The sequence below is a fragment of the Notamacropus eugenii genome, chromosome 4, assembly GCF_028372415.1.
Source record: "Notamacropus eugenii isolate mMacEug1 chromosome 4, mMacEug1.pri_v2, whole genome shotgun sequence".
NCBI lineage: Eukaryota > Metazoa > Chordata > Mammalia > Diprotodontia > Macropodidae > Notamacropus > Notamacropus eugenii.
The window spans coordinates 81,168,208-81,312,386 of NC_092875.1; the positions used below are offsets into that span (position 1 = coordinate 81,168,208).

General features: G+C 40.3%; 2 protein-coding genes, 1 long non-coding RNA gene and 2 pseudogenes across 3 annotated transcripts in view; 3 read left to right on the forward strand and 2 right to left on the reverse strand.

The window, feature by feature from the left end:
• Positions 1–871: 871 nt before the first annotated feature.
• LOC140500183 (uncharacterized) lies at positions 872–43,513 on the forward strand. Its single transcript, XM_072602537.1, has 8 exons — positions 872–941; positions 1,217–1,532; positions 24,768–24,780; positions 33,701–33,752; positions 34,391–34,744; positions 35,358–35,621; positions 35,982–36,026; positions 39,730–43,513. Exons 1-8 carry the CDS (start codon positions 872–874, stop codon positions 39,837–39,839), a joined length of 1,224 nt encoding a protein of 407 aa, XP_072458638.1. The 3' UTR covers positions 39,840–43,513.
• Positions 43,514–45,481: 1,968 nt separating this feature from the next.
• LOC140500185 (Ig heavy chain Mem5-like) lies at positions 45,482–84,598 on the forward strand. The gene is made up of 6 exons (XM_072602539.1): positions 45,482–46,798; positions 77,591–77,641; positions 78,298–78,651; positions 79,359–79,616; positions 80,016–80,069; positions 84,142–84,598. The coding sequence occupies exons 1-6, from the start codon at positions 46,519–46,521 to the stop codon at positions 84,258–84,260; spliced, it is 1,116 nt and encodes a 371-aa protein (XP_072458640.1). The 5' UTR covers positions 45,482–46,518; the 3' UTR covers positions 84,261–84,598.
• Positions 84,599–89,382: 4,784 nt separating this feature from the next.
• Positions 89,383–91,194, reverse strand: LOC140500186 (vasculin pseudogene; annotated as a pseudogene).
• Positions 91,195–97,249: 6,055 nt separating this feature from the next.
• LOC140502260 (immunoglobulin alpha-2 heavy chain-like) lies at positions 97,250–126,918 on the forward strand (annotated as a pseudogene).
• A 2,611-nt stretch (positions 126,919–129,529) lies between these two features.
• The window catches only part of LOC140500190 (uncharacterized), a 40,250-nt gene continuing 25,600 nt past the window's right edge, over positions 129,530–144,179 (reverse strand). The window contains exons 2-4 of the long non-coding RNA XR_011965632.1: positions 143,075–143,188; positions 142,336–142,449; positions 129,530–129,904 (exon numbers count right to left, since the gene is read on the reverse strand). This is a non-coding gene — a long non-coding RNA (uncharacterized lncRNA). The remainder of the gene's footprint in view (positions 129,905–142,335; positions 142,450–143,074; positions 143,189–144,179) is intronic.

The window sequence follows — 144,179 nt, forward strand, 5'->3', positions numbered from 1 at the left end:
GAGAGAGAGAGAGAGAGAGAGAGAGAGAGAGAGAGAGAGAGAGAGAGAGAGAGAGAGAGAGAGAGACAGACAGACAGACAGACAGACAGACAGACAGACAGGCAGGCAGAGACAGAGAGATAGAGACAGAGAAAAAAGAGAAGGGCATGTAAAGACTATTATGAAATATTGTTTCCAGATAGGAAATGGTACCAGTTTTTTTGTGTTCTGTTTGACAGCTTTTCTTCCTCTAGCAAAAAGAAATTAACACCGTATTAGGGTTAGTGTAGTTGGCTGTATTAAAAAGCCCATTATATCTATATACTTTTTTTTTAATGGTCCTGATAGGACTCCTTTGTCCCTGTTTTATTTCATGATTGGGATTCTCCTTTTTTTCCTCCAGATGAATTTCATTTTTATATTGTCTAGTTCTCTAAAATGACACTTTTGTAGTTTAATTGGTATGGCACTAAAGCTGTAAATTAGGTTTAGGAAGAATCTCTAGACTTAGCTCCTCAGCACACTTATGGATGTTGGCCTGTGTTTTGAAGATCCCCAAACTTTAGGAAGGATGCTTCAGGTTTTATAATGGCAACTGAAGGAGATTATTCAAATATCACTAAGGCTGAGAGTCAGCCACACACTCATAGTTATGCTGGGGCAAGTTCCTTTTCTTCAGAATCACTTGTCTTCCTCTCATGCTCCACCCTGTCCTCTCCACCCCAAGGTGGGGGATGGGGCTGCTGATACCACCGCTCTCAGCTGCCTTTTTAAACACTGCTCCATCTGGGCTGAACTCATATAGATGTAGACATAATGAGCCCTGGATCACAGCTGCCTGGATCTAACTACACCCCTTGAAACTTATTCCACACTTGCTATGGTTTGCAAAATGTTTACCAGGAGCCCTAATACTCTTGCCAGGGTCTACCTTTTGGGACTACTCTTCTGTAATCTCTCAGGTATCCTCATCCTCTTCCCCCCCTCTTCCTGGACTTGTGTGGGGCTATGCCTTTAATTAGCTTCCAGATATTTTTGTTCCACTCCGTTCCCCATTCTTCTTTCTTTAATGGCTTGGGTATGTGTCTGAGAGTCTCCTTGCCTCCAGTTGCTTGGGATTTTTTCTTGGGAATCAGCCTTTCATTAGCTTTCAGATGTCTCTGTCCTGGTCTTCCAGCTTGCCTTTTCAGAGGGCTCAGTGTGGGGTTGACCTTCTCTTTACATGTGTCCTCTGCAGGGTCCTGGGCCCAGGTGCAGCTGGTGGAGACTGGAGGCAAACTAACCTATGAGGGCCAAAACTTGACTCTGACCTGTACAGCCTCAGGGCTCCGCTTTAGGGAATTTTCCTTCTCCTGGCACTGGAGCCCATCTGGAAGTTCCAAGGAGTTTGTGGCCAGTATCACCGCTGGGACAGGTGATAAACAGGAATATAGGAAGGACATTCAGGATAGAGCCTTCATTTTCAGGAACAACGAGTACAGTAAAGTCTCACTGAATCTGTTCCGTCTACGGAAGGAGGACTCAGGCATTTACTATTGTGCAAGACTCACCATGTTGAAGCCCAGGTCCAGGACCTGACACAAAACCTATACTCCCTGAACAAGACCAGGATTGGAGCTGAGAACACAGCTACTGCCTAACCTATGAATCCTAGCAGGGTAAATCTCTTAGAAGCAGCCCTGCTAATATGCCTCTGTGTGTGTGTGTGTGTGTGTGTGTGTGTGTGTGTGTGCATATGTGTACATGTTTATAGATTGGGGCAGAGACAAGCTGTCTATTTGACTTTCAAGTAGATAAAAGAGCTTTTCTCCCAGCCTTCACTACCTTTCTATACCCCTAGTAATGCTAGCCATTGCCTTGTTCTCATTGGATGTCCCCCTCATCTACCAACTTTGAGGTACCAGCTCGGTTAGTATTGACTAAGGTGGCTTTGACTTTTCCAAACAGTTACAAATCCATTTCAGAATGTGCTGAATCAATGACAGATGTCTTGTTTCTAAAGAATCTACTGTAGTTAGAATATATGAAGAGTTAGGAAGGTGGTTCAGTGGATAGAATATTGGGCCTGAAATCAGGAAGATGAGTCTTCCTGAGTTCAAATTTGGACTCAGACACTTATAGGCTGTGTGACCCTGGGGAAGTCACTTAACCTTGCTTATGCCTCAGTTCTTCATTTGTAAAATGAGATGGAGAAGGAAATGGCAAACCACTCCAGCATCTTTGTCAAGAAAAGCCCAAATGGGGCAGTAGGACTTGACTCAATAACAACAAACAACACTAGGGAGCCAGTGAACCAGGAGGGCAATTTTATAATACCTTTATCTCTTTGGATCCACAACATGAGCTGGCTATGAATTCCAGCATAATTATTTGCAAGTGTCAATTTTAAAAAGAATTGGTATGCAAAATTTCATACTGTATGAAACCATATGTATTTCAAACTGTATGTAAGACCGTATTGAAGATGGTCTTAAATTCTCGTGGTCTGGGATGAATTAGGCACTTCCTTATAAGTGTCAATACAAGGGGTCTTAGAGGACATTAGAGATGAGATCCCTTTTCAAGTCAGGGGAATCTGCAGTCTCAAGACCACATGTGGTCCTCCAGGTCTTCAAGTGTGGTCCTTTGACTGACTTCAAACTTCATAGAACAAATCTCACTTATAGCACTGAAAATCTTGGATTCTGTTCTAAGGGATCAGAATGTGATTATTTCCCCATTTTAGATGAAGAAGTAATAGAGTATAATCACATGTGATGATGTTTTATTATGTAAAAAAGATACATCTACTCAATTCAGGAGGAAGGGAACAAGTATGTATTAAATGCCTAACATGTGCCAGGCACTGTTCTAAGTACTTTATAAATATTATCTTCTTTGATCCTTACAGGAATCTTCTGAGGTAGGTGCTATTATTCTTCTTCCCATTTTACAGTTGAGAAAACTGAGGCAGAGAGAGGTCAAATGACTTGCCAAGGGTCACCTGGCCAGCATGTGTCTGAGACTGTATGTGAACTCAGATCTTCCTGGTTCCAGGTTCATCATTTTCTCCACTGCACCATCAGCTGCCTTTTTGATCGGTATCATATTATGTGTCTTACTACCATCATGTTCTAAGTGTCAGAACATTGTTTGGTAACTGTTCATACTATATCATCTCAATACGTGCCTTTTGCAAGAGCTAATCCCTCTCTTGCCCAAACTTCTTGAGAAAGCCATATATACTAGGTAGCTTCACTGTCTCTCCTTTCATATGCTTTCAAATCTCTGCAATTTGGCTTCTGATATCATTCAGCTGAACCTGCTCTTTCTAAAGTTAACAGTGGGGGGTGGAGCCAAGATGGCAGAGTAGAAAGATGCATACACTCTAGCTCTTCCCCCACAGCCCATAAAATACCTGTAGAAAATGACTCTAAACAAATTCTAGAGCAGCAGAAGCCACAAAAATGACAGAGTGAAAGAGATTTCCAGCCCAAGGCAGCGTGAAAGGCCAACGGGATAGGTCTATCACATGGGGCACAGAGTGGAGTGTAGCCCATGGAGCCCAGCCCAGCCTTGGCCTCGCTGTGTAGAAGGGACAGAACCGGAACAGGACTCAGGGGCAGAATCCCCAGCAGCAACTGTGGTTCTCAGATCCCTCAACCCACAAATGCCAAAGAAAGCTTCAAAGGTCAGTGAGAAAGCTTTTTCATCTGGGAAAGGGAACATGCTCTGGCCCCACCAGCAGCCACTGTAGCAGTAGTGTCCATTTTTTGGAGCCCTTCACCTAAAAAGCCCCTTGGGGAACTGAGCAGCTGGTCTGAATCTCAGCCCTGAGTGGTTGCACTGGAGTGAAGAGGAGCACTGGTTTGGTGGAGCTAGAGGCAGTTTTGGAGAAGGAATTCTACTACTCACAGATTCTGAGCAGAAAAGTTTTTGGTTGTTCCCAGACCAGTGTGCAGGCCAGGAGAGGAGTAAACTCTTCTCCCTTGATTGTGCCACCTTGGAGAAACTGAGAACTTACAGGTTCCCAGAGTATACCCTACTCTTGATAAGGACTAAAAAGTCAAGTAAGGGGTGTGATAGAAGGGAGGGCATATTGAGGAAAGGGGTAATCTGAATGCAAGGTGTTATGGGATGGGGGGAGAGGAGAGATGGGGAGAAAATTTGAAACTCAAAATTTTGTGGAAATGAATGTTAAAAACTAAAAATAAATAAATAGACATTAAAAAGATACTTAAACAGTCAAAAAAAAATAAAGGTAGCAGTGATCCCTTAATTGACAAATTTAATCACCCTCTCTCAATCTTCATTCTTCTTGACCTCTTGGCAGTCTTTGATACTTTTCTTCATACTCCTTCTTCTCTATGTTTTTCCTCTCTCCTGACTCTCCTCCTACTTGTCTTATCATACTTTTTTCAGTCTCCTTTGCCAAATCTTCACCCAGGTTACATTCTCTAACTTTGAGTATCCCCCAAAAGTCTGTTCTTGGCCCTCTTCTTCCTTTATACTATTTCACTTTGTGATTTTATTAACTTTCATAGATTCAATTATCATGCCTGTGAGAATGACTCCTGGAGTCATATATGCAACTTTGGCCTTTCTCTTGGACTCCAGTTCTCCCATATCACCAACTGTTTTTTGGATATTTCAAAGTAGATATCCTATAGGCATCTCAAACTCAATATATTTAAAACAAAATTCATTTACCACCCAAATTCTTCCCTATTTCTTTTATTTTTTATATTTTCCCCAATTAAATGTAAAAACAATTTGAAACATTCTTTTTTATTTTTAAATTTTGAGTTCCAGATTCTCTCCTTTTCTCTCTCCTCTCTCCCCTCATTGAGAAGGCAAGCAATTTGATATTGGCTATACATGTGCAGTAATGCAAATCTTATTTCTATATTAGTCATGTTAATAAAAGAAAACACAGACTAAAAAATCCAAGAAAAATGAAGTAAAAAAAATATGCTTTACTCTACATTCAGACTTCATCAATTTTTTCTGTGGAGATGGATAGCATTTTTCACCATAAGTCCTTCAGAATTATCTTGGATCATTATATTGCTGAGAATAGCTTAGTCCCTTCATAGTTGATCAACATGTAATATTGCTGTAACTGTGTACAGTGTTCTCCTGGTTCTGTTCATTCATTATATCAGTTCTTTCCAGGTTTTTCCTTCCTTCTTTCTAACTTTGCTATTACTGTTGAAACTACCACAAATATCTCAGTCATTCAGCTTCATAATCTCAGTGTCATCTTCTATTCCTCACTTACACTCACCTCCTCATCCAATCTCTTTCAAGTCTTGTTTCTGCCTTCATAATATGTTTACTATCCACCTCCCTCTCTCCATTCACACTTGTTATTGCTGATACTGACCCTTATCACCTCAAGCCAGGACTTTTGTTATAAGACTTCTGGTTGGTCTTCTGTCTCAAGTTTCTCCTCACTCATTTTCCACCTGGCTGCCAAAGTTCAAAAAGTTGTGACCATATCACTGTGAGGGCAAGATCTTTTGCTGTTTTTGTTTTAGTATTATCAAGAAATATAATGCCTCTATTTGTTCCAGGGTCCATGGCTATTTAAATTGTAAGGCCAAGGAGCTTGGAAGGGTGGATTATAATGACAAGCAAAGCAGAATCTTTTGCTGTTTTTGTTTTAGTATAATCAAGTGCCTCTGATTTAATCTTGCCTTTATCAACCAAGATACTTTACTAGGAGTAAAGTACAGAAACAATAGTTTCTTTAACTGGAAACAGTATATGTACTGTTAATTATTTTAATGTGATTCAAGATCTTCCCTACTCACTAATGGGCCTGGGAAGATTTTGTAGGAAGGCCCACACCTTTTGTTGATGAGGCACTAGTTCTCAAGAATTGTGATGACTCCTGGCTCTGAAATATGTAGAAATGTAGAAACATAAAAAAAAATGAAAATGTAGAAATACTCTGAGATTGAAGTTTTACTTTGGGGCTAACTGACTGGAAGTGTTTTGTTTCGACAGATGAGACTTTGGGAAGCTGTTAAGGAGGCCCCCAGTTTTGAAAATCCAGATGTTGGTGCTTTTGTCTTGGGTAATTATGATCAGACGGTTGGATCTGTCTGTTGAGTGATGATGTATGTATTGCTTATGTCAGACATTTGGAAGCATGTCTGTTAGCCTTTCATTTCTCTGTATTTCCTCTGAAGTTCAGGGCGCTGACTTTTCCCCCCTGAACTAAGTGAATGATACATGTGCTTGACTAAAGTGATTGCTGACCCCTCAAAAGTTGCCTTTCTTTTGAAAGATCTAAGAATCTGTGATAGCAGGCCCCCCATGTATGTTGGGTTGCTTACTATTATAATCACCCTAATAGTAACTCCCTATTAGATCCAGATCAAATATGAAATGGTGTGCCTGGCATTTTAAGTCTGTCACAGCTTGTCTTCTTTCTGTCTTTTTAGTCTTCTTACACTTGCCTCCCCTCCAAGAGCTCTATGATCTAGCTATGCCAGTCTATTTGCTGTTCCTTGAACATGACACCCCATCTCCTGACTCCATGCCTTTTCACAGGATGTCTGTGTATAAAATACTCTCTTCTTCCTAGCTTTCATGGCCTGCTTCAAGATTTAGCTCAAATGCAAATGCTACCTCCTGTAACAGACCTTTCCGGGTCTCCTCACTCCCTTCCCCTACTTTTTGTGTTTTCCCTCTGAGATTATCTTTCCTTTATTCTGAATATAAACTGAATGTACATGGTTATTGCATGTTGCTTCCTTCATTAGAATATGAATTCTTAGAGAGTAGGGACTAGTGTTTTTGCCTTTCTTTGTAGCTCTAGGGCTTTGCACAGTGCTGGTACATAAGTGCTTAATAAAGAAACATTGTTACAAAAATGTTGACTGATTGTCAACAGGATACACATAGGTTGGAGCTCATGTACTATAATAGAAGGAGTATTACATACATACAGGGTAGCTCCTAGAACCCAAAATAGTGGCTCCCTCTTAACTTGTGAATGGGAAAGTAAGTTTGGGGTATATCCCACCTAGGGCACCATACTACTTTATCATATAATTTTATATCTGGCCTTACTAGGCTCACTTCTTTTCAGCTTAAAAAATATTCTACTATTTCTGGGGCCAGCCATTGTATCACAGTCCTTACCACTTGTAGCACCAATGCAATATTCACAGTGCCTATTGTGGTCATGAATATCCCAGCTCAATTCTGAATTGCAAAATACAACAGACTCTCCAGGTGGAAAACAGAACCAAAACATTTATTCAGACATCATAAAGCTAAATCCATCATAGCAACAAAAATCTATATACAGTAACAATGTAGAAGATAACACTAACTCCAAGCCTTCCCCATGCTGGCTTCCCCCAAACCAGCTCCAGTGGACAAATCACAAGCAGGTTTCCCTTAAGCAAAATGCCCTTCTCATACTCATAGCCAGCTGCAGGTTTGCCTGTGTCATTCAGTACTTACTGCTCCCATGATTAACTTCCATTCAGCTCTGCTCTAGCTCCACCTCTTTCTGTTCCACCCATTCAGCAAACTCCTCCCACTACAGGCTCCATGTGATTCAAACTTATGTGACTCAGACTTCCATGTGACTTAAGCAGGTCACATGGGCCTATTAATGGATGGGAAAGATCTTCCCATTAAGAAGCAAAATTATATTAACCATAAGCAAAAATGCATTATCAATACACCACTTCTAATTTCTTGTTTTTTAGCTACATACTGCTGTCTGATACCCTGGGAGAACCCTACTCTGAGATAGAATCCATAGGGATGATGATAACAAACCTGAATTTATTCTGCTGATTAAAAAACTACCTCTACTGTTATCCTATTCCCTATCCCAGTGATTCTGAACCCCTGGTTGCTGTTGTTGAAAGCTGTTCTTTTTTCTCCTTTTATCCTCCCTTGTTCTCATCCCCTTAAGCAAATCTTCCCTACATGACAATCTAAAGCTACCCACCTCTTCCACTATGCTCTCTGGAAGGGCTTCTCCATTGATAACAATTTGCCTTCATCTTAAACCTTTTTCTTTTTCACTCTCTCAATCATGTTGCATTCACGGAGACCTAGCTCCCTCCTGATGACATAGCTTCCCTGAACCCAGCTCTGGCTGCATTTTGACTCATTCCATAGACTCATTAGTTGAGGTGGAGAGACTTGGAATCGTCCTTGCTTCCCATTGCTACTTCCAGGCTCTCCTTCTACTACATTAGTCAGTGACCTCTCCTCTTTCAGATTCACTCTGCTATAAGCACTTTTCCATATACTTCAGAGTCTTGTGAATCAGCTGTAAAGACCTTTCACAGCCTCTGCTGATGGGGTACAAGTCCAAGCCAAGACCTTTTTCCCTTGGATCAAGAGGGCTTTGGTCGCATTAGTCTGAAGGCCCTGGAAAGTATGGACTTGGGGTGGGGGGGGGATGCTCCTTGGAGTCCTCTTCCTTTTCTTCCAGCGCAGATACTGATCAAAATCCTGTTGCCCAGACTATTTAGCGTTCTTTTGATATTCCTCCCTTTGAGCTTTCTCTTGAGGTCCAAGTCACCCAGCCAGGATTGTGCATTGTCTGGACTACTGGCCACTCCCATTGGGATCCTCCCTGGGTTTGATCTACATTCCAGCCTGACCTCCCCTATCTAGACCATCCCTGGGAGCCAAGACTGCTTGGCAACACCTGAATTCTTTCCTCAGTCTTTTTCTATATTTAAGTTCTATCTCACCTTCAGGAAGGCACTCAAATTCAATCCAACTCAGACTCTGTCTAGCTGAGATTCTGTCTGGTCCACTTGTTAATACAAGTGCTGCACATGCTTAGACTCCTTAAGAGTCAACCCAGAATGGTGAATCTTTAATAAAATTTGTTTTTCTTTGGCTTTAAGAAGGCTTGTGTTGAATTTATTTGAGCAGGACGCGGCGTATCAGTATTTTGGGGTCCCCCAGTATCTCAAACCTCAACACTGCCACACCTGGGGTTTAAGGTAGGCCATGTATCACTGTGTAGACTAAGCTGGAACTCACAGTGATGAAACCTCAGAAACACCTGGGGCAGAAACCAACCAGTCTGGTAGAGGGGGTGAGGAGAATATGTATGAGGCGCCCACCTATACTTCACTTCCATTTAGACATACACCAGGAATTTTCTTTCACTTTTGAACCAGGTCAGAGGGCTGATGAGACTTTCTTGACCATAGACTCATAATCCCTGGCCAGAGATCATTTGGCCCAAACATTAATATTATCTATAAATGACCTTGGGGCAAGTCTTGGCTATGGTGGTTCTCCTACTGAGCTTAAATGGTTATTTGTTAGGTACAATCAAGGGTAACTAAACAGAGGAATCCTGGATCTTTCCCTCCCTCTGTGCTTGAACAAAGATGGAATTTGGACGGCCAAGAAGAAAAACCTTAAGTACTTAAGGACTGTGAAGTTAAAGAGAAATTAGACTTTGTTCTAAAGCTTTGACTAGAAGGCAGAACTGGGAGCAATAAGGGGAAGTTTCAGGCAGGCAGATTTGGGCTTCTTGTAGGGAAGAACTTTTTAAACTATTGGAGTTGTCTCACAGTGCAATGAGATGCCTTGAGAAGGAATGGGTCCCTTACCCCTGGAGATCTTAAAGCAAAGGCTGGAGATGTTTAGGAGATGACTATTTAGTGACATTTTCCATGTTTCTGCCTCTAGGATACTACTCCCTTCCTCCTCTTTATTCCCACTTCCTTCACTCTACTATCGCAGTCAATTAGTATCTATTATCCCAATAACCTCCTACTAGATCCTGCCTGTATTCATTCATTGGTCTAATTCTGCCTTGATACCAATGCTAGATTAAACTTCTTTGGAAGTAAGTTAACAAGTATTTATTAAACAGTTACTCTGTGCCAGGTACTGTGCTAAGCACTAGAGAAAAAAAGACAAAAAAAAAAGGTCCCTGCTCTCAGGGAGCTTACAACTTGATATTACTATCCATCTGGATTATTATAAAAGTCACTCCTCAAGTCTTCTTACTTCCATTCTATGTAAATTCAAAGTAATTTCCCAGGTGATACAGGGAAGGCACTAGCAACTAGAAGTGAATCAATCTTTGGCTGAGGCACATTTTCTCAGAGGAAATGGTCTTCTAAAGCACCAAATCCCTGTAGATTTTACTTGTTGAAGGATCTTCATTTCTAATTACAGAACATATCTCCCTCCTCCTCCCATGGAATTATTCTTCGATAGGACCCCCCTCACCAATAAATTGAGATTTCTATATTTTTTCTCCTACCCTAATTCAATCCCTCCTTTTGACACTTCACTCATTCTCCAGTAACCTCTTTTCTCTCTCAGATACTGCAGGAGTTATTTCCACTTCATTTTAAGCATTGATTTGATCAGAGTACAACATATTCCCCTGTGTCTTACTTATGACGCCGCTGAATTTATACCAAGGATGTAAGGATAGTTTAACATTAAGAAAACAACAAAAGCAATAAATTACATTAAAAAAATCCAAAACTATGTGATTATCTCAATATAAACAGGAAAGAGATAAACAGGAAAAGCATTTGACAAAGTACAACACTCATTTATAATAAAACCCTACATAGTATAAACATAGAGGGAACCTTTTTAATATTATAAAAAGTGTACAACTAAAACCAAAAGCATCATATGCAATGGAGATAGACTAAAAGCTTTTTAAAAAAATTATATTTATTTATTTTAAGTTTTCAACATTCATTTCCACAAAATTTTGAATTCCAAATTTTCTCCCCATCTCTCCCCTCCCCCACCCCAAAACACCATGCATCCTGATTACCCCTTCCACCAATCTGCCCTCCCATCTAACACCCCTCCCTTCCCTTATCCCCATCTTTTCTTTTGTCCTATAGGGCAAGATAAATTTCTATACCCCAATATCTTCCATTTTTTCATTCTTTTGGTTTTGTTTTGTAATTTCTTGGTTTCTCATAAAGTCATTAGCTTCCATCTGTTCCATTCTAATTTTTAAAGAATTATTTTCTTCAGTGAGCTTTTGAACCTCCTTTTCCATTTGGCTAATTCTGCTTTTGAAAGCACTCTTCTCCTTATTGGCTTTTTGGACCTCTTTTGCCAATTGAGTTAGCCTATTTTTAAAGGTGTTATTTTCTTCAGCATTTTTTTTGGTCTCCTTTAGCAAGCTATTGACTTGCTTTTCATGATTTTCTTGAATCACTCTCATTTCTCTTCCCAATTTTTCCTCCACCTCTCTTACTTGATTTTCAAAATCCTTTTTGAGCTCTTCCATGGCTTGAGACAATTGAACATTTATTTTGGATGTTTGGAATGCAGAAGCCTTCACTTTTATGTCTTCCCCAGATGGTAAGCATTGTTCTTCCTCATCTGAAAGGATAGAAGAAAATACCTGTTCACCAAGAAAGTAACCTTCTATAGTCTTATTTTTTCCCCTTTTTTGGGCATTTTCCCAACCAGTTACTTGACTTCTGGATCCTTTGTGGGGAGGACGGTATACTCTGGGGACCTGTAAGATCTCAGTTCCTCCAAGGTGGCACAATCAAACCTGCACACTGCTCTGGGAGCAACCAGAAACTTTTCTGCCCAGAATTTGTGAGTAGTGGAATTCCCTTTCCACAAGCCTCTCTAGTTTTGCCATGCCAGCACTCAGGGCTGAGATTCATATCAGCTGCTCAATTCCTCCAGGGGCTTTAAGCTGAAGGCTCCAACAATGGATGCTGGCAGCTGCCTGTCGTGGCCATCACAATTGCCGCCTGCTGCTGCTGCTGCTGCCTCTGCTGCTGCCACATGGTGCTGGAGCTAGGGGGGGACCCTGCTCCCTTCTTGCCCAGTTGAAAAAGCCCTCTCACTGACCTTTTAAGCTGCTTTTGCGCCTTTGGGTTGAGGGATCTGAGAACCTCCACTGCTGCTGGGGATTCCGTCCCTGAGGCCTGCTCTGGTCCTACTCTTCCTGGTTCCACGCAGCCAAGGCTGGGCTCCTCTTTAGGTCCAGTGGGACAGATTTTTCCTGTTGGCCTTCCAGGTCACCCTGGGCTGGAAATCTCCTTCACTCTGTCATTCTGTGGCTTCTGCTGCTCAAGAATTTCTTGAGAGTCACTCTTTATAGGTATTTTATGGGCTGTGAGAGAAGAGCTAGAGTATGTGCATCTTTCTACTTCGCCATCTTGGCTCCACCTCCAACTAAAAGCTTTTTAAAAAAATAAATATGAAAATAAAGCAAGGATGCCCACCCTCTCCAGAGGGGACCTGGACCCCAGAGTTTCATCAATGAGCTGTAGATTATACAAAGAAAGGATATTAGATGATGTCTGCATCTGGATGTGAATTTAACTCCCTGGGATACATGTATTGGCACAATTTGGTGGTACAGTGAAGAGAGCACTTGACTGAGGAAGACCTGAGTTCAAATTTGGCTACAGACATGCACTAACTGTCTGACCCTGGGCTAGTCATTTAACTTCTGTTTGCTTCAATTTCCTTATATGTAAAAATAATATAATAATAGCACTTACTTCCCAGTTTTGTTGTGAGGTTCAAATGAGATATTTGTGAAGTTCTTTTCCAACCCTAAAGTGCTATATAAATGTTAGCTGTTGGAGTGGGGGTGCTATGCTTCAGTATATTTGATGTTAGGGACAGAATGAAATCAGTAAGACAGTTGTTCCAGGGCCTCATCTTTCAAAGGGACCATAAAGGTTAACAGCTATGGGAAAAGGCCAGTGCAAAAGAGTGAGAACTTCAGGGAATTGAATCTTCTTTATCTTAGGGGACGGTGACCTTCCACAAATCAGGAAGAAGGTCCCTTTGCCCTTCATCCAAGATACCCAGAATTCAATGGTCATGGATAAAAGGGATTATAAGTGAATTATTAGAGATGGGACTTCAAACTATAGAAGTGACTTACCAAAGATTGTCTGAGCTCTCTAACCTACTTTACATTGGACTCACTCAGTACCCCCTCCCCCACTGCTCATCATGATCTTGGAAAAGGGACTGCACAAGATAATCCATGCTCTCATGACAGAACTCAGTTGCATATACTAATTTCCCTCCTTCCTTCTCTCCAATGCTATGGAAATCTAAACCACAGAAATTTGCTTAGAATGTAATAGCAAGGTGGCATCAATTTGTGCTGCAACTGAACTAGGGCAGAAAATGGAAAAACAAAGGGAACAGGGTAGGACATAAGCATGTAGCTGTATGGTATTCTACTAAGTCTTAGGGAAAGAGCCCAATATCCAACTGGAGCTGGTTCTGTCCCCCCTGAAGTTACTTGGGGCACAGATCAAGGCTAGTGAATCATGAGTTGTCCAACGTGGGAGGGGTCTGAGACACCTTGAGATCCAGTCCCCAGGGAAACTCAGTCAAAGGGGATGAAGTCAGAAAGTGAGCAATAGAGGAATAAAAGGAGAAAAGTCTGCAATTACCAAAGATGTCAAAAGTAAGAAAATTCAATAAAAAACCTTGTGTATAAGTAGATAAATCACAGAGAAGATGATAATACGAAAGGGAAAATGAACTCCAAATCAAGTAAAAGAGTTCAGTTCTATGAATAAATAGTGAAAGACAAAGGAAAATGAATCAATATCTGATGAGGTGGAGAAGCTTATGTATTCTCAAAAGATCGTAGAACCACAGTACAATGTTCTTGAATGGTTTAAAAGAAAAATAAGAATTATGAAAGCAGAATTTATGGTTTGCAGAGCAGAAATAGTTGGCAGAATAGAAAAACTTGAATTCCCAGCAGCAAATCTAACCAAAGAAATAAAAGAGAGAATAACTGAATGGAAACACAAATACAATGAAGTGAAGGACAAACTGGAAGAAGAGAAACAAGAAAGAATGACATAAAGATAAAGCATAATTTTCACACAAGTAAATCATGTTACTCTCAAAGACTGGATGCATAGAGACAATTTAAAGATTAAGGATTACAGAGTTGCCAAAATAATGTGACAATACTATAATGCAAGAAATGATAAAAAGAAAATTGTCTGTAAAGAAAAAAAGAAATAAACATTTGCACTATGTCAAACACAAATATCTTATTTGATCTTCGCAGTAATACTGGGAGACATGCTATTGTTATCTCTATTTCACAGTTGAGGAAATTGAGACAGACAGAAGTTAAATGTCTTGCTCTGGGTCATACAACTAGTTAGTATCTAAGTCAGGATTTGAACTCAGGATTTCCTAATTCCTGGCCCAGAATTCCATCCACTGTACTACCTAGCTGCTGTAGAAAATAAAGTGCCAAATGAAAGAATCCATATATTGCCTCCAGGAAAGAAAAAACAAAACAAAACACTTATGGTCCAAACAGCAAGACATGAATTTTACAATTCAGCTGACAAACAACAAATTTTTCAATGACTAGAAGAAAGACCTTTAATTATAAAGGGAAGAAAATTCAAATAATATAAGACTATTCATCACCCACTAGAAACTGCAGGAGTGAATGGAATAATATGTTCTGAAGAGCAGTGAAACTTGGAATGTCACTCAAGGTGACCTACCTTGCAGATCTAAGTTTAACCGTAAATGAAAAGAAAAAGATTGGCATTCAACAAAAAGAGGTATTTGAAACACTTGTAGAAAGAAAACCAGACCAGAAGTTAATATTTGCTTTTTAAACACCCCAAATAGTAGAAATACAAAAACAATGAATACGTATATCAACCAAAGAGAACAACAACAAAATAAGAACAGAGAGACCGCTGAAATTTCTTTTAAAATGTCCACAAGGAAACAAGTGTTAAAGCAGAAATCAAATAGAAGCGATGGTGGAGAAATCGGTCTGAAACTACATGTCACATCATGCTGCATATAGATTAATCAGCGCTTTGTGGGACTAAATTATAGAATGGAAGTGTTTATAAAAGGGGCAGGGGAGGAAGAAGATAGAGGAAAATATGTATTGTACTCTAATTAAGTTAAAGGCCAGTAAAGAACGGAGTGTATCTCCTCTAATCTCTCAAGAAGACAGCCTACTGGTGAATAGGGTGGGGGAGGCAAAAGGAGAGCTTGAAAAAGAAGAAAACAATGTTGAAAACCTTGTTTCAGTGGTGGGAGGTGGGTAACACTGATGAGTGTTCCTATGGGAGAAGAGAGATATTATATGAAAGGAGATGAAGACCTTACAATGGTTATGATCTACAGAGATTTGATGCTGAGAGATCTCACATCCTACATGAGGAGAAGGGAAATCAGATCTCCTGGTGGCAACTGATATTCAGAAGAACCAACAAATCACTCACTCAATCAATAAACATTTATTAAGCACCTACTATGTGCCAGGCACTGTGCTAAGTGCTGGAAATACATAAAGAGGCAAAAGATAGTCTCTGACCTCAAGAAGCTTATAATCTAATCAAGGAGACAACATACAAATCAAACTGTATACAGGATAAATAGGAAATAATTAGCAAAAAAAAAAGCCACTAGAATTAAGGGGGAGGGCAGGGAAGGTTTCCAGTAAAAGATGGGATTTTTAGTGTCGCTGGGTTAAAGAATAGGTGCCAAAGAGTGAGGTATAAGGAGACTAGAAAAGGAGGAGGGGACATTGAATGCCAAACAGACCATTTGCTTCTGGGGATGATTGAGAGCCACTGGAATGTTTTGATTAGCGTCATAATATGAGAGGGTGGTGGCATGGTGGTGTGATCAGACTTGCATTTTAGGAAAATTACTTCAGTGGATGAATGGAGGGCTGGAGTGCAGAGATAGACAGAAAGAGAGATAAATCGATCAGTTGATAAATAGCTGAAAGTCATTCCCTTATATGAACTGATGCAAGGTAAAGTAAGCAGAACCAGGAGAACATTGTACACAATAACAGTAAAATTGCAGTGATAATTAACTGTGATCAATACAACAATCTATAACAATCCCAAAGGACTCATGAGGAAAAATACTAATCACCTCCGGAGAGAATGGATAAACTCTAAGTGCATATTGAAGTATTTTTATGTTGTCTTTATTTTTCTTACTTTTTTGGTTGCAATATGGCTAATACAGAACTATGTTTTTGCATGACTTCACATGCATAATGGATATTATGCTGCTTGCTTTCTCAATGGGTGGAGGATGAGAAGGGGAAGGGAGAGAATTTGGAACTGAAACTTTGGAAAAAGAACAAACATGGTTCAAAAGAGGGAAAATGAGAAGACACACCTACCTCACTCATTTGCAAACATGGTGGGTCCACAGATGTAGCACATTGCACATATTTTCAGACTTTTGATATATTGACCAAGTTAAGTTATTTTGTCCTCTTTTTCTCTTTTACAATCATATAAAACATATTTCTACATTAGTCATGTTGTAAAGAATCAGGACCAAAGGGAAAAACAATAAGAAAAAAAAACAAAAAAAGAGAGAAAATGGTATGTTTTTGACATGCATTCAGACTCCATACTTCATTCTCTGGATGTGGATAGCATTTTCCATCTTCAGTCTTTTGGAATTGTCTTAGATCACTGCATTGCAGAGAAAAGCCAAGTCTATCAAAGTAGGTCATCAAACAATGTTGCTGTTACTATGTGCAATGTTCTCCTGGTTCTGCTCACTTCACCCAGCATCAATTCAAGTAAATCTTCCCAGTTTTTCTGAAGTCTGTCCACTCATCATTTCTCATGGAACAATAATATTCCACTACATTCATATACTGCAACTTGTTCAGACATTCACCAATTGATGGGCATCCCCTCAATTTCCAAGTCTTTTCTACTACAAAAAGAGGTGCTATAAATATTTTTTGTACATGTGTCCTTTTCCCATTTTTATCTCTTTGGGATACAGACCTACAAGTCATTATTTTTTAAAGAAAGAACTAGTGACAATCTCTTTTAATTTACAATCACCATTAAAAGGACTCTGAGGAAGTGTTACGGTATTGTATTGGCTAGCAGTTCCACTAAGCCAGAAACCCACAAAGCTCATTAGGATCATTCTCTAGGCATTACAGAAAAACCCATCTCTTCACTCATCAGGACACTACATTGTCAATAGCTGTGTGACCTTGGATAAGTCACTTAACCCCAGCTGGTTCATCCTGGGTCATCTCTAGTCATCTTGATGAATATCTGGTTACTGGATTCAGGTGGCTCTGGAGAAGTGAGGCTGGTGACCTGCACAACCCTTCCTCACTCAAAAAAACAGTGAAGTGCAAGTCATGTAATTGTTTCTCTGATGGCATGGTCTTCTTTGGCAATGAAGGATGAACACACACACACACACACACACACACACACACACACACATTGTCCAATCAGATTCTATTCTCTTTCTATACAGCAAAGCAGTTACAAAGCCTTCATTTCCTACCTTTGCTTTCCCCTTTCAGACTAGGGAGGGCACTAATGAGCAATAAACGCTGCTAAAAGGTTTCATCTCACTCATATAGAGAATGCTGAAGGGCAATAGTTGAAATTGTAGAATAGTTTCGTTCTCCTGGAATCAGCAGACTGCTTAACATAATCTTCAGCCAGTACATAAAGCTATAGATGTCTCTTTCACTTTACAGCTTCTCACGTACAATAGCTGAAGCCTTTTAGGAAACTGAATACTGGTATCTTCTTGGTTGCTGTCCAGTTGGGTTCTTAATTACTCTCCTGCTGTGCCATTTGCCAAGACATTCGGCTTCTTCCCTCCTCGTCTCAATCATTTGGTAATGTTTCTGGCATTTCTTTCACCTCTTGTCTCTAACAAAGAAGTAACCCTTCTTCTTTTTTTTTGCCAAGACTTGCCTCTTTATATGGACTCTAGATTGTTTCCCATCTTCTTCTGCAGATTGCTCCCACTATTATCCCCACTTTGTCTCTATTCTTCAATCTCTTTTATTGGTTGGCTGCTTCCCTGATGCCTCTAACCATACCCATGTCTTCCCTATCCTTTAAAAATGATTACTTGATCTAGTTAGCCCAATTAGCTATTGTCCCATCCTTTCTCTGCCCCACCCCATTCCCTTTCTTGGTTAAACTCCTTGAGAAAGTCATCTACATTTGTTGCCTTCAGTCATTTACTCTCACTCTAAATCTTCTGTAATCTCCCTACTAAACCTCATCATTCAACTGCAAATAGGTTCTTCAAAATTACCAATCATTTCTTTTTTCTAAATTTTTTTATTTAAGTTTTCAACATTCATTTCCACAAAATTTTGAGTTCCAAATTTTGTCCCCATCTCTCGCCTCCCCCACCCCAAAACTCCGAGCATTCTAATTACCCCTATCACAAATCAGCCCTCCATTCTACCATCTCTCCCTCTCTTATCCCCATCTTCTCTCTTGTCCTGTAGGGCAAGATAAATTTCTATACCCCATTACCTGTATTTCTTATTTTCCAGCTGTATGCAAGAATAATACTCAACAGTTCTTCCTCAAACTTTGAGTTCCAACTTCTCTTCCTTCCTCCTTTCCCACCCATCCCCATTGGGAAGGCAGGCAATTCAGTATAGGCTATACAAGTGTAGTTTTGCAAATGACTTCCACAATAGTCATGTTGTGTAAGACTAACTATATTTCCCTCCATCCTACCCTGCCCCCCATTTCTTCTATTCTCTCTTTTGACCTTGTCCCTCCCCAAGAGTGTTGACTTCTAATTGCTCCCTCCTCCCATTGCCCTCCCTTCCATCATCCCCCCCACCTTGTTTATCCCCTTCTCCCCCACTTTCCTGTATTGTAAGATAGGTTTTCTTATCAAAATGAATGTGCATTTTATTCTATCCTTGAGTCAAATGTGATGAGAGTAAGCTTCATGTTTTCTCTCTCACCTCCCCCGTTTTTCCCTCCACTGAAAAGTCTTTTACTTGCCTCTTTTATGAGAGATAATTTGCCCCATTCCATTTCTCCCTTTCTCCTCCCAATTTATTCCTCTCTCACCCCTTGATTTCACTTTTTTAGATATGATGCCATCCTATTCAACTCACCTTGTGCTCTCTCTCTCTCTCTCTCTGTGTATGCGTGTGTGTGTGTGTGTGTATGTAATCCCACCAACTACCCAGATACTGAAAAAAGTTTCAATAATATTGAAATATTGTCTTTCCATGTAGGAATGTAAACAGTTCAATTTTAGTAAGTCCCTTATGACTTCTCTTTGCTGTTTACCTTTTCGTGCTTCTCTTCATTCTTGTGTTTGAAAGTCAAATTTTCTTTTCAGCTCTGGTCTTTTCATCAAGAATGCTTCAAGGTCCTCTATTTCATTGAAAAATCATTTTTCCCCCTGAAGGATTGTACTCGGTTTTGCTGGGTAGGTGATTCTTGGTTTTAGTCCTAGTTCCTTTGACTTCTGGAATATCATATTCCATTCCCTTTGATCCCTTAATGTTGAAGCTGTTAGATCTTGTGTTATTCTGATTGTATTTCCACAATACTCAAATTGTTTTTTTCTAGCTGCTTGCAATATTTTCTCCTTGACCTGGGAACTCTGGAATTTGGCTATAATGTTCTTAGGAGTTTCTCTTTTTGGATCTCTTTCAGGAGGTGATTGGTGGATTCTTTCAATATTTATTTTGCCCCCTGGTTCTAGAATATCAGGGCAATTTTCCTTCATAATTTCATGAAAGATGATGTCTAGGCTCTTTTTTGGTCATAACTTTCAGGTGGTCCCATAATTTTAAAATTGTTTCTTCTGGGTCTATTCTCCAGGTCAGTTGTTTTTCCAATGAGATATTTCACATTATCTTCCATTTTTTCATTCTTTTGGTTTTGTGATTTCTTGATTTCTAATAAAGTCATTAGCCTCTATCTGTTCCATTCTAATTTTGAAAGAACTATTTTCTTCAGTGAGCTTTTGAACCTCCTTTTCCATTTGGCTAATTTTGCTTTTTAAAGCATTCTTCTCCTCATTGGCTTTTTGAACCTCTTTTGCCAATTGAGTTAGCCTATTTTTAAAGATAGTATTTTCTTCAGCATTTTTTTGGGTCCCCTTTAGCAAGCTGTTGACCTGCTTTTCATGATTTTTTTGCATCTCTCTCATTTCTCTTCCCAGTTTTTCCTCCACCTCTCTTACTTGATTTTCAAAATCCTTTTTGAGCTCTTCCATGGCCTGAGATCATTGAGTATTTATCTTGTATGTTTGGGATACAGAGTGCATTTAGGATTAGGGTTCTGGGAAACAAAAGTCTTGACTTTTATGTCTTTCCTTGATGGTAAGCATTGTTCTTTCTCATTGGAAAGGATAGGAGGATATCTGTTCACCAAGAAAGTAACCTTTTATAGTCTTATTTTTTTCCCTTTTTTGAGCATTTTCCCAACCAATTACTTGACTTTTGGGTCTTTTGTCAAGAATAGGATATACTCTGGGGATCTGTAAGATCTCAGTTCCTCCAAGGTGGCACAATCAAGCATGTACACTGTTTTGGGAGCAAGAAGAGATTTTTGTTCCCAGAATCTTAGTAGAGTTTTCTCTTCACAACTGCCTCACCTCCGGTTCCACCAAGCCAGCACTGGGGGCTGAGATTCAGATAAGCTGTGGGGGCAGGGCTGCCATTCGGTGTGAGATAAAGATTAGCTGCTGCAGGGCCTCTACACATGGCTGAGGTAAGAATCAGCTGCTCAGTGCCCCCAGAGGTTTTACAATCCAACAGTGGATGCGGGCTGCTGTAGGAACTGCTGCCACCTGCATGATGTGGCCTCTGGGGCCGCTGCCTGAGACCAGAGCTATGGGAAGGACCTTCTCCCTTCTTGACCACCTGAAAAAACCCTGTCACTGACCTTTGGCGCCTGTGGGTTGAGGGATCTGTGAACCACTGCTACTGCAACTGGGAATTCTGCCCCAAGGCCTGCTTGTTTCCTCCTCCCAGAGTCGAGCCATGGCCAAGGCTGGGCTAGGCTCCACTCCATGTCCCATGGGACAGATGTTTCCCGCCAGCCTTTCAGGTCACCCTGGGCTGGAAATCTCCTCCACTCTGTTGTTCTCCACTTCTGCTGCTCCAAAATTTGTTGAGAATCTTTCTTTACAGGTATTTTATGGGCTGTGTGGGGAGAGCTAGTATATGTACATCTTTCTGCTCTGCCATCTTGTCTCTGAACCCCACCAATCATTTCTTGATTGCCATTCTTCATCCTTCTTGCCCTTTCCATAGCCTCTGATAGGCACAATTACCTTCTCCTGCTTCCTTCTCTACTTTCTGTTTTTATGACTGCACTTTCCTAGGTCTCCTTCTATGTCTGACTGCTCTTTCTCTGTCTCCTTTGCTGAATTTTCATCCAGCTCATGGTCATTAACTGTTTTCCAAGGCTCTGTCCTGAGCCCTCTTCTCTTCTCCTGTAATATATCATTTGGTGATTTCATCAATTCCCAACAGGTTCCATTATTATATCTATGCAACTAATTCCAAGATCAATTTAATTTCTCTCCTGAGCTCCAGTCCTCTATCACCACATTCCTTTTAAATATCTTACACTGGATGTTTTATAGACATCTCAAACTCAACACATCCAAAACAGAACTCATTACCTTTCCTCCAAAACTCTCTCCTCTTCCTAATTTCTCTATTACTGTTGAGAGTAGAGCCATTGTACCAGTCAACAAAGCTCACAGCCTTGGTGTGATTCTCTACTTTTCATTCTCACTCATCCCATACATACTACTGCCATGTCTTTTCATTTTTACCCTCACAGTATCTCTTATTTATATTCCTTTCTCTGTACTTACATAACTATCACCCCAGTACAGGTTCCTCATTTCCCTCATGCTTCAACATTTCAAATAATTTTAAATTGGTCTCCCTGCTTCAGGTCTCTCCTTATTCCAATCTTTCTTCCTGTCAGCTACCAAAGTGATTTTCCTAAAGCACAGTTCTGACTATGTTACAGTAAGTATCAAACACGAAGTCCTTTGCTTGGTACATAAAGTCCTTCACAACCAGGTCCCTTCTTATCTTTCCAATCTGATCCAGCTACATAGGTCTGTTTGTTTCTTGCACGTAGTATCCCATCTTCTAACCCCACGCTTTTGCATTATTTTTCCTTCATGTTGGCCATGCTCTCCTTCTAACCTGCCAATTCCTTGTTTCCCTGACTTCTTTCAAAACTTAGTGCAAAACCTATCTTCTTCAGGAGACTTTCCTGTTCTCCTCCTTCTCTCTTACCTTATTGCTCATGCTTTCCCTCTAAGATTACCTTCCATCTATTCTGCATCTATCTTGCATATACATAAAAGTTTCGTGTTATCTCCTCAATTAGAATGTGAGTTCCCTGAGATCAGAAACAATTTTCTTTGTATCCTCAGAACTTAGCACAGCTTCTTGTACATTGTGAAAGTGCTTCATTCATGTTTATTGACAGACTGATTCTTTACTACTCTCAATAGTTCAAATTAGAGTCTCCTGGTATTTCGTGACCTGTCTTTCCTTTATGATGGAAAATAGCTTGCACAATCATAGTAGTTAGTAATAATAGCACTTTAAGCCTTGTAGAGTGCTGTACATGTGTTATCTTATTTGATCTTGACAACAAATCTAGAAGGTACATATTAACATTATCCCCATTTTCATGTTATATTCAGAAAATCTACCTTTTGTTAGTTATGAAAACAAGTCATTATGCAATAATCACATGATGTCCAGTTATTTGGTTTATTGTTTTGTGAATTTCAATTTTTCGAGCTTTAAAAACAATCACACATAAATTAGCTGATGGACCATAATACTCTGCAGCTGCATTCTTTTCTCTGTCCTCATATTAGTCCCTCCAGTTCTCTACTCAGTGTTCCTGATAGTCTGTGTCTCCTGCATTTTACTTAAAATTCTCTCTTCACACATGAATTTCATAATTTTTAATGTCCCAAATTTTTGTGTGTCCCTTAGAATCACCAAATTCACATATGAAAGGAGGCAGCATGTTATATCCTTCATAATCCTCCTTTTCCTTTATGCAAAAGTTCTTTCCTTGCCCTTTTCTAAAATGAAACTTTTCATATTTTATCTGAAAACAATATTTCTTCACACATGAATTTTATGGTTTTGGTACATAAAAGTTGTTTTTTCTAACTTTTTCACTCACCAAAGTGCATATGAAAGGGGCAGCATCATAATTACTTTACAAAATGATTTATTTCTTTTTCTTCATGCTGAAATTATTTTTCTGCCCTTTTCTGCAACCACACTGCTCACATATAAAAGGAAAAATGCCTTACATTATTATACTCATTGGTTCTACTTGAAACAAGTAAGGGAACAAGACCTATCAAGTTTATTTCCTCTTAAGTGAGTGCTGTTTCTGTCATCACAGTACCAGTGGTCATTCTTCATCTTCAGAGTAATAGCAGCTTGAGGTGTGGTGCTCTAGGATCTCACCCTATGTTTAAGTAGCTTAGAGCAGACCTTCCCTAAGAGGTTCTGAATGCTATTAGGCACATGGTCCTTATGAGATTCTTTTTTGTTGTTAGTTCATCAAGTTTTTACCTCTTTTAGGTTCTTGATGGCCTAGACCATGGAAATAGTTGAACTTATTTTATTACTTGTATGTAATTCCTATATCAGAGAGATTTGAGAGGTTGTGAGGACCAGAGAAAACAGTTATTCTTCCATATTATTGTTCACATGATCAAGAAGTTAAGCTGTCACTATTTTATCAGTTTAGGAGATTACTAGAAGAGGAGAAGATTTGCCAAGCAGGAGAGAGGGGAAGACCAGAAAGGGAATAGAAGAGTGGCTTTGTGTGGTGAAGATTATTCCTAAATGAACCAAGGACATCAAAGTCTATAGTTGTCCAAAGTGGTGAACTGCCCTCAGCACAGAGTCTTCTTGTTCCTCCTTGCTAGGTTTCTGTCAGTGTCCACTCTCCCTTTGGACCTTAAGTATATTACTGGGAGAGTGTGGCTTAGGTATATGAATGTTCTACTATGTATTGATTATTACTGTATTTACTTTATATGCCTCATCATTAAATAAATGCTTCTCTTGAAGGTCTAATGGTGTCATTGTGATGGACTGATTTCTTAAAAATGGAAGAACACAAGTAGAGGTTTGAAAGCTACAGTGGTGAATAAGGAATATTTTCCCAGAATGAGGTTACTCCTACAACCCTGAGTCTGAGGAGAAGCTCTATGATGAAAAAATTTTTCTGGGCACCCAGATCAACCAATATGAGGGCATATTGGCATGAGAAAGAAACTACAAGTGGCTATGCTATTACATGTTACACATAGTTGATAATAATAGATTTAGAGCTGGAAGGATCCTCAGACACCAGCTAGCTCAAACTTGTAATTTTACAGATAAAGGAACCGAGGTCTTGAGAATCAAGGTAATATATCCAGTTTCATACAGGTAGTAAATATCATAGCTGGGATTTGAACACAGGACTTCTGACTCCAAATTCAATAAATATTTGTTAAGCACCTGTGTTATACCAAGTACAGTCATGGAAACTGAGGACACAAAGACAAAAACAAAATAATCCCTGCCCTCAGGAAGTTTACCTTCTACTGGGGAAAATACACAGAAAATTAAATAAAAATATAATCCTATGGAGCATGTGTGGGGATAGATCTGCTCCATGACAAATCTCTTCTTTTGATGAGAGATGCTCTTTGGCCTCTTGCTAAAGACCAAACAATTAGAGGTTTCTGGTTGGTCCCTAGCTGCCATTTTTGCCTCATGCCCCACATGACAAGGCAGGAGGGCTATGTCAAAACTGGGCATCATTCAGTGGGGATGAGACTTTAGAGGGAGAGACAATTTCCACTCTCATCTGAATGTGATATTTGGTCCTTTGACAGTTCTCCCTTGGACTTCCTGTAAGGGATGGAAGAAATTTTTTGTTCCTTTCCTCACTCCTTGCCTCAATGACATTGAGGCTGGATCATAATGTCTCAGCTCTCTGTTTTGCTTTGTGTTATTTTCCATAGGTGGTGCAGTGACTAGAGCACCAGTGCAGAGGTCAGGAGGACCTAAGTTCAAATCTCACTTCAGACACTTGACACGCACTAGCTGTGTGACCTTGGGCAAGTCACTTAACCCCAATTGCCTTATCCTGGGTCATCTCCAGTCATCCTGATGAATATCTGGTCACTGGATTCAGATGCTCTGGAGGAGAAGTGAGGCTGGTGACCTGCACAGGCCTCCCTCACTCAAAACAAAGTCAAGGGCAAGTCATGTCATCATTTCTCTGATTTCATGGTCATCTTCAACAACGAAAGACAAACATACACATATTTTGCATGAGCATAGGTTATCAGACAGTTAATCCTAAAAGACTTTTCAGGAGTGGTGGCCTTGAATTTCAGGAGTTTCTGGTTCCACAGTCAGTGTCAGCTGTCCTGCAGAAGGTGCTCCTTGAAGCTCTTAGAAAGCTTCTCAGAGGAGAAGATGACCACTGACAGCAGGATGAACCCAAGCCATGCTCTGGCTTTTCAGAAGATATGGACTCTAGGTGAATTGTTTGAACAGTGTGGAGCTGAAGTGTAAGAGAAATGTTTGTCCATCAGTCCCACAAAGTTTTTCACATTTCAGTGGGTTTAGGCATCAAACATCCAGGAGAGTATCATAGGACTCACAGGTCACAGTTTCATGTCTTTGTCAATGTATGTTTGTAAATCTTTAATTTAATCTTTTAAGCATTTTTTTTGTGGTAGAAGAAATGAATAGCTGTCCTATACCTGATTTACCTTGTACATTGAATGCTTTTCTAGAAAGGAAACTGTTTATGCCTTTTGAGGAGACTGTAGATATGGGCCAAATGTAAGATTTATGTAAATGATTGTCCTCAGACAAGTCCAGGTTGGGCTATAATGAGCCAGAGACAAGAAAAAGCCTGACTCTTCTCTGTTTTGGCTAGGTTTCCCTGTGACTGAACCTGGTCCTCATGAATGCAGAACTGGGGTTTCTTAGTGGGAGAAAATATTCCAGCCCCTTCACCCATCAGTTCTGTTGCACATAATATATACAAAATAGATACAAAGTAATAACCAGAGGGAGGACAGCAGCAAATGGCATTTGGGGTAGGGGGAAATCAGGAAAGGCTTCCTGGAGGAAGTGACACTTGAACTGAGCTTCGAAGGAAGCTAGAGATTCTATGAGGGAGAGGTAATGAAGGAGCATTACAGGCGTAGCAGAGAAGCTATTTAGCAGCACAGAGATGGTTAGTTGAATGTTGTGTATGGAGGAGAGCAAACAGGTCAGTTTGATAGGACTGCAGAGTACAGGAAGGAGAATGATGTGAAATAAGCATGGAATAGTAGTCTGGAGCCAGGTCATGAAGTGTTTCAGATGCCAGAGGAATCTGTGTTTTATCCTGTAGGCAAAAGAGAGCAACTGGGAATGTGGTTAGAACTGTATTTTAAGAATAAGGCCTTGGCAGCTGTGTGGAAGATGGATGTTGTGATGATATGGAAGATGGATTGGAGAGGAGAAAGACTAGATATGGGGAGACCAATTAGGAGACTATTTATAATAGTTCAGGTGAGATGAGATGAAGACATGAACTAGGGTCTTAGAATTGTGACTAGAGAGAAGAGAGTAGATGCAAGAGATTAAGGAGGTTGAATTGACAAGACTTGGCAACATTTCACTAACTATGCTATCTTTAATGATGCTTAGTTCAAGAGATTTAATTTGGCTAGAAAAGTGGGTGGACAAGTGGAATAATAACTGTATTGGGTGGAAAGGATATGTGAAAGGATTCTTCCCTCCTCCCCTTGACTTATGGAAACCTATGCATCTTTGTAAGTGCAGAGAAAATCAGGGATAGGAAAGACTGAAGATTTGAGAGGGAGGAGGGAGGGTAATAATGAAGTTTAAGGGGATTTAAGATACTCAGGACCTTCATATTATAAAACTACTGACTAACAAGAAAAAATGACTTTTGATGATAGACACTTCAGTGGAAGAATAGGAGGAGGGTCCTTATCTACAAGTGAGGCTTGAATGCTAGGGGTGGAAGTAGTTCACATGGTCTAAAGGTGGGACACAGGTGTCTTCTATGAAGTCTCCTCTCTTCTACCTAAGAATCCCACATCAAAGGACATTGGCATTGTGAGAAGAATGAAGAGAGAGTAGACAGAGTTAAGGAAGGTGGGGTTTTAGTTGGGACATCAATCATGGTGTAACTGGGATACACAGTGGTGCATCCCAGGGAGATCATGCTACAAAAACCATGACATAGAGGTGAAGCTGGGGAGGGGCAGGTCAATTGGATTCAAAGAATCTCTACTCACATGAGGACTGTGAACATTACACAGGGTTCTCATCAGTACAGACAACCTGTTACATTATCAGTAAACACCAATCAGACGTTGAGTTCTTTTCACTTATCCTTAATGCTTCTCTGAGTATTCACTGCTTTCTTTCCATTCGCACAGGCTTAATCTTAGCAGAGGCCTTCCTTCACTTGACTGTCTCATACTCCTTCCCCCTTCATTTCATCTACTACAAGTTAGCTGAGTAAGCTTTCTCATCACATTATTTCCTAGATCAGAAACTTTTAATGGCTCCCCATTGCCCTCAAGACCAAACTAAAAATCCTCAGCTTTCTGTTAAAGACCTTATCTATAATCTATCTACAATGTAATTTTCAATCTTGTTGGAAAACAAGGATGATGAAGGGTCTTGAGATTATGCCATTTGAGGATTGATTGGAAAGACTGGGGAGTTTATCCTGGGCAAGAATGGATTTATTGTACGAGTATTTTAAGGGCTGTTACATAATAATAATGATAATGATAGTAATAATAATAGCTAACATTTGTACATCACTGAGATTTGCAAACCCTTTACAAATATGATCTCCTTTGAACCTTCCAACAAACCTGGGAGGTAAGTGCTGTTATTATCCCATTTTTATGGATAAGAAAACTGAGGTAGGTTTAGTTACTTGCACAGTAACTTTAGTTACTTAGTCACTTGTTACTTCAGTTACTAACACAGCTAGTATATGTCTGAATCCAAATCTGGACTCAATCTGTTCTGACTCTAAGTCCAGCACTCTATCTAATGGGCCACCTAGAATAGCTTTCTTCCTGGAAGAGGGATTAGGCTTTTTCTGCTTCACCTCAGAAGAAAAAGGATTGAAGTTATGAAGAGGCTTACATCTAGGCTTGAGGGAAGGAAAAGTTCCCTAACAATTAAAACTTCTCAAAAGTGGCATGGGATGCCATGGGATGTGGTCTTTAAACAAAGCCTTGGTGACCACTGAACATGTGGGTTGTAGAGGGTATTCTCATTTAGGAATGCCTTGGACTCAGTTTCTTTCAAGGTCCCTCCAAAGGTCGACATGCTGTGATTCTCCATGGCCTGAGCCCATTGAGTGGGCTGGGACACAGAAGCCTTGATTTCTGTGTCTTTGCCTGATGGTAAGCATTGTTCTTCCTCATCAGAAAGGAAGGGAGGAAATGCCTGTTCACCAAGAAAGTAACCTTCTATAGTCTTATTTCTTTTCCCTTTTCTGGGCATTTTCCCAGCCAGTGACTTGACCTCTGAATATTTTCCTCACACCCACCTCACCTCCTGATCCTCCCAGCCAGCGTTTGGGGTCTGAGATTCAAATGCTGCTTCCAGCCTCAGGGCTTTTGGCGGGGGCAGGGCTGCTATTCAGTATGAGATTATGTTCAGGTGGTCAGGTCGGGGCAGGGCCACCTCTCAGGCTCAGTTCCCTCAGGGGGTTTATGCACAGACCTTCCACGATGGATTCAGGCTCCCGTCCACTTGGGGAGCCCCGGTCTGCAGCCGCCTCTCAGCTTCTACCTCCTGGGGGGGCCTGAATTATGGGGGCACCCCACTCCCCTCTCGACCCGCCAAAGAGACTCTCTCACCGACCCCCGTCACCTGTGGGTGAAGGGACTTGTGCGGTCGCTGGAGATCCCGTCCCTGAAGCCTGCTCGGATCTTTTCCTCTCGGTGCTGCAGCCGCACAGGGCTGCACTAAGCTCCCAGTCCTGGCGCCCAGTCCGCAGCGCGAAGGACCTCCCGCGAGAGGTTTGCAGGTCTCTCCAGAACAGAAATCTCCCTCGCTCCAATGTTCCGTGGCCTCTGGGTGCAGAATTCGCCGTGAGTTACTTCCCTGTAGCCGTTCTACGGGTTGTGGGTTCGGAGCTATGTGTATGTGCGTCTTTCTACTCCGCCATCTTGGCCCCCCCCCCCCCCCCCCCCCAACCCCGCTTTTTCTTAAGAGAGCAGAGTGACCAACCTCTAACTTCCTCTTCTGGCAAGAAATAAAGTTACATGTTACATGTAGTGGACTGCCTTGCTACATGTGTGAATGCAGTGAGGAAACTCTGGGATTACTATCCCAGAGTCAGGTCAGTTATATCTCCTCATGAGCCTCCTAGGAGTACCCTTAAGGGTCTGGAGTTTTTTTTTCTAATGCCACTGGCCTGGGTCCCCATTCTGACGTGTTACTAGTTGTCAGTGACCAACACCCAAGTTCCACTTGTCCAATTAACACTAATTAGCTTTTACAAAGAAATATTTACTTTGAAGATATAGTAAGAACAGGAGCCCACATATTTCTTTCTGACACCTGTGGTGTGTAAACTACCCTAATCCAATAATCTTTTTTCAATCCTCATTCTTCTTCGCCAGTCTGTTGCTTTTGACACTGTCAATGACACATTTCTCCTTGATATTTTCTTCCCCATAGGTTTTTGGGACATTAGTCTTTCCTGATTGTCCTGCTCCCTGTGCCCCTGCTAATCACAAGTGTCCCCAGAGTCTGCTTTTCCCTCTATGCTATTTGAGTTTATGATATTCTCAGCTTCGTGGATTTAATTATCATCTTTATACTGATTTTCAAATTGACTTAACCAGACCTAACCATTCTGCTTATTTCTAGTTTTGCATCTCCAACTGTCTCTTAGACTTCTTGAACTGAATGTCTCAGACATTTTCAACTCAGCATGTTCAAAACTGAACTCATTATTTCCTCCTCAAACTCTCCTCTTCCTATCTATCCTACTACCATGGGTGGGTACCACCAGGTTCTCAACCCAAGTGCCATCCTCAAGACCTTACTCTCTCTCATTCCCCCCCCCCCATATCTAATCAGTTGTCAAATCCTTCATAACATCTCTCATACATGCCTGCTTTCCTCCTCTGACACTGCTATCACTTTGGTGGTGGCATTATATTGTGAGCTCCTCATTATATTGTAAATTCCTCAAGGGTAGGGACTGTCTTTTGTCTCTTTTTTGTATCCCTGATACTTAGTACAGTGCCTGAAACATAGTAGACAGTTAATAAATGTTTATTGGCTGATTGTGGTGCAGATCCTTATTACCTCATGACTACAGTATTGCGATAGCCAGTTTGTTGTTCTTTCTGCCTCAAATATCTCCTTACACCAGTATATCCTCCATTCAACCATCAAATTAATCTTCCTCATATACAGATCTGACCAATTTTCTCCTCCTCTATTCAATCATCTCTGGAAGCTACCCATTGCCCCCAGAATTAAATATAAAATCTCTGACTTTTAAAACTCTTTACATTCTGGCTTCTTCCTTTCAAGTATTCTTACACTTTAGATCCCACCACCCACTCTGTGACATAGTGACATACTTACTATTCCTGGCACTAGACACTTCCAACTCCTGATTGACCACAAGGACTCCTCTCCACCCTGAATCTATGATCCAGAACTATTTATGAGCAATGAGGGCTCATTGTAAGGGCATTCAGGGAGGACTGGTACCTCTGGTATATTCGTGTACTACTCAGGCCTGCTTTCCACCTTTGGTATTTAACTGATCCACTCTCACCTGTGCCTCTAAGAAACTGTAGCATGTGCAGTAACCACACCCTGGTAAACCATTTAAGCAGAAGGGCTAAACTAGTAACCTAGGGGTCTCGAACCCTTTAGTGAGGTAGGGGGGTGTTTATCCCAAGGATGTGAAGACTTCCCCTGGTAGAATGGGCAGATGAGGACTATTTGTTTCAAAGACCATGAAGGCAGGTGAAGTAGGTTCTGTGGAGCACTTAGAACTTGGTTAGACATTGAAGACACCAATGCCATCCACTGCATCTCAAGCCACCACCAGTCATCTTGACTCTGTTCTGCCCCTGGACTCTGATGACTCTGGAAGACAGAGTGAGGTTGATGGCCTTGTGCAACTCTGCCTCTCTTAAATCCAATCTATGCAAAAATCAAAAGACATCACCTACACTCCCAAAAATGCACTCAAAAACATCTTCCATGTAAAGAATTGATTTAAATGTATAAGAATAGAAGTGATTTCCCAAATAATAAATGATCAAGGGATACAGCCAGTTTGAAAGGAGTCAAAGAATGAAATCCAATCTATCAATAGCCATATTTTAAAAAATACTTCAAATCACTGATTCAATAAACCAATAATTAGAAAGGTGTAAATTAAAGCAATTCTGATTTTCTACCACACACATCAGATTGGCAAAGATGACCATAAAATGAATATAGCAAATATTAGAGAGGCTGTGGAAAAACAGGCATGCTAACACTGTTGGTGAAGCTATGAGTTCATTAGTCCAGAGATTACAGAAAGCAAGTTAGAACTATGTCCAAAAAGTTATTAAGTGGTGCATATTCTTTGACTCACAATAGCACTTCTATGTCTATGTCTTAAAAACATCAAAATAGGAGGAAATGGACACACATGTACACAAATATTTATAGGAGCTCTTTTTTAAAAATAGGGGGACAGAATTGGAAACTAAGGAAGTGGCTGTCAGTTGGTGAATGGCTGAAAAAAATGATGGTATAAGAGTGTGATGGAATACTATTGTGCATAAGAAATGATGAAAGGAATGGTTTCAGAGCACCTGGGGAAGACATATGAGCTGATGCAGAGTGAAAGAAACAGAACCAAGAGTCAACAAGTCAAGCCAACAAGCATTTATTTATTTAAACACTTATATGTGCTAGAAACTGTGCAAAGTACTAAGAATATAAATTCAAGCAAAAAGACATTCCTTCCCCTTTAAGGAGCTTATATTCTAATGGGAGAAGACAACATAGGCAACACACAAAAGGAAGCTAAAAAGTGTGTGTGTGTGTGTGTGTGTGTGTGTGTGTGTGTGTGTGCATTTGCGTGTGCACTCATGAAGAGGGAAGGGATGGAATGAACTTCCAGGGTAAAGGAGCACAGGAGAATAGTAGGGATATTTGAGAGAGTCAGGAGTAGATCCCAGAAAAAAATGAAGATATGGCTGGTCTGGACACTTTCCTTTAACTGGAGGTTTTGGGAGGAACTACCCAATCAGAAGAAAGGCCTAAGGGCAGAGGTGAGAAGGTGAAAAGGGTGAGAAGGCCATGGGTAAAGTGAACTTCTAGATTGACGAGATCAAAGGGGAGAATGATTTATATAATAACAACCACATTGTAAAGACAAACAACTTTGAAAGATTTGAGAATTCCAATCAAAGAAAACTGATGGTAAAATATGCCACCCACCTCTGGACAGAGAATTGATGGATTCAGGGTGCAGAATGAAACATGTATGTAGATATGATAAGTGGCCAATGTAGGGATTTGTTTTATTTGATTATGCATATTTGTTACAGAGTCTTTGTTTCTTTATTATTTTTTCAATGGGAGGGAGGCAAGGTAGGAGAGAAAATAGATTTTTTGTTAATTAAAAAAAAATTAACTAAAAAAGAACTGGATTGAGAAATCCCATGTTGATCAATTCTCGTCTTTGTTGACCCTTCCCTTTAAACCATGTTTCACTGAACACTTGTGAAGAACATAGCTTATAACAAGAAATGTCACTGTCCCTGAGGTCCCACCACAACATAATCTCTTTGAGAAATAGACACTATCTGGCATGTCAGAGAAGAAATAACAATGGGTGGATCTCCAGTCTGGTCCAACTACTTAGAAGGACTGATCAGCTCAAGTCTCATGAAACTTATCAGAAGAATTAATCAGCTCAAAAATTCCCAAACTTCCTGAGAGAATTGATTACCTCAAATAACACCAGTAAGAATCACAAATTTAAATATCCTTGAAGGTCCTAGAAGCAGACATTGCCTTATCCTCTTTGGGTTTTGAGGGACCCCAAATCCTGGTACTGGTTATTACTTGGTCTGCAACCAGACATTAGGATGTGTCCCTCTGTATTTCCCTTTCCGTTGAGCATTCTTCATTGGTGATTCCATGTTAAGCAGGCAGTGAGGTGGTACAGTGGATAGAGTGCAGAGCTTCAAGTCAGGAAGACCTGAGTTCAAATCTTGCCTCAAACACTTACTAGCTGTGCAACTCTGAGTAAGTAATCTAACTTTTTCTGCCTCAGTTACTTCAACCATAAAATGAGAATAACCATAGACCTATCTCCTAAAGTTGTTCTGAGGATGAAATGAGATAATATTTGCAAAGTGCTGTGCAAGCTTCAAAATGTTATATAATAATTAATTATTATTACTTTATCATGCTTCAGGGATGGAGCATTCTATCTCTCACTCTTTGACTGGTAGGGGGAAAAGGATAGGCACTTATGTGGACACTCCAGGGATCAAGTGGAGAACTGTTTTGATCTATCGCAAAGACATACCATTTCTAAATGTCTGGCTTGCCTGGAGGTTTTTCGAGGGTGATCTTAGAGGACCTTTTGAGACTTGATTAGACCTGCCTTTAGTCAGAATTCACTATGGGATCTCCCATTTTTCTAGGGTATCTCATGCTTCTTGAGTACTCAGGAGCCTGACCCTACATGTCCTTGTCACTAATTTCCTGTATCCTCCCCACTTCCTGCCACCTCCAGATTGCCTCCCCCACCCTCTACCTAAGGGTGAAGAGTTTATGTTCCTTTCGGTGTCACAGTGCGATAAGTGGGAAGACTTTGGGCCAGGAACAGAAGTAACTGTGCTTCCAGGTAAGTTTCCATTTTCCCAGCTACACATGTACAGGGGTCAGGGAAGCTAAGCAAGGGAATCTCATTCAGTTGGACCCTTAGAAGGACAAAGTATACTAGGCTGGTACCTTTGGGATCCTGGATGTGCCCCTTGGGGACAGGGTCATGGAGGGGAGCCTGGCATTGGGATGATAGCTCCAGTCATCTAGTACTGAGCTAATTAAGTGGGCCAGTTTCTGTGCTCAGTCTTCTCCCCTAATACCTCCTAAGAACAGACTAACTGTGAACACAAAGCTCCTGGAATTTCTCACCCTCTTGACCATGGGCACTTCACTTTCCAATCCTAAGGCTCTCTGAGAAACTGGGAGCCCAAGCAAACTTCACTACGCTTGTCCCTCAAACACAGGAACAATTTTTACCTCTGGGATTTCCTAAATCTTGCCACTGATCATGCTGGACTTTTGCTGAAGTGCTAGGAGTCATGTAAATGATTAAAGAGAAATGGGTCTTAACTAGGAGTCTAGAATTGTGGAAGGGAGGTGTCCAGGAAAGGATGGGTTTAAGAGGTTGAAGGAATCAAGACCCTCATTCCTAGGAGGAAGAATGGTTTGATTGCCCCTACTTACTCTATCTACTCCCATCATTTCTTCTTTGTGCAGAGGAAAAGATCCAGCTGAAGGAATTAGGAGGAGGCCCCTACTCACGAAGCCTGACCCTGAGCCTAAAGTGCCAAACCTCTGGCTTCCAATTCAATTCAAGTATATTAGGCTGGTACCTTTGGAACCCTGGTCATGCCCCTCGGTGGTTGTCCAGCATTGACCATACATCTGCAGAAACCAATGAAGGCCGCATCATCTCCACCAGGGAGGACAGCAGCAGTCAGATTTTCCTTCAGATTACGAGCCTGGGCTTCAGGGACTCTGGCCATTATCATTGTGCAAGGAGGGTGGGTGACGAAGGTGACACAGATAGGCTAGTCTTTGGTCCCGGGACAGCTGTGACTGTAGAACCTGGTGAGTGCCTCTTCTGTTCCAGCCCTAAGGAAATAGTTCATATTATGTCTGGACCTGGCCCTGACTCATAAAGTCAGTCAGTGCTGGTGCCCAGACCAGAACTAAGGTCCCCCATTTCTCAGACTTCTCTTTCCACTACATGTGCTGTGTGATTGCACAGAACTAGTATGCCCTGAGCAGTAATTCTGGAGCTGGACTGTGGTAGGTCATTGAATGGATTTGAGTTACATCATAACAAGGTCTATGGACTTAGAATATCCACGTGTGAAGTCCTAAGACCCCTCTTAGCCCCCGCAACAGTCAGGAATGAGGAGACTTGGGAAAAAGAAAAGGAGCTATGGTCTGGGGACAGCACAAACATGTGACCTGGGACATAAAAGTTAGGCTAAGATAAAATCTGGGGTCTGTTTGTCATGATTATTTGTTCTCATGAGTTTTCACTCCACATAAGGGGCCAGGCCAGGGCTGAGAGAGAGCCAGGAAGTGGGTGAAGTTTGTTTTTCACAGTTATTTGATGACATGTGTGCCTTCCCACAACTGAGTCTGTGTTGCAGGCTGATAGGGTACCTTATAGGGGCCAGTTGAATGACAGGAAGCTATGGTTTGATTGCAGAACTTCGGGCCTCTCTGTCACCCAGTGTGTTCCTGTTGAAGAGTCAGGATGCTGTGGCCTGCTTGGTCAGTGACTTCTATCCCAAGGAACTCCATGTGTCTCTGGCTTCCCCTAGGGCTTCAGCCTTAACCCAGGCCCTCACTGTGGCTCCCACAGCCCATGAAACCTACAGTGCCATTCATATTGGTAGAGCTGGTGAGAATGACCCAGTAACTTGCTCAGTGTATCACCTTGGGAAAGAGACCATTGTGTCCTACCAGCCAGGTATGAGCAGCTCCTTCCTAAGGATGGGGGGGAGTGGAACCAAGAAGGGATATCTTGTGCTTTGGAAGTGTTTTTTGGATCACTGAGGGATAGAAGTAGGGAGTAAGAAGGAATACCATAGAGTGAGGAGAGGCTCCCTGGCTAGTGGTCCTGGACTGGGCCAAGGAGTTCTTGGGTAGAAAGTTTCATTCTGGGCCAGTGTTTCCTTACTGAAAGAGGGGAATCCATAAGCTCAAGATGAGGTTTCTAGGATAGATAATAGGGGGATCCTGGCTAATGAGGAGTGTTCTAGCCTGTAGTGTGAAGTCCTAGGCTCACTGGATCCAAAGATTATGGCTGATGATATCATTCTGCCTTCAGACTCCATGAAGCTGGAACCATTCTGCTCTGATCAGGAATTCACAGGTGGGTTAAAGGTAAAAGACAAAAGGGTAGAAATAATGAACTTAATCCTGAACAACTTGATCAGAAGTGAGACCATTTAACCCATCCTGATAGTCTCTATGTCTCCCTATCACACGGTAATGTGATACCCCAGGGTTCCTCATGGCGATGGCCCAGGACATAGAACATTGTCCAAACATCCTATGTTCAGAGTGTGTGCTGCAGGGCTCCATGTGAGTAAAGCAATGCTTCAGGGACTGAAGGTGTGAGGTCCCAGACTTTCACATTGTGTGAAGATGCCAAATTCAGGGAACAAGCCAGCCCAGGGATCAGGGTGAGGAATAGCACATTCTTATTCTCATTGGCTTTCTCAGCTGCTCTGGCTTCACTTATATCTCTCTTTACCTAGCCTGGGTCAAATAGTCCCTTGATGTTTCGCTGGTTCCTTCCCTAGAATTTTTTGTTTCCTTGACTCTCCCCCATTCCTGGACTATAAGTCTTCATCATAGGTGATCCCCACCTTTTCCCTTCTCCCCTGCTAGTCCTGGGATGCTAAACTTCAGTGAAAAAAATCAGCAAATGTGGCTTGCCTGTACCCTCAGTACTGTTTCTTCTTGCCTCCTCCAGAACTATACTCCATGGGTCATCTTCCCCTTTCACATACCTTCAAGGTCTCCTTCAATATTTGTTCCTTCTGCCTGCCTATAAACAAGCTTGAATCTTACCCACCTTCTTTTCTTTCTCCTTCCAGCTTCTATCTCATCTCTCCCTTCCTCTTAACTGCTGAAATTCTCCCAGAATTTTATCAATTAGCTAATGCCTGTATCCATAGCCAATGCCTCCACTAACTCATTACTTACTGTCTCCTCAAGCTTGGACATTTGGCTTCTAGCCCCAACCCTTCAACTCAAAGGCTTCTCTCAATAACGCCTTCATCCATCAAATCCCAGTGGTCCTTCTCAGTCATCCTCTTTGAACTATTTGAAGCTTTTGGAGCAGTTTATCATTTATAAATGAACATTTTTCCTCCACAGTCCTTCAGAGATACCACTGGACAAGTCGATTCATTGAGGACCTCTACTTTATTCCAATCAACATTAATCAATTTGATATCATAGGGATAGTGATTATAAGTTCTGTATATTTGGCCCCAGAGTTGTGAGCTGCAGGTTGCAAGATCACTTACTTAATCATAGGAAACTAACTAGAGGTCTTCCACCCTTGTTTTCCTTGGGTGACTAAGCCCGTTTTTTAACTATATGAAAAGTCTCTCAATTATTTTTGTACCTCTGGACCATTCTCTCTTGTCCAACATGAACAGGTGTCCATCTTATGGCCACCTACTCAGTGGAGATGCCCTATACTTCACCTATCTTATGACCATTTAGTCAGTGGAGATATCCTTTGCTTCACTCTTGTGACCCTGCTGACAGATAATTTTTGCTTATTTTAGTCTATGCATCATATGTCAAACAATTGAATTATTCTCTCTTTGGTATAGCTATTCTTGAATGTTTAGATATCTAACCCTCTAAAAAAAGGACCCTGGAAGGAGGGGACATCTCAGATCATGAGGAAGATCTGAGGTCTACTTCATTAGAGGCGATCATGGATCCTTTAATAATGTGTCATTGGCTCAGAGCTGTCCCTCAGTTTCTCTTATTGTAGGTTGAATAATTGTTACCCCTACACCACACTATCTTTTTGTTCCTTCTCCTTTGTCCTTATTCTTTTATTTCCACTGTTATTGTGTTAACACAGGTCCTCATGACTACCCTACAATATCGCCACTGTGATATTCTCATAGGACTTCCCACCTCTACTCTCTTGTCTACTTCAATACAATCACCCAAACAGTCTTTACTATTGTCTGTCACTTCTTTATTCAAAAATCTTCTGCGGCTATGTTCTTCAAGATAATATTCAGACTCCTTTTTTTTCTGCTGTTCAAGGCCCTCTACCATAACATTTTCATCTCATTCTAATATTTTCCATGTGCGCTGTGCTCTAGCCAAATTACCCATGGCTCACTAAACACAATTCACTTCTTTGTATTTTCACAGATTGTTCCTTATGGGATCAATGACACCTCAGTATCTTCCCCTTGTCTTGCTGAATTCTTACATTTTAAGTCCTACTCAAATGCCACCTTGGCATAGCTCTTGCTTGATTCCCTTGTTTGGTAATGGCCTCCCTGTGAATTCACTTAGTACCTCTCTATTAAGTTATAAAATAAATTATAGCTATCTATGTTTGTATCTTAGACTCTCTTTGAGATGATAAATTCTCTAAAGGGAGAGATTATATTTTAGGTAAACATTTCACCTCCCCTCCTGCCTAATATAGTTCTTGAGTTAAAATTTAGGAAATTTAGTTTAATGAATGAATGAACAACTTGGGGCTATGATACCAAGGACTGAGAAAGTATAACAACTCAAATTTTAGATTGTCTGACAGTCCATAGCTCAGGATACACAGTGTTTCTAATATTCCAGGGCAAAAGTTGTATGATAACCTGGGGGTAAGAGTAGACGATATTCCCAGACTGAGTGTGAGAGATAACATTGTACTTAGGGCACATTTTCTCATAGTTCAAATTTGGTAAAAACTCAAGTTTCAGTGTGTTTGATAATGTAGGATGAAAGGCATATAAGAATATAGTACTTAGAGCATGTAACATACTAGGGTAAAGTGTGTCTGAGAACTCAATGTGTGATTTTCCGTTTTCTAAAGGCAGCCAACAATGAAGGTTTGCTTTGCGTAGTCTATAAGGACCTGTCATTGTCTCTTTCCTAGCTAGGATGATTAATGAGCAAGTAGAAATGTTTCTGTTACTTTTTGTTGGCCCAGAAAATGAATGAATTTATGATAAAAAGCTTTTGTCTTACTATGGGCAAAGCACTGGGAATACAAGTAGAAAAATGGAGACAATCCCTGCTCTCAAGGAATTCACATTCAGATAGGATGAGGTAACACATGGGAGGTTTCAGCTGGAAATCAGATGGCTAAGCACTGTGATACACAGAGAGCAGTAGTAAAACAGATGGTAATGCATCTTTAATATTGTTTCCCCTGATAAATCCATATCTGTTTCTGGTGTTCAACCATTCAACAGTAATAATGACTCTGGTGTCAAGAACTTTCTTTCCTGAGTCTTCAGTAGCTGTGGCTACTGTGAGCCAAGGGCTGAAACACCTGCACAATGGGGTCAGTTGTTCAGTAGTTGGAGGTAGTGGTTGAGGTTGTGGCAGTGGTTCAAATTGACTGGCATACGCTGACTCCTGTCTCTCCCTCAGGGTGCCCCACTGCTTCAGCTAGACTGGCTTGCCTGCCCCTTCTCCATACCTGTTGTTTTCCTAGATGATGGATGCACTGGGTAGGCTAAAGCAGGGCCAGTGGTCTGGGAGGCACTACCATTCCTGTAGCCCTTGGACTTATCTGCTCTTGCTGGCACCTGGTCGGGAGGTGTTGTGACAGACGATAGTTTCCATTTCCATAGAGATTAGTACCTTAAATGATGGTTTTAGGGGCAAGGTTAAAAGCAAGTTTAGTGGTGGGGGGAGGAGGGGGAGGGGTGGCACTGCTATTCCCAGGGCTCTTGGGTTTAGGATACTGGATTAGTTCCATAGAAGTTGAAGTGGAAGTGGTGGTAAATATGGTGGTGGTATTTTGGCCTGATATCTCTGTCTCTGATCTTGATCCTTACCTTTGTCTCTTAAAGTAGAATCCAAGCAAAGGATTAAGCTACTCTTCAGTGTTCTGAGCCTGAGACTACTGTTAGTGAAGACTGTGGCCATTAATGTCCTGTTCACAACGATAGCTTTGATCTTCTGAGGTGATGGTTCAATCTTACCCTTTCTTCTCCTAAAGGTGGACCTCTCTTTTGATCCCATTAATGTTTCTCTCTTAATCATGCCCTTATGCTTCCCTTCTTCTCTCACTCTTTGTAGGTCTGTGATAAATTTCAGGAGGTACATACATTTATTTTTATGCATATTTTGATAACTGCATTTCAGTATGAGTGGTTTCCTTTGTAATCCTACATATTTTATGCATTTAAAAATGTCATTCTGACAAGGGGTCCATAGGTTTCAGCAAACTGTCAAATGAGTCCATGACACAAAAATGTTAAGAACCCTCATAGCAAGTTGTACATAATAGATCTGTAGTTTCATCTGCAATCCACTTTTTTTTCTCTGTTCCACATTATTGTGCAAATGGTTGTTTTATTTCTTAAGTTCAGAATAAAAATTACAAAAAAATCCTTGTCTTGGACTCTTGCTTCTGTTGTAGTCTAGGGGTGATGAAAACCCTGGAATTCAAGGGCAAAACACATGGGTCCTGCCTCAAATGAATTTGACCCAATCCTTCTTTCAGTCAGAGACAAAGTTTTTTAAAATACTGGTTGGGAGGTGGGGTGTAAGATTTTAAGAATCTGTACTATTGGCCAGATTTTAAGAATATGACCATTTGTGATGCCTATATTGACAAGTGGGTCAGACTGAATCTGAGAACTTTAATGGAGGCAAAATGGACCTTTTATACAGAAGATTGTGGGAAGATCTGGATGTGATCCAAGAGTGGCAAAGTAATCTGGGAACAGAGAAGGAGTCTAGATGGAATTAAGGAGTCTAGGGTGGGACCAAGTGTAGAAAATAAGGGCTACGATGAAAAAATTAACTGGGAAGGACCAGGTGTCTCAGGTGAAGGCCAGGAATCTGAGCCACATGGGAAAGGTCAGGACCTTTTCCATTTTGGGGTTCATATCCCAAAGACATGATCTTTTCCTTTTAGGGATTCAGATCCCATACCCATTACTCCCACAATCTTACCTGGTCCTATTCTCCTTTGTATTCCAACAACATATTCTCCAGCACCTGGATGTAGGTTGAACTGTTGCAACAGCTATTCCTCCTCCTCCTACCTTACTATCTGAGGCTTATTTTGGGGTATATACCAACAACCTCATGTTCATGGGAGCCTGGTCATGGAGATTGATAAGGTCCAAGGGAAGCTGGGTGTACTGACAAGAGCTAGTCTGGAAAGGTTGTGGTAGGAGCAATAGTGTCACCCCTGTCTCCATACAATACCTTAAAAGGTATTGAAATCATCCTTAAAACCTAATTGGCTAGAGGGACTAAATACTCAGGCTGTTGAAATCACTTCCTGATCATCTGAGTACAAAACAGCCACCCACATAGAACTCCAGGCATGATTCTTTGTTGATTGACCACAGTGGGCTACTTAGTTGGGGAGCTTCATTCATCGGAATCAGCTAGGAGTGTCCTCAGTGCACCTCCTTGTTGAATATCTTTATTTTGCTATGGTCAGTCAAATCTTTTTGTTATCACATTAACTGAGGTCCCCAAGCATAAAAGCAAGGATTGTGGTGGAGAGTAAGACTGTGAACTAGGTGCTGAACTCAATGAGAAAGGGAGAAAGATCTAGGAATAGGTTGAAAATGGCCACCAGGGTCTGTATAGAGTGATATATCTGGTTGAAATGAACTTCAAAGGAATTTTTGAGTGATGATATCAGGGGGAAGAGTCTAGAAGTGTTATTAAGGAGAAAGAAGCATTCCTTAACATTCTCACTTTGTTGAAGATATATTTAGTCCTGGAGAAAGTGGCCACTAATGTTGTATATTCTGTGGGAAGAGGAGGGTTGAGATCCAGGTTTCCAAGATTACAAAGAGATAGGAGAAATTTGAGAAGAACAAATCTAGCATGAAAGGTGGTTGGTGTCAACCCTTCAGAGTTCATTTTAAAAAAGACAAAATTATGCTGCATAAGCATGTTTATTTCTTTCAAAGTGGGCAAACATGTGTATAGATATGAATAAGACTTCATTTAAAAATGAGTTCAAAGAAAGTCCAGTTGAAGGAGACTTTATATGCTTAGAGCAAGGAAGTGTTTCCTTCTCCCCCTCCCTTCCTGATTCAGGATGCCTATGTCAGTCAAAATTATAGTTTCCTTATCTGTCAGCCATGTCATAAAATAAGAATGTCATTACAGGCTAATGTCCATAAAACATTAAGATAAGGGAAATGCCAGTTAATCAATATAGTGTCTAGTTAAAGGTGCCTGGTCCTTATTGGTCATAACAGAAGAATACTCTTGGTCCACTTCATTCAGCCTTGTGGTTGCTGACACAGGAGCATCTTGGGTCACCCAGTGTGTGTTTGTCCTTTATTTCCAAAGAAGACCATGCCATCAGAGAAATAATGACATGACTTGCACTTGACTTTGTTTTGAGTGAGTGAGGGCTGTGCAGGTCACCAACCTCCTCCAGAGCCATCTGAATCCAGTGACCAGATATTCATCAGGATGACTGGAGATGACCCAGGATGAGGCAATTGGGGTTAAATGACTTGGCCAAGGTCACACAGCTAGTGAGTGTCAAATGTCTGAGGTGAGATTTGAACTCAGGTCCTCCTGACTCCTGCACTGGTGCTCTATCCACTGCACCACCTAGCTGCCCCTGGGTTTACCCAGAGAGCATGCAAAGCATCACAGTACATTAACTCAGAGTGGGCAAAAAATAACTTTCTCCTGATTTTCTGGAGAGGTTTTTGTCTTTTTTCAGGTGATGGGGGGAGAGCGTCAAGCTGGCTTTGCTCATTTACATTGTTATCATTATGAATTTCATTTCAAAAGTCTTTCCAATAGAAGCTATAGTTATGGACAGTTACTATAGCTTTAAGAGCCAAATGGAATATTTAGAATTTGACACTTGGGGCTGGCAATTTTTGAGAAATTGAGAAAGGAGAGTTAATGGAGGTGGTTTGGGGAAAACTATACAGAGGATAGAGAGAAAGAGGTTGAGAAAAAACTTTTTTCTTGGAGGATATGTCTTAAATGTTATATGAAAAACATTAAAAACAAAATTTTATGAGGAGTTAGTCTGGAGCAAGACTGTTAAGAGTGACAGCTTGAGAGAAGCTGAAAAGACTATTTTCCTGTTATGGCTGGAAAGATGTTAAAGACAGAGAAAAGGAAGATGAAGAGACATTTTCTGATGGACTCGTTTAAACCTCTGTCTTGTAAAGAAGATAAAGAGAATTCTTGATAAGAGATGTTGTTTGGTATCTTGAGTAAGCTGAAGGGTGGAATTGTGTTTTCAGAAAAATGGAGAAGTCATTTGCAGTTACAGTGATGGTCAAAGGTGACTTTGGCTGTGAAGTTTCTTAAAGCTAACATATTTTCAATAGTCATTTATATCTTTGTGTTATCATGGATTACAGTGTTAATAAATAGTATAGCCAGTAACTTCAATATTTATTTAGTCCTACGAGATTAGAGTAGCTTCTAATGGGAGGGGGGAGAGTTTTCTTCGGTTTATTAAATAAATAATATTGAATAAAATGAGGCATATAACTTAATTAATGAGATACCATAACTTGGTGATTAATGAAGAAATACCCAAATATGGCCCTAGATTATCTGGGAATTTAGGATGATGAGAGTGAATACATGGTAAAAAGCCAAGTAGCAGGCTAATAGGTGAAATATAAGTGAGATTTGATGACCAATAACTCCTTGCTACAAATAGAGCAGGGTTCCATATATCAACCAATCAGCAAGCAATTATTAAGCATTTACTGTATGCTAGGCATTGTAGTAAGAACTGAAGATATAAAGACAAAAGAGAAATAATGTGAGTCTTTAAAGAATTTATAATTAAAAAAGGGAGATAGCATGCACATTTATAAATGTATAAAAAACATGCAAAACAGTTAAAAGGGAGGCATGCATTTGTCCAACTGTCTCATATTAACCTTTTGTTCAAGATGGAGAGAAATGAAATAACTTAGAATTCAATCTAGTTGAGTGGTCCAACCCAAAATGTCATTATTATAATAGAATCAATTTGTGTTTGGCCTTGGGCCATTCAAAATTTTAAAGAGTAATTTAGGAGACATAAATGCCATTCTTAGGAAATATGAATATCACAAACAAAACTGGGAGAGGCAATTTGCACCTTGGATGATAGAATCTGAAAATGATCTTAATAGCTTAGAATGGGAGGAACATAAAATAGATTTCAAGGAACATGCAAAAGAACTAGACATGGATTAAAAATAACAATCTGCTCAAATATGAGATGGGAGAGATAGGTATAAAAAGTCTAGTGGTTTCAGAGGAAAGTTCAGTGTGATTCAATAGTGTGACATGGCTACCACCAAAGCAAATGAGGACCTACTTTTCATTAAGAGAGGGATAGTTTCCACAAGGAAAGAGGTGAATAAATTGATGTATTCTGCCATGGTCAGATCATAGCTAAAGTATTGTGTTCAATTCTGGCCAGAATGTTTTAGAAAGGATGTCCCCAGGAGGCTAGTAAGAACTATAGATTATACTGAATGAGTATCAGTAAAAGGAAAAGGAGATATTTAGTTTGATGAATAAAAGACTTAGGGGAGAAAACATTGCATTTTCAATTATTTGAAGGAAGTATTTGAAGTGGAAGAAGGATTGAATTTGTTCTGTTTGATGCCAGAGGGTAGAACGAGGAGCAAGGCAGGTATAGTACAGAATGGCAAATTTAAACTCAATGTTAAATGTTCTATAAGCCTTGTGTCAAGGCATCTCAGAGGGATCAGTTCACTTTGGGGAATTTTTCTTTTTGATGAATTTTTTTTGCAAAATTACTTCCTTGTAGCACTGGTTGAGTTTATGCCAGCTTCCCTAGCAAGTTTTTGAATTTCCAAAATTTATATTGTAAAGTTTTCTTTTAAAGTTATAAGAAAACAAAACTCACAGAAGAGTTCCCAGTAGGCTTTGTTTCCCATATTTCCTCCATCAGTCCTGTACAGTTCCTTGCATCAGGTTTCTCTACAAGTCAGGGGTTGGTAGTTCCCAGAAGACAATTTAAGTGCCTGGAACTTCTTTTTCAGAGCAAATCTGTGGGGCTCTGTCCCAGCCTGCTGCACAGGGACATGGTCCCAGGGTGTTCCTTTTTCTAGGGGGAAAGACTCTCACGTTGCACCTCTGGAAACAGAGTGCCGGACTCAGAATTGCCTTGCCTTGGGTCTAGCCCCCTTCACTCCTCTCCATCCCACAACCCTCTTCGACCCTCCACTGTAGTCCTCGCCTCAGACAAGTTTGTCCAGGAAGCTGGAATCCCAAGGCTCTCTGTCTCACAGAGAGAGTTCCAGTCACCAACATCAGGGTCAGCTGTCAAATACAAGTTTAAAAATATGAATTTTAGTTTATTTTTTCAGTTAACAAACATCTATTAAGACTTTACTATGTGCCAGACACTGTGCTCACCATTGTGAAGACAAACACTAACAAAAAAGACAGTTTTCAATCAACAAATATTTATTTCCTCTCCTTCCTGTCACCCTGCCCTGTCCCCAGACATTGAAGTGGGAAAAGAGAAAACAACCTTGTAACCAATATGTATAGTTAAGCAACACAACTTCCCATATTAGCCATGTCCAAAAAATATACCTTCTTCTGTGCCTGAGTCCATCTCCTCTCTATCAGGAAACAGGTAACATGTTTCATTGTGGGACACACTTGCCTAATCAGTTTCATTGATCGTCTTTTCTACTAGTTAATTAATACCAGTTTTTTTTAAGAGCAGTGCCTTGGAGTATGGGCTGATATTTGGTCCTATTAGAGCCTCTTTATTCCTATTTTATTTCATGCTGAGATTTTTTCCCCCTTTTCTTCCTCCAGATGACTTTTGTTCATAGTTTTTCTAGTTCTCTAAATTAATGCCTTGGTTGTTTGATTGGTACATAACTAAAGCTGGAAATTAGGTCAGGTAGTATCTCTAGACTAAGCTCCTCAACAGTGCTAAGCTTTGCATATCTGGATACTGGCCTCTTACCTGAGCATTCCCAAACCTTAGGAATGGTGTTCCAGGCCTTGCAATGGCAGCTGTGAGAGGCTGTTCAAATGCTGTGGCTTGCTCAGGCTCATTTCTTTCTTCCTCTCACGCTAACCACCACTCCCTACCCCTCTGTGGGGGATGGGCAGGCACCACTACTATCAGTCGTCTTAAAGACAGCTTCCTCTGTGCAGAAGTCATATCCATTTAGACATCATCAACCTTGGGTTGTAGCTGCCTGGACCTCACTGCATCTCCTGAAACCTGATCCTTACTCTTTTAGAGTGGGCACAATGTTTATCAGACCCCTCACTCTTGCCAGGGTCTATCTTCTGGAATTACTCCTTTCCAATTTACCAGGTATTTCTGTTCTTATCCTGCTCTTCCCCTCTTCCTGGACTGCTGTGTTGAACTAAGTTTCTAATTAGTTCCCAGATATTTCTTTTCCACTATGTTCCCCATTCTTCCTTCCGTAGTGGTCAGGATGCTTAGCATAGACTCTCCTTATTTTCTGCTATCTGGGTTCTTCTCCTTGGTATCCAGCTCCCAGGGATCTCTGTCTTGGTGCCCCACTTTCCTTTCAAGTTGACTCAGTGGAGAACTAACCTTACTCTCCTATGTATTCTTTGCAGGATTCTGGGCCCAGGTGCAACTGGTAGAGACTGGTGGCCAAATGATTCACGAGGGCCAGTCTTTGACTTTGACTTGTACAGCTTCAGGGCTCCGCTTTAAGGACTTTGCCATGTCCTGGCACCGGAGTTCTGGCACTGGAGGCTCAAAGGAGTTTGTGGCTAGCATCACGGCTGGGAGAGGCAGTACCAATGAGTACAGGGAGGGCATGAAGGGTAGAGCTTTCATTTTCAGAAAAAATGAGGCCAACACAGTCTCCTTGACCCTGCGCCAGGTACAGAAGGAGGACTCTGGCATCTACTACTGTGCTAGCCTCACCATACTGGGGCCAAGGCAGAGGCCCTGACATAAACCTACTGGGCCAGGACCACAGCTATTGCTGCTTTGCCCAACGAATTAACCCACACGAGAAACCTTGTAGCAGTCCTGCTAGTGTATGTGTGCATTTTCTTGCATGAGAGAGTGAGAGAGGTGGGAAGGAAGGAGAGAGAGAGAAAGAGAGAGAGAGAGAGAGAGAGAGAGAGAGAGAGAGAGAGAGAGAGAGAGAGAGAGAGAGAGAGAGAGAGAATTTTTAACTAGGTGGGAGACAGGTTGTGTCTGTTATTCAAGGAGAAAAAGGGCTTCTCTTCTCTTCTAGTTTTCACTGCTTTTCCACACCTCCAGTGACTCTAGCTATTGCCTTCTACTCATTTCATGTCCTTCTCATCTGTCACCCCTTTCCTAAAGATGAGTGGAAAGTGACCACATTTTCAGGGGTCAGGATCTGTAGATCATATTCTGACTTGATCCAAATCCTGTTCTGATCTAAGATTTTTTTTTAACTCCATTATGAGTCTAGCCCTGCAGTTGGCAGAGGAAAAGTCCTAGGCCCTGCTCTGGGGGTTCTATAAAAAATGCAGAACTGGTCTCTGCCCCTGGGAAACTCAAAATCTGCAGACTTACTGATTGGGCCTTACCCTTGGGAAGCTTTGCTTAAAATAACTTTGCATGGTTGAGTCTAAACAAACCCATTTTAAGGCTATTTCCTTAAATTCCCATTTAAGGATGAGATCTAATAAGGAGCAGAGGATTGCCTTGAGTCAGAGATCAGTAAGCAGCAGACTAGACACACTAAAATGCTGCTGAGTCTTATGACTGCTAGCCCCATGCTGGACCAGTAACCTGCTAACCCGGCCCACAGAGTTCCCCATATGTTTCACCCTGACATACCCTGATGGAGGAGGAGATAGAAACCCTGTTACTAACATTATCAAGTCTATTTACTTCTCTTTCTGCTCAGGATCATGAATTGCTGCATAGCCCAGCAAGTTGTGTAAGACTCACCCAGGGACTGACTACACAAAGCAATAAGTAGCCCACTCTCAGATCCACAAGGAGGGACACTCAGGGACATTTGCTCCCTGTAGCTCAGTGGTTCCAGTGTACCTAAGCCCCATTTGCCTCCTGATTTCTTGCCTACAAATACCCCCAAATTCTGTGTAGGCCCTATGTGAAGGCCCAGTTCCCCCAAGATACTTGTTGGTAACTTCTGGCAGCTATAGTATGGGGAAGAGACAGGAGTGCTATCCCTTATGAGGAAGTGCACTCAGGAAAGTATGGATTAATGAAGGATTGTAGTAGGACCTTGATGGAAGGTTAGGGGCATGGTAAAGAGGGTACCAAGGTCAGGGAGACAGTTATAAAGAAAAGAACAGAGTCTGGAATGAACCCATCCTGCTCAGCCTCCCAGAGTAACCTTACTAAACCTAGGTATAATCAACCTCTGTCCACAAATTCAAAATGGCTGTTTATCACAGGATAAGAGCCAAGCTTCTTGATCTGCTCTTGAAAGTAACTCCATAAGAAATCACCATTGCTTGAAAGAAAATGGGTACAATTTTGTTACTTTCATTCAGAAATAATGCTGGCCATTGTGTTTCCCCTAAATTTGGTTGTCTTTCAGGGCTGTCTTTATTTACATCATGGTAGTTATTGCATATATTTTTCTTGTTGATCTGGCTTTTTCACCCTATATCAAGTCATTCAACTTTTCTTGCAGATTTCTGAATTTTTGATATTCATTGTTCCTTATACTTCAATAATATTTCAGTGCATTCATATGCTACCATTTGTTAAGCCACTCCCAATTCAGTAGGTGCATACTTTGTCTCCAGTTTTTTAGTACTTCTCAAATAGTGTTTCTATGAATATTTTGGCATGGATGAGACTATTTTATCATGGCTTTCTTTTAGTAGAGACCCAGCAGTGGATTTGTTAAATGTAAGCAGCTTTTCTTGCTTGATTTCACCAATGGCAATTATTGGATCAATTCACTTCTCTATGAGAGTGCATTAATACATCTGTCTTCTCATAGTCCCTCCAATAGGACTATTTCTATTTTTTATCATATGTTTTTTCAGATTTGATGTGTGTAAAGTAACACTTTAGAATTGCTTTAATTTGAATTTATTGTATTATTTGAAATATTTTAATATGGTTGTTGACTGTTAGACTTATAAATGTATATTCTCTTTATTTTGAACATTAGATTTTTATCCAAGAACTTTGATAAAATATTTTTTCAATCCATACCTTCTTCCCTTTCCTTAGATAAGTTGGTGTGATATACACAGACAAATGATATACAAAATGATATACACAGATATTGGAATCAGGGACTAGTAACAGAGGAAGGATGCAGAAGTGTGATATGTTATTCTAGATTTATAGGGCTAGTTCCAAAGACTTGATAGATGATCAGGCTCCCCCAACCATTCTCCAATATATATCCACCAATGCTTTCTAAATGAATAGTTCTATGGTAAGAATTCTTCCTTAGCACTAAAAGATGACAACAAAATCTAATATATGCTTAACTCATTTCTGTAGTGAGATTTGTTGAAGGATATATGTTATTGCAGAGAAGAATTACAGTTGGATATTAAGAGTATGTTTCCCAGAACCACCTGAGGTATTTAAAGATGAAGGGATCATTCTTTCAGGCCTGTAGAATTTCTTCTGGTCAAGCACCAGCCTTCTCCTTCATATTTTCATTGTTGAGTCATTCAGTTGTGTCTGACACTTTGTGACCCCATGGACTTGTCCTTGAGGTTGTCTTAGCAAAGATACTGGAGTGGCTTGCCATTTTCTTCTTTAGTGTGTCCCCATTTTATAGTTAAAGTATTGAGACAAATAGGAGTTAAATGGCTTGTCCAGGATCGCACAGGTAGTAGTGTCTGAGACTGGATTTGAACTCAGATTTTCCTGACTCCAAGCCTAGCACTACCTAGCTACCCTTAATAATTAACACCAAGAAAACACAGGTGCTCCATCAGCCACCACCACACCATCCATATGTGGAACCATTGTTATAACAAATGGAGAAGTTTTGAATGCTGTGGATAAGTTCACTTACCTTGGTAGTGACACATTGACAATGAGGTTGATGCACACATTGCCAGAGCTAGCTCAGTGTTAGAGAGGCTCTGAAGAAAAGTTTGGAAAAGAAGAGGTATTAGACTGACTACCAAACTGAAGGTCTACACAGCTTTGTGCTGACCTTATTGTTATATGCTAGTGAAATATGGAGGGTCTACCAGCACCATGCCAAGAAACTGAATCTCTTCCATTTGAACTGTCTTAGGAAGGTTCTGAGGATCACCTGGCAGCATAAGGTACCAGACACTGAAGTCCTTGCTTGAGCTGAGCTGCCAAGTATTCAACTATGCAACTTCGATGGGTTGGCCATATTGTTCAATGCAAAATGTATGCTTGCCAAAAAGACTATTTTATGGAGAACTAGCATGAGGCAGGCAATCACATGGTGGCCAGAAAAAACCATACAAGGACACTCTCAAAGGCTCTCTCAAGAACTTTGGATTTGACTGTGCAACATGGGAGACACTGGCACAGGATCTCTCAGCACGGCGTGCCCACATCAGAAAGGGTGCTGTGCTCTATGAGCAAAGCAGAATTGAGACAGCACAAAGTAAACATGGAATGCGCAAATTTAGGATACCCACCCCAAATATTCACACGGGCTTTCTGTGCCCAACCTGCAGTAGAGCATTTTGAGCTCATATTTGGCTGATCAGCCACAACTGGACACACTGAAATTTCACTTTATCTTGGTGATGCCATTTTGGTCCTCTTCAAAGACAAAGGACAACAACCAATACCAGTTATTACATTAATTATTCTCCTGGTTCTGCTCAGTTCAGTCACCATCAGTTTATAAAAAATCTTTCCAGGTTTCTCTTAATCTGTTCTTTTCATGATAACTTATGGCTGTGCTAGCCTTCTCCATATGAATTTAAGCATCTGTCTACATGAGGAGAACAAGATGAGTCTTAGGTAATAATGTTATTTGAGGCTGAGCTGCTACTCCTTTTATAGAGAAGAAACTCTGCTTTTGATGTCAGTATTCAGCAATGAGACCCATACCTGTTAAGTGTTCTTGAAGATTCAAGAGCACAAATTGGTCAGGCAGTGTGTGACTGGGCAATATTTTTCTGACTGCTAATTGGCTACAGCATATGTATCTAAGCTGTGGAGAATTTTTTCCATTCTAATGATTGGTCATGGTTGCCTTATTGAAGCAACTTGATCTTGGCACATATCCAAGGCTGCTAGAAGTCTTAGACTTAACCACCTCCTATTTGGGGAGAAATTTATGATGGGTAGTTCTCATATTTAATCTAATGATATATAGTTGATGACATTGAAAATAGTACTTATCTCAAGACTGGCAGTCTGTTTCACTTGGATCCTAATAAATATACTGGGAATGACTCTTATGGAATAAGACAGAATATAGAATAGTTAATATTGTCTTAAAAAAGGGAGACAAAACCTCTGACAGAAAGTAGAAGAAAATAAAAACCTGTTGAACTTCTGAAAAGCAAACATGAAAGTCTGCAAGTGGATTTGTTTCAATGAAAACAAGGCTTAATATGCAAACTAGAATAACTGCAATAAACCATGCCACTTATAAGAATTTCTTTTCACAGCAAAGGTGTTTTCTGAGATGAAAGTGGAACTTACAGTTATTGCAGTACAGTAGCTCAAAGTAATAATAATGATAACAACAATAACAATAATGTCTTTCTCTATCATTTAGTTTCATTTACCTAGGTAAAATTTCATAAATAATAACACCACAGAACTTTGGGTTGATCACAGAAGACAAAATAAAGCACTGGTTAATGAAAAAGAAGTCATCCGGCATACATACTTCTGTGAGGAAAATGTTAACGGTACTAAATATTAGAATGAGGTGAGGCTGATACAGAAAGCTAAGGATAACCACAAAAAATTAAAGTGAAGAAAATGACTCTAAACAAATTCTAGAGCAGCAGAAGCCACAAAATAACAGGGTGAAAGAAATTTTCTAGCCCAACACAACCTAGAAATTTGACAGGAAAATCTACCGCACTGGGCTCAGAACAGAACACAGCCCAGCCTTGGCTGTGCAGCACGGAGAGGAGTGGAGTAGGCCTCAGGACAAGGAATCATGGGTAGTAACTGTAGTTCCCAGATTTCTTAACCCACAAATGCCAAAGACAGCTTCAAAGGTCAGTAAGAAAGCTCTTTCATTGGGGTGAGAAATGAACATGATCCAGACCAGCCCAAACCAGAGTGGCAGCAGAGTCCATTTTTAGAGCCCTCGGCCTAAAGACACTGGGGGAATTGAGCAGCTGATCTGGGTCTCAGTTCTGAGTGGTGGTCCTGGGGTGAGGAAGAGTGATGATGTAGTGGAGCTGGTGGAGGCTCTGGAGAAGGGATGGGAATCCAGTTTATTCTGGAGAGTAAACTCCTCTCCCTTTATTGTGCCACCTTGGAGGAACTGAGAACTTACAGGTCCCTAGAGTATACCCTCCACTTGAGAAAGGACTCAAAAGTTAAGTAACTTCCTGGGAAAATGCCCAAAAAAGGGAAAAAATAAGATTATGAAAGGTTAATTTCATGATGAAAAGGTAGTTTGTTCCATCCTTTTGGATGAGGAAGAACAAAGCACACAATCAGAGGAAGACATAAAAGTCAAGGCTTCTACATTCAAAAAAAAAAAAAAAGTAATGGTCTCAGACCATGGACGAGCTCAAAAAGGATTTTGAAAATCAAGTAAGAAAGGTGGAGGAAAAATTGGGAAGATAAATGAGAGCAATGAAAGAAAACCGTGAAAAGTGAGTCAACAGCTTGTTAAAGGAGATCTAAAGAAAGGCTGAAGAAAATAACACCTTTAAAAATACACTAACCCAAATGGCAAAAGAAGTCCAAAAAGTCAATGAGGAGAAGAAAGCTTTAGAAAGCAGAATTATTCAAATGGAAAAGGAGGTTCAAAAGCTCACTGAAGAAAATAGTTCTTTAAAAATAAAAATGGAGCTGATAGAAGCTAATGACTTCCATGTGAAACCAAAAACAAAAGAATGAAAAAATAGAAAACAATGTGAAATATCTCATTGTTTTCCAAGTGTTCTTCCTGGAAAATAGATCCAGGAGAGACAATTTAAATATTACGGGGCTACCTGAAAGCCATGATCAAACAAAGAGCCTAAACATCATCTTCCAAAAAATTATCAAGAAAAACTGCCCTGATATTCTAGAACCAGAGGGTAAAATAGAAATGGAAAGAATTCACTGATCACCTCCTGAAAGAGATTCAAAAAGAAAAATTCCTTGGAATATTGTAGCCAAATTCCAGAATTCCCAGGTCAAGGAGAAAATATTACAAGTAGCCAGAAAGAAACAATTCAAGTATTGTGGAAATACAATCAGGACAACACAGGATTTAGCAGCTTCTACACTAAAGGACTGAAGGGCTTGGGATACAATATTTCATAGGTGAAAGGAGATAGGATTAAAACCAAGAATCACCTACCCAGCAAAATTGAGCATAAGACTTCAGGGGAAAAAATGGAATTTCAATGAAATAGAGGACTTCCAAGCATTCTTGTTGAAAAGACCAGAACTCAATAGACAATTTGACTTTCAAATACAAGAATCAAGAGAAACATGAGAGGGTAAACAGGAAAGAGAAGCCTTAAGGAACTCATTAAAGTTGAACTGTTTACATTCTTACATATAAAGATGCTATTTGTGACTCATGAGACCTTTTCCAATATTAGCATAGTTAGAGGGAATGTATATATGTAGGTGTGTATAGGTATGTATGTATGTGTATATTACATATATAGGTATGTATATGTGCATGTGTGTATGTATATGCACACACATATATGTGTGTATATATATGTACATATATATATATATACATACATATGCATAGACAGAAGGCACAGGGTGAGCTGGATATGAAGGGAGAATACCTGAAACAAATAAAATTTACTGTTGAGTGGAATGTACTAGAAATAAGAGAAAGGGAGAGGCACAATGTGGCAAATCATTTCACATACAAGAGGGAAGAAAGAGCTTCTACAGTGGAGGGGAAGAGGGAGGAGATGAAAAGAAACAATTGAGCCTTACTCTCATCGGATTTGGTTTAAGGAGGGAATAATACACACTCAATTAGATATGGAAATCTATTTTACCCTGCAGGAAGGCAAGGGAAAAGGGGATAGGAGAGGGAAGATAATAGAATGGACAGCAAATTGGGGAAAGGGATAATCAGAAGCAAACACTATTGTGGGAGGACAGGTCAAGGGAAAGAATGGAGTAAATGAAGGGCAGGATAGGACAGAGAGAAATATGGTTAGTCTTTTATAACATAACTATTATGGAAATGCTTTTCATTGTTACACATGTATTACTTATATTGAATTGCTTATTTTCTCAATGAGGGTGGGGGAGGGGGAGGGAAAGAATATGGAACTCAAAGTTTTTAGAATGAATGTTAAAAATTGTTTTAGCATGCAACTGCAAATTAAGCTATAAAGGCAATGGAGTATAGAAATCTATTTTGCCCTACAGGAAAATAGAGGGGAAGGGGGATGGAAGAAGGGTGGGTAATAGAAGGGAGGACATACTGGAGGAAGGAGTGGATGGGGGTGCATGCTGTCCTGGGAAGAGATGGGGAGAAAACTTTGAATTCAGATTTTTGTGAAGGTGAATGCTAAGAACTGAAAAATAAATAAATTATATATTAAAAAAAGATTGCTTGAAATGGGATGTCTAGGCTCTTCTTTTGGTCACGGTGTTCTCATAGTTCAATATTTCTTATCTTTTTCCTCTTGGATCTATTTTACAAATCAGTTGCTTTTGCTATGAGGTACCTTACATTTTCTTCCATTTTTCAGCCTTTTCTCTTTGTTTTAATAATTCTTTTTGCCTCATGAAGCCATTGGATTCTGTTTTGTCCATTCTAAGTTCCAGGGAGTTTGTTGCTTGGGCAAGACTTTATAACTCTTTGTGCCCAGCTGTTAATTCTCTTTCTTATTCTTTCTCGCGTAGCTCTTACTTCTTTTCCATTTTTTTTATCTAGCATTCTCATTCCATTAAAAATATTTTTTCCTTCCTTTAAAAAACAACAACTCTTGCTTCATTTGTATCCCCAGTGCTTAACATAGTATTTGGCTCATAGTAGGTGCTTAATTGATGATGTTCTGTTGAGAACACTCTGGAAGTGTTCAGCCCATCTCTCTAGGCAGTATTTACTTATTGACTGACTGGACTAACTCTACCCACTTCAGTCCAAATTGTAGGAGAAATCCCTTTTTTCCTGGCTGAGAAGATTACTTTTTGAGACACTGAACAACCAATTCTAGAGGCATGTGCAACTATTTTCTGGAGACTTCCTATAGCTGAAGAAATACATCTCCAAATGGTGTTGTACAGATACCCTTATATTTTACTATAACTTTCTTGACCATGACATGAGGGAGTAAGGATAATCTAGGTAATAACAACCTATGTAGTTAATGTCAGAACCAGAGTTGTTCTTTGCTTTTTAATAATTAATTAATTTTTAGTTTTCAACATTCACTCCCATAAGATTTTGAGTTTTAAATTTTCTCTCCTTTGCTCTTCTCCCCCTTTCCCAAGATGATGTGCAATGTGATGTAGGCTCTACTTACACATTCATATTAAACATATTTTCACATTAGTCAGGATGTAAAGAAGAATTAGAACTAATGGGAAGAACCACAAGAAAGAAGAAACAAAAAAACAAAAGAAAAGGTGAGAAAATAGCATGCTTCCATTGGCATTTAGACTCCAAAGTTCTTTCTCTGTATATGGATAGCATTTTCCACTGTGAGTCTTTTGGAGTTGAATTAGATCTTGCATTGCTGAGAAGAGCTAAGTATACCAAAGTCAGTCATCACACAACGTGACTATTATTGTGTAAAATGTTCTCCTGGTTCTGCTCATTTCACTCAACATGAGTTCATTTTATGTCTTTCCATGTTTTTCTGGTCTGCCTGCTCATTATTTCTTATAGCACAATAGAATTCCATTACATTCATATACCACAACTTGTTTAGCCATTCTCCAGTTGATGAACATCCCCTCAATTTCCAATTCTTTCCACCACAAAAAGAGCTGCTATAAATATTTTTGTACATGTGAATCTTTTTTCTATTTTTATGATCTCTTTGAGATGCAGACCTAGAAGTGGTATTGCTGGGTCAAAGGGAAAGAACAATTTTATAATCCTTTGGGCATAGTTCCAAATTTTTCTTCAGAATGGTTGGATCAGCTCACAGCTCCACCAACAAAATAGTGTTCTAATGTTCCCACATCATCTCCAACATTTATCATCTTACTGTTTTACCATGTTAGCCAGTCTGATAGGTGTGATGTGGTACCTCAGAGTTGTTTTGATTTGCATTTCTCTAATCAATAGTGATTTAGAACATTTTTTTCATATGACTGGATTATTTTAATTTCCTCCTTTGAAAACTGTCTTTTCCTATCCTTTAAAAATTTATCAGTTGAAGAATAACTTGCATTCTTACAAATTTGACTCAGTTCTCTCTACATTTTAGAAATTAGGTCTTTATCAGAGATATTAGTTGTAAAAATTATTTCCCAGCTTTCTGCTTCCCTGTTAATCTTGATTACATTGGCTTTGTTGGCACAAAAACTTTTCTGTTTAATATCATCAAAATCATCCATTTTGCATTTCATAATGTTCTCTGTCCCTTGTTTGGTCACAAAACCTTCCCTTCTTCATAGATCTGACAGATAAACTATTCCTTGCTCTCCCAGTTTGCTTATAGTATCAGCCTTTTTCTCTAAATCATGTACCATTTTGACTTTATCTTGGTATAGGGTGTAAAATGTTAATCTGTGCCTAGTTTCTGACATAATATTTTCCACTTTTCCCAGGAGTTTTTGCTACATAGTGTGTTCTTATCCCAGAAGTTGGAGTCTTTGGATTTATTGAATAGTAGATTGCTATAGTCATTGACTATTGGGTCTTGTTCACCTAACCTATTGCACTGATCCACCACTCTCTTTCTTAGCCACTACCAGGTAGTTTTGATGATTGCTGCTTTATGATACAATTTATGATTTGGCATAACTAGGCCACTTACCTTTGTATTTCTTTTCACTAATTCTCTTAATATTCTTGACCTTTTGTTCTTCTAGATGAATTTTGTTTTTTCTAGCTTTATAAAATAATTTTTTAGTGAGTTGTTAATTTTCAATTTAAAATTTGAAAATTTATTTTCTTTTTGTATCAATTACATTTCTCAATATATACCACCTATCTTCCCTACCCAGTATTCTTTGTAATGAAGATCTTAAAAGAAAGTGGAAGTAAAAAGCAGTCTAGCAAAATTAACTGTGTCAAGGACTGTGGAGTAGCAGGAAGAAGTACAGCTCAGTTTTCCCCATAAATATTTCAACAAAGATCTTAGAAGAGTACTGATCAAGTGAGGATCATGAAATCTAAGGAGAAACCATGGGAGGTCATTTTCCCAGCCTAATGTCACTAATTTGGCTCATAGACAAGTGGCAAGATAGTGGAATATGGTTGGGCCTATAGTTTTGTTGTTCTGACCTCAGAGATATGTCTAGGCTTTAGTGCAGGGTCAAATAACCAGGTCTGGGGCTGTGGGACTGGAGGTCAGTCCATAGCTTTGTTTCTCTGAACTTGTAGTCTTTCGCTTAAGTGACAGGGGTTGGAGCCAGCAACTGGAACTTCACTCATGGACATGCTTATTGTTGTACTGTCTAGACCCAAACTGTCAGCCTAGAGCCTCAGACCAGAAAAGCAGTGATCAGATTGTACCCTAGATCAGACCACTTAGGTCCCCCTGGAAAATTTGCAACTCCCCAACCTGAGTAACTCTTGACTACCTAGAAGAACAAAGAATTTAATACCCAAAGAAGGCAGTAGAAGGAACTCAGATAAAAACAACCAGGACCATACAAGGCCTTGGTTATCCTTCCAGGAGTGTACACCATCTGGCCTTAATATAAAAGTCTAAATTTCAGAAGGAAAGCTGGAAGAATGAGAGAACAAACAAACAAGCAAACTGAAAAGACACTTATGATAAAGAGCTATTATCATATCAGGGACATCTAAAGCACAATAAAGAATACCTAGAAGAAAATAACTCCAAAACATTTACAAGCAATCCTTCAAAGAAACATACAGCTTGGTAACAAGTTCACCTAGAATTCTTAGATAAAATTGAGCGAGGTTTTTTTTTTTTTTTTGAGTTTAAAATGATATTGTAAAGAAAATGAGAGTGGTGGAGGAGAGAAATGAGATATTTGGAAGAAAGAGTTGGAAGGAAAGTTATGAGTTTAATGTAAGGGGTATAAAACCTTACCCAAGTAATAAAAATCACCGACACATCTAGTGTTTCTGATAGTATATGCAATGGTTTGCACCCATATCTTCCTATATCTGTTTTGAAGGGAGGTGCATTTTCTTAATTGCTTCACAGGGCCAAGTTTGGTCATTATAATTATGCTGCGTTCAGCTTCCTCTTTTCCTTCCCTTCTCCCATTATATATATACATACGCTGTGTGTGCATGTGTATATTATTATGTATCTTGTTTTCCTGGTTCTGTTTACTTCACCCTGCCTAAGTTCATGTCATTCAATACTTCTCTCATCTTCACAGTCCTCATTTCATATTATCCATAATAATTAACTAAGCCATTCCCCAATCTATTTCTAGTTCTTTGATACCACAAAAAAGTGCTGCTATTTTTGATATCTATGGGACCTTTCTTTCTAGTCAATAAAGATTCATTAAATATGAAAAATAAGGGCAGTCCTTATTCTCAAGGAGCTTACAAGCTAATGGGGTAAGAGAATATACAGAAGAAAATCGAAATGTTGAGGAGGGAGGAGGGAAGGTACTTGGCATGGGGACGTGAAGGAAAAGTCAAAGCAATCCAAAATGTGTGCTGCTGGGTGGGGAATAAGATGCCTTTTTCTTTGCCTTTGACCTCCTTACAGTATATGCATAGCAGTGGGATCTCTGGGTCCAAGGGCACAGACATTTGTGTTGTTTGGTTGTTCTGTCATGTCTGACTCTCCATGGCCCCATTTGAGGTTTTCTTGGCAAAGATACTTTAGTGGTTTGCCATTTCCATCTCCAGCTCATTTTAATGATAAGGAAACTGAGGCGAAGAGGGTTAAATGACTTGACGAGGATCACACAGCTAGTAGATATCTGAAGACAAATTTGAAGTTAAGAAGATGAGTGTGATTCCAGGTCTGGCACTCTATCCACCGTGCTGCTTAGCTGAATTCTCCCTTCCCCTCATGGACATTTTAATCATTAAAAAAAACCCAAAAACCGTTATTCTAGCTTGACTTCCAGAATGGTCAGACCATTTAAGTCTTAGCTCCACCAACAGTATGTTAGTGTGCCTGTGATTTGGAAGCCCCTCAATCATTAACTCTTTAACTTTTCTCATCTTTGGTAGTTTTCTGAATGTGCAATCCAGCTTCAGAGTTGTTTGATTTTCACTTCTCTGTTATTAGTGGTTTGAATCTTTCTTTCATATAGTTGTTACTAGTTTGAAATTCTTTTGGGAATTATTGCTTCATATATATTGGCCACAGAACCAACAGGCAGATTGTTTGTTGGGTCTGTGCATCCTTTGAAAGAACCTAGGTGCCTTCAATTATGGGCTTCTATTTTGCCCCAAAGGGGCCTGCTTGTGCATCCTCTTTGAAGTCTGTCCATGTTTCATATGAGCCCAAGCATCTTTTGTGGGGATCTAGTATTTTTTGTAAGGGGACTATGCATTACTTAGAATGATAGCTAAGTTCTCTACAAGGCTTATGTATCCTCTCTAGAGATCTGTGAATCCCTGTAAGAGCTTCTACATTATTTCCAAGTCAGTTTATATTCTATTATGCCTGTATCTCCCCTGTAGGGACATGCATGTCTTTAGTAGCTGCTTCTGTAGGCTCTACAGGTGCTGATGAAAGTTTTAGGTGTATTTCCTCCAGGACTTGCCACTTCTGGGGTTTAGGGTGAACGAGTTGTCACTGTGTTCATTTCAGTGGAAGCCACAGTGACACAACCTTAAAAACATCTGGGGCACAAACTAGCAAGCCTGTTGAAAGGAGTAAGAAGTGTTTGTGTGTGTGTGTGTGGGTGTGTGTGTGTGTGTGTGTGTGTGTGTGTATGTATGTGTTATCCCCATACTTCATTCTTACTTGAACCTGAGCACTTTCTGACCCTTTGTCCAAGTTCACAAAATTTCTGAGGCCTTCTTGACCTTAGGCTCATCATCTCAAACTCTGAGGTATATGGGGATGATGCTGCAACCTGCGCTTAGGTGGACATTGTCAGTCATAGCCATGGGGAGCTAACTGAGGCATTTTCAACTCTTTCCCCTGAAGTGAACAACTCCTTTCTAATAAACTGCTGCTGACCTTGATCCCCTGAGAGGTGAAAAACTCTTCAGGTTTTTGAAAGGCTGCCAAGTGGAAGAGAAATTAGACTTCACTTCAGAAAGGTGGCTCTTTGTGCCAATTAGTCACAGAATCATTGCCTTTGAGAGTTTTAGAGGGATCCTCAACAGTCATCTAGGAAACCCATGATAACAGCCAACAAGTGGTTATCAAGCCTCTGCTCGAAGACCTCCAAGGAGGGAGAACCCACATCTTTTCAAGGTAGTCCATTCCATTCTGGGACAGCTCTTTTTAGTCATCTAGTCTATATTTGCCCCTGCAGCTTCCACTCATGGCTCATGCTTTTGCTCTCAAAGGCTAAGTAGAACAAATCTAATCTGATCAGTCATAGATTGAGACACCTCTCATTTCTACTGTTTGAGCCCCTTTTCTATGACTGGACTTCTCTATCATCATTCTTGGCCCCACAGTCAAAGGATTCTGAGGCCATGTGATTTATTGACACAACCAGGTAGCCTAGAAACAAATTGTAAACAAGCTTTCCAATAATAAGCTACAGGATCTGTGGAAGGCTAGATCAAGTCCCCTTTCCCACTACTCTTCTCCCCCAGCACCTTAAAGATGTATGTATGTGGCAGGGAGGGAGGGACAGAAAAGGTATCTGACAAGTTTTTAGAATTTGAGATTTTTATACAGCAAATGATCTAAGGAAACAGGGAAAAGGAGGGGCTAGAGTAAATTCTGCTAAATTCACCTGGTGAGTCCCCTCTTCTCACCTTGTCAATCCAGAATCCCACTTTACCTCTTTCTATCTGCTCTAGGCTCACATCTTTGCAGGACTCTCCCACAGAAGAAACCATAGCCTATCTTGGGGAGTGGGGATGAGAGGAAGCACCACAGGGCAATCTCACCTGCTCTAGCTGTTGGGATAGAAAACCCTAAATAGAGTTTGAAATTTTTATCCCCAGAAAAGTCTTCAAAAATGGTATGTGTCTGTGTGCAAGCTGCAGTCCCTCCCAACCCCCTCTCTCATTGCATAGTCTCACATCATCTTGAGTCCAGAAAGGATGGTTCATGTCAATTTTTCAATACATTCATTTTATATGTGTCAGATTCAAATTCCATACCTGGTATTCAAGTCTTTCTACAACCTAATGGAACTTGGTATAAGTGATCATTCCCACTACCCACCCCCAATCCCAGTGACTCTAAACTCTGGCAGATGTTGTTGCACTGCTATTTTCCATTCCCCTCTCACTGCTCCCTTATTCCAACCTCCCTCAGTGTGTCCCTAACATAATCCCACTTTAAAGTCACCTGATCCTTCATCTGTATTTTCTAGAACGCCTTTTCTATAGGTAACAAACTAGATTTCATCTTAATCCTTTTCCTTTCTCATTCCATCTATCTCCTTGTACTCACTGAGACCTGACTCATAGTCTTTCCTTCCTTCCTTCCTTCCTTCCTTCCTTCCTTCCTTCCTTCCTTCCTTCCTTCCTTCCTTCCTTCCTTCCTTCCTTCCTTCCTTCCTTCCTTCCTTCCTTCTTTTCTTCCTTCCTTCCTTTCTCTTTCTCCCTCTGTATATCTCTATAATACACTATTTCTTTTTCAACATAGTAGAATAATGTTGAACTTGGACACAGGAAGACCTTAATTCAAATTCTGCCTCAAACACTTAGTAACTATAGGACTCTAAGCAAATCACTTAACCTCTCTTAGCCTCAGTTTCTTCATCTGTAAAGTGGGGATAATATTAGCACTTACCTCCCAGAGTTGTTGTGAAGATCAAATGAGATAACAAATATAAAGCATCTTATTATAACCTCTCTTGGATATAGTTATCTCTTTGCAGATGATTCCCATAGCTATTTTTCTATCCCAAACTTCTCTCCTGTCCTCTAGTCTTGAATTTTCAGTTGCCTACTGGACATCTCCTACTGGATGTCCTGCAGACATCTCATACTCAAAATGTCCAAAACCAAACTTACTATTTTTTCCCTAGGCCCCCCTCCCCCACCTTTTCTAAGTTCTCTGTTAGTGTTGAGAGTACCACCATCCTTTCAGTCACCCAGACTCAAAACCTAGGTATCATCCTTGACTCATCATTCTCTCTCATTCCATTATATCCAATCAGTTGCCAAGACTTGTCATTTCTAACTTTATAATAGCTCTTATGTATGGCTCTCTTTGTCTTTTGACACTGCCATCACGTTGGTGCAGTCTCTCATCACTTCATACCTGGACTGTTGCAATATCTGCTGGTTGGTCTCCCTGTCTCAAATCTCTCCCCATTCCAATCAGCTGTCAAATTGATCTTACAAAAGTATATGTCTGACCATGTAACTCCCTTATTTAATAAACTCCATTGCCTCCCTATCACCTCTAGGATGAAATGTAATCTTCTGTTTGACTTTTAAAGCTCTTCACAACCTCATGTCTTCCCACCTTCCATTGTTCTTATACCTTATTCCTGTCTACATACTGTGCAATCCAATGACCTGGGCCTCCTTGTTATGCCTGGAACAAGAAGTTCCATCTCCAGACCACGTGTATTTCCACTTGCTGTCTCTCATGCCTGGAACATTCTCCTTGTTTCCCTGAAGTCTCAGCTGAATTTCATCTTTCTCACTTCTCCTTAACCTTCTGACTATCACCAATATATCTTGTCTGTACATAATCATTTATGTATTGTTGCCTCTCCCATTAGGTTGTAAGCGCCTTGAGGGCAGGGACTGTCTTTTGCCTTTCTTCGTACCCCCAATGCTTAGCACAGTGTCTGATACATGGTTGGCACTTAAAAAATGCTTTTTGAATCATTTATCATGATTCCCTTCCATGATCTCTATGCTCCAGCCAAAGTTACCTTTCTGTTAAAAGGTGTGCAGCTGAGAAAGGCATTCCCATTTTGGAAAACTTTGTGGCTACTAGTGATGAGAATAGCTTCTTCCACATGTGCCAGCTCCACATGTTTTGTGCTCTGGGCAGAGAAGAAATATTGCTTTTCAGGAGGGCAGTAGAATCTTTCCTAGGCAAGAGAACTCAATCAATCTTTCCCTTAAGGAACTTACATTCTATTGGAAGAGTCTCCCCAAGATTGAATATGTGGGCTATTACCCTAGTCACTCACTTCCTCAGCTGCCTACTCTGACTTTCCAAAGCAATTTTGTCCATCTTATTCATGAGACTAGGGGGTCACTGCCCATTGGTCAACATTGGTCATTATCTGGAAATCAAGTTCAATGTTAGGGGTCTTTGAAGATATATTTTCACTATTTGTTTGACTGTTCAATGACCCAGTATTACTTTTTTCTTAAGGAGCATCCAGTGTCTTAATTTTTAAAAATATGTCTGTTATGAAGTCTGATCCCTCTATTGGAAATCCCTCCTCCATATCTGAGATTTGCTGATATGAGTGCCTAAGGACTCTTTTCTACTCTGACCCCACCTATGACACTGATGAGATGGCCCATGCCCTAAGCCATATTACTGTTCCCCTCCCTTGGGTCTTATAATCATCTTGGAAACACGGCAGTTGTCTCAGAACTGTGTACATATCAATAGTTAAATAGGCAGCTAGGTGGCACAGTGGATAGAGTACTGGCCCTGGAATCAGGAAGACTTATATCCCTGAAATCTGTTCTCAGACACTTACTAGCTGTGTGCTCCTGGGCAAGTCAACCATGTTTGTATCAGTTCTTCTTCTGTAAAATGAGATGGAGAAAGAAACGATAAATGACTCCAGTATCTCTGCCAAGAAAACTCCAAATGGAGTCTCAAAGAGTCTGAGACAACTGAAATGACTGAACAACAACATGTATTTCCAGTTATTAGCTAGGTCCCTGGGACATAGGAAGAACTAAGTAAATGCAACCAGCACCCACCCCTCCAAGAGTCCCTCATCCCCTTCCCCAACCCTATCTCAATATATGAGCCCCTCTAAAAGTCCCTTATCTTCTTCATCACACTTCCAAACCCCAATCCACATACCCAACTAAAAGTCTGTCCTCCAACCTATCTCCCACTTTTCTCACCTCTTGTAAAAGCAAGCACCCGGACATTCACAGGAGGGCCTGTGGTACAGGTTCTTTGATCTGCTTTTCTAATAGGAAAGTAACTTTTGAGGGGTCAACAATCACTTTAATCAAGCACATATATCATTTACTTAGTTCAGGGGAAAAAGTCAGCACCCTAAACTTCAGAGAAAATACAGAGAAATCAAAATTAACAGACAGGGCTTCCAACTGTCTGACATCAACAGACAGATAACTGTCTGACCATACATACATAGATAGTTACCAGAGGAAGAAGCACCAACAGCTGGGTTTTCAAAGCTGGAGGAGGGGGAGGGCTCCTTAGTGGCTGCGCAGAGTCTTGTCTGACCAAACACGTCCAATGAGTAAACCCCAAAGTAAAACCTCACTTGAGTATTTAAATATTTTTCAGAGCCAGAAGGCATCACAACCCTTGAGAACTGATGCCTCATTAGAAAATTAACAAAAGGTGTGGGCCTCTCTTAATCAAGCTTTCTTTAATGGGCAGACCTATTAATGGGTGAGGAAGATCTTTAAACCTCTCTACAAGTTCAGAAGACTTCTCTACTTCCAGATGTAAATGTTTACTTTTCAGTCCAGATGAGAATAAGGTTCCAAGTTATTAGGCCTCTATCCCTACCTGCTTCCTCTGTATTAGATATTCTTTTCATGCCCCATTTTTGCAATATGATTGCTCCCTTTTACCTTTTCTTACCCAATTTTGTTTTGTAGAATCACCCCAGCATTAACAACTCAGCCCCACCCTTTCTTTCAAACTAGCCCAGTAATGATGACAATTTTAAGAATGCTGATAGCGTTCTTATTTGCATACATATATCAGTTTATATGCATGATATATATGTGTGTGTATGTATATGCATATATTTACATACATACATACACGCACATACACACACATATATGTGATATATATTTATATGCTTGACCTTAATGAACTCCTTATAATTAGTCATTAATGATTTTCTTATATTTCTTCTGGATCTTTCATATTTTCTTTTCCATTGAGTTGTGGTCTTTTTGTTACAAAAAGTCTTTCAGTTTGCCAAATGACTTATTTTTTCCTCATTCAGGATTATATTCAACTTTGCTGGGTAAGTTATTCTTGGATGCAACACCAGTTCTTTTGCTCTTTGAAATATAACGTTCCAGGCCTATGGTCTTTTAGAGTAGAAGCTGTTGAGTCTTGTGAGATTCTGACTGTATTTCTGCAGTATTTAAATTGTTTTTCTCTTGCAACTTGCAACATTTTCTTCTTAACCTAGGAGTTTTGTAACTTGGCTCTGACATTTCTGTAAGTTTTCCTCCTGGCATCTCTTTCAGGTGGTGAATAGTAGATTTTTTTTTTCTATTTCTACTTTACCCTCTTGTTCTAGAACTTCAGGGCAATTTTCCTTAATAATTTCCTGTAATATTGCTTCTTCAGAAACCTTTCAGATCCTAGAGCAGAGATGGAAACAAGAGCAATGAGAGGACAGGATTCCAAGTTTAGAGACCCCATGAATCCTGTTGGGCAGGTGAGCTGGAAGGGGAGACTGATTTGTCTCCTTGTTCTTTCTACTGCTTTCCTCAGATCAAAGGTGAGGTCCCAGGCATGCACCCATGCACCCTGTTTGTTTTTCCTCCTTTTTCTGAGCCACAGGTGTAGGTAATTTGGGCATTCTTTTGTGTACTCCAGAGAATTTGGAGGGGTAGTTATGACCAGAGAAAGGAGAGCCCAGTCAGATGGGGTAGTGGCTCATGAGCTGCCTATATATTCAGTTCATATTTTATTATTTTTAGCAACATTCATTTTATTCTCCAGTTTAATTTTGAATGAGGGTGGTAATGCTACATGAAGTTGTAGGTTTGACAGTATGAGTAATTGCTGGTAATTACCTGTGAATCTGAGAGTCATGTTCCTGCCATGGGATAATGATTCCAGAACCTTGGGCTACTTGGAGAGTGTGAATGTACTGCCCTTTTGGCTGTGTGACCTCCCCATAGCTATGAATTTTTTTACGTTTCTGAATTGTTCTTAGACAAAAGGAAAACTAAATTCAGTTGCTTTTACTGTAGCATCACAATGTCACTTTTCTGGTTTACGTTTGTTGTATAAATGGTTTTATTTTATTGTGAGTTTCATTTGTTATTTGTTTTCTATTTCAGCATTCATTTCAGTAAGCAAATTTGGTTTGTGATCTACTCCCAGGAAATAGAAACCTTTAGCTCCCTTTGCCTTTGTGAGGAAGGTGGTCCTGCTCTGCTGTACACCTCTGCCCCCGTTGTTCTACTATCCTAAAGAACATTTCCACCAGTTGTATTCTACATGTTCACATACTTGCAACCAAAATAATAAAAACTTATTTTTTCGGAATAAAAAAATGATGCCACCCTCACATGACCAGTGCAGATACTACAGCCCTTTAGGAAGGTTACCCTAGAGAGACTGAAAGGACCATGATGACTCAAGTAGGGAGAAACCTAGTGGGAAAACTCAGATATTGCACTCTGTAATTGAAATTGAATAAATGAATGAAATAAAATGATTGAATAGAATGGATGAATGAATGAAAAGGGACATTTACCAAGAGAGGCAATGATTATCAGGGCAGGAATGTTTCCCAGAGTCTATAGACTGGAGGGCAAACATTAAGGTGAGAGTGAACAAATCTTAAGAACAAAAGTCCAGGCTAAATAAAAGAACCCAAGAGTGAGATTCCATGCTGAAATGATGCTTTTTTTGTGGCTGTGTAGGGGTAGGGAGATTTTGTAAGGACTGGCTTATATGCCCATGTGTTTTGTGACTTCTAGACTATGTTATGCATAAGGAAAGAAGCAAGGTCCCCAGGAAGAAGAAGGCAGCTAAGAGGGAATCCAGAGATTCACCTAGTGCTCTATTAGCCAAAAGTGGCTGCTGTACTTCCTGGAGTACTGACATTATAGAAGACTTGCTAAGACTGACAGAGGTGAGGAAGTTTCATAGCAGTCAGTAGGAACATCTGGGAAACTGTAACCCTCTCTTTTAAAAATTTTAAGCATTGTAGCCCTCTGTTTCAAAAATGTCCACATATACACATGTGTAACCTTGCATTTTCTTTGAGAATAACTTCTTACATATATACTCTACCCCTTTATGTATGTGTGTGTGTGTGTGTGTGTGTGTATGTGTAATTTAGAAAAGTCAAGGTCACTCACTGAGTCCTAGACCCTTACCAGTCATCTTCACCTTTGTCTTGCCTCTAGACTTTGATGACCCTGAAGGAGAGAGTGAGGCTGAAGAAGACTTTGCACAGTTCTATCCCACTCATATCCCAGTCAAGACATCACTCTCATGATGTCATTGGATCTCTTTGAGAACAAAGGACAAATAATATCAATTTATTAATAATATTTTATTATTCTATCATAAATTGACTTGTATTTTAGACTCCCACTCTGAACTCAAAGAAAATTTCCAAATATGGTTTGTGCCTCATTTCCCATCAAGGTCCCTCCCAACTTGACAAAGTGACAAATGAAAAATTTGCTCACATTACAGTTTAGAATACATTTATTGCAAGAAATAATATTTCAAAAGACTCCATCTTAAAAAAGCTCAGGGCTTTGACTCAAGTTAAGTAGTACTCAAATCCCGTCAGCAATTTCTTTTAGGAGATGGGTTCAAAACTTCACTATTTTTTGTTTTAATCTTAGTTAATATTTTATTTTTCCCAATTACATTCAAAACTGTAAAAACAGTTTTGACATTCTTTCTCCCCCCAAATCTTGAGTTCCAAATTCTTTCCCTCCTTCCCCTCCCCCCACCTTGTTGAGAAGGCAAGCAATTGCCTGTAGTCATGCAAAGCACATTTCCATATAACTCATTCTGTGAAAGAAAATATAGAACACCACTCCATCACAAGAAAAATAAAGTAAAGAAAAAGTATCTTTGATTTGCATTCAGACTCTACCAGTTCTTTCTCTGGAGATGGATAGCATAAGTGCTATAGAACTGTCTTGGATCATAGTAGATCATCATTTGATGTTGCTGTTACTATGTACAATGTTCTCCTGGTTCTGCTCATCTCACTTCGTATCAATTCTTGGAAGTCTTTCCATGTTTTTGCCGAGAGCATCCTGCTCATCATTTTTTAAAGCACAATAGTATCTATCACAATCATATATAGCAACTTGTTCAACCATTCCCCAATTGGTAAACATTCCCTCAATTTCCAATTCTTTGCTACCACAAAAAGACTCTCTATAAATATTTCTGTACCTATAAGTTCTTTTGCTTTTTGTTTTTTATCTCTTTGGGATACAGACCTAGTATGATATTGCTTGGTCAAAAGGGTATGCATGGTTTTATAGCCTTTTGGGTATAGTTCCAAATAGCTTTCCAGAATAGTTGAATTACAACATCATCAACGGAACATGAGAGCTTTAATTTCCTCCCATCCCTCCAACATTGGTCATTTTCCTTTTCTGTCATATTAAAGTTATTTTAATTTACTTTTCTCTCATCAATAGTGATTTAGAGCATTTTTTTATATGACAGTAGATAGCTTTGATTACTTTGTCTGAAAACTGTCTGCTTATGTCCCTTGACTCTTTATCTTTTGAGAAATGGCTTTTATTTCTTTGAATTTGACTCAGTTTTATATATATTTGAGAAATGAAGTCTTTATCTGAGAAACTCACTGTAAAAATTTTTTTTCACACTAACGATTACCAACTATGTATTTTTCTCCATCCTATTTTCCCTCTGTTTATCTCACTGTCTTTTTTCTTTTACCCTGTCCATTCTCAAAAGTGTTTTCCTTCTGACTTTTACGTCCTCCAAACTGGCCCCCCTTCTACCAGTTCCCTTCCTCTTATCCCCTTCCCTTCCTACTTTCATGAGAAGGATAGATAAGATAAATAGATTGTAAGATAGCTTTCTACATTTAACTGAATGTGTATATTATTCCCTCTTTGAGCCAGTTCTGATGAGTTTAAGGTTTGTGTGCTCCCCTCTTTACTTCCTCCAATTTCCCATCTACTGTAAAATCTCTTTCAGGCCCATTTTATGTCAGATAATTAATTCATTTTACCTCTCCTTTTTCTCTTCTCCTAGAACAGTCTTCTTTCTCATTCTTGACTTTTATTATTATTTTTAGATAATCATGCCATCACATTCAATTCACACCTCTACTTTGTGTTGATGTATACTCCTTCTAACTGCCCTAATAATGAATTTTTTTATGAGTTATAAGTATCACTATCACACATAGGAATATAAACAGTTTAACCTTATTGATTCTCTTGATTCCTCTGTCCTGTTTACCTTTTTATGCTTTTCTTAAGTCTTGTATTTGAAAGTCAAATTTTCTCTTCAACTCTGGTCTTTTCATCAGGAATCCTTGAAAATTCACTTTTTTATGGAATGTCTATTTCCCCCCCTGAAGGATTATACTCACTTTTGCTGGGTAGGTGATTCTTGGTTGTAATTCTAATTTTTTTTGCCCTCTAGAATATCATATTCCAAGCTCTCCAATCCTTTGATGTAGAAGCTGCTAAATCTTGTGTTATCCTGACTATGGCTCCATAACACTTGATTTGTTTCTTTTTTACTGCCTGCAGTATTTTATCTTTGATCAGGGTGGGAGGGGGTAATCTGGAATTTGGCTATAATATTTCTGAAAGTTTGCATTTTGAAATTTCTTTCAGGAGATGATTGGCAGATTCTTTGCATTTCTATTTCCCCCTCTGGTTCTAGAATATCAGGGCAGTTTTCCTTGATATTTTCTTGAAAGATGATCTTTAGGGCCTTTTTCTTATCATGATTTTCAAATAGTCCAATAATTTTTAAATTATCTCTTCTGGATCTATTCTCTAGGTCAATTGTTTTTCCAAGGAGATATTTCACATTTTCATCTATTTTTCATTCTTTTGATTTTGTTTGATTGTTCCTTGATGTTTTATAAAGCCATTAACTTTCACTTGCCCAATTCTAACTTTTAAGGAATCATTTTCTTCAGTAAGCTTTTGGACTTCTTTTTCCATTTAACCAATTCTACTTTTTGAAGAGTTTTTTCTTCAGTAAATTTTTGTGCCTTTTTTTCCATTTGGCCAATTCTGCTTTTCAAGAAAATCTCTTCATTGGATTTTTGTGCTTCTTTTATCATTTGATCTATTTTGTTATTTTAAAGATGTTATTTACTTCAGTATTTTTTTTGTGTGTCTCCTTTACCAAGGTGTTGACCCATTTTCATGTTTTTCTTGCATAACTCTCATTTCTCTTTCCAACTATTTCTCTATCTCACTTACTTGATTTTAAAAAATCCTTTTTGAACTCTTCTATGGCCTGAGACCAATTTGCATTTTTCTTTGAGGCTTTGGTTGTAAGAATTTTGACTTTGTTGTTTTCTTCTGAGTGTGTATTTTGATCTTCTTTATCACCATGTAACTTTCTTTGGTCAGGATTTTTTTCTGTCGTTTGCTCATTTTTCAGCTTATATCTTGACTTTTAACTCTATGCTATAGTGGGGCTCTGCTTCCCAAGTGGAGGGGGAACTGCCCTAAGCTTCAGGTTTTTCAGAGGCAGTTCTGGAGATCTCTAAGTTTTTGGCTCTTCTAAGGTGGTATGATCTAGGGAGAAATGTGTTTACTCTCCTGAATTGTGCACTGGTTTGTGAGCAGCCACAAGCACTCTTTCCATCCTGGAGCTGGGACGTGGGTCCCAGCTCCCCTGTGGCTGCAAGCTCTGCTGTGTTAGTCCTATTCTTAAGACCTAGGACTGGGAGCCAGATCCAAGTATAGGCAATGCGACAGAGCCCTGCCTTTGATGCCAGCAACAGCACCAAGTAAGTCTCCTTCTGACATGTTGCCAGATCCCCTCATTCTCTGTGGGCTGAGAGGTCTGGAAGCCACCACTGCTTCCATCTATTCAGTTGCTCAAAGACCTGCTCCTGTTTTACTGGGGCCTGGTCTGCACTGGCAGAGCCTACACTGGACTATGCTTCTCTCTCTCTTTTGCTACAGACCTTTCCTGCCAACCTTCTAAGTCGTCTTGGGATGAACAGTTGCTTCACTCTATCTCTTTGTGGGTTCTGCCACTCTAGAATTTGTTTGGAGTCATTATTAAAGTTATTTGGAGGTGTTTGGGGGAGAGTTCAGGTGAGTCACGGCCTTTACTCCACCATCTTGGTTCTGTCTCCTCCATAACTTTTCTATAATTTAGGGAATTATCACATCCTTGAGAGGCCTTGGCAGCTGCCCACTTAGCCTGTGTACTGTGCAGTATGATTTTAACTCTTCCCTTCTCTACTCCCTGTCTTCAATACCTATAATCAGAGAAGCACTTCCCTATTATTTGGGAAGAGTTGCTTCTGCTCCCCAGTGGCAATCTCAAGGTTTTACCACAGATGAAAGGATCATAAAATCCCCGTGCTTCAGGGTTGTAGGGATGAGTGAGGAGAGAGCAGAAGGACTTGAAAGGGGCAGGATTTTGGTGGGACCCTTGATCACAGTAGAAGTTATATATTATACAGTATTGTATCCCTTGGGAAGGAATAACTTCACCAACTCCCCCTCCATCAACTCCAGCTCCTCTGGTTCTAGGTCCCATGACATCACACTTCCACCTTGCCATCCCTGTTGCGTCTCAAGTGGAGTTTTCTGTTTAGCCAAACACTAGAGTTTTTAGGCTGACTCATGGCTGTCCAGGAAAAGGGTTAGTGTGTGTGTGTGTGTGTGTGTGTGTGTGTGTATGTGTGTTTGTGCATGTGCATGTGCATTGGGGGGATGGGGAAGAGAGAGAAAGGTGAGGAGGGAGAGAAGAGAGGGAGATAGGCAGAGTGAGAGAAAAGAGAAAAAGGGAGAAAGAAAAGAGAGAGAAAGAGAGGTGAGAGAGGAAGGGAGGTGAGGGGGGTTATTAGAGTCAGCTAATCCTGGCTCATAAGATCTGATTGCTAAATTTTCAGTGTGAGTATTTATACCTCAGAAATCAGCAAACGGCAGGTTAAAGCTTGATTTATTGTTTATTATTTATTTTCAGATTTAAGAAATGGTAGATAAATTGCTAATAATGTAGATTAAAGTTAAAGTGTGTCTTACATACTTGGAGAACCAGTTGTGAAACATTTATCAGCACATCCTTAGAGAGAGGTGATAGACACACAGAGAGAAGCAGAAGAGGAGAGAGAGTGAAAGAGAGATATAGGCAAAGAGAGAGAAAAAGGGATGGAGAGAGTGGGGAGAAGGAGAAGAGGGAGGGGGAGACAGAGGGGACAGTGAGACAGATTGAAAGATAGAGACAAAATCAAAGAGATAGAACAAGATAGGAGACAGACAGAAAAAGAGACAAAAACAAAGAGAGACAGAGACAGAGGGAGAAGTGTGTGTGTGAGTGTGTGTGTGTGTGTATGTGAGAGAGAGAAAGAGAGAGAGAGAAAGAGAGAGAGAGAGAGAGAGAGAGAGAGAGAGAGAGAGAGAGAGAGAGAGAGAGAGAAAGACAGACAGAGAGAAAGACAGACGGAGAGAGAGGGAGAGAGAGAGAGAGAGAGAGAGAGAGAGAGAGAGAGAGAGAGAGAGAGAGAGAGAGAGAGAGAGGAGAATATTCAGGATAGACTCAGAGAATGAGGCAAATCTTTTTCTTTAAGAAATATTTAGGTCTGAGAGGCCAACGCATCTGATCTTAGCTGTGGTGCACAAGCATCTGCTCTGAACAATGTGCCCTCCTTCCCCCATGATCAAAAGATAAACACGATGCTTCAAGGCTGTGGGGCAGAGTGAAGAGAGAGCAGAAGGAGCTGGGAGGAGGAGGGTTTTGGTGGGACTCTTGGTCACAGTGCAAGGTATAGACTACACAGTAGTGCAACCCTTGGGGCTCATACTACAAAAACTACTATTTAGAAGCAGAGCCTTGAAGCTAAACTGGATCCGCAGAGACTGCCATGGGCAGGAAGTTGTGTTCTCATTACAGAGTTCTTATCTATTTATCAATCTAGGAAAAACCATAGGTTCCAGATACTGAGTCCTTTGAATTTTTACTCAACAATGCCCCTTTCAATCATCACCTCGTTTCCACTTATTTCCAAAACCATAACTCTAGTGCATACTTTCATTTGCTCAGCTCAGCAATAACTTTTCTTGGACATCCCATCTGACAAGCCTTCTTATCCATGACTTTGGTTATAATGTTCCCTTGTTCAGAATCTTTTATTGACTTGCCATTGCTTCAAGATCAATTTCAAACTGCATTAATGCTCTATCCACCATCTGGCCCAAAGCTATATTTTCAATCCTGTCTCATTGGGTGACCAAGGCTCCAAAGGCTCATACCATATAAGGAATAACTGAAGAAGCTAGAAGAGTTTGGTCTCTAGGATCAAATATAAAATCCTCTTTTTGGTGTTCAAAGCCCTACACTTCATCCCCCTGCACATTCCAGTGACATTAGTTTTCTTGGTATTCTTTGAAAAAGGTACCCTATCTCCTGACTCCAGGCATTTTTGCTGACTGTTCTCAATACCTGGAATTCATTCTCTTCTCATCCTCGTCTCTTGGTTTGCCTGGATTCCTTCAGGTCTCTAAACAAAAAGCTTTTCCTGATCCTCCTTAATGTATGTGTTTTCCCTCTAAATCTCCAGTTGATGCTGTCTACATCTTGTTTGTACGTAGTTATTTGCATTATTAGCCTGTTAGCCAGTGAGCTTCTTGAGAGCAGGGATTGTGTTTTGCTTTTCTTTGAATACCTAGGGTATAGTACAGTTCCTGAAACATAGTAAATCTTTAATAAACGTTTCTTGACTGACTTATTTTTTTTCCTCTCAGTGAATTGGCTGTTAAACATTTAGCAATACATCCCTGATTTAAATCCAAGTCTTCCTGACTGTTAAGTCCAGTGCTCTCTCTCTTTCTGTCTCATTCTGTCTCTCTGTGTCTCTTCTAGGTCTGTTCCTATACACATACTCACACGTAGAAGATAAAAGTAAGAGTAGATAATAAAGAATGAATATAAGAGAATGGGACAAGCCTAGAAAAATAGTGTCAGAAGTACTAAGATGCAGAATAAGATTGGTGCACACTGGTAAAGGTAGTCTGGGAGTTTATAATGACAAAATCACAGGTCTAGTAAAAAAAAAATTTGTATATATCATGTATTTTGTCTTCCTTATGAGGAAAACTAAGGACAGCAAAAGGTTTTTTTAAAAAGCTATATGGGGGAAAGAGAGGGATAAAAAAAAAAACAAGATATGGTTAGTGCTTGGGTTAAATGGAGCTCTGTTAATTGAGAATAGAGAGAAAGAATAACTGCTCATTGCTTACTTTGCTTCAGTTTTATTGGCCAAGGAGAATGACCTTTGCACTGTAAAGGACAGAATAGAAACAGTTGACTCAGACTGGACATCCAAGATAAGCAGTGACATGGTGAGGGTACAACTAACTACCCTTGATGAAGTCAAGTAAGTAGACCAAAATGAAACAGTTCAATCATCCAACCAGGTAACCAACCAACCCACCAGCCAACCAACCAATCAATCAGTCAACAAGCAGTTAATTTCCTACACAAGCCACACACTGTGCGTGGCTGTCTTTGCCCTTTGGACCTTAAATTGTATTGGGGAGATAGAACATTTTCACAGATAGGTAAAATACAAGATACATACAAGATAATTTTTATGAGATTTGCTATTTTATTATCATGCTGAGCTCTCATTGTGGGACTACCTCTACCAGTGCACACTTATGGTCTTGGAGCTACATAGTGCAATTTGAGATTAAGTGATTTGTCCAGGGTCACAGTATCAGAAGCAAGACTTGAACCTAGAACTCCTGACTTTGAGACCAGTTCTTTATTCACTTAATCATATTGACTGCCCAAAATAATCCACAGTGATTTTGTGGGTAGAGGTACTAACACCTGGAAGGATCGGAAGGCCTCTTGAAGGAGATAGTACTTGAGCTGAGCCTTGAAGGGAGCCAAGGAGTCCAGGAGATGAGGAAGGAGAACATTCCAGCTACCTGAGAAGGCAGTGCAAAGGTATGGAAACAGAAGATGAAATATTGTGTTCAGGGGAGTGGGATGAGTGGGAAAGCGAGGAAGTGTAAGCAAGAGATAAAGTCTGACAAAGGCAGAGTTCAGAAAGACTATGACCTCCTTATTCTTGAAATTCCTGACCCACTTAATGGTGACCAAAATCACATTAGCTTTTTTGGCTGCTCTATCACTGCTGACTCCTATTGAGCTTGCAGTCCACTCAAACCCCCTGATCTTTTTCAGATAAGCTTCTGTCTAACACTCTCTCCCCCTTCTCTTGTGAAGTTGATTATTTTTTATACCTAAGCACAAGACTTTACATTGATCCCTATGGAATTTTATCTTGCCTCTCAGAATCTTATTGGATTCTAATTCTATCATACATCATATTAGCTGTATTCCCAACTTCTTGTCATTTGCTAATTTATCCATGCCTTTATTCAAATGTAGCATGTGTGCTCTGGCTCATTCCCTGAGCACCCAGCAATAGGCATTTTTGGGGTGTGTGTGTGTGTGTGTGTGTGTGTGTGTGTGCTGCTATTGGCTTGAGGCCCTACTAGTTGTGTCTACCTCCTCCCTACTGCCAATAACTAGTGTCCTGGTTCCATTTAACACAACATCAATGACCTTTTATGTAAGGATGTTTTCAGTGAAGACACAGCAAGAACAAACATACAAACATTTCCTCCTAACACCTCAAGAATACACTCTTTATTCAATTCCTATGTAATATTGGTCTCACCAAGTTCATGCATCCTGGCTGAGAGGTGAATCCTTGTGTCAGCTGTCACTGGCCTTGTCCAAGAAGGTCACTCCCAAACATCACTCCTTCCACGTCAGGATATGGTTGCAAAACTCAAACTCTGGAATATCAGTGTGCTGGAGAGTTCTCTGGATGTTTTGAAACTCACAAATTAGGAAGCTCTATTCCTCCACCTAAAATGGAAAAATGACAATTACAGAGGCCAAGGACCAAGGTGAGGGCCACATGACCTTAGATGGGAGAGCTCCTCAAAGACCCTTCCCTTACAGCTTTGCCTGTCACCAGACATTGTAAGCCAAGTCAAGGAGATCCCTCAAGAGAGCAGTTGAAGAGAAGGAGGCAAGGAAACTGGGTCAAAGGTGACAGCCTTCTTGAAGATGCCCTTAACTCTGTCTATACAACCAATGGACAAAGGCTCCTCCTAGCCACATGTTTAGCAGGTCAGAGGCAGTTATGAAAGGTCTATGCATGCTCCATAGTCTCTCCATGGTACTTCCTGGAACCAGGCTCCCTAGTCTCCTCCAAATGGGAAATTTCCTTCAATGGAGCACACCTATGCATTTGTCAGTGCTTCAGTTCCTCATTATACAAATAAATAAATAAATAATAGAAATACTAAACGGCATAAAGAGGCCCAGATCCCCCTGCTGGATATCTACTGCCACACTGACATTGAACTATTAATGACTCTTGTGAATCCAACCATTCAGTTAGCTCTGAATTCATCTGACTCTCTTATTATCTAGTCTGCATCTCTTTATCTTCCCCACAAGAACAGTATAAGATACTTCATCAAAAAGCCTTGCTAAAATATATGTAAACTGTTATCTACAGCATTCCCCTCATCTGCCAATTTAGTAACAGTATTAATAAAAAGTCCTTGAGGTCAGCTTGTCTTGACCTGTTCTAGAGGAAGCTATGCTGGCTTTTTGTAATCACCATTTCCTTTTCTAGGTACTTCCCAATCATTTCTTAGACTGGGAAAAGAAAAGTGTAGTTAACACAGGAATTGTCTCAATAGTCAATGTGAAGTTTAGCAAAAACCAGTCTTCCCCAAGGGTCTGGTGTTCCTGAGATCCTATCAAGGAAGCGACCCTAGAGGGACCTCTGAGCCTGCTTAGACCTGTGCTTGGCCAGAGCTCATTATGGGATCCACCAGTCCTATGATTGTGGTGACATAGGGAACTCTCACTGAGGGAATTCTCTTGATTGATACAGATCAAAAACTTCTCTAAAACTTAGCTTAGAGAGTTTCCTGGCACTTCGGAGAGTTAAATGACTTGCCCATGGTCATAGTTCATGCTGGAGTCAGAGTTAAACCCAGGTCTCCTGACTCCAAATCAGTGCTATTATGTCATATTACCTTTTAAAATCCCCCATTTTACTGGGGCTTCATGAACTTGGTGAGTTCTTATGAGCCTGACAACAGGTGTCCCTGCTACTTACTTCCTAGATCCTGCCATCATTCTCCAACGCACTTCCTTCTACCTCATGTTCCCTCTGCCCTTCAAAAGGATGAAGGTTTAGGTTCTTTCCTGTGGCACGGTGAGCTCAATGGGAAAATTTTGGTCCTGGAACAGAAGTGACTGTACTCCCACGTAAGTTTCCATGTTCCCAACAGGAATGGGGGAAGATGGGCAGGGGATCCTATTCCATTGGACCTTCCCAAAACCTGCAGAATTGTGGGAGGAATCCTGGACCCAGTCATCCTTTACTAAAGCCTGTGGTGGTTATATGGGGCAATTCCCCTAGCTAGCCTTGTCTCCTATGGTATCCCAAACTCCTCACTCCAGGAACCCCCAACCCTAGCTACCCCCCAAACCTTTGAATACCAAACCAGCAAACCCAAGGGCACTGACTTTTCCCTCTCCTGATCCTAAGTACTTCACCTTTGAATCCCAAGAAATTCCCCAAACCTAAGAAACTATTGGACCTAGGGAGCTCCATCCCCACCAGGAATAGCCCTAATACCTGGGACCCCCTGAACCTTACCAGTGACCATGCTTGTCCTTTCCTGTAGCTGAGGGATTTGTCATCCGTATCATTTGTCATCCATTTTAGATACATCCATATGATGTATCTAAAGAGAAATGTGCCCTGACTTTGATATCTAACATCCTGGGGGAGGGGAGAAGGGTCTAGGGCAGAATGGCATTTAGGGGAATTAGGGACTTAAGATCTTCACTCCACAGTGAAAGAGGGATGGATTACTTGTCTTTACTTACTCTGCCCCCATCACCCTTTTCCTATACAGGAGATGAGACCCTGCTGAAAGAGTCAGGGGGAGGCCCACACCTGGTTGGAAAGACCCTGAGCCTCAAGTGCCAAGCATCTGGCTTTCATTTTAGCACAAGCAGACTAGGCTGGTACCTATGGGTCCCTGGACATGCTCCATTGTGGCTGACCAGCCTTGACAGCACATTTTCAGAAGCCAGAGAGGACCGTATCACCTCTAGCAGGGAGGATACCAGCAGCCAGATTTTTCTCCAGATAAAGGCCCTTAGCCTTGGAGACTCTGGCTTCTATCATTGCATAAGAAGGATGGGTGATGGAAGTGACAGAGACAAGATATTCTTTGGTTCTGGGACACATGTGGCTGTGGAGCCTGGTAAGTACCTCCTTTGACTCTGTTTTAGGGAAATAGACCTTGTGAGACCAGGTCTGGTCCTAGGTCACATAGTTGCTGTTGCCCAGACTAGGACAAAGATCCTTCATTTCTCAAACCCTTCTCTCTATCACAGTGCTGTATGTACATGCACAGCTAGCACACCCACTCTGGGCAGTAATCCCTAGGGATAGACTGTGGTAGGTGATTGGAGAACTTTGAGTTCTCACCATAATAAGATTAATGGACTTGGGACACCCAGATATGAAGCCCAGAGACCTGTCAGTCCTAGTAGGAGCCAGCAGTGGGGGGAAATTGTGAGGGGGAAAGGGGCTGTGGTCTGGGGGTAGCACAGACATGTGAGCTGGGGATGTGAGAGCCAGCCTTGGGCTGTAGTGCCAGGGAGTTGGGGTTGAGTTCTGGTTTTCAGTTATTTGGGCTCATGAAGTCATTTCCCATATATGGGGTTCAAGTGGAAGAGGGATGGGAAACAAGTTTGAGGTTTGTTTTTCAGTTACTTGGTTTCATGTACTTGCTTCCCACATCAGGGGCCAGGCCTGAGCTTAGAGGGGGCCAGGAAGTGGGTGAGGTTTGATTTTTACTGTTACTTGGTCACATATGTGCCTTCCCACACTTGGATCTGGGTTGCAGGTTGGCAGGGCGCTCTATAGGGTCCAGTACAATGACAGGAAGTTATGGTTTGATTGCAGGACCTCGGGCCCCTCTGTCACCCAGCGTGTTCCTGATGAGCAATCAGGAAGCTGTGGCCTGCCTGGTCAGTGACTTCTACCCCAAGCCACTCAATGTGTCCATGGCCTCCCTTGGGACCTTGGCCCAGGTCCTCACTGTGACTCCCACAGACTATGGCACCTACAGCGCCATCCAGATTGGCAGGGCTGGTCAGAATGACTCAGTAACCTGCTCAGTGCAGCACCTTGGGAAAGAGACTTTTGTGTCCTACCAGCCAGGTATGAGCAACCAATGCCTGGGGATGGGGGAATAGTCCCACAAAGGGTATTTTGTGCTTTGCAACTGTTTTCCAGATCGCTGAAGGACAGAAACAGGGGAAGGAGCAGGAATTGGGGGAATATGCTGTAGGGTGAAGAGGAGGTCTCTGGTTGGGGAACAGAGGCCTGGACTAGGGCTAGAGGCCTTTGGGTAGAAAAGACTATTTGAGACTAGTGTTTTCTGACTAGGTGTGGAGGGAGGAATCTGTAAGTAAGGTATGAGTTCCCTAGGATAGATGAGGGGGGAGCCTGGCTGATGAAGGGTGTTCTGACCTATAGAGGGAAATCTGGGACTGCGGAGAAAAGTCTTGGGCACACTGAATCCCAAAGCTATGGCTGATTATGTCTTTCTGCATACAGACACTGGGATCACCCCTCAGCTGGAACCATCTTGCCATGACCAGGAACTCATAGGTGGGTTAAAGGTGAAAGGTGAAAGGGCAGAGATAATGAGATTGAGCTTAAGCAATGCCAGTTCTACCAGCATGGTAGTCTTCATATCTCTGATAATGTGATGCCCCAGGGTTCCTCATGGCCATGACCAACACAGAGAATGATACAAACAGCCTAGGTGTGTGTGACAGTTCAGGCCTCAAAACATATGCAGAAGGACTCAGTGTGAGGAATGGTTCAGGGATTGGAGGGAGTGACGACCTAGAGCTTCCGATTGTGTAAAGATCCAAAATTCAGGGAAAATGCCAGTCTGTGGCTCAGGGTGGGGAGTAGCTCATTTCTATTCTCCCTGGTCTTCTCAGCTGCTCTTCATCTCTGGGTTGTCCTCACCTTCTCCCTTCTCTGCTCCTGGTTTTGAGATACTGAGTCTCAGTGGAGGAAATCTCTAACTTGAATGAACTTCATTCATTACAGATTTATGCTATCCCATCGCAGTTGGACCCTCACTCCAAATTTATATTTATTCAACTCTTCTTTCATCAACATAGTGGATAGAGAATGGACCTTCAAGTTAGGAAAAGCTGGATTTAAATCCCACTCCTAATATATACTGGCTGTGTGCCTCTGGGCACATCACTGCTCCAGTCTGCTGTCTAATATGATAATTTGCAGAGAAAGTACTAACCTACCCTGGTGGAGAGAGTTACATGCTGGAATTCCCTCTGCCCCATTGCTAGCTTTATTCCCTATAGTAGCAATTCCAAATTTACTCTTCTCCTCTACCTCTCATCAGCTCACATCTCCCACAACTTTAGGAGACATCTCAGCATTTTATTTCCCTAAGGAGCCTGAGGCCCTCCTATGGGAGCAGTCTTCTTCTTGGTCCTCATTCTCATGCCTTTTCAGATTCATCATCTACTCCCACCCTCTGACCAAAGAATAATACTTGCCAACATGCATTCAGAACTTTGTCTACAAATCACTTTACATACAGCATGCCATTTGAGCCTCATAAGTGCCATAAGTGAGGGAGGTACCAGAGCTATTGCCTCCTCCCTCTTATAAATGAGGAAACTAAATTTCAGAGAGATTTAGTGATTTATCCATCATTAAATAGTTGATAAGAAGGGCAGTCAGTGGTTTAGTGGATCTCTGGGCCTGGAATCAGTAAGACCTGAGTTAAAATCCAGCCTCAGACTTCCTAGTCATATGACCCTGGGCAAATCACTTGACCTTTCATTGCCTGATAAAATGGGTCTGCTGGAGAACAAAATGGCAAACCACTTCACTATCCTTGCCACGAAACCCTCAAAGGGGTAACAAAGGGTTGGTCACAACTGAAATGACTGACCAGGAACAACACACACAGTCAGTAAATGTTAGAGATTGGATTCTAGCTTGCAGTTGGCTCTTCATTTCAGGAAAGTCATTTTGGTGGTTGTTGAGAATAAGCTTGAGTAGTGAAAAACCTGGGGCAGGGAGACCCAAATAGAATGCTTCATAATAGTCTTTCTTGACTCTTAAGTCTAGCACTCTTTCTAATTCATCATTGACTATGAGTAATCCCTAGTGCAGTCTCTGCCATTGAACCCATCTTCTCCTGCCTCCTCCAGGGCCTTGCTCCATTTCTAATGTCTCCTATACTCCTAGCTCCTTCCCTCTGATGATGAACTTGGGTCTTCCCAAATTCCTTGACCTTAATTACCACCCACTTCTATAGCAACACTCCTCTCCCCTTCACTGCCAAAATTCTAGGAGTTGTCATCACTCTCTAGTCACTTTCTCCCCAATCTCTTCCCTCTGTTTTCCATACTCCTCCCCTCTGCACAGTGAATTCTCTCAGTGACTTCCTAACCACCAAATCCAGAGGCCCCCTTCAGTCTCCATTCTCCTTTGACCTCTTTGCAGCTTTTTACGCAGACTATCAGTCATAACTGAACACCCCTTCCACTGTCCTCCAGAAACACTATATTATCTTCATTTTTCACTCTCCTTTCTAATTGCTCCTTCTCCATCTCCCTCTCTGGACCCTCTTTAGTGTGAATACTCCTTAATACTCCATTCCTGTACTTTTTTCTCTTCTCTATCCTATGTCAATCTCCTTCACTCCCTGGCTTCACTACCGAGACCCTGCTGATGACTCACAATCTGTATCTCCAGGCCTTTACTTCTCTTACTGGTCCATCAAACTGAACATGTCGAAAATGGAGCTTATTCTCTTTTGTCTCATTTTTGGACAAATTTCCCTTGTTCGGCTGCTATTCAGTTTACCTCTTCTCCTATGTTGGGAGTGACTTTTAGTTCTCCAGCTCTCTTCAGACTTACAGTGAATTAGTCACCAGGTCCTGCCATTTCTGCTTCTACAGTTTTTACTTCTGTCAGCACCTCTTCATTCTTATTGTCATTTTGCTAGTAAAGGCCCTAATTATCATTTTCCTGGATTGTTGAGATATTCCCCTGGTATGTTTTCCCGCCTCTGCTCTCTCTTCTACATCACAATGCAATCACCAGAATAATCTTCCACATACATGGAAGATTTACCCACACACACACACACACACACACACACACACACACACACACACAGAGTCATTTCACTTCTCTCTTCAGAAATTTTTAGTGACTTCCTTTGGTCTCCCACATGATGTCCCTACTTTATTGCTTGGCATCCAAGGCCTTCCACCATCTGATGTCACCCTGATCTCATTTTACTCTCTTCCATATAGTCTAAGCTCTCATCAGTCTGACCTACTCATGGCCCTCTGAACATACCATCTCCTTGTTCATTTTTTTGCATCTTCTCAGGTTTTTCCACATGTGTTCAATAACTTCTCAGTGTCCCCTTCTTGGTATGTTGAATTCTTACCCACCTTTTAAAATCTAATTCAAATTCTACCTTGTCCATTTATCCTTCCTTGAAGCTCCTATTCCCCAGTGACTTCACCCCTCAGACTTCACACAGCAGATTGTTTTGTACCTTTCTAATGTACTCATTGTACATAACGTACTAATTGTATATTGTAATTAACTCTGTGTATGCCTTGTTGCTGTGTTTGTCCTTCGTTTGCGAAGGGGACCATGACACCAGGGAGATGATGACATGACTTGCACCTGACTTTCATTTGGGTGAGGGAGGCTGTGCAAGGTCACCAGCCTTACTTGCTTCTCCAGAGTCATCGGGATCCAGTGTCCAGATATTCATTAGGATGACTGGAGATGATCCAGGATGCAGTGGGAGACCCTGGTCCTTTTAAGCTAAGGTCTCTTCAGGATCTCACTTTGAGTGAGGTAACACCCATTCGTTGAAGAGTCCTCTTTAAGAAGCGAGTCAAAGGATGGCCCCTTTAATAAAAAACATCAAACTGGGAAGGGAAGACCCTCAAGGTTGATGTCCAAAAGAAAAAGAGTTTGTGCCTAAAGCCCCTACTACACTCTCAGCTTTGTGAATGTGGGTACTATATATCATCAAAACATTTTATCTCCTTCAGCACATAACATAAAATTGGTACACATTTTAATAATGAAGAAAAGAAGAAAGCCAGGGTTCAGAACCTGTCATAGCTTCCTAGGGGCTGAGAAGAAGAATAAGCCAAATTTTAGTGTCTGTGATAGTGCCAAGCTCAGAGTATGTAATAATCTAGGAATTGGAATGTGTGATCACCTGGGAAAAGGGTGGAGTAACTCATGTTCAGTGCTTGTGATAGCCCACAACACAATAACCAGGAATAACCAAGTGGCCAAAGTGTATGTGATAATCCATTGCTCAGAGTACATGATATCTTAGTGACTGAGATAAGCCATTGTTTAAGGCATGATTTCCCTTGGACTCAGATTCTGAGATGTCTCTTGGTTCAGTGTGTTTGATAGCTCAAAACTAAGGGTACATGTGATAAAACAACACTTAAAGCATGCCGTAGGATGCCATTCTGGGGCAAAGTGTATGCGAATACCCAGCATGTGTGAAATACCCTCTTCTCTAGAGGAAGCTCATAATGTGGGCTTATTTTCCTCAGACTGTAAGGTCTCATCATTGATTCCTAATTAAGCCAACATACCTTTCTCCCCTGACCTTGACCTTTTTCTCTTTTACCAGGGGAACCAGGACCTGAGCAAGGGAACCAGGTGCTCCTGGGACTGCTAGGCTTGAGGCTGTTATTTATGAAGACTGTGGCTATCAACATCCTGTTCACCACTGTGGTCTTGATCTTTTGATGTTCCTCCCTCCCATGAAATTATCCTATTAATCCTTGTCTATTATTTGCTCACTCATATTTCCATCTGTCTTTCCTCCCCAGCCCCCATTCATACTCAGCTTCTTTTTTCTCAGTCTTCTCCCTGACCCTTCATCTCCCCCTACCCTAATCTTACAATCTCATGCCACTTCCCCATGGCATTCAGAATCTTCTCTGCCTTCAACCCCTCTGATCCCTTAGACTCTTCTTTATTTTCCAAGTCTCCTCTCTTGCTTATTATTCTTTCTATCCCTGTGATATCCCTTCTGTGGGTGGAAAAGGGAAATAAAGAGAAGGGAATAAGTTGCCTTAAGACAAGTTTTGCCTTTGACTCCCTGACTCTCAACTTCTGACATTTGCTTCTCCAGAAGCCTGGGAAACAAAGTTCTGGGAGACACCATTTGTACCCTGTCATGACCAGTTGAGTCCCAGAATGATCCCAGTGAGCTCAGTCACATTCATTTCCCCTTGAGATTCAAAATAGTCAATCCTCAGTCTGCGTCCCCTGAAATAGCGTATTCTTTTCTTTAGAGATCAGAATATGGAAGTGGGAGTGGGGGACCAGATATTCACAGCCCACATTCTCCAGGTTTCCACACTTTGGGCAACAGCAACAGTTCCCACCATTACCCTTTTCCTATATGAGGCTTATTTTGAGGTTGTGACCTCCAGTTCATGTTCATGGGATTATGGCGTGTGGGCTGCTTGGAGTCAGTAGGAGTTATATACAGTGACAGAAGTCAGACTGCGAAGGTTGGGGACCCATGGGAGAGAAAATTGACCTCATCATTTTCCAGTATCTACCTTCTCTTACTATATCCCTGGGAAGGTCACCATCCTCCATTCTCATAGGTGAGGAAGGAATCACATGGGGGAGGAGTCTTAATTTGTAGGTCAAATATAGGGAGAGACTTCTTGGTGCAAGATCTCCTTGAGCCCCTAATACTATCTATGTCCTATACCTCTCCCCAAGGCTATTCCTGAGGTAAGGGTTATCAAGATACTTTAGGACACAACTCAGAGCCTAGATTTCCTCCTAGATGCAACTGAGTCTAATCAGAGTCCTCTGTACCCTCAAAGATCAAATGTTAGTGTGGTGTGAACCACTGTTTCCCTGGTAAGAGAGGAAATAGAAGGAGGCCCCAGGGAGTACACACTTCTAGAAGGAATCCAGGAGGCCCCAGGGATCCAGGAAGAGACAAACCCTAGTTGGAGATAAGGACCAATGACCAAGAATGGGAATGGATAGGACAACTCCTCAGTCTGTAAGAGAAAAGAATAAGGAAATGACTTGGGGGTCTGGGACTTAAGCTTAATCTCAAATGCTGACACTCCCTGAGAAGGAAAGAAGCAAGCATGTATGAAGTAATTGCTATGTACCAGGAATCATACTGAGCTCTGGAGATACAAATATAAGCAAAGAAAGGCAGTGCCTGTCCTCAAGTTCACATTCTAGTCAGAGAAGAAAACACACAAAAAGGAGCTAATAAGGAGGAAAAGGAAAGAATGAAGACACTCAAGGGCACAGTTTTGAAGGACAGAAGCCAGTAACAGGGCCAAAGGAACAATAAAGGCCTGCCTGAGTCCCTCCACAAAATGGGGACTCCAACAGGAATTCACCAATGGGAAAAGAGGGTGGGCCCCATAGAGATATATCCCAGGTTGAAAAGACTGCAGGCACATTAGGATGTGACAGGGTGGGGAGGCCCCAGGTGCTAAGGGATGGCATTGCTGGGACATTGTTTTGAAGACCAGAAGCCAAGGAGAGACTCCTTGGTCACAAGTGTGAGGAAACAACAACAACAAAAACCCACAAATGAACAAAGAAGTGTTCATGGATTAAAATGAATGAGTGAGATGATATCAGAGGAGTCTGGGTCATAAAACTGACTCATCTTCCCTGAGCTCATATCAAATAAATTAGTTGTCTGAGGCTCATGGACGGTGAAACCTGCAAAACTTTTGTGTGGATATCAACCTACAATGATGAGGTCACAATGAATCTGCCATGCTGCCTTGATAGGCAGTGACAATGAAGGTGGGGAATGAGATGCTGGGGATATGGACATGCCAGCATCTTCCTTGTTCATGCTTCCTCCCTGTATTCTGAGCCTACTTCTTCCCCCCCTCTCTGCCCCCCATCCTTATCCCATGCCATTCATTCCCAAGCCTGTGCATTATTCTCAAGACTCCTGGCTCAAATATGTGAGACCCACATCCCATCCCCCAGTTGCTCTTGTGTAGCTTCCTTGCCCAATCCTGCTTGTGGGGAAAAAATTGCCTTCCACAGATTGGGGCTTGTGGCAGCTCAGGAGTCATTAGGTAGATAGCAGGAAGAGGCAACTTGGTAGAACCCAAAAGGAATGCAGACCTACCTAGTCTTTGATTAAATTGATAGGGAGGGGCTTCCCACGGACATATAAGGGCCTCTCTACCTACCCTTGTTCAATTTCTCATCTCTGAAAGAATAATAATAATTAACATTTACATAGCACCTATGTGCCAGGCACTCTTCTAAGCACTTTACAAAGATTATAACCTGGGAGATAGGGGCTACTTTCACTCTCATTTTACAGATGAAGAAACTGAGGCAAATAGCTGTCAGGTGACTTGCCCAGGGTCCCCCAGTTTCAGAGGTCTCATTTGAACTCAGGAATTCCTGCCTCTAGGCCGTTTACTCTATGCCTTGCCCCACTTCCTTGTCCTAATCCTTGTGCTGTCTGTTTATACCTGGGTGGTCAATAAGTCCTTCATTCTGGTACTGCTGCTTGAGAATGATATCCACAGCATCTTTTTTCAGGAATCACTTGCTTTCATACCCAGACTCCTAGGGTACCTGTACCAGGTAAGATCCTTTTTTGAAACAACTGTCAGAGTTGGCAGGATCGTGTGCAATGGCCAGAGAGGAAGTTCAGAAAGGAAGACATGACCTGTCCCCTCCCTCTGAAGCTAAAATGGCTTACTATTCCCCCTGGAATCTGATCACACGAACTATGGGACCTGTGAGACAAATTCCAACTTGGTATTGGGAAGGATGTCCCCACTGAGCCTGAGGACAGAGATAGATGCATACAAAGAGATAGGAACCTACAAGGACTAAATAGTGGAAGGGAGACTGTCCCCTGTCTGGTCTTATTGTAATAAAGAAGCAAGAGAGGAAATAGCCTGACTTTGCTAGGATATAAAGAAGGAAAGGGTGACAGGAGCTTTCTCTGGACTGCCTGTAGGCTGGGTGACCCCCACTTAACCCCTCTGGAAGCTGGGTCTTCTGGAGCTGAGTTTGGGCAACCATAGGATATGGAAGGTAAGATCTACAGATTGTGTGTGGTGGGTGCGCAAACTCGAATCTATCACCCACTCTGCTGCCAAAGTGGAAGTCTGACTCTCACCTTCCCACCTCCCAACTCAATAAACCCCAGTGCCTCTTTATAACCTCCAGGATCAAATATAAAATGCTCCTTTTGGCATTTAAAGCTCTTTATAACCTAATCACTTCCTACCTTTCCAGCTTTTTTTACTTTAACTTTCCTAAATATATTCTACATTCAGAGACAATGGTCTTCACACACTCCACCCCACTTCTCTACTCCCCATCCTTTCACTGACCTTTTTTGGTCCTACCTATTCCCTCCCTCTATAGCAAATGACTATTTTCTGAAATTGCTTTCTATTTACATGGTATATAGTAAAGTTGTTTGCATGTTGTCTTCTCCCTTAGAATGTGAGCTCCTTGAGGCAGGGACTGTGTTTTGGCCTTTCCTTGTATCCTTGGTGCTTAGTACAGCCCCAGGCATATAATCAATGCTTAACAAATGATTTAATAATTGACTGAATGGAAACTCCACACAAGTACCCTGGGTTGGAGTATGGGGCACTCCATTTTGTAGTTTGGTACAGACCTTTCAAAGCTCCTTTTCTTTAATCCAATGGGAAGAAGCCTACCTAACTGTCATCCCCAATCTAGCCTGTAAGGTGGGGTAGGTACTAGTCTAAAAGACAAGTTCTGAGGAACTGGGTCATTTACAAACCATATTCTTTCCATGGTCTTGGGAGATGCTTCTCAAATGGCTTCTTTGGCCACAGTGGTGCTTGTTAAGTTAACCTTACTGACAGTGAGTTGAAACACCTGAGAGTCCTGACCACTAACCTCTTGATGCCATGGTAGGTTCAACTAATTACTTAAATGTGGCCCCAGTAAGGGGATATATCCTGTTCCAGTGTAGTTACAATGGCTACCAAAGTGGAACTTTCCTCAGGAATCTAAACCAGGCTGGTGAACTGATCTCCTGATGTGGGCTGCCTCCCAAAAGAATTTCTGAAAGCAACCCAGCAAACCTAGTGGCCTCCCTGGCATAGTTGCAATGATCTAGGGCCTCCTGCATGGGGGTTCCATCTACCCTTACTTGTGGCCATCTCTGGGGAGATTTAGGACCTTGTGCTCATGAACTTAAGGAACTTAGCTCAGGCAGATTTAGGGCACCAGGCCCTAAAGATGACATTATCTGGGGCAAAAGGACCCTCTGGCAAGCCATGAATGAAAGAGATCCTCTCCTATGGGAGCTAAAGATTTCTTTTTCAGGTTTTAATAAAACCTGAGACTCCTTAGGAGCAGGTAGGTGGAGAAATGGACAGAGTTCTGGGCCTAGAGGCAGAAAGAACTGAACTCAAATTCGACTTCTTAGGGTTGTCAGAAGCATTAAATGAGATAATATTTACTACTTAGCACTGGTTCTTGGCACAGAGGAGTCCCTTAAAAATGCTTGTTGCTTTCCTTCCTAAGGAAAAAATGGATAGCAAGATTTTTAGCACCTTGGTGTGGAGGCTCTAGTGGCTCAAGGCAGGGGGAGAGGAGGCCAAATGCTCCTACTCCCCCTGCTCCTCTTACCCTTTTATCCAGACTTAAAGAGGTTGAGGGAAGAGTATGGCCCATAGGGCAGGGGTCAATGTCTCCCAAATTGACTAGTCCATGGCCCTATCATTTTTTTTTTATTTTTCTTTTTATTCAGTGTTAAATTACCCTTTTTTCTTAAAGACCTGGACATTTTAAGACAGAAGCTTTGCAAAACATCACCACATTTTTTTTTTTTATTAAATGAGAAAAAAATCTCATTTGTCACATCATCACATTGCTAATCAGAAAAACACTGCAGTGATGAAGAAAGTCAATGTTGGATCAACCAAAGTTCTCATTTCTACAACATTCATTTACAAAGAAATTATGGTAATGTTCAACACAGTCCAACAGAACATTCTTGGTTTTCTTCAAAAAGAAGGTCCGCCAATATTTTCTTCAAATGGGGTATTTTACTATATAAATTATAGTTGTTCATTTTTACAATTCACCCCAAACTGTATGAGATGTATCACACTAAAACTTCTAAAACTGTTAGAGAATCCTTCACACATCATCATCATCTGATGTGTCACTGCTGCTTGTCTCTGTGTCATCATTCCCAAAAGTGGGTTTGAAAATGCTGTTTTTCCAGGGTCCAAACTTGAAGTCCCAGATCAGGCCATTTTTCAAAATACCATGTTTTCTAGGACCGTTCTTCTGTAACTGTTCGCTAATGACTTGGAATTCCCTCATCTCATCCTGTGTTAAGGGAGCACATGTTTCATCATTTTCACTGTCTTCCTGCCAACCCATCTCCTTTAACAACCTATGTTTGCCTCAAGTGAACTTGAAAGGACATTAACTTGTGGAAAGGTAAAATATGATCTGTTGGGAAATCATGGAGGCACTGCCATTTTCTTGATAAATTTCCTTTTTATCAAAATTTCGGTTTATGTCCCTTTCCTGGTGAGTGTTGTTGCTATTATGCAAATAAATGAGTCATCATCCTTTTCTGGTCCAATATGACTTCCATTTTCATGTTTTTCCTCTACTCTGTCACTTTTCAAAGCTTTTAAGAATTCACTCTTCTTATCAGTGTGCATTCCAGTCAGTTTGGGTAGACAAGGCTGAATGAGTTTGTCCGCAGGAGAAGAGGAATTTGAGAGATTATACTCTTTAACTGAATTTGCTGATACACTAAAATTCTTGGCAGTTGATTTGAAGGCATTAAAGTTGCCAGTGCCATATGTAGACTCATCAGGATAAGGAGTTCCAACTTTTTTTTCTTTAGTTTGGCTTTTCCATTGCATAGGCTTTGTAGGTGGAGCAGCAAGTTTAGGGACTAATCCTTTATAAACACTTGGACCAGTTCCATTTTTCACTGGCTGAGAATGAAGATTTCCTATTGCAGGGAATCCAGATATCTGTAAATCTTTTGTACTACCTTTTTTAATGACCAGCATTCTTGGGTCTCTAGATTTAGGATTCAGAGGATATTCCCATACACCTGCAGCTAAAGATTTATTTTGATTTGACTCTCTCCCATATTCAGGATTTAAAGACAGAAAGTCCTGTGCCTCAAATTATTTGTGTTCTTCCTTGTCTTCTTTTTTCCCAGTTTCATTGCCAGGGACATTGTTTTCATGCAGTCCTTGGCTTTTTCCAGAGTGGAAAGCACTGCTTCGAGAACTTTGGGAACTTCCATCATGGTATCCCCCTCAATGGTTTATGTTTTCAGTACCATTTCTTCCTTGTGCACACCATCCATTTTTTTCTTTCCTTCTAAAGTTTCCTGCATTAGACCTCCAATACCAGAATCAAAGCCATCTGAAGAGTTGTGTCGTCTACGATTTACATCATAATGATTCTCTGTCCACTAGAAGTTTTCCGAGTGTTTCTCAAAATTCAGTGATGACTTTTGTGTTCCAGAAATCCCACTGGAATTTCTACCCTTTATTGATGATGGTGGAGTAGGAAAATTAAGCCAGGCTGGAGCAAAGTCATGCTGTGCCATTTAGGTCCAGCTTCTCTGACTCAGTTGCAACAAGGTTTCACACCTTATGGCAAGCCCAAAATCCAACAGGGCTGTACAGGAAGGTGTTTGTTTTCTCTCTGGAATCTTCACTCTTTTCAGTTTGTTTTTTTGTATTTTGTATCCTCTGAAATAATATCCAAGTTCCTTGAAGGTATCTGACCTGTGGCTATTTGACATAGAGCTACTTCAAGTCAGCTACCCATCCTTTTGTTTTAAATTACTCATATGGCTATTTCCAGAAGTAGTCTTGGATTTAAGATCGTAAAATCTTCTGAAAACTTTCTTCTTTATTATCTGGTGTACATGTCACTGTCATAAGCAACCACTCATGAAATAAAAGTTTTATAACACAAAAAGTAAAAAGCAAAAAGCAGATTTCACATCTGAAGTGAAGATCCTTCCTAAGCATCAGCATATGCAGAGAGACAACAGCTATCTCAATACCACCACACTGCTGGTTAAGGGCAACATTTTAGAAAATATATTTACACTTAAATAAAAGAAGAAAAAAACCTCTGGATTCTATTATCTCTTCATCTAGAAAAGAGGATGCATGGCAAAGTGAGAAGGGTGGACTTCCAAATACCTAAAATTTATAATAATGGTAAAAATATCTGCCATGAAACTTCAGAAATGTTTAAACAGTATTTTGAAACTGTTTAAATTATTCATTACACAGATTAAACATATCTTACAGTTCTGGCTTAAGAACATTAGCTAAAAAAAAAAATTCAGCAAAATTGTTCCAGGTGAACTGCTTTAACCCTTAAAACAACTTGCTATGAACCAAAATACTGAAGTGTCTGTATTCCTGTGGTGAAGCAGTGAAATTGTTCACTCTCATCAATTCACTTCCAAGCTGTTTCTTGCCAGTTTTAATAAACTTCTGGGTCAAAAAAATCCAGTCATCATAATTCCAAATAATCTTTCCACTCCACTGGTGGTACCCCTGGCTCGAGGGTGTTGCTGCTCTTGGTCCCAGGACAAAGTTTTTGGTACTTTGAATAATCCCCTTTTGCTGCTTTTCGCACCCCCACAGCCAGACTCAGTCCCCAAATGGTGCCAACCCTATCATTCTTGTCAAGAAGTCTTATGCTAGGGTAGTGGTAAAATAGGATGGAGGCATAGAAAACAAATGTTCCCAGGACTATTGGATATAGGATCACAAATTGCAATTATCTAGGGTGAACTAATCTAAGACATGGGGATAGTGGGTGGTGGAGTGGGATAGGATTTCTGTACAATTAGGATGGTTTGGAAGAGTGAACACCTTGAGATCTATAGTGAGGACTCACATGATGGCTGGATACTGACCGTTTATCTGAATTTTAGTGGAGATGGCTATCAACTTTAATTGATTATTGCATCATCATCACCATCACTATCTGGTGTTTTAAGGCTTGCAAAATCTTGCAAAGCATTTTTACAGTTATATTACTTCCTATGACCGCTTAAAATATTATTTCATATAATCCCCACGACCACCCTGTGAGGTGTTATTACTATCACTATTTTATAGGTGAGCAAATAGCCTGAGAAAACTTGCCCAGGGTCACACATCTAGCAAGTATCTCAGGTAGGATTAGAACTCAAGTCTTACTAGTTCCAAGTCTAGTATATCTATCCTCTGTACCTCCTAGATGTTAGATAATTTAAATAACCAGGAGACTCTCCTTGTTGAGTTGATAGGTTATCAAACCCCAGGGGGTTCTCCATAAGTAGAACTTAGGCAAGAGAAACTGGATCTTCTGACTTCTACCCTCGTCCCCAGTACAAAACAGTACTACATCTTGAGGGGAGAAAAGGACATCACTGCATTAACTGATGAGGTGAACCAAACCGGGATCTTGTTATAAGCCAATTCCTTTAACAGTATCCTGGGGGAGGTAGAAAGCTAGTAGTATCTCACTATGGAACTAAGCAAGGTGGTGCCCACAATTTCTGTATTTCTGGAGCAGTCTCTAGCTTGAGAGAGTGTGTCCAAAGTTTTTAGAGAATGATATGAGGCCATCGACCTACCTAATGTGTTCTTGTCCTTCTGGGCATATCCCTACAGTAAGGGGAGAAATAGATCTGAAAGAACTCCATGAGTTGATCTACCCATGAAAGCCACCAGGTGGAACACTAATATTGAAAAACATCAGCTCTTTTTCATTAACTTATGGGCTATTTGACCTTACCAGAATCATATCTCAGCAACCTTTTCCTCCTATCGCCTTCCCTATATAGCCTATGGGTATACCTGAATTTCCATCATTTTCCTAATTTGTAACTCATTTTTACTGCATCTTATTTGGTCCTTGGCCTATTTTTCAATCCTTGGCATGAACCCAGTAGGACAATTTAATCTACATCTAGGTTAAACGTTTACTAAAACAAACAGAAAGCGATACTACACAATTTAAGAAAAAGAAACTCCAAAGGCAGCCCCAGCTGAATTCCATGCCTCCCTTCTCTGTTTTGCCTTTGCTCCGGCTCTTTCCATCAGCAGACACAATCAGACTAAAAGACCATGTCGTTTTTAGCTCACTACATTCACCTCCCTCCATCTCCTGAACCTGTGATCTCCTTAAACTCCCTGTCCCTAGTGGGTGAAACCACTGATTGATGATGTCATGCCTAGTTAGCTTTCTTTCAGTCACCAATGTGAACACTGAGAGCTTAGATTACTGGAAGTGTGACCAAATAAAAGCCCCAAAGAGAGAGATGCCTCATTTCATTAGAATTTCCACTGGAGCTTGAGACCTCTCTAGACCCTACAAGAAAGGCTCTTTATGTTAGCCTTCCTTGTGGCTATTCAGATCCACACTTCTGTGTCCCTTTGGGGCCCAACAATTCAGACAGCATAGAGGAAACATGTCAGATCTTCACAGTGGGTAGCTGTTGTACATATGCTGTACAAGCACAATAAATAACCTAAAAGGCATGGGAATGTTAGGTCACTGTGCATGTTCTAGGCAGAGAGTTGTCCAGTTTGGTCAGAATGTAGTGTATGAGTGGTGGAGTAATATAAGGCAAGGTTGGACAGGGAGAAGGAGAAAGTAACAAGTTCACTCACCAGGCAACATTACCTTTTCTTTAAGTAGAGTTCAAATTTGCCCCTGTGCAATTCCTACTTGTGGATCCTTGCTCTCTGGGCCTAATTTAAGTAAACAATTATTACCAAGTCCCTGCTACTTGCACGAGACTGTGCTGGGCAAACAAAAAAAATCAACAGCTTGGCCCTGTCAGTGCTCATATTCTTCTGGGGGAGACTATCATCACAGATCAAGGTAGTAAAATATAGGGAGTAAGGAGAAGACAAAGGAGAGATCTGAAAAATAGCCCCCTTTCTAGCTACTATTTCCCTGCTTCTCTGCTGAGGTTTTACATTATTCATTTGGAGTCACTGAAACCAACTGGAATTTTGGTGATTTTCTCCAGTAGTATTCAGGGGCTCTGAAGTAGAAGAGAAATCAGGGAAGGAGAATTCAAGAAAAGAAGAAGCAGGTTGGGAAACATGAGAGTTTCCCCAAGTGAACTGAGTAGACTTGGGTTGTAAATTCCATGAGGGCTTGCTTCTATTCCTCATCCATGTCTCATATCTCCCTCAAAGCCTTGTCCAATGGTAGGTACACAATAAACTTTTATTGAAAAGAAAGTGGCTCGGCTCATTAACTTGATCTTGTCCACTCCACCCTTTCCCATTTCTTACCTCACCCCCTCCACCATGGCCTGGAAGAGTTATATGGTACAGTGGATAAAGTGTTAGATCTAGGTCCTGAAGACCTGAGTTCAAATCCAGCCTCAGATACTTACTAGCTGTGTGACCTTGGACAAGTAAGTCACTTGAGCTCTTAATGCCTCAATTTTCTCATATGTAAAATGGGCATCACAATAGCACCTACCTCCCAGGATTATGAAGACAAAGTGAGATAATGTGTGTGTGGTTGGATGGTTGGCTGTTGTCCTTCGTCTTTGAAGAGGACCAAAATGACATCACCATGACAAAGTGAAATTTCAGTGTGTCTGACCGTGACTGAACAGACCAATACAAGCTCGGAATGCTCTACCACAGGTTGGGTACAGATAGTCTGTGTGAATATTTGGGGTGGATATTCCAAATTTGTGCATCTTATATTTACTTTGTGCTGACTCAATTCTGCTTTGCTCAAAGAGCACAGCACCCTTTCTGATGTGGGCACACCATGCTGAGCAGTCCTGTGCCAGTGTCTCCCATGTTGCACAGTCAAATCCAAAGTGCTTGAGAAAGACCTTGAGAGTGTCCTTGTATTGCTTCTTCTGGCCACCATGTGACTGCCTGCCTCATGTTAGTTCTCCATAAAATAATTTTTCGGGCAAGTGTATAGTTGCATTTGAACAATGTGGCCAGCCCATTGGAGTTGTGCTCTCTGGATCATAGTTTGAATACTTGGCAGTTCAGCTCGAGCAAGGATTTCAGTGTCTGGTGTCTTATCCTGCCAGGTGATCCTCAGAAGGTTTCTAAGACAGTTCAAATGGAAGCAATTCAGTTTCCTGGCATGGAGCTGGTAGACTGTCCATGTTTCACGAGCATATAACAATGAGGTCAGCTTTGAAAATCTTAGTGCTATGTAAATGCTAGCCATTATTATTATGAACACTTTACTCTATGTTTAGAACATCCATTATCTCTTAGAGCCTTTATCTCATTTACTCCAACCTGCTGACCCTCCATGCACTCTACTTAAAGAACACCTGCATTCCATTGGCAGGACCCTGGATGCTCCATCCCATATTCTACTGCAACACATCTTATTGACCCCATCTTCAGCATATCTCCTCAACACCTTCTCTATTCAACTATTCCACTTCATTGTTTCCACTCCATTCCATCCACTCTGGCTTATCTACTTTACCACATGCCACTATTAGCCCTCATGTGCTATCATGTCTACCCAATCTCATCTAGTCTTCCCTGTTCACTCTACTATATTCATACCACCTTTTCCTCTCAAACACATCTACCCCACTTAACCAGCATGGCATAGTATAAAGTGTACTCTAAAGTCACAAGCCTTGGGTTGAAATTCTACCTCTGTCTACCTGTTTACCTTGGGCATCATTGAATTTCACTGTACCTTGGTTTCCTCATTTGTAAAATGAATGGGGTTGGACAAATGGCCTCTGGAGTCCCTTTTAGTTCTAATAATAACAATAATAGCAAAATTTTGAGGATTTCAAATTGCTTTATGAATATCGTCTCTTTTGATCCTCATAGCAATTCTTTTGGGAGATAGGTACACTTATTATCCTCATTTAACAGAGGTGGAAACTGAAACAGATAGAAGTTAAGTGACTTGTCTGGTTGGATTGAACACAAGTCTTCTTGACTACAAGTCCAAGGTCCTTATCCAATGCACCAGCTGGCTGCTCTAAATTTCTAAGCCTAGTACTCTATGAACCATTCCAGCTTACTTATTCCACTGTGACTGCCCCAGCTGGCAATGCTCCCTCCTTCCTCCCCTTGACTCCATAGTCTGGACATGTCATCTGGACCATGGGTACCTGAGAATCCAGAGTAGCTCTTGGGCCTGTTGTGATAATGTTCTACTCCTGGATTCTGGTGTTGCTTCTGAAGGTGTAGTGTCCAAGAATCCAGTTTCCTCAGAGTCTTGGAATACAGAGAAAGAGGGAGGACTGGGTGGAGGTAAAGCAAGGAGACAGCTTAGAAAGGCCAGACCTACCTTCTAATCTGTGCTGAGTTAGACTGTATAGCTATGGTGTTGACCTCAAGATGTTGATCTATGTCTCAAACACCCCCATTCTTCAGGACACTAGGTGCACACCCCACATCACTAGAATCACTAAAGGTGAGTGTTTGAATGCCAGTAGGACTAGAAATTAGCCCTGCAGTCACAGTTATTCAGTGCTACCTTCCTTCTCCTGCCCAGGCTCCTGCTTATTTACCTCATGCTCCACTCCCTCCTTGAGACTCCTGGGTGAGGGTGGGGTGGGAGTGGGGGTGGGGGTGGGGTAGGCACAGCTCATTGAGCTCAGCTGCCTTCTTAAAAACATTTCCTATCTGGGTAGAACTTTTATCTGTGCAAATATTATCAGCCCTAGACCATAATTGCTGACCCCATCCTACCTAGAAAGCCCTGCCAGGGTCACCAGTATGTCTGTCAGGGTCCTCACTCTTCTTTCCAGTATCTACCTCCTAGGGCTATTGTTTATTCTCCCAAGTATCTGTCCTGTCTACACTGCTTCTTTCCTCTTCCTCACCCTGTGTATGGGACTGAGGCTCTAAATCAGCTTCTAGATGCCTCTATCCCTTTCTCCTCCCTGTTATCTCTTCCCTGGTGGTAGGGTCCTGGAAGCTTAGCTTCTCCTTCTATTAGTTGCTTGACTCTTTCTCCTTGGCAACCTGGGTTGGGATTGGAACCTCTAATTGGAATCTCTGGGCTTCTCATGGAAGTTTTGTGTAGGATTTAATCTTTTTGGTATGTCTTCTGCAGGGTCCTGGTCCAAGGTGCAGGTAGTAGAGACAGGAGGAAGGTGACATCTAAGGGCCAGTCTGTGACCCTGATCTGCAGGGCCTCCGACTTTAACTTCAAGAATTATTCCATGTCTTGTCACTGGTACCCAACTGAGAACCACAGGGAGTTCATGGCTGGCATCAGTCCCAAAACTGGCAGTATCAGACAGTACATCCCAGAATTCAGGGCAGGGCTTTCATCAACAGGAACAACAAGGCCCAAAGTGTGTCCCTGCCCTTGCTCCAGCTGCAAAAGGAAGATAGGTAAATATTACTGCACCAGATTCACTCTTCTAGGGCTCAGGCACAGGCCTTGACACAAATCTGGGATTAGAGCCCCAGATGCTAATACTGTGTTGTGCTCTCTCTCCCTTCCCTTCCCTTCCCAGAAGAGACTCAGGTCTGCTCCTGAATTTCCTGCCTGCAGACCCTCTGCCTCTTCCACTTTACCTTGGGTCTCTTAGGCTCTCAACAGTGCATTGATCATTTGCTGGCCTGTAAGACCTCATGAATCCTCCTTTTCAAGTTCTTTTAACCTCTAATTTGGACCTAGGAATGGGAAAGGCTCCAAAGGTGCTGTCAAGGATGGAGCCTTCTTTAAACTTGTGTAATAATCTTGTCACCATCAAGTCCTTTGGTGCTTTTTGTACTTCAGACTTTGGTCAGCTCTGCAGTTCAGCATGTTGTGCAAGACTCAGATGAAAGGAATGAATCTGGAGCAAGGAGGAGCACAAGGAGAGAAGCCCAGGGACACTTGATCCCTATCGCTGTGCTTCTCCAGAGCATCTAGGTCTCATGAAGCTCTTCTATCCATCTTCTATACCTCTTCTCCATTTGAATTACAATGGGATTTTTCAAAGCCTGGTTTTTTTTCAGAGCTATATTTGAAGAAAGCAGAAGTTAAAACTGTAAGAAAAAGAGCTAATTATCCCATCTTTAAAAGAAATTGATGAAATAAATAAATAGGAAAGTAAGAAAATGTAGCCACCGAACCACAAGATATCTTGCAAAATACCAGTGACCAAAATTTTTATTTCTTTGGCCAGAGTACCCACGTGTAAGGGTATGACTCCCCATGTGGACAGAAGGACCACATGTGATGAAAAAAGAAGAAAAGAAGAAAATAGTAGCAATTCTCAACATGAATTACAATAACCCAGAAAACAATGGGTGACCTTGTCCTTTTTAAACTAAGACTAGCAGTCAGAAAGACCTGAGTTCAAATGTGACCACAGACACTTACTATCAGTATGACTCTGGGAAATCACTTAATATTTATTTAACAGGGTTTTCTCAGCTGCAAAATGGGGATAATAACAGCCCCTGCCTCCCAGAGCTGTTGTGAGGATCAAATGATATAATCATTTCCATTCACTTGGCACAGTGTCTGGCACATAGTACTATATAAATGTTAGTTGCTACCATCATCATCATCATCATCATCATCATCATCATCATCATCATCATCACCACCACCACCACCACCATGATCATCTGACCCAAGTCTTGCCATACTGTTACTTTCCCAGTCCTGGCTACTATAACTCTTAGTTCAGAGTAAGATTGCACTAACTTTCTTAAGTGCCACACTGAACCTGGGAGTCCATTAAGACTCCAAGATCTATTTTTTCCTCAGGAGAATTTTTCTCTTGTCACACTTTCTCCATCTTATACTTGTGAAGTTGTTATTGTTGGTTTTTTTTTTTTGGAACTCAAGTATATGGCTCTACATTTATCCCATTCAATTCCCTGTATTAGCTTTTGTTTGATAGTATGACTTGTCTAGATCTTTTTAGATCCTAACTCATCAAGAATATTAGTTTCAAATATATTCTTCATATCTAAATTAGGGAGAGTTAAAAAGTAGAAAGAATATTATGGATCCATTTCTCTAATGAATTTTGATTCAAAAATTTTAAATAAAATATTAGAAAAGAGACTACATCAATATAACATAAAGACAATATACTATGCCCAGGCTGGATTTATATGAAGAATGCAGGACAGGCTCCATATTAGGAAAAATTATGAACGTAACCCACCATATCAATGACAAAACAATAAAAATTATATAATTACTTCAATGGATGCAGAAAGATCTTCTAACAAACTATAAGACCCAATTGCTGTTGAAAACACTAAAAAGCATGGAAACATATGGAGCTTTCTTTAAAGTGATAAGCACTATCTAAAACCAAGAGCCAGCATTATATATCATGGGGATAAGCCAGAAGCTTTTCCAGTAAAAAGGTAGCCATGTAAGATATCCATCATCACAATTACTGTTCAATATTTTGTTGATTACTCTGGCAGAAGCTAAGAAGAAGCCAGCATCTTACAGCAAAATGAACTCAAAATAGGTATATACTTTAGATAAAAAAGGTGACATCATAATAAAATTAGTGGAACATGGAAGAATTTTCCTTTCAGACTATGTGTAAAGGAAGAATTCATGACCAAATAAGAGAGAGAGGTTCACATGCGGTAAAATGAGATAATTTTGATTGTATATAATTAAAAAGTTTTGCACAAAGAAAACTAACATAACTAAAATTGGAAAAAAAATCAGGAAACTGGGGGGAAACATTTGCAGTAAGTTTTTCTAACAAAGAGTTAATTTCTAAGCTATTTAGAGAACCAAGTCAAATTTACAAGAAAAAGCTTCTTTCTCCAATTAAATAATGATCAAAGTATATGAATAGATAATTTTCAGAGAAAGAGATCCAAACCATCAATTGCCATATGAAAAATGCACTAAATCACTCATATTTGGAGAAATGCAAGTAAAAACAACTCTGATTTACCACTCCAAGTTACCCCTCCAAATATATTAGATTAGTTAAGATGACAAAAAGGAAAATGACAAATGCTGAAGAGGCTGTGGGAAAACAGGTACACTATGTACTGTTGATTGGATTGTAAACTAGTTTAACCATTCTGGAAACCCTTTTGAACTAAACCCCCCAAACTGTTCTACTCTATATACCCTCTATCAATACTGCTACTAGGTCTATATCCCAAAGAGACCAAAGAAAGAAGAAAAGCACTCATTATGTTAAAAAGTTTTTATAGTAGCTGTTTTTATGGTGCTGATAGAAAATTGGAAAGTAAGAAGATGCCCATAAATTGAAGAATGTTTTAACAAGCTATGGTATATGAATACAATGGAATACTATTGTACTGTAAGAAATGATAAAGGGGACAATTCCAAAAGACTCATGATGGAAAGTGCTATCCATATCCAAAGAAAGAACTATGGAATCTGAATGCAGACTGAAGCATACTATTTTCATTTTTTTCATGGTTTTCCCCTTTTACTCTGTTTTGTCTTTCAAAACATCACTAATTGGAAAGATGTTTAATATGATTGCACATGTATAAAAGATATCAGATTGCTTGCTGTCTTGAGGAGGAAGAAAAATTTGAAACTCAAAATTACAAAAAATTAATATTAAAAACTATCTTTATATGTAATTGGAAAAAAAACTATTTACAAAAAAAAGAAGTGATGAATGGGATGGTTTCAGGAAAAACCTGGGAAGACTTGTATGAACTAATGCAGAGTGAATACAATAATAATAGCAGTATTGTAAAGAAAATCAACTTTGAAAGACTTAGTAACTTTGATCAACACAGTGGCCAATCACAATTCCAAAGGACTTACGACAAAACATATTGTCCCCCTTCAGAGGTGGACAGACAGAGAGTTGATTGACTCAGTGCAAATTTGAGCATATTTTCTTCTCTCCCTATCGCCCTTCTTGATCTAACAACCACATCTAACAGTAATGACTGTTATGACAATAACAGTAATGACAACAATGACAGTAATGACAACATTCTAATTTCTATCCAAGGAAAACATGGAGGTACATTTCCTTACATGTTCTACAGAGCCGGAATTACTCATTATAACTACATAGTGCTTGACTTTATTTTTAGCATTATTTTCATTTAAATTATTGTGCAGTTTTATACATTGTTTTCTCATTGCTGCTCATTTCATGCTTCAGTAGTTCATTCCTAAGATATATGTCTTTCCATTTTCTTCTGAATTCCTCATATTTTTTTCTAGTGACCATAATAATCCATTGTCATATATCATAATTTGTACAGTTATTCCCCAGCTGACCAGCACACACTTTGTTTCCAATTTTTGTTTTTGTGGGGGTTTTTTGCTACCACAAAAAATGCTGCTGTGAATACTTTGTTATATATGGTATCATTTCTATCTTTGTCCTTTTGGGAATGTATGTCCAACAGTGGACTATCTTCCAGGTAAGGAACATAAACAGTTTAATGACTTTTCTTGCCTAATTCCAAGTAAGTTGGAGAAATTCTCAGCTCCACCATGTTTCAGTGTTGCACTCTTCCTTTAGCCCTTCCAACACTAGCTATATTTTTCTTTAGTGATCTTTGCTAATTTTCTGGGCATGAGGTAAAATCGCAGTATCGTGTTAATTAGTATTGCTCTTTTTATTAGTGATTTGAAGCTGTCCCTTTGTTTATTCGTATTTTTTCCTACAGTTTTAAAAAATGATCTAGGACAGATTTTTGTTAAGATACAAAGGACTCACAGCATGCATGAACAAGTGTAGGAAAAAAACCCCATGATGATATTTCATTATATACCTTCCATGAGGTAAAGATACTTTCCAATTACCTCATATTACCTATTTCCCTCAGACCTGCTTGTGTTTGTCCTTCATTCTTGGAGAAGACCACGGCATCAGCATGATGACATGACTTGCAATTGACTTTGATTTGAGTGAGGGAGGGCTGTGCAAGGTCACCAACCTCACTTTCTTCTCTTGAGTCATCTGGGTCCAGTGGCATGACAGTCATCAGAAAGACTGGAGATGGCCCAAGATGCAGTGTGGGACCCTGGCTCTTTCAGGCTTAGGTCTTATCACAATCTTATATGAGTGAGATATGCCAATTCAATGAACTGGCTTCTTTAAGTTACTCAAGGAACGGTCCCTTTAATTAAAAAAAAATCAAACTGGGAGGGAAGACCCTCAGGGTTCCTGGTTAAAAACAAAACAATTACAAACAATTTAGTTATTACATCCACTCTTTGCTAGGTGAGTGGGGACTTGTTCAGTCTTTGAGTTCTAGAGTGAATAGGCTTGATCTTTGAGCAATAAATGCAGCCAGTAAACCCAGAGGAAAAAAGGCAGCTTTTGATCATGGAGTTAACTTCCTCTGGGCAGAATACCAGAGAACAGGAGAGGAGAGGAGAGACCTCAGAACTGCGCCAGATGAGCAGCTCACAGTGAAATCATGGAATTTGGTAGATCCAAAACTCCTGGATCCTCATGTTAGAGCTTCAGCCTTTCACCTACAGAATGATCCTGTTAGCAGTCTTCTTCCTCCTCTCAAAAGTGTGCTGTTAAAAGTGTGCACTCCCTTTGGGTGGTTGGTGTCCAGCTCTTAGAACTGAGGAAACCTTAGCACTCTGAGGACCCTTGAAATCAGAATTACCCATGAAGTAACTCCTAAAATGGAATGTCTGTTATTATAGTTTCTACTCTCTGCCCGGTTCTCAGAAAAGGAGAAAGAAAGAATAGCAGAGGTAAGCAGAGCAGGCTTAGAGGGGGAATAATTCCTCTCTCATGCTGAATGCATCCCACTGCCATGTGTTCCAACCTCAAGTTGCTTTTGCAATTCTTTTTGCAGAAGGTTTTGTGTATGGTGGTGGTAGATAAAATGCTTCCCTTCCCCACTGTCCCATATGTGCACTAGTCTGGGAGTCCAAAGGAGAAAAAATAAACAAAAATAATCCCTCCTCATAGCTTTCAGCTGAAGCTACTCAGAGTTAATAAAGTCCTTAGGAAAAAATCAGTGTTTACTATGGTACTTCATAACCCTCTTGACCATGACAATGTGTTTGGGGAGCAGTAACATGCGTACCCACTCAAAGAACAGGTGAATTGTCTGTTCAGCCTGTGTATCCTCTGAAAGAACCTATGCAACTTTTGTGACAGGCTTATCCATCTTCATTTTTTAAAAGTTTATTTATTTATTTTTAGTTTTCAACATTCATTTTCACAAAATTTTGAGTTCCAAATTTTCTCCCCATCTCTTCCCTCCTCCATCCTTAAATACTGTGCATTCTGTTTACTCCTTCCCCCTATCTGCCCTCCCTTCTATCACACCCCTCCATTCCCTTATCATCACCTTCTCTCTTTTCTTATGGGGCAAGATGGATTTCTATAGCCCATTACCTGTATTTCTTATTTCCCAGTTGCATGCAAAAACAGTTCTCAACATTTGGTCTTAAAATTTTGAGTTCCGACTTCTCTCCCTTCCTCCCTCCCCAACGATCCCAACTGAGAAGGCAAGCAATTCAATATAGAATATATATGTGTAATTTTGCAAAAGACTTCCATAATAGTCATGTTGTATAAGACTAACTATATTTCCCTCCATCCTATGCCATCCCCCATTTATTCTATTCTCTCTTTTGACCCTGTTCCTCTCATAAGCGTTTACTTCTAATTGCTCCATCATCCCATTTGCCCTCCCTTCTATCATCTCCCCCTACCCCCTTCATCCCCTTCTCCCCCACTTTCCTGTAGTGCTTCCCTTAATTCTTGTTTGAAAAGTCAAATTTTCTATTCATCTCTGGTCTTTTCATCAAGAATGCTTGAAAGTTCTCTATTTCATTGAATGACCATTCCCCCCCCCTGAAATATTGTACTCAGTTTTGCTGGGTAGTTGATTCCTGGTTTTAATCATAGTTCTTTTGACTTCTGAAATATCATTCCAAGTCCTCCAGTCCCTTAATGTTGAAGCTGCTAGGTCTTGTGTTTTCCTGATTGTATTTGCACAATACTCCAATTGTTTCTTTCTACTTACTTGAAATATTTTTTCCTTGAACTGGAAACTCTTGCATATTGCTACAATATTCCTAGAAGTTTCTCTTTTTTTATCTGTTTCAGGAGGTGATTGGTGGATTCTTTCAATCTTTATTTTAGCCTCTGGTTCTAGAATATCAGGGTAGTTTTCCTTGAAAATTTCATGAAACATGATGTCTAGGTTCTTTTCTTCATCATGGCTTTTAGATTGTCCCATAATTTTAAAATTTTCCCTCCTGTTTCTATTTTTCAGGTCAGTTGTTTTTCCAGTGACATATTTCACATTGTCTTCTATTTTGTCATTCTTTTGGTTTTGATTTGCAATTTTTTGGTTTCTCATAAAGCCATTAGCTTCCATCTGCTCCATTTTAATTTTTAAAGAACTATTTTCTTCAATGAGATTTTGAACCTTCTTTTCCATTTGGCTAATTCTGCTTTTTAAAGCATTCTTCTCTTCGTTGTTTTTTTGGACCTCTTTTGCCAATTGAGTTAGAATATTTTTAAAGGTGCTATTTTCTTCAACATTTTTTTCTGAGTCTCCTTTAGCAAGCTGTTGACTCACTATTCGTGATTTTTTTTGCATTTCTTTCATTTATATTTCTAATTTTTCCTCCACCTCTCTTACTTCATTTTCAAAATCCTTTTTGAGCTCTTCCATGACCTGAGACCATTGCATTTTTATTTTGCATGTTTTGGATGCAGAAGCCTTGACTTTTAGGTCTTCCTCTGATGATGTGGATTGTTCTTTCTCATCTGAAAGGATGGAAGAAAATACCTGTTCGCCAAGAAAGTAGCCTTGTATAGTGTTATTTTCTTCCCCCTTTTTGGGCATTTTACCAGCAAGTTACTTGACTTTTTAGTCCTTTGTCAAGAGGAGGGTATACTCTGGGGAACTGTAAGTTCTCAGTTTCTCCAAGGTGGCAAAATCAAAGGAGAGGAGTTGATTCCTTTCTTGGCCTGTGCTCTTGTCTGTGAGCCACCACAAACCCTCTGTTTTGCCCAGGATCTGCCAGTAGGATTCCCTCTCCAGAGCCTCCACCAGCTCCACCAGGCCAGCCAGCACTCCTCCTGACCCCAGGACTGCCACTCAGGGCTGAGATCCAGATTAGCCAAGTGATTCCTCCAGGGGCTTAAGCTTGAGGTCTTCTAAAATGGATGCTGTGCAGCAGCATCTGCTGCCACCCTGGGGCATCTATCCCCTTTTCTCTATCACCATTTCTACCTCATAACACAAGTACTTAAAGCTAAACACCTATACCATAGTACTTGGTCAATTTTTGCAAAAGTTCCACATGGAGCTGAGAAACATGCATATTGTTTTGCTATCTCATTAGAAAACACTATAAATCTTTTAAGTTTAGCTTCTCCAGTAATTTCTTCAGTTCTATATTGCCTTTTTTGTTTATATTTTTGTTACACTTATCCAAAACTTACAGAAGGACATTAAAATCTCTTGTCACTATTGTGCTGTTATCTATGTTTTCTTGAAGTTCAAATAAAATTTTCTTAGTGAATACAGATACTAGAATATTTGGAGTAAATACAAGTTTGTTACTGAGATTTATTTATTTGCCATCTATGGTTCCTTTAAGCACAGTATAATTTCCTTGTTTATTCCTGTTAAATTTTTTTGTATGTTTGTTTTTGCTTTGTCTGATAGCATGATGATGAATCCTGCTTTATTAGGATTCACTTGATGAATAGTAAGTTTTTCCATCCCTTCAATTTAGTTTGTGTTGCCTAGAGGTCAAACACCTAGTAAGTCTGAAGTCAGATTTGAACTAAGGAGGAGGAATCTTCCTGACTCCAGGCTCAATATTCTATCCACTGGGCCTCTAGTTGCTCAGGTGTAGAATAGTTTTATGTTATTCAAATGACCTTTCCTTTGTATTTGAGAAACAATCTCCTCACTATTTTTGGAACTTGTTGTTTCTGAATTTCTGAATGCTAGAGTAGAAGAGACAACCAAGCTTAACCCTTCCATATTCCCCTCCAAATAACCTCAAAATAACATGTCTTATTGACTATTGGAGCAGTGGAGCCAGCAAAAAGTTGGGGTAAGACATAATTTCAGCCCAAAACACCTTAGGATGTGGGAAGAAGTTTGTGACCTCAGGTTGGGAGCCAGCCTGGAGCACATATGTAGAAGCATCAGTGGTGGACCTTGGAGATGACTGTGATAGTGTCAGCAGAAATTCAGGAACTCTCAGCCCAGACATGGTAAGGGGATTGGATAAATCATCAGAAAAAGCTTTCAGAGTACATTCAGTCAACACTGGGTACGGGATTAGGCTCTGTATGTTAACTCAATTGCCCATATGCAGTTCTGTTTTGCAGTTTTAGGGTGGAGTAGAGCACTTGTGGTCGGTCACAAGGGAGCAGAAATTTTGGTCACAGTTCCAGGCAGAGAGAAACATTAGTGCTTGTGGCTGCAGAAAAAGAGGAGCCTTTCCTGAGTAAAAATCAGAGCACAGATCAGGAGAGCTATGACCACACTTCTCCCAGATTAACACCACCTTGGAAGTGCCAAAAACATCCAGATCCCCAGAACTAGTTCTGAAAATAGCAACACAGAAAATGCCTGAAGTTTAGAACAGTACCTCCCCACCCCAAAATGAATAGAGCTCAACTTTAATAACATAAGGTTCTAAGTAAACAAATAGTCTGGAGAAATGAGGAAACAATAACAACAACAATAACAAGAAAATCTGACCATAAAAAGCTACTGTGGTGGTCGGAAAAATAAAGGCACCACAGCAATGTTAAAACAACTACAAGCAAAGCCTCAAAGAAAAATGCAAATAGGACACAAACCTCAAAATAATTCCTGGAAAAACTAAAGAAAGAGTCATAGAAGAAAAATTGGGAAAGAAATAAAAGTGATGCAAGAACATTTTGAAAAGAGAATTATCAACTTGATAAAAGAGACACCAAAAATACTGAAGAAAATAACACATTAAAAAACAGAATTGTCCAAGTGGTAAAAGAGGCCCAAAAATTCCCTGAAGAAAAGAACACTTTCAAAAGCAGAATTGGTCAAATGACAAAATGGGTGCAAAACCTCACTGAAGAAAATAATTCGTAAAAAACAGAAATGAGCAAGTAGATATTAATTACTCATTGAAACATCAAGAAACAATAAAACAGAATAAAAAAGAATGAAAAAATAGAAAAAAATGATACATCTCATTGAAAGAAAATTAACCTGGAAATGAGATTTAGGAGAGATAATTTAAGAATACTGGACTTCCTGAAAGGCACAATCAATGAAAGTCCCTAGACATAATATTTGAAGAAATTTGAAAGGAAAACCATCTTAATATCTTTTATCCTGATGCTCAGATATAAATTGGAAACACCCACCTCCTGAAAGAAGTCCCCAAATGAAAACTCCCAAGAATATTGTAGTCAAATTCCAGTCTCCCCAGGTCAAGGAGAAAACAGTGCAAGCAGTCAGAAAGAAATGATTCAAATGTCATAGAAAGAAAGTCAAGATCACGCAAGATTCAGCAGTTTCCATGTTAAAGGAGTGGAGGGATTGGGATATGATATTCTAGATGACAAAGGAACTAGAATTACTATCACGATTAACTTACCCAGCTAAACTGACTGCAATCCTTCAGGAGGTAAAATAGATATTTAATGAAATAGAGAGCATTAGCTCTGTTACACAACAGATAAACCGTATGTGAATGGTTTTTCATGTCTTTTCTTCACTGCCCCCTTATTTTTATTCAATAGCTTGCAGTGGTTCCAGACGCTAATACCACGCTCCTGGATTTTTTGAACAGAACCCAAAGGGTGGTATCATTCACTTTCAGAAACATTTACCCAAAGCCTCCAAGAAAAATATGAATTGGTTTCAGGCCATGGAAGAGCCCAAAGAGAATTTAGAAAATAAAGTAAGAGAGGTAGAGGAAAAGTTGGGAAAAGAAATAAGAGTGATGCAAGAAAATCATGGGACAAAGTGAACAGTTTGGTATAGGAGACGCCAACAATTACTGGAAAAAGTGACACCTTAAAAACAGAGCAAATGGTAAAAGAGGTTCAAAAAGCTAATGAGAAGAAGAGTGCCAAATGTAGTGGCAAAATGTAAAAGGAGGTCCAAAATCTCACCGAAGAAAGTAATTCCTTAAAAATTAGAATGAAGCAAATAGAAAGTAATGACTTTATGAGAAATCAAGAAACAATAAGACAAAATCAAAAGAATGAAAAAAATCGAAGATAATGTGAAATATCTCATTGGAAAAATGATTGACCTGCAAAATAGATCCAGGACAGATAACTTAGAATTATTGGACTGCCTGAAAGCCATGATCAAAAAAAGAGCCAAAAAATTATTTCAAAAAATTATCACGGTACCCAAAGGGCTATGAGACTATGCATACCCTTTGATCCAGCAATATCATTACTAAGTGTGCATTCCAAAGAGGTCATAAGTAAAGAAAAGTGCTCATATGTACAAAAATATTTATAGCAGCTCTTTTTGTGATGGCTAAGAATTGGAAATTAAGGGCATTCCCATCATTTAGGGAATAGATAAACAAGCTGTGGTATATGAATGGAATGGAATACTACTGTTCCATAAGAAATGGTGGTCAGGTGGATTTCAGAAAACCTGGAAAGTATTGATGCTAAGTGAAGTGAGCAGAACCAGGACACCATTGTACACAGTAACAGCAACATTGTTTGGTGAATGACTTTGTTAGACTTAGCTCTTCTTAGTAATACAGTGTTAAGATCACTTCAAAACACTCACAATGGAAAATACTATCCACATCCAGAGAATGAACTGTGGAGTCTGAATGCAAATTGAAGGATACAATTTTCTCTCTTTGTTTCTTTCTCATGGTTTTTCTATTTTGCATTCATTCTTGTTTCACAACATGATTAATGTGGAAATTTGTTTAATATGATTGTGCAGGTATAGCCTACAACAAATTGCATGCCATCTTGGGGAGGGAGAGAAAAGATAGAATTCAAAATGTTATAAAAGTGAATATTGAAAGTTGAAAATCAATCAATCAATTAATTAATTGTTAAACATTACATAATTTATTTATTTTTCAGTTCTCAACATCCACTTCCACAAGAATTTGAATTCAAAATTTTCTCCCCATCTCTTCTCTCCTTCCCCTCAATGACATTATGTACCCCTTACACCCCTTCCTCCAGTCTGTTCTCCCTTCCATTACCCACCCTTCTTCCATCCCCCTTCCTCTCTATTTTCCTGTAGGGCAAAATAGATTTCAATAGTCCATTGCCTGTATAGCTTAATTTCTAGTTGCATGCAAAACAATTTTTAACATTCACTATTCATTATTAAAGCTTTGAGTTCCATATTTTCTCCCTCCTTCCCCACCCACCATCACTGAGAAAACAAGCAATTGTATATACACAATACATGTGTGACAATGAAAAACACTTCCATAATAGTTATGTTATAAAAGACTAACCACATTTCCCTCGGTCCTGTCCTGTCCTCAATTCATTCCATTCTTTCTCTTGACCTGTCCTCCTACAATAATGTTTGCTTCTGACTATCTCTTTCCCCAATTTGTTGTTCCTTCTATCTTCCCTCTCCTATCCCCTTCCCCCATGCCTTCTTGAAGGGTAAAATAGATTTCCATATCCAATTAAGTGTGTGTTATTCCTCCTTAAGCCAAATTCCATGAGAATAAGGCTCAGTTAGTTCCTTTCATCTCTCCCTTCTTCTCCTCCATTGCAAAAGCTCTTTCTTCTCTCTTTCATGTGAAGTGATTTGCAACATTCTACCCTTCTCTTTCTCTTACTCCTTGTACGTTACATTCAACAGTAAATTTTTTTTAGTATTTTCCTTCTGTGACCTCTGTCCACGTGTGTATATATATGTATAGACACATACATACATGCACCCATGTACATATACATACCTACACATATATAGTATACATATACACAGCAATACACACCTACATATATGTATGCATATATGTATGTACACACAGAGACACACAGACACATATATACATATGTATATTCCCTCTAACTACCCTAAAACTGAAAAATTTCTCATGAATTATCTATAGCATCTTCTCATATAGGAATGTAAACACCTCATATAGGAATGTAAAACTTCCTTAAGGTTTTTCTTTCCTGTTTATCTTTTCATGTTTCTTTTGCTTCTTGTATTTGGAAATCAAATTTTCTATTCAGCTCTGGTTTTTTCAACAAGAATGCTTGGAAGTCTTCTGTTTCTTTGAAATTCCATTTTTTCCCCTGAAGTATTATACTCAGTTTTGCTGGGTAGGTGATTCTTGGTTTTAATCCAAGCTCCTTTGACCTCTGGAATATCGTATTCCAAGTCCTTCAATCCCTTAGTGTAGAAGCTGCTAAATTTTGTGTTATCCTGCTTGCATTTCCACAATACTCTAATTGCTTCTTTCTGGCTGCTTGTAATATTTTCTCCTTGACCTGGGAATTCTGGAGTTTGGTTAAAATATTCATAGGAGTTTTCCTTTTGGAATCTCTTTCAGGAAGTGATCAGCAAATTTTTTCCATTTCTATTTCATCCTCTGGTTCTAGAATATCAGGACAGTTTTCCTTGATTACTTCTTGGAAGGTGATAGCTTGGCTCTTTTTTTTGATTATGATTTTCAGGTAAGCCAGTAATTTTAAAATTATCTTTCCTGGATCTATTTTCCAGGTCATTTGCTTTTCAGTGAGATATTTCACATTGTCTTCTATTTTTCCATTCTTTTGGTTTTGTTTGACAATTTCTTGATTTCTCATAGTCATTAGCTTGCATCTGCTCCATTCTAATTTTTAAAGAACTCTTTTCTTCAATGAGCTTTTAAACCTTCTTTTCCATTTGGCCAATTCTACTTTTTAAAGCATCCTTCTCCTGATTGACTTTTTGGATCTCTTTCTGCCATGTGGGTTAGTCTATTTTTATAGGTGTTATTTTCTTCAGCATTTTTTTTGGTTTTCCTCTGGCAAACTATTGAGTCACGTTTCATGATTTTCTTGCATTGCTCTCATTTTTCTTCCCAATTTTTCCTTTATCTCTCTTACTTGATTTTCAAAATTCTTTTTGAGCTGTTCCATGGGCTGAGACCATTGCATATGTTTTTTTGGCGGTTTTGGATGTAAAAGCCTTGACTTTGATGCATTTCTCTGATGGTGTGCTTTATTCTTCCTCATCTGAAACAATGGCAGAAAATACCTTTTAACCAAGAAAGTAACCTTCTACAGTCTAAATTTCCCTCCTCTTTTTTGGGGGGGAATTTTTCAGTCAGTTAATTGACTTTTGAATTCTTTGTCAAGTGGAGGGTATACTCTAGGGACTTGTAAGTTCTCAGTTCCTCCAAGGTGGCACGATCAAGGGAGAGGTATTTGCTCCTCTCTTGACCTATGCATTGATCTGTGAGCAACCACAAGCACTCTTTTCTGCCCAGGATCTGCCAGTGGGATTCCCTTTCCACCACACCAGTACTCCTCCTCAGCTGAGGACTACTACTCAGAACTCAGACCCAGATCAGCTGCTCGAATCGCCTGCTTCATTTTACCAAGTGCCCCAAAAGTGGATGCTGCTGTCACTCTGGAGGCAGAGCTCAGATCAGATGCCCCTCTCACCCAGGTGAAAGAGATTTCTTACTGACATTTGAAGTTGTCTTTAGTGTTTTTGGGTTGAGAAATCTCAGAACTGCAGCTGCTACGTGTGATTCCACACCCTGAAGTCTGCTCCAGTTTTGTCCATGTATGGCCAAGGTTGGGCTGCACTCTGCTCCAAGCCTAATGTGGTAGACATTTCCTGTTGGCCTTCCAGGTTGTTTTGGGCTGGACATCTCTCTGTCATTTTTTGCCTTCTGTTGCTCTGGAATTTGTTTAGCATCATTTTTTATATGCATTTTATGGGCTATGGGGGAGAGATAGAGCAGATCAATTCTTCTAGTCTGACATTTGGACTGCACTCTTGAAGCATAGTTTTAAAACTTTCTTTTTCTTGTTTTTTTAAAAAACATGGCTAATATGTTTTGCATGACTTCCTATGTATAAGTTACGTAATATAGTTTGTCTTCTTAATGTGTGGGGGAGTGGTAGGAAGATTAGAGAAAATTTGCAAGTCAAAATTTAAGAAGATAATGTTTATAAAGAAAATCAATAAGTTATAAAAAAGGTACCAATAAAAAATTTTTAGAAGAGGTCCCAAATGAGAATTATATCATCATATGAATTCCTGATGATTTAGAATTCATCAAAATGGAATTGGAAAACCCTTCTGGAATGCTCCATGGAAGTGTGTAGATAGAGTCTCACAAGGAGCATCAGAGTCCCTTCAGTAGTTCCCTGAAATATTTCCAAACTCCTTTGGAAGATTAATTGGCTTAAATGTTCCCAAACTCCATGGGGAGATACATAATTGCAAATATCCCCAAATCCTCTACCCCTTGAGACATTGGTCAGCCATAGTTTGGAGAGGTATTCAGCAGGTCCAGAAGAGACATGTAGAGTAGTCATCTCTGGGCCATCATATTTGATTGTTGAATTTCTCCATTCCTTCTTGACTATTGTTCAGTCTATCATCAGATTCCCCCAATGGATCCCAGGGTGCTTTCCCTTTCAAGTCTTATCTTGTGTTACCTGGCTTAGCCTGGGGATAAATCAATCAATCTCATGCAATTGAGTTGGTAAGAACAAAGAGTAACAAGTCTTTAATGTAGTCATCCCAGAAGTCCTTGATCTGAGGCTTTGCAAAAGTGAAGCCCTTCCTAAATGTCTAGCATCCCTGGATTCTTGCTGTCAAGTTGATCTAGGACAGGGATGGGAAAACTGTGACCTTAGTTAATTTTCAAATTAACATAATTTTCATTTTTTGAAATTATTAAATACATAGTAGTTAGATTTTTTACAAAATAATGTATATTTTTAAATTATATCTAATTGAAAAATTTTAAATGCAGCCTTATTTGATTATATCTAAATGAATAGCATGAAAAGACTCTCCATGCCTGATACAGGATGTACATACAGAGGTCCCTCACACTTACCTAAAGACTTTTCACTGAGCTTCATGACCTTGATGAGTTCTCACAGGCTCAACTCCAGGAATTCTAATCTCATTTCCTGTCACCCTCATGTTCCTGCATCCTTCTTAAGGACCATTCTCTGAAAAGAAGGGGTTTATGTTCTTCCTGTGTCACCATGAGAAAATTTTGGCCCTGAAACAGAAGTGACTGTTTTGCCATGTAAGTTTCCATGTTTTCAAGGAAAGTGTACAGGGGTAAGGAAAACTTGACATTCCATTAGACCCCAAGATGGCTACAAGGATGTGTATGTGTGTGCATGTGTGTGTATGTGTGTGTGTATGTGTGTGTGTGTTGTGTGTATGTGTGTGGCTTTGTGTTGGATTAATGGTTCCAGTCATCCTATGTCCTGAGTAGTGGTGATGCATTTCTGTGTCTAACACTATTTTCAAATAGACCCTCTCTCTTGCCCACTCCAGAAACCCTAATCCTGCCAATCTTCCCATACCCATGAACCTGTATCTCCCTAGCCTTGGGAATCTTCTGACCCTAAGAACCTTTGATAATATGGGAAGTCTCTGGACCCAGGGACAATCCTGATGAATCCAGGACTGACCTTGACCCCTGTGATTCCCTATATCCCACCAATAGCATTGGCCTTTCCTGAAGTCCTAGGTCCTTTGTCCCCCATATCCTTCCCTACCTAGGTTAGTAGTAGAGATGGAGAGATGGGTTAGGTTGGTTATGAGGGAGTTTAGGGGAATCAAAGCTCTGAGGATGGACTGCCCCTACTTACACTACCTCCATCTCTGATTCATTCAGTGGAATAGATGGTGCTGGAGGAGTTGGGGGAGGCTCCTCCCAAGTTGGAAAGACCCTGAACCTCAAATGCCAAACTTCATGTTTCCAGTTCAAGATAAGGAAACTTCTCTGGTATCTTTGAGCCCATAACCATGCTCCACTGTGACTGACCAATCTCAACAGCAGTTCTACAGATGCTGCTGGAGACAGACTCACCACCTCCAGGGAAAACACTGGCAGGCATATTTTCTTACAAATTGGGGGCATGGGGCTCAGAGATTCTGGCCAATAGCCTTGTGCAAGGAGAATGGGCAATGGAGATGTCACAGACAAGTTGTTCTTTGGTTGTGGTGTAGATGTGGCTGTGGAGCCTGCTGAGTGCCTCTACTATCTCAGTCCTAAGAAAATCCAAAGACTTTAGGTCACACAGTCAGTCAGTGTTGGGTCTAGAGCAGAAACAGGGTTCCCCATCTCCCAGTCCCTTCTCTCCACCACAGTGTACTCTGTGACCATGCAAAGCTAACATTCCCACTCTGATGTCAAATCCCTGGGGATGGGTTATGGTAGGTCATTAAAGGACATTGGGGGTCATATCATAATAAAATCCATGGATTTGGGATACTCAGCAATGAAACCCTGATAGTTATCAACATCAGTGACTACCAGGAGTTGGGAAGGGGAAAGGAGACTGTGGTCTCTGGGGCAGCCCAGACATATGAGTTGGGGATGTGTAAACCAGACTATGAATGAGTTTTGGGGCAGGAAATGGGTCTGAGGTTTGTTTTTTATAGTTACTTGGGCAATGAATCTATTCCCTACATATAGGCTCAGGCTAACATGAAGAGGGGGCAGGAAATATGGGGCTAAAAGTTGTTTTTCACAATTATATGTTAGTCATATGTGTTTCCTTCCCACATCTGGGTTAAGTCCAGATAAAGGACAGGAAGATTTCATTTGATTGCAGGATCTCAAGGCCCCTGTCACCCAGCATGCTCTTGGTGAGGGATCAGGATTCTGTGGCCTGCCTCATCAGGAACTTCTACCCCAAGGAACTTCGTGTGTCTCTGGCCTCCCCTGGGGCTTTCATCATAGCTCAGACTCTTACTCTAATTCCCTTGGTCAGTGGCACCTACAGTGGTGTACAGATTGGCAGGGTTGGTGAGAATGATACAGTGCCCTGCTCAGTGAAACACCTTGGGAAAGAGACACATGTATTCCACTGGCCAGGTATGATTAACCTCTGGCTGATGGAGATTGGGGGGATGGAGGTAGAAAACAGGAATGCTTCAGTTTAAGAAGGGACATTCTGGGTTTACTGAAGGACAGGGATGTAAGCTATGTCTGAATAGTGGCATTACAGGGTGCTAAGTAAAATTTTAAGCTAGGGAAAAGGGTCCTGTAATTGGAATGTGGGTCCTGGAAATGGAATGTGAGTCCTAGAATGGAAAGGAGTATCCTAGAAAAAGGGGTCATAATACTAGAGATAAGAATCCTGATCTGGGGACTAAGTCTTGGATTGAAGGGGAACAACTAGGATCAAAACATTGTATTAGGCTGGAGAGGTGGTTCCTGACATGAGGGGGCTATGCACTGGGGAGGCCAGTCCTGGGCTCACTGAGGATCAGAGTTGTGTCTGAGGATATGTTTCTATCTTCAGATCATACTGCGCCAGACCCTGGGAGTACCTCTGAGCAAAAACTGCCTTGTCTTGAGCAGGATCTTATGGCTGAGTTAAACATTCATGGTGAAAAATATAGAGCTAATGAGACTGAACTTGAGAGCCTCATAGGAAAGAAAAATGCAACAGTGACCAGAAGGGGAAACTGACAAAGACTGAAAGTTACCAAGAGGCAAATTTAGCTTTAATCATGTAAAGAATAAGTTTCTCAATATTAGGACTGTTCAAAAGTGGAACAGGTCTATGAGGAGGCTATGGGACCACTTCATTAAGGCACTTTCAGCAAAGACTGGATGAAACCAGTTAGGGATATGCTGTAGAGGGAATTCCTTCTAGGCACAGGTTGGAGTACTACGCTACCCAGTCCCTTTCTAAGTGAAGTTCTCTGAATCTATGATCCAGTTGGGTCTATGTGTCCTAGTCTGATAATCGGATAGCCCAGGGTTCAGAGTGACAATCAGCCCAGGTATGGAGTGTGTGATGTTTCATGGTTTAGTTGTGTCATAATTCAGGGTTGAAAGTATATAATGTTACCCAAGTCTCAGGAAACTCCATAAACTGAACTGAGCCCGAATGCTCCTTCATAACTCACTCTCTTGATAATTATGCGTCCCAGTGATTGCTCCAAGCATCCTTTCTTTCCTCTCCATACCCTCATCCTCTACAGTTGCAGCAGATATCCTACTTCAAATAGAGCTTGTTATCGTTTCCTTTAAACTTGTTCCTTCAGTTGTTCCATCACTATTTCTGTCACTGTTGCATTCAGCCCATGTTTGAATCATTCAAGTTATTTTGGTTCTTTCACCTCATCCAAATTTTATAACAAATTCAGTATAATCTAACAAATATTAATGAGCACTGACCTTGTGCAAGACATCAGGGATTCAGGGGAAAAAATGAAAAACATTCCTTGCCCTCCAGGAGCTTACATTCTACTGGAGGGCAAGATACCACATATGTACAGATCAGTATATACATGATTATCTGAGGAGGAAAAGAGCACCAATGAATAAGGGGATGAAGAAGGGCTTCATTCTTGAATTGATTCAAGATCTGAGCCTTGAAGGACATTAGGAATTGTAAGAATGGAATTGAGGAGAGAGTGAATTCCAAACTGGGAGGTGGGGCAAGGGTATCTGGGAGATAAAATGCAAGTTTGAAGAACATCAAATAGGAAAGATGATTTGGAACATGGAATATGTGAAGGGGGAACAATGTGCATTAAACATGGAAAAGTGGATTAGAACCAAATTGTGAAAGACTGCGATTCATCCTGGAGTCAATAGCGAGCCATTGAAGATTCTTGAGCGGGGGAAATGACATGGTGAGACTTGTGTTTTAGGAAGATAATTTTGAGAACTGTGTAGAGGATAAATTTGAGAGGGGGACAGACTAGAAGCAGGAAACTAGAAGCAGGAAAATCAATTAGGAGGCTGTTGCCACAGTTTAAGTAAGAAATGATGGGACCCTAAACCAGGATGGTGACTATATGTATGGATAGAAGGGGTTCAAGAAATAGAGAATTGGAAAGACCTGACAACAGACTGGATATGTGGGGTGAAGGAGGAGAACGAAATGAAAATAGTGCTAAGTTGTGAATCTGGATGACTAGAAGGATGGTGGTTCCTTAAAATAAGTGGGAAAATTTAGAGGAAAGGTAGATTTAGGTAGAAAGGTGATGAGTTCCATTTTAGTCATGCTCAGTTTGGAATGCCTAGGATATACCTCATTCAGGGGTGGGGAACCTAAGGCCTTGAGACCACATGTGACCCTCTAGGTCCTCAAAAGTGGCCCTTTGAGTGAATCCAGATTTTACAGAAGAAATCCTATTATTAAGGGAATTTGTTCTATGAAGTTTGGATTCAGTCAAAGGGCCTCACTTGAAGACCTAGAGAGCCACATATGGCTTTGTCCTACTTGGAGTCAGAAGACCTAAATTTGAATCTCATCTATAATACCTATTAGCTAAAAGAACTTTGACAAGTCACTCAAACTGTCTGAGACAGTTTTCTCATTGATAAAATGACAGTAAAAACTATAGTACCTACCTCATGTTGTTTTGGTGAAAATCTCACGAGATTTTGTGTAGATTGTTTTTCAGATCTTATAAGCCCTACATAAATGTTAGCCAGGATTATTGTTTCTACTAATTAAAGTGGGCCCCTAGAATGCATCCTGTCTCCCCTTGACCTTGACCCTTGTCCCCTGCAGAGAGGCCTGGGCAGGGTATCAAGCTGCTCCTCATTGTAATGGAACTGAGACTGCTATGCATGAAGACTCTGGTAATCAATGTCCTCTTCTTCACCATGGCCTTGCTCTTCCAAGGTACCTGTCTAGCTTTAGCCTATCTTTCCATTCCTTCTAGCATCTCTCAGCCCATTAATCTCCTTTCTGTCTTGCCAGGCCTAGAGGCCTAAGGGCTACCCGAGTCTTACCTTACCTATCACAGGTCTTCGGCTGGCCAAACCAGATAAACGTGTGAGAGAAGAGACTTTCCAGAGTCGAACAAAGGTTAGGCTTTATTCAGGGTCTTGGTTACATGTGCAGGGGGAATTCTTCCTCAGGAGAGAGGAATCTCCCAAGAAGGCAAAGATCTTACAGTAAGGGAATGGAAGCGGGAGAGGGGAGAGGGGAGAGAGGGGCCTTCTGTCCTCTAAGGGCCCCTCAGCGCTAAGAGCGCCTTCAGGCTTTCCTGACCCTACTTAAGCTCTCCCGCCACATAGTTTGCACCTGAATACCATGCCTGTTCTCAGCCCTTAGACAACAATAGGTGTGCTCAGACCAGTGATTATTCTCAAGGGTGGGGATACTCTCCCCAGCAAGTTTCCCAGGGAAAGAGGCGGAAATGCACAAGATAGCTCGGTCTCACACCTCAATTCCCTGCTGTTCCCTGGGGGCCTCATGAGAACTCTAAGGTTTAGAAGTCCTCACTTTTACCTGCCCGAGACTGTCCACATGGAACTGAGCTTACACCCCCAACACTGTCTCCTCAGATTCTCCTTTGCACTTCCAGCCACAGCTCATTCTCACCCTTTTTCTCAGTCTCCATTCTGTTTCCTCAGAATCTTCTCTGTCCCTCAGACCCCTCCTTAGTCCCTTTGCTGCACATGTTGTTCATTTCTCACAGAATCCCCTCTAATCTGTGAGAATCTCCCCATGGTTTCCTCCTCACTCACTATGCCCCATTTGCCTTTCAGCCTCCTCTCTGCTGTGGTCTCTTCTTTCTCATCTCAGATATCCAATCACCCTTCTTCAGCTTCACTCAGGCTCTGCTTCACCCTGCTCTCATCTCTGCCCCTTCAGTAACCCCTCCATCTCATTATTTCTCTTTCTTCTTGAGACTTGACCTTGAAGGAAAGGTTAATGGACAGGGCCGTGGTATGGCATCTGACTACTTGACATTTCACTTCTAAGTTCTGTTTCTCCAGGAAGAACTTGAGAAAGAAGTTCTGAGAAGTTGCCACTTGGATTCTGGATCTCTCTGGGGACCCCAGAATGACCTTCACATAAACTCAACATAATTGTCCCAGTTACATGTAATACCCTTTTGACTGCAGACTTCAGTCCTGGGTCCATATTCCTCATGATATAGCTTTCTTCATTTCCTTAGTCCAACAACAAAGAAAAGAAAGGCTTGTCCTGCTCTGAGCTTCTTTGTATCATGGTGGGGTAATCACAGGCAAAGTACACTTGGATGTGACAGCTTAGCCTACTGTGATACCACAGTTTTTCTCTCCCCTCCTTTGTATTGGAAACTTTGTTTGAGGCTGACAAGGGGATGAACTCATGCTATTGGGAACCTGACTATGGGTGCCAACAGGGGTGAGGAGTAAGACCTTGTGAACTAATGGGATGATGAAGATGATGATGACAATAATAATATCTAGTCCTGAGGTTTGCAAAGGGTTTTACAAATATTTTATACTCACAACAATCTTGGGTTATAGGTGCTATTTTTATCTCTACATTTTGAAATTGATGCATACAGACTAGTCCTGGGTCAGACACCTACTAAGTGTCTGAGGCCAGATTTGAAATCATGTATTCCTGTATCTAGGTCAACTACTGTGCCATCTATCTCCCTCTGCAAGCTGCTTGGGGTGGGGATCTGCTGGTGGAAATTGTGCTTCACCATTTTTGCTTGTTTGGCTCATTGTGTCTCTGTCATTGTGCTTCCTCACAGAGTCATTTCAGAGCTAGAAAGTGGTCACAGCTGAGTGGTCATTCACCTGAACCTATATCTGAAAAGGAATTCCCTCTATAACCATCACTAAGCAGTCATCTAATCTCTGCTTAAAGACTTCCATTGAGAGACAGGTTGTTACATGATCAACCAATTCTGGTTTCAGATGGTCCTAAATGTTAAGAATTTTTTTCCTACTATCTAACCTCAAATTTCCACTTGGTATAAAATAATTGAATATCAGTTATGCTGATGCTTCCTAATTCATAGGGTGGCTATGAAGAAGGTGCTTTGGGTAGTAGTAAGCACCCTAGCCCACTCAGGATGGCCTGCTAACACAGGTTCTTTGATCTGCTTTTCTGAAGGAAAGACAACTTCAAAGGGGTCAGCAATCTTACTTTAATTCATGATATAAAAGTAAAGAAGGCAAAGGTTATTCAGAAAATACAAGCAGAAAAGGAAAGAGAAATTAGCACAGAGATCCTATAGACAAGGATGCAACTGTCTAAACAAAGTAATAGATACATAATCACCAGATCAGGGAGTGGCAACATCTGGGTTCTCAAAACCAGGGGGACCCTTAACAATGGATACTCAGAATCTAATCTGGCCAAATGATAAAGACACATCCTTCCCTTGAGTGAGCCCTAAATTAAAATACCAACCTTCCAGTATATATAGTTTTGAACTAATAGACTTAAGAGTCAGAAGGCATCAAAACCCACTTGACTCAGTGCCTAATTAGTTTAGTACCAAAGGTGTGAAAGTCTTCCTGAAATTAAGCTTTTCCATAAGCAAGCTTCCCCTAAGGCAACGTAAATTCCAATGTAATTTTTATAGCATTATTATCTGAAAGGGATGCATTGGATATTTCGTCCTTTCCACATTTGGTTTTGAGGTTTTTATGCCCTAATATATGGTCAATTTTTGTGTGCCATTCACTGCTAAGAAAAAAGATATTTTGTTTTCTATCCTCATTCAGTTTTCTTCAGAAGCTTGTCATTTCTAACTTTTCCAAAATTCTGTTCATCTCATTACCTTCTTTATTGTTTATATTATCCTTGGATTTATCTAGTTTTGAGAGGGGAACGTTAAGGTTCCCCACTCATGTAGTTCCCCACTCGTTCCCCACTCATGTGATTCATTTAACTTCTCTAAAAATGTGGATGCCATGCCACTTGGTTCATATATATTTGGTGTTGATATAGCTTTATTGTTTATGGTACCTTTTAGCAAGGTACAGTTTCCTTTCTTATCTCTTTTAATTAGATCTATTTTTGCTTTTTCTTTGTGTGAAATCAGGATTGCTACCTGGGCTTTTTAATTTTTCTTCAGCCGAAGCATAATAAATTTGACTCCAAACTTTTACCTTTACTCTGTGTGTATGCCTCTGCTTCAGATGTTTTTCTTGTATACAACATATAGTAGGTTTATGGCTTTTCATTCACTCTGCTACCCACTCTTGTTTTATGGGAGAGTTCATGCCATTCACACTAACAATTATGATTACCAATTTTGTATTTCCCTCCATCTTCTTCTCTGCCCCATTTCTACTTTTCTCTCTCCTTTTCCTCTATCCCTCCTCACAAGTATTTTACTTCTGACTACCACCTCCCTCAATCTGCTCTCTCTTTTATTGACCCCTTCCCTTTTCTTTCCCCTTTCCCCTACTACTTCCTTATAGGGTGACAGAGATTTCTATACACAACTGTGTATGTCATTCCCTCTTTGATTCAAATCCAATGAAAGTAAGGTTCAAACAGTGCTTATCTCCCTCTCTTCTTTCCCTCACAGTAATAGGTGTTTTGTGCCTCTTCATGTGATATAATTTAACCTATTGTGTACCCCCTTTCCTCTTCACCCCTTAATTTTTTTTAATAACATCATGTCAAAGTCAACTTATACGCATATCCTCTGTCTATGTAAACCCTTTTTAATTGGCCTAATAAAGATACAGTTCTCAAGAGTTTCAAGTGTCTTCTTCCTGTGTAGGGATGTAAACCATTTAACCTCATTGAATAGCATATTTTTTTTTCTTTTCTGTTTACCTTTTTATGCTTCTCTTGAGTTTTGTATTTGAAGCCTGAATTTTCCCATCAGTTCTGGTCTTTCAACAAGAATGATTGAAAGTTCCCTTTTTCATAGTGTGTCCATCTTTTCACCTGAAAAATCACGTTAAATTTTGCTGAGGAGTTGATTCTTCGTTGTATTCCAAGCCCCTTTGCATCCCAGAATTTCACATTCCAAAAACCCTCCGATTGTTTAATGTAGAAGTTGGTAAGTCCTGTGTAACCCTGACTGTGGCTCCATGATATTTGAATTTTTTTCTGGCTGCTTGCAGTATTTTCTCCATGATAATTCTCTAATTTGTTGATGGTGTTCCTTGTATTATGTGCCTTCCTCTGTCTTTGTCTTAAGAATCTCTGGGTTAGAAGTATAGACTCTTTAATCATTTTCTTAGCATGATTTCAAATTGTTTTCCTCAATACTTGTACCAACATTCAGAACCCCAGCAGTACATCAGCATGGTTATCATTTTACAGCTGCGACAACAGTAGATATTCCTAATTTTTGTCATCTCTTCCAATTCACTAAAGCAATTTAATTTGGAGAAAATTTTACATGTTTAGTCATTTAACATTTCTTGTCTCATATTCTTTGACCACGTACTCATGAAGGAATGGTTCTTAGCCTCATATATTTTTATAGTTCTCTACATATACTGGATATCACACGTTTTGAAAAAAAGATATTTGATGCATTTCCCCCCCGTTGACCACTTCCTTTTTAATTCTGATGATGTTCACTTTATTCAGAAAGACATTTTCAATTCATGTAATAGAGATTGTCTGTTCTAGAGAGAGGTGATCACTTCTCTCTCTCTTTCAGTTATACCTCTGAAAGATACTGGTTATCATTTTAAATATTTAAATATTAATATTTTTATCTAATCCATTAATGATATTGAAATATTAATATTTAACGTTCAGGTCACATATCTATTTTAAGATTTTAGGGTATACAGCGGGATTAGCCTAAGGCATTTTTCTTCAAATTTCTTTCAAGTTAAAGTCATGTCTTCCTGACTCCAATATTTTCTCTATCCACTGCAACACCTTGGCTCCTCAAATGGCTAGCATGTATATAGCACTTTAATGTTTGTAAAGTCCTTGATTACCCCATCATTTGATGAGAGTCAGTAAAGGTGTAGTTTTCATTATTGTAGTCTGAGAAAGATCATGTTTCATTCCTTATCTTCCTAAGACCCAGCTCAGTCGTCACTGCTTCCAAAGAATCCTTCCTAGATCCCCCAGATTAGAATAGCTCTCTCTCTCTCTCATCTCACTGCTTGACTTCTCCTATTCACTCATGATATTCTATCCCGTATCATAGTGCTATCTACCTATCTCTTTGTCTATCTATCTTTAGATCTCTCTCTCTCTCTCTCTCTCTCTCTCTCTCTCTCTCTCTCTCTCTTTCTCTCTCTCTCAGTACTTACCTATCTCTTCCATTGCTGAGAATAAATCCTTTCCTGTAGCAGGTAATAGATAAATATTTGTATTGAGGTTGAATGCTTTGGATAAGCAGCTCATTTTGTCACTGAGTGTCCCCTTCCACCCCCATCTCGTGATCTGGTTTCGATGCTGCTTATTCCCTCAGCCCAGCTCATTATGTGCAGTCACATACAAGAGTTCCCTTTATCAAAGAACATAAACAGGGAACAGAGAGCCATGAGATTTATCTATGAAGAGAATAACCCATGGCACCAGAGATCACCAATCCAAGGTCCCCTCAGAGACTGTCCTTGATAATTCCTTATACAACCACCCTGTTCTTTCACTTTCCCCTTCCCAATAGTCTTTGGCTCTAGCTGATTCCCTCTTACAACAGGGCTGCTGACAGTCCAGCCTCCATCTGAAGATGTCATTTGCCTTTCTTGGCCCAGCTCCACCTACTGGGTGACTTGTCACCACATTCTGTCACCTGACTCAACCCTACCCAATGAACTCCTGCCATTTCAAACTCACTGCCTTGGCTTTCTATACTTTATTTTAAATTTCACTTTAGGCATAATATAGAATCTACCCTCATTTTAGGAGACCTCTTCCAGGTGCCAAGGTAGACAATGTCACAAATACTACGTTTGACCTTACACAAGTCTCCTTCTGTATTTTGGCTGCTTTTTTCTGTATTAAAATGTGGAGGTTGGGTGAATGTGGAGTGGGATGTACTGGTGGCCAATGTTGGACTTGATTGTCTTCAGGGTCTCATCTCTCTTTGTGATTCCACAGTGCTATGATTTCCCACTACGACTGCTGCCCTACTCCCAATGTTTCATCATACGAAATGGACCAGAGAACCTGATGACTTGAGAGAGGACTTCTGGGAGGTCCCTGGGGTCTGCTAGGGGAAAGGTGAGTGTGTGTTTGAATTTGCTGTGCAGGGAGGGATACCAGAAAGTGATGCACAGATGATGCAGTGTATAGAAAGTTGGAATCAAGCAGATCTGGGCTCATATCTCACTAGTGACACTAACTCTGTGACTATGGGAAAATCTCTTAACTCTTTGATGCTCAATTTCCTCATCTTTCAAAATGGGGATATTAAAACCTGTAATACCTTCTTCTCAGAATTCTTATGAGTTTTATTTGAAATGACATCTATAAAATGTTTTGCAATATTCAAACTGTGATGCAAAAAGTTTATCACTATCATTATTATTATCACTATCACTATCATTAATTGTACAATAATATATATAATATTAATATTATAATAATATTGTAGAGAAATAATAATCATACAATATTTATATTGTAGAGAAAGGACCAGTTATTAATCTTCTCTTTGTGAGACTCAAGGTCACACAATATCAGATACTTTCAAATAGGTCCAAATTATAAACTCTAACTAGGTCCTCAGTAGAACCTGTAACTCTTTAGGGTTTTGAATGAAGAAGAGCCTTCTGGACTAATATAGGACTAAAGAAATTTGAGAGTTGAAGGCACCTCAGGACCAAGGGGATTAAGGGGGCTTAGGGAATGAGGGACTGAAATAATGGAGGGAGAGAGGTACAGTTCAGTGCCTGAAAATGTGTCCAGAGCAAGAAAGGAAGGATAAATGATACCAGAGGGGAAGAAATTACCTAGGTGTAGGGGAAAAGTCAGTTGAATAGCAAATTAGCTGTTGCCAGGGCAGTCAGTGTGAAAGCTGAATTTCCATTGACACATGGGGCTTTCACTCAGGAACTGAAAGCAGATCACAAGTATGGGGCTCATTTTTGGACTTCCATCTCCCCTATTCTGGGGACTGGTAGTTTTCATCTTTGAGCTCAGGTCTACCTTCTGGTTTATAACCCTACCCATGATCTAAGATTATAAGAGGGAGAGACAGGGTCCTCAAGAGGCTAGCCTGAAGTGGGAAGTGATTGTTCAGTGCCCAGACAGAGGATCTACCACATTGTAGCTCTGGGAAAAGAGGACACTTCTTTCTACCTAAGGAGAGGGTAGAGGATTCACTTCCCCCAGATAGGGTACACTCTTCCCAAAGAAGGAAGCAACTCCCCTCCCATATACACATACAAAAGATGTTGCCACTAAGGGACCCTCTCCTAGGAAGAAAGAAAGTATATTTTACTCATTTTGAGGTATCTGAACCTCATTGTATAGCCTCAAATGGGAAGACAGCCTTCTCTCCATCAGAGGAAATCCTGGACATCACCGCAAGTGTAACATAGGCAGAGGGTTCACTGTACCATCTGTAGACTGTACTGTCTACTTACCTCTGTGCTCCCCTCCAAATAAAGTTTCATCCAATCACACTGTATCCCAGTTTACATCTCTGAGACCTGGGGAATTGAGGTCAGAGTGACAACTAAAAGTAGCTATACTAATACCCTGTCCCCAAAGTAAAACATATCTTTGTCACCATCCCCAGGGTGTATTCCCTTTTCCCTAGACTCATATTGGTCAGTGCTCCTGAGATTGGTTTAGATATGCTTCCTTATTTCCCTGAAGTCTCATATATCATCTCTGCTTTTATTCTTGGGGCCAGTGCTCCTAGACCCATCTCTCACACACTTCCTCCCTCTTACTCTTTGCTGAAACCATGTATGAGGAGACACAGGTCTCCTTCTCCAGATTATGGAGCTGAAATTGGTCCAGATTGAAGTCAGAGGTATTTGTATGTAAGAAAAAGCTTGGCACCTTCCTGTATTTCTGAGGAAAGTTACTCCAGGCCACTACTGGCAGCTACCTGATTCCAGAACTCTAATCAGTAAGTCTGTCCCATTTACTGATTAACACCCCTTCCCCCCATCACAAACATTCACTTGTTGTGTTCTTTTCATAAGACACTGGCCTTCCTATGTCCCTCTTACACTTACAGATCCCCTTGTGACTCTGTCACTTATTCTACTGTGTCCCTATAACAATCATTGTCCTTCCATCTCCTCCCTATCACAAATATTAAATCTCCATATCCCTGTTTTTTTTACCTCAACCTACCTATGTTCCCATCACATTCAATGACACATGTTTTCCCATCACAAATGTTGAATCCCTGGGTTCTTATCACATATTTCCTTTCTCCCTCCCTTCTGTTTCTTCCTTGGGTGATGAAGACCTTCTGACCATTGAGCTTCATTTCCTCACCTTTCTCCATTTCACTCCTCCTTGAAATGCCCACATTGACCTCTTTTTTATTTCCCAGAACTTGAAAGCTGGATCCTGAGGACTGAAGCATGATCCTACTGAGATTTTTTCTTCTCCTTTGCACAATCATTTATTGCTCAATCCATTCTCTTATAACCCAAAACTACTTTCAAATTCTTCCCTGTTTCTCCTCTTTCTTCTTCCTCTCTCTCTCAACACCTTCCTAGTGCACTGTTCTGTCTGGAACCCCTCATTTGCTGTTTAGGTAATCCTGTCTTACATATAGCAAACCAGAATTTCATCCCAACATTTGATAAAGTACACCATGATTCTTTGTGGACACTCTGGAGAGATAAGGAATGTGTGACAGATAGCAGAATTTTTTCTCAGAACTCATCAATGGGGACATTTGTCTTGGAAAGTTTTCATGTTCCATTAATTTCTCTGATCCCTGAATTCCACCTCAAAGTCCATAGTCATTTGTACCTTCCCAGGCCCTCAGCTTCTTTGGTTCCCTGGACTGAGATATTGGCCATACACCATTCTTAATTACCTTTTCTCTTCTTCTGCCATTGCCATTGTAACTCATAAATGAATGCCATAGACTGGTATCTACTCTCTCTTTCACTTCTTGCCATTGTCTCTCCATATTCCAGATGACACGAGCGATTCTCTTCTGAGAGTTGATTGTAATAGATCATTCATAATATGCTAGGAGGAGGTTATTAGAATTGCATTTAAAAGAAACATGCAAAGTAGATGATATTTGAGTTCCTTTTTTGTCTAGTTAGAAATCATCTCTTTTTTTGCCTCCTTAGTGATTTTCTAGTGACATGGAATGATTATTCAAGAAGTACAGTGGAATGAGATAGAGGGTCTGGGTTTAAGTCTCATCTTTGATGCTCACTTCTCCACTTAACCTCCATGACTCTGTTTCCTCATTCCTGTAACTAGAGGTTGGGATAGATGGCCTGTGAGGTCCTTTGAACTCTAGCTCTCTAATCCTAAGAATGGTCTCTTTCACTAAAATACCTCCAAACTCTTCCACAACACAAAGGATAAAGATTCTTCAGGTTCTTCAATCCTAGGTTCAATCATAGCCAATCAGAAAGTACCATTATAAGCCATCAAATGAACAAGTAGGGCTTGTGCTGTTACCTATTCTTGGTCAGTAAATGAGAGGCATAGAGATTTGGATTCAAAGACATAGTCAAGAAGCTCTATTTGAATCCCAGTGGGCTTTATCTAAACCTTGTTCACCAGAGCCATATTTCAAGAAATCATGAATGGAAAATCACATGAAATAAAAGAGTTAATTGTCCCAGTTTAAAAAGAAATATGTAGAATAAATAAATGGGAAAGAAGAAAAAAAAGCCAAGCCACCAAACCCCAAGATATCTTGTGAATAAGCAGTCACACAGCCTTGTAAGCCTCCTAGATCATGAGTTCAGAGACCATCTTCTCTAATTGTCTGAATTCTTAGAAGCAGCAAAAACGTGGCTCCATATGGATAATGAAGAATTCAAGAGAGAAAGAAGAGGCAAAGGAAGGAAACCAAGGGTATTTGCATAGAAAATGGTTAGGTTGTTGTTGTTTGTCCTTGCCATGACATCAGGAAGGTGATGCCATGACTTGCAAGTGAATTGGATTGAAGTGAGGCAGAGCTGTGCAAAGTCATTGGTCTCACTCTTTCCTACAGAGCCACCTGGGTCCAGTGGCAAGATATGGATCAGGATGACTGGAGATGCCTCCTGATGCAGTGGAGAACTTTGGCCTTTTTAAGTTAAGGGCTTTCCCAGGTCTCATTTTGACTGAGGCAATGTCCATTCGGTGATTAGGACTAGGTAAGCAATGAGGCTCTACCTAATTAAAAAAAAAATCAGTCTGGGAGGAGGAAGACCCTCAGGGATTCTGGCCAAAACCGAAATAATTGCTATGTATACTCACTCTGAACCATCAGAGCCCAAACAACGACCAAGTGAAGTTTGGACTGGGCCCTATTGGTGATCAATCTATGACAGCTAATGTTTTAGGTTTAAAGGTTTGGTCTTTAAGGAAGTAATCAGTGGGGATAATAGCACCTACCTCACAGACTTGTTATGAAGATCAAATGAGGTGATATTTGTAAGACACTTAGCACAAGACTTGGCATATAGTAGGGACTTAATAGATAACCCTTCCCTTCCCCCACCGCAGACAGTTTAAACTTAACATATGCAAAACTGAACTCATTACCTTATAAACCCTTCCCCCCACCTACTGTATTACAGTAGAGTACCAGCATCCTCCCATGTCCCCGTCTGGAATCCTAAGGGTCTTTTCTTTCTCTCTTGGCACCCCCTTGCCAATAGATATCTCCTGCATGTTGTTGGAGTTCAAGTCTAGGGAATAGCCAGTTCTATGCACTGTTGACATAGATTGGTGACAGAAGCATGAATCCCAGAGCTAGCAGTTTCCTTGAGATAGGGGTAGAGAAGTGGAGTCTCCTCTTCCCCTTTGCATGAGTACCATGAAGCATCAGGGGAAGGATGAATGGTGAGGTTGTGGACCATCCAGCACTAGAAAGGAGAAAGCACAGAAGGTGGGAAGCAACACCCCTCCCTTCCCTGAGAAGGATGTAAGAATGAGAGACTCTGTCCTGGTAGTTGGGTGCTAGTATTAGCTTTACACAAAAAGAAGACTCACCTTAAACAAAGAACAATACTTTTTGTAAAATCAAGAAAGCTTTTATGAATTCTTGCATTAATTGCCAGTCTGTAGCTGGAAATATTTTACACAATTGCACATGTACAATCTATAACAGTTTCAGGGAAGGGGAGAGGGAAGGAGAGAGAGATAGAATTTGGAACTCAAAACTTTAAATAAACATGTTAAAGAAGATAATAAAATAACATCATCCTTAGTAAGGGCATCAGAAAGACGATGCCCTCAACATTGCCAAAATTCATTGTAAACAGCAGCATCATAGTAAAGGAGGGAAAATATCCATTTTTCAAAGCTATTATTAATGCGAATGTGGTGAAGATCAACATGAAGCTCCAAGCAAGCCAGTTCATCCAGTCCTCCATGAGAATAAACCCTGGAGAGGAGAACAAAGCTTGTCACTTCTTAGAAACCTGTCCAAGGTAGACTATGCAGATTCCCTTCCCAGTGGCTGGAGCCACTTGTCTCTTCTATCCTCAGTTATAGTATACAGCTAGCTTTCTCCCACCACCTCTGGATTAGCAGTCACACCAAATTATACACAACCTGTTCCATCCTCAGGAATCCTCCCCTCCCTCCACACCCAAATTTCTCAAGAAATCTCTCGGCCACTTCACATGTGGAGAAGAGAAATCACTATGCTACTGTGGGAACCTGGGGTGAGTCACACTTGACTTTTTAATCATTATTATAAATTTATTTTTTTACAACTTGCAACAATCACTTCCATATGTTTTAAGTTTTCTCCCCCTCCCTGCCATCTCCCTCCCTGAGATGGCATGCAGTCTCATATGGGTTCTATACATACATACTTATGAAATACATTTTCACATTAGTCATGTTGCACAGAAAAATTAAAATGAATGGGAGAAACCATGTGGAAAACCAAACCAAAAACAAAATATAACAAATGAGAAAATAGTTTGCTTGATTCTGCATTCTGATTGTATAGTTCTTTTTTTTTGATGTGGATGGCATTTTGCATTAAGAGCCTTTTGAAAATGTTTTAGGTCCTTGCATTGCTGTGAAGGGATGTCTATCAAAATCAATACTTGTATACTGTGGCTGTTACTGTGTACAATGTTCTCCTGGTTTTGCTCCTTTCACTCAGCATCAGTTCATAAAAGTCCTTCCAGACCTCTCTGAAGTCTTCCTGTTCATCATTTCTTATAGTACAATAGTATTCCTTTACATTCATATACCACAACTTGTTCAGCCTTTACCCAATTGATGGGTATTCCCTTGATCTCCAATTCTTGGCCACCACAAAAAGAGCTGCTATAAATATTTTTGTACATGTGGGTCCTTTTCCCATTTTTATGATCTCTTTGGGATACAGCCCTAGAAGCAACATTGCTGGGTCAAAGGCTATCTTCATTTTTATAGCCCTTTGGGCATAGTTCCAAATTACTCTCCAGAATGGCTGGAACACTTCACAGCTCCAGCAACAGTGAATTAGTGTTACAACTCTCCCACATCTTCTCCAACATTCATCATCTTTCTGTTTTGTTAATTTGATAAATATGATGTGGTACCTCAGAGTTGTTTTGATTTGTGTCTCTCTAATCAATTGTGATTTAGAACATTTTTTCCTATGTCTATATATATCTTTAATTTCTTCCTCTGAAAACTGCCTGCTCATATAGTTTGACCATTTACCAATGGGGAATGACTTCTATTCTTGTAAATTAGACTCAGTTCTCTATATATTTTAGAAATGAGGCCTTTATCAAAGACACTAGCTGCAAAGATTCTTTCCCAGTTTTCTGCTTCCCTCCTAATATTGGTTGCCTTGGGTTTGTTTGTACAAACAATTTAAATTTTCAATTTAATGTAATCAAAGTTATCCATTTTGCATTTTATAACGTTCACTATCTCTTGTTTGGTCACAAATTTCTTCATCCTCTACAAATATGACAAACTATTCCTTCCTCCCAAAATTTGTTAATAATATCAGCCTTAAGACCTAGATTGTGTACCCATTTGAACATTACTCTGGTGTAATATGTCAGGCATTGGTCTATGCCCAATTTCCACCACAATTTTATCCAGTTTTCCCCGCAGTTTTTGCCAAACAGTGTGTTCTCATTCCAGAAGCTGGGGTCTTTGGGTTTATCAAACAGTAGAGTGCTATAGTAATTGATTACTCCATCTTGTGTACCTAACTATTCCTCTGATCTACCCCTCCATTTCTTAGCCAGAACCAAGTGACTTTTATGATTGCTGCTTTATAATACAATTTGAGATATGGTATGGGTAGGCTATCTTGCATAACATTTCTTTTCATTAATTCCCTTGGTATGCTGGATCTTTTGTTCTTCCAGATGAATTTTAATGTTATTTTTTCCAGCTCTAGAAAATAATTTTCTGTTAGTTTGATTTGTATGGCACTGAATAAGTAAATTAATTTAGGTAGAAGTCTCATTTTTATTATGTTATCTTGGCCTACTCACAAACATCTGATATTTTCCCAGTTACTTAAATCTGACTTTATTTGTGAGAAAAGTGTTTTGTAATTGTGTTCATATAGTCCCTGGGTTTGTTTTCATAGCTGGATTCCCAAATATTTTATAGTGTCTACTGTAAATTTAATTGGGAATTCTCTGTATATCTCTTGCTATTGGATTTTGTTAGTAATATATAGAAATGCAGATGATTTATGTGGATTTATTTTGTATCTTGCAATTTTCCAAAGATTTTATTATATCAAGTAGTTTTATACTTGATTCTCTAGTATTCTCTAAGTATATCATCATATCATCTGCAGAGAGTGATAGCAGTTTCTTCTTTGCCTATTCTAATTCCTTGAATTTCATTTTCTTTTCTTATTGCTGAAGTTAACTTTTCTAGTACCATATTGAACAACAATGGTGATAATGGACATCCTTGTTTCACCTGATGTTATTGGAAATACATCTAGCTTATCCCTATTATATATGATGCTTGCTGATGGTTTTAGGTAGATACCACTCATTCTTTTAAGGAATTCTCCACTTATTCCTATGTTCTCCACTATTTTCAATACGAGTGGGTGTTGTAATTTGTCAAAAGGTTTTTCTGCATCTCTTGAGATAATTGTATGGTTTTCTTTTGTTGTTTTAGTTTTGTTGTTGATTTTATCAATAATACTGATAGTTTTCCTAATATTGAACCAGTCCTGGATTCCTGGCATAACTCCTACCTGACCATAATACATTATTCTCATGATAAGTGGCTGTAATCTTTTTTGCTAATATCTTATACAAAATTTTTGCATTTGTATTCATTAGGAAAATTGGTCTATAATTTTCTTTGTCTTGGTTCTTCCCAGTTTAGGTATCAGAACCATATTTGTATCATAAAAAGGATGTGAGAGGACTCCACCAATTTCCCCAAATACTCTATATAGTATGGGAATTAACTGTTCTTTAAATGTTTGATAGCATTTTCTTGTAAATCCATGCAGCCCTGGAGATTTTTTTCCTAGGGAGTTCATTGATGGCTTGTTCAATTTCTTTTTCAGAGATGGGGTTATTTAAGTATTTTACTTATTCTGTGGTTAATATGGACAATATTTACTATTCATCCATTTCAATTAGATTGTCAAATTATGGGCATACAGTTGGGCTAAGCAATTTCTAATCATTTTTTAAATTTCCTCTTCTTTGAAAGTGAGTTTACCCTTTTCATTTTTGATATTTGTAATTTAGTTTTCTTCTTTCTTTTTTTAAAATCAAATTTGCCAAAGGTTATCAATTTTATTGCTGTTTTTTATAAAACCAACTCTTAGTTTTATTTATTAGTTCAGTAATTTTCTTAATATCACTTTTACTAATCTCTCTTTTAGGTTCAATATTTCTAATTTGGTATTTAATTTGGGATGTTTAATTTGTTCTTCTTCTAGCTTTTTCAGTTATGTGCCACAATTCCCTTATCTCATCTTTCTCTATTTTGTTCATGTAAGCTTTCAATGATGTAAAACTTCCCCTAAGAACTGCTTTTGCTGCATTTCATAAGTTTTGATAGGTTGTCTCATTCTTGGCATTCTCTTGAAAGAAATTATTTAATTTTTCTATGATTTGTTGTTTGACCCACTCATCCTTTAGGATCAGATTATTTAGTTTCCAAATAATTTTTGACCTATCTATCCATGGTCCTTTAATACATATAATTTTTATTGCAACATGATCTGAAAGGATACATTAACTATCTTGGACTTTCTGCACTGGATTGTGTGGTTTTTATGCCCCTAGCACATGGTCAATTTTTGTGTATGTGCCATATGTACACTGAAAAAAATGTATATTCCTTTCTACTCCCATTCAATTTTCTCCAGAGGTCTATCATGTGTACCTTATGCAAAATTCTATTCACCTCCTTAACTCTTTTATTGTTTATTTTTGAGGTTAGATTTATCAAGTTCAGAAAATGGGAGGTTGAGGTCACCCACAAGTATAGTTTTGCTGTCTGTTTCTTCCTGTAATTCCCTTAACTCCTCCTCTAAAAATTGGGATGGTAGGGGGTGGAGCCAAGATGGCAGTGTGGAAAGAAGCACAGACTCTAGCTCTTTCCCCACAATCCATAAAATATCTCTAAAAAACGACTCTCAGCAAATTCTAGAGCAACAGAAGCCACAGAACGACAGAGTTAATGAGATTTCCAGCAAAAGGTAACTGGGGGGCTGACAGGAAAGGTTTATTGTATGGGACACTGAGCAGAGTAGAGCTCAGCCCTGGCTGCATGGCACCAGGAGAAACAGTACCGGAACAGGCCTCTGGAGCAGAATCCCCAGAAGAAAGGGTCTCAGATCCCTCAACCCACAAGTGCCAAAGAAAGCTTCAAAGGTCAGTAAGAGGGTTTTGCCAGCTGGGTTAGACGGGAGCAGGGTGCCCCCTATGTGGGCTAAGGATGGCAGTGGCAGTAGCGGCACCAGTGGTGGTAGCCCTGCCCTGCCTAAAGCCTTGGGGGAATTGAGCAGCTGATCTGAACCTCAGCCCTGAGCATGGTCCTGGGGTGAGGAAGAGCACTAGGGTACTCCTCTTGACAAAAGATTCAGAAGTCAAGTAAATGGCTGGGAAAATGCCCAAAAAAGGGGAAAAAATGGGACCATAAAAGGCTAATTTCTTGGTGAACAGGTATTTCTTCCACTTTTTTGGATGAGGAAGAACAATGCATACTGTCAGGGGAAGTCAAGGCTTCTGCATCCAGTACCTCCAAAATGAAAATGCAATGAGCTTAGGCCATTGAAGAGCTTGAAAAGCAAGTCAAGAGCTTGGTAAAGGAGACCTAGAAAATGCTGAAGAAAATAACACCTTTAAAAGTAGGTGAACTCAATTAGAGAAAGAGGTCCAATAAGCCAATGAGGAGAAGAAGGCTTCAAAAAGCAGCATCAACCAAAGGGAAAAGGAGATTCAAAAGCTCACTGAAGAAAATAGTTCTTTAAAAATGAGAGTGGAGCTGAGGGAACCTAAAGAGTATATGATAAACCAAGAAATTAAAAATAAAGCTAAAAGAATGACAAAATATAAGATAATGTGAAATATCTCATTGGAAGAACAACTGACCTGGAAAATATATTCAGGAGAGATAATTTAAAAATTATGGGATGACGTGAAAGCCATAATCAAAAAAGAGCCTAGACATTATCTTTCATGAAATTATCAAGGAAAACTGTCCCGATACTCTAGAACCAGAGGCTAAAACAAATATTGGAAAAATCCTCTGATGACCTTCTGAAAGAGATACAAAGAGAGAAACTCTGAGGAATATTGGGGCCAAATTTCAGAGTTCCCAGGTCAAGGAGAAAATATTGCAAGCAGCTAGAAAGAAACAATTCAAGTATTGTGGAAATACAATCAAGATAACCCAGGTTCTGGCATCTTCTACATTAAGAGACAGAAGGGCTTGGAATAGAATGTTGCAATAGTCAGAGGAACTGGGATTGAAGCCAAGAATCACCTACTCAGGAAAACTGAGTATAATACTTCAGGGGAAAAAAATAGTCATTCAATGATATAGAGGACTTTCAAGCATTCTTGATGAAAAGACCAGAGCTGAAAAGAAAATTTGACTTTCAAACACAAGAATCAAGAGAAGTGTGAAAAGGTAAACAGGAAAGTAAAATCCATAAGTACTTTCGAAAGTTGAACTGTTTACATTCCTACATGGAAAGATAATATTTGTAACTCTTGAGACTTTTCTCAGTATTTGGGTAGTTGGAGGGATTATACACACAGACACAGACACACATATAAATAGAAAGCACAGGTTGAGTTGAATCAGAAGGAGTGATATGCATAAAAAATAAAAGTAAGGGGTGAGAGAGGAATATATTGGGAGGAGAAAGGGAGAAATGGAATGGGGCAAATTATCGCTTATAAAAGAAATAAAAAAATCTTTTTCAATGGAGGAGAAAAGGGAGGAGATGAGAGGGGAAAAGTGAAGTTTAATCTCTTCACATGTGGCTTATGGAGGGAATAACATGCTCTCTCAATTTGGTATGAAAATCTGTGTTACACTACAGGAAAGTAGGGGAGAAGTGGACAAGTGGGGTGGGGGGGATGATAGAAGGGAGGGCAAATGAGAGAAGAGAGTAATTAGAAGTAATCACTTTTGGTAAGGGACAAGGCCAAATGAGAGAATAGAAGAAATGGCGGACAGGGTAAGATGGAGGGAAATATAGTTAGTCTTACACAACATGACTATTATTGAAGTCTTTTGCAAAGTGACACATATATAGCCTGTATTGAATTGTTTGCCTTCTCAATGGGGATGGGTGGGGAGGGAGGAAGGGAGAGAAGTTGAAATTCAAAGTATTAGGAATGAATGTTGAGAATTGCTATTGTGTATATCTGGGAAATAAGAAATACAGGTGATGGAGTGTAGATATCTATCTTACCCTACAAGAAGAAGATGGGGATAAGGGAAAGGTGGGGTGTGATAGAAGGGAGGGCACATTGAGGGAAGAGGTATGCAAGGTATTATGGGGTGGAGGGAGGGGAGAGATGGGGAGAAAAACTAGAACTCAAAATTTTGTGGAAATGAACGTAGAAATGTAAAAATAAATCAACAAAACCATAAAAAAAAGAATTTGGATGCTATACCACTTGGTGCATATATGTTTAATAATGATACTATTTCGTTGTCTATGGTGACTTCTAGCAGCATATAGTTTCCTTCCTTATTGATTAGATCTATTTTTGCCTTTGCTTTGTCTGAGAGTAGGATTGTGACCCCTGCTTTTTTACATCAGCTGAAGCATAATATTTTCTGCTCCAATCTTTTCCCTTTTCCCTTTGTGTATCCCCCTGTTTCAAATGTGTTTCTGGTAAACAACATATTGTAGGATTTAGGTTTTTAATACATTCTTCTATCTACCTCCATTTTATGGAAGCCTTCATCCCACTCACATTCACAGTTATGATTCCTATTTGTGTTTTTCTCTCCATCTTATGCCTGTTCCCCCATTTATGTTTTATTCCTCCCTTCTCCCTTCCCCTCCCCAAAAGAGCTTTGCTTTGACCACTGCCTCCCTCAATCTTCTTTCCCTTCTATCAGTCCCCCCTCCCTTTTATTTCCCTTTTCCCTTACCAGGTCTTCCTTCCCTTTTAACCCCCTCCCCCCTCCATTTTCTTTCCCCCTTCTCCTTCTACTGCCTGTAGGGCAAGTTAGATTTCTATAGTTAACCAACTGTGTTGTTCCCTCCTTGAACCAAATCAGGTAAGAATAAAGCTCAAACAATGCTCATCTCCCTCCTCTCTTTCCCTCAACTATAATTAGTTATTGTGCCTCTTCCTGTGATGTAATTAACTTTTTCTGCCTCCTCCTTTACTCTTCTCCCATTACAGTCTCTTTGCACCCATTGATTATGTTTTATATCATCGCATCAGCTAATTTATACCCACTCCCTCCATCTGTGTATATCCCTTTTAAATGTCATAATAAATATACAATTCTCAAGATGAACAAGTATCTTTCTCCCATATAGGGATGTAAATACTTTGCCCACATTGAACAAGAAGTTTCTTTTACCTGTGTTTACCTTTTTATGCCTCTCTTGAGTTTTGTATTTGAAGATCAAATTTTCTATTTAGCTGTGACCTTTTCATCAGGAAGGTCTGGAAATCCCTTATTTCATTGAATGCCTGTCTCCTTGCTTGAAAGATTATGCTCAGTTTTGCTACATAATTGAGCCTTGCTAGTAGTCTAAGCTCCTTTGTCTTACAGAATTATTATATTTCAGTCCCTCCAATCGTTTTTTTAAAAATTTATTTATTTAAGTTTTCAACATTCATTTCCACAAAATTTTGGGTTCCAAATATTCTCACCATTTCTCCCCTCCCCCACCCCAAAACGCCAAGCATTCTAATTACCCCTTTCACCAATCTGTCCTACTTTCTAACAGCCCTCCCTTCCCTTATCCCCATCTTCTCTTTTGTCCTAAAGGGCAAGACAACTTTCTATACCCCATTATCTGTGTTTGTCATTTGCCAGTTGTATGCAAGAACAATACTCAACAGTTGTTCCTAAAACTTTGACTTCCAATGTCTCTTCCTCTCTCCCTCCCCACCTATTCCCTTTGGGAAGACAAGCAATTCAATATAGGCCATATCTGTGTAGTTTTGCAAATGATTTCCATAATAGTCGTGTTGTGTAAGACTAACTATATTTCCCCCCATCCTATCCTGCCCCCCATTTCTTCTATTCTCTCTTTTGATCCTGTCCTTCCCCAAGAATGTTGACTTCGAACTTCTTCCTTCTCCCACTCCCCTCCCTTCCATAATCCCCCCCCCACCCTACTTATCCCATTCTCCCCCACTTTCCTGTATTGTAAGATAGGTTTTCATACCAAAATGAGTGTGCATTTTATTCCCTCCTTTAGTCCAATGTGATGAGAGTAAGCTTCATGTTTTTGTCTCACCTCCCCTCTTTTTCCCTCCACTGAAAAGTCTTTTACTTGCCTCTTTTATGAGAGATAATTTTCCCCATTCCATTTCTCCCTTTCTCCTCCCAATATATTTCTCTCTCACCACTTAATTTCATTTTTTAAAGATATGATCCCATCCTATTCAATTCACCCTTTGCTCTCTCACTCTCTCTCTCTCTCTCTGTCTGTCTCTTTCTCTCTCTCTCTCTCTCTGTGTGTGTGTGTAATCCCACCAACTACCCAGATATTGAAAAAACTTTCAAGAGTTACAAATATAGTCTTTCCATGTAGGTATCTAAATAGTTCAACTTTACTAAGTCCCTTATGATTTCTCTTTGTTGTTAACCTTTTCATGCTTCTCTTCATTCTTGTGTTTGAAGGTCAAATTTTCTTTTCAACTCTGTTCTTTTCATCAAGAATGCTTGAAAGTCCTCTACTTCATTGAAAGACAATTTTTCCCCCTGAAGTATTATACTCAGTTTTGCTGGGTAGGTGATTCTTGGTTTTAGTCCCAGTTCCTTTGACTTCTGGAATATCGTATTCCATACACTTTGATCCCTTAATGTAGAAACTGCTAGATCTTGTGTTATCCTGATTGTATTTCCACTATACTTGAATTGTTTCTTTCTAGATGTTTGCAATACTTTCCCCTTCATGTGGGAACTCTGGAATTTGGCCACAATGTTCTTAAGAGTTTCTCTTTTTGTATCTCTTTCAGGAGGTGATTGGTGGAGTCTTTCAGTATTTATTTTGCCCCCTGGTTCTAGAATATCAGGGCAGTTTTCCTTGATAATTTCATGAAAGATGATGTCTAGGCTCTTTTTTTGATCATGGCTTTCAGGTAGTCCCATAATTTTTAAATTGTCCCTCCTGGATATATTTTCCAGGTCATTTGTTTTTCCAATGAGATATTTCACATTATCTTCCATTTCTTCATTCTTTTGGTTTTGTTTTGTGATTTCTTGGTTTCTCATAAAGTCATTAGCCTGCATCTGTTCCATTCTATTTTTAAAGAACTATTTTCCTCAGTGAGCTTTTGAACCTCCTTTTCCATTTGGCTAATTCTGCTTTTTAAAGTCTTCTTCTCCTCACTGGCTTTTTGAACCTCTTTTGCCAGTTGAGTTAGCTTATTGTTCAAGGTGTTATTTTCTTCAGCATTTTTTTGGGTCTTCTTTAGTAAGGTTTTGACTCGCTTTTCATGCTTTTCTTGTATCTCTCTCATTTCTCTTCCCAGTTTTTCCTCCACCTCTCTTATGTGATATTCAAATTCCTTTTTGACCTCTTAAGACCACTGAATATTTCTTTTGGATGTTTGGGATACAGAATCCTTGACTTTTACATCTTTCCCTGGTGGTAGGCATTGTTCTTCCTCTTCAGAAAGGATGGGAGAAGATATCTGTTCACCATGAAAGCAACCTTCTATAGTCTTATTTTTTTCCCTTTTTTGGGCATTTTCTCAACCATTTATTTGACTTTTGGTTACTTTGTCAAGAGTAGGGTATACTCTGGGAATCTGTAAGATCTCAGCTCCTTCTAGGTGGCAAAATCAATCATGTACACTGGTCTGGGAGTCGGAAGAGATCTTTGTGCCCAGAATCTTAGCGGTTTCGTCTCCACAGTTGCCTGGCCTTCAGTTCCACCAGTCTTCAGTGTGAGTAAAAGATCAGCTCCATCAGTGCCCCCAGCGTTTTTACAATCCAACAATGGATGCGGGCTGCTGTAGGAGCTGTGGTGGGAACTGTTGCCACCTGCCTGATGTGTCCTCTGTGGCTGCTGTCTAAGAACAGAGCTATGGGAAGGCCCTTCTCTCTTCCTGGCCAGCTGAAAAAACCCCATCACTGAACTTTGGCGCCTATGGGTTGAGGGATCTGCAGACCTGCTGCTGCTGGGACTGGAGATTCTTCCCCTGAAGTGTTCTCCTCCCCGAGCTCTGCTGCGGCCCACCACATCAGCGTGGCCAAGGCTGGGCTGGGCTCTGCTCTGCGTCTCGTGAAACCAATGTTTCCCATGGGCCTTTCAGGTCACCCTGGGCTGGAAATCTCCTCCACTCTGTTGTTCTCCACTTTTGTTGCTGCAAAATTTGTTGAGAGCTCCTCTCTACAGGTATTTTATGGACTGTGTGGAGAGAACCTGCATGTGTGTGTCCTTCTACTCTGCCATCTTGTCTCCGCACCCCCTCCAGTCTTTTAATGTAGAAGTTTTAAGATCCTGTGTGATCCTGACTGTTGTTCCTTGATATTTGTATTGTTTCTTTCTGGCTGTTTGCAGTATTTTCTCCTTAACTTGATAGTTCTGGCATTTTCAATTTGGGATCTCTTTTAGAAGGTGATCTGTGGATTCTTTCAATGACTATTTTGCCCTCTCAATCTAGGACCTCAGGGCAGTTTTCCATGATGATTTCTTGGTAGATATTTTCCAGGCTTTTTTTTTTCATCATGGACTTCTCGTAGACCAATAATTCTTAGATTTTTCTCTCCTGGATCCATTTTCCAGGTCAGTTGCTTTTCCAATGAGATATTTTACATTTTCTTATATTTTTTCATTCTTTAGATTTTGTTTGACTGATTCTTGATATCTCACAGAGTCATTAACTTCCACTTGCCCAATTCTAATTTTTAATAAATTGTTTTCTTCAGTTAGCTTTTGTACTTATTTTTCCATTTGTACAGTCTTCCTAGTTAGGTTTTACGTTTCCTTATCCTTTTGGCCAATTTTACTTTTTAGGGAACTGATCTTTTCATTGAATTCTTTTTTCATTTTGTCAATTTTGTCAATCATTTTGTCAGTCTTTGGGCAATTTTTCTCCTACCTCTGTATTTTGGCTTTTAAAATCCTTCTTGAGCTCTTCCAAGAATGCTTTTTGGGCTTGAGACCGGTTCATATTCCCTTTTGAGGTTCCAAGTGTGGGTATATTGTCAGTGCTGTCCTCTTCTGCATTCATATTTTGGTCTTCTCTGTTCCCATTGTAAGATTCTATGGCCTTTGCTTTTCTGATTTGCTTGTTGCCCGTGGTGATCGCCTTTTCCTCAGTGTTGGTGCTTACAGGCTTCACCCTCCTTGGAGCTCAGAATCTCCTGTTGGTATGCTGACTTCATACTTGCTGGAATGCCTCTGATCCTGCACTAGTCCCCTTCAGCCACAGCAAGATATACTCTTCTCATTGATCTCCCTAGCCTTCCAAGCTGAGAGACTGCTATCCTTCTTCTGCTGATTCCCTGGGGAAATATTCTCTGGATTTTTCAAGGGCAACAAGGGTAGGATGATAACATTTACATTTACTCTGCCATCTTGGCTCCCAGACATTCAGGTAGGTGACATTCAAACATTTAATCTGTGGGTGATAGTCTCAGGAGTGGCTTCTGCTGTTACTAGGGGATCTGCATTTCTCTCTCACTTAGTTCTGCTAGACTCCTGTCCTGTGCTGATATGTTTGAGAGTCTGCATTGCTGCCTCTGCTTCAGTCCACCTGGGGCCATTCCCATTCCCCTTTGCTATGGCAGTCTGCCCCAGTGCAGCCTATGCACTCTGTACTCCCCCAACCTCATGTGAAAAAGATGCTTCCCCTTGACCTTCTGGGCTGTCCTGAGCGGGAAATCTGCCAAACTCTGTCTTCTAGTTAATTCTGCCACAAAAAAATTTGTTCAGATTCACTTTTTAAAAGTATCTGAAGGAATTTATGGTAGAGCTCAGGTTCATCCCTTCTTTCTCTCCACCATCTTGGCCCACCTTTCCACCCCTGTCTTTGAAAGGGAAAAAGGGATTCTTGAGGTCAGGACTGTCCAGAGATTGGAGTAAGAACAGAATGAGGACAGGGAGTTGACTTCCAGTGAGTATATCATGAGGACTGTCCTTTAATATTGTCCAATTGTCCTCCCCTCATCCCTGCCCCAAGTCAACATTACCTGGGCAACCGTGCCAGGCCCAAAAATAGCAAATATCAGCACCCATTTCAATTGAAGAAGACACTGTCAGGACCCCAGTCAGGTGCCACCAAAAGCCATGTTCCTGATGAATTTCTGAAAGAGGATAAGAAGGGTCAAGGGCATAACCATTCAGACTCTCCCCTAACTTCTGAATTATCAACTGTGACTGAAGGGCTCAGGAGCTCCCAAAGGAGTGGGAGTAGGAGTTTTCTGTAACTAAATCTGTCTTATAGAAGATGACCACTGACACAACTCTTTTGCTTAAGAGAAAAGGTACTGAAATGGAGAGATATGAATCTCTTGTAGTCCCCAAATGGAGCTTATTACCACTTCTTTGAATCCATGTCTTCTCATACAGAGAATGTTCCAGAAGAGTATAGAGGCCACCAGCCACAGGGATAGAAGGTGTAAGCTGGAGGATCTAGGTACTTAGTGATAGTTCCTTAGCTCCAGTCATAGACCCCTGAGGAAAGAGGAGCTCTGAGACTGAGATAGGTCTTGTACTCCTTTAACTTTTCTGTCTACGTTATCTTATGAGCAAAGCACCACAGAAAACCCCAAAGGGTGTTTATTATAGGTGTTACTGGTGCTCTTGTAGGGTTAATGGGTTAGGAGAGGGGTGGAAGCACCAAGGTCTCATATCCTTGCAACTTGCCTGCTCAAATTGTCCCATAGGGCTCAAGAGGAATTCCTTGCCCTGACTTTTATTCATACTTACTTTTTTTGTAGAAAAGGGAAGCTGTAGAATATAAAGATGACATTATCCACAAGCCAGTGATATTTCTTATCATATTTGCCAACTGGGGATCCATTGGAATGGTCTCTTTCTCACCTGAAACATAACATGCCAAGTCAGGAGAATCCGACCTGCATATTCTGTCCTGGCACAGGAAAAGGCATTCCATATTGGTCTTTGGGAATCTTCTCCCCTTCTTCAAGTAGAAGAAGGTCTGTGGAGAGGGGCATCTTTGGCCCTGCTTAGGGAGGAGGATGAAAATCTGCCTGAGCATAGAGAGAACAGGGGCCATGGCCATACACTCCAGGCTACCAACCACTAAACCCATCTCTGGCTCTCTCTGTCCCCTGATGCTCCCTCTTCCATTCCTTGCACTCATTCCTCAACCACAGTTACCTCCACTCTAATTCCAGAAACTGTCTACCAACCTCAGGACACAGCATATCTATTGAGAACAAAGTTACACTATACAGATGGGTGTACAAGGAATGTATTAGTGTGATAGGTGTAAAGAGCTGCTGCTTTGTATATTGTGGGGATTCAATCAGTTAGTCAATAAACATTTATTCAGTGCCTACTATGTGCCAGGCATTGTGTTAAGTGCAGGGGATAGAAAAAAGGCAAAAGACAATCTCTGCTCTCAAGGAGCTCAGTCTAATTGGGAGATAATTTCAAAAGAGTAATGTACAAATGTGCCTATTTTGAAAACAAAGAGTAAACAGTCTTTCTTTCCTCCCTCCTTCCCTTTCCCACTCCTTCCCTTCCTCCCTTCCTTTCTTTCTTCTTTATTTTCTTCTCTCCTTCCTTCCTTCTTTTCTTTCCTCCTTTCTCCCATTCCCTCCATCTCTTTTTCTCCCTTCCTTCCATCCTCCCTTCCTCCATCCCTCACTGCTTTCCTCCCATCATTGTTCCCTTTCTCCATCCTTCCCTTCTTCCCTCTCTTCCTTTCTTCTTGCTCCTTCCCTTCTCCTTCTCTTCCTCTCCTTCCTTCTTTCATTCATCCATTTCTTTCCTAGTGCTTATCCTAGTGGTTGATACATAGAAGGTGCTTAACAAATTTTTGTTGAATTGAATTGTTCTCACTTGA

Coding starts and splice junctions, on each gene's coding strand:
- LOC140500183 (XM_072602537.1), top strand. CDS start 872: ATGTTTACCAGGAGCCCTAATACTCTTGCCAGGGTCTACCTTTTGGGA. Junction 34,745..35,357: donor AGCTGTGACTGTAGAACCTG/GTGAGTGCCTCT, acceptor GTTTGATTGCAG/AACTTCGGGCCTCTCTGTCA. Junction 36,027..39,729: donor CTCTGATCAGGAATTCACAG/GTGGGTTAAAGG, acceptor CTCTTAAAGTAG/AATCCAAGCAAAGGATTAAG.
- LOC140500185 (XM_072602539.1), top strand. CDS start 46,519: ATGATTCACGAGGGCCAGTCTTTGACTTTGACTTGTACAGCTTCAGGG. Junction 77,642..78,297: donor AGAAGTGACTGTACTCCCAC/GTAAGTTTCCAT, acceptor TTTCCTATACAG/GAGATGAGACCCTGCTGAAA. Junction 80,070..84,141: donor CCATGACCAGGAACTCATAG/GTGGGTTAAAGG, acceptor CTCTTTTACCAG/GGGAACCAGGACCTGAGCAA.